Source organism: Aptenodytes patagonicus, chromosome 29, assembly GCF_965638725.1.
Source record: "Aptenodytes patagonicus chromosome 29, bAptPat1.pri.cur, whole genome shotgun sequence".
Taxonomy (NCBI): domain Eukaryota; kingdom Metazoa; phylum Chordata; class Aves; order Sphenisciformes; family Spheniscidae; genus Aptenodytes; species Aptenodytes patagonicus.
The window spans coordinates 1,785,375-1,924,654 of record NC_134977.1 but is presented as its reverse complement, the minus strand read 5'-3'; the positions used below and the strand labels follow the sequence as shown (position 1 = coordinate 1,924,654).

At 57.8% G+C, this 139,280-nt stretch overlaps 4 protein-coding genes, 1 long non-coding RNA gene and 1 pseudogene across 7 annotated transcripts in view; 3 read left to right on the top strand and 3 right to left on the bottom strand.

Annotated features, from left to right (window-relative positions):
- Window positions 1–4,437, bottom strand: part of PSMC4 (proteasome 26S subunit, ATPase 4) — an 8,525-nt gene extending 4,088 nt beyond the window's left edge. The window contains exons 1-4 of the mRNA XM_076360694.1: window positions 4,350–4,437; window positions 3,031–3,129; window positions 2,736–2,922; window positions 1,147–1,293 (exon numbers count right to left, since the gene is read on the bottom strand). Of these exons, the coding sequence (XP_076216809.1) occupies window positions 1,147–1,293; window positions 2,736–2,922; window positions 3,031–3,129; window positions 4,350–4,388 (472 nt within the window). The 5' untranslated portion in view covers window positions 4,389–4,437. The remainder of the gene's footprint in view (window positions 1–1,146; window positions 1,294–2,735; window positions 2,923–3,030; window positions 3,130–4,349) is intronic.
- Window positions 4,438–12,869: 8,432 nt separating this feature from the next.
- Window positions 12,870–15,682, bottom strand: LOC143171679 (uncharacterized). Of its 3 annotated transcripts, none has more exons than XR_012997210.1 (4): window positions 15,632–15,682; window positions 14,457–14,733; window positions 13,959–14,193; window positions 12,870–13,153 (listed from the first exon to the last, which is right to left on the bottom strand). It is a non-coding gene; the product is annotated as an uncharacterized LOC143171679 (long non-coding RNA). The 3 variants fall into 3 exon arrangements; XR_012997209.1 differs by lacking the exon at window positions 15,632–15,682 and adding an exon at window positions 15,139–15,299; XR_012997211.1 differs by lacking the exon at window positions 15,632–15,682 and adding an exon at window positions 15,139–15,295 and having other exon boundaries at window positions 14,645–14,733.
- Window positions 15,683–30,512: 14,830 nt separating this feature from the next.
- On the bottom strand, window positions 30,513–39,936 carry LOC143171653 (polyunsaturated fatty acid lipoxygenase ALOX15B-like; annotated as a pseudogene).
- Window positions 39,937–55,632: 15,696 nt separating this feature from the next.
- On the top strand, window positions 55,633–132,954 carry LOC143171652 (scavenger receptor cysteine-rich type 1 protein M130-like). Its single transcript, XM_076360693.1, is given in 18 exon segments — window positions 55,633–55,783; window positions 55,786–55,904; window positions 55,907–56,252; window positions 57,562–57,870; window positions 123,686–124,003; window positions 125,297–125,605; window positions 125,837–126,151; window positions 127,099–127,425; window positions 127,512–127,826; window positions 128,482–128,796; window positions 129,279–129,341; window positions 129,426–129,740; window positions 130,198–130,233; window positions 130,522–130,659; window positions 131,420–131,515; window positions 131,945–132,028; window positions 132,244–132,396; window positions 132,649–132,954. Coding segments are annotated over 18 exon segments (3,966 nt in total). The 3' UTR covers window positions 132,906–132,954.
- LOC143171625 (scavenger receptor cysteine-rich type 1 protein M130-like) lies at window positions 59,362–62,009 on the top strand (the record flags this gene model as incomplete). Its single annotated transcript, XM_076360675.1, has 4 exons — window positions 59,362–59,683; window positions 59,770–60,084; window positions 60,740–61,054; window positions 61,684–62,009. Coding segments are annotated over 4 exons (1,278 nt in total), but the record flags the coding sequence as incomplete, so codon positions are not given.
- On the top strand, window positions 74,991–83,358 carry LOC143171624 (polyunsaturated fatty acid lipoxygenase ALOX15B-like). The gene is made up of 14 exons (XM_076360674.1): window positions 74,991–75,134; window positions 76,394–76,592; window positions 76,667–76,748; window positions 76,842–76,964; window positions 77,103–77,206; window positions 77,313–77,635; window positions 77,723–77,923; window positions 78,054–78,128; window positions 78,616–78,777; window positions 78,858–78,981; window positions 79,087–79,187; window positions 79,591–79,761; window positions 79,998–80,173; window positions 83,253–83,358. Exons 1-14 carry the CDS (start codon window positions 74,991–74,993, stop codon window positions 83,356–83,358), a joined length of 2,091 nt encoding a protein of 696 aa, XP_076216789.1.
- Window positions 132,955–139,280: the final 6,326 nt, after the last annotated feature.

Below are 139,280 nucleotides of genomic sequence, written 5' to 3'. Positions count from 1 at the left end.
GACAGGCCATCAGCGGGGCACCTGCCGGGGCCACCACGGTGGCCGGGGTCCTTGGAGGGCGCTGCGTGGCAACCTTGGCCACCAGAGAAGAGCCCCAACCAGACCAGGTCACCTGCCCAGGTGATGGTCGGGGTAGCTCCAAGGATGGAGACCCACCACCCCCTCCAGGCTTCCATCCTTAAGTGGCAACCAGGACAAGAGCTTCCTGTTCCAACCTCCTCCCCGAAACACCTTCAGCCACAGTTGGTCACTTCAGACCTTCTCCACCTGATGGCTGGGTGGCTTCAAGGATGGAGACCCACCACCCATCTAGGTCTTGGTCACGGCTCCATCCTCTTGGGACAACAAGGACAGGAGACTCCTAGCGCAACCTCCTCCCCAAAACACCTTGGGCCGGAGTAGGTCACTTGGGACCTTGTCCAGATGACGGCTGGGTAGCTCCAAGGATGGAAGTCCACCACCCTTGGTCATGGTTCCAAGCCCTCGGGACAGCAGGTCCCTGGCCCAACGTCTCCCTCAAAAGTTCTCCGAGGGGGGTGGGGCGCTCAGGACCTTGCCCGGCTGAGGGTTGGATGTCTCCCAAAGACGGAGACCCACCACCCATCTAGGCCTCAGCCCCGGCTCCGTCCACCTGTGACGGCAGAGACGAAAGGTCCTTGGTCCAACCTCCTCCGCAAAACATCTCCGACCAGAGCAGATCACTTGGGGCAGCAGGGACAGGAGGTCCCTGGTCCAACCTCCATCTTTCCAACCACAGCAAATCACATCTCCAACGACGGAGACCCACCACCCTCCCGAGACAGCGGGGACAAGAAGTTCCCGGTCCAACCTCCTCCGACCAGAGCGGGGTGCTCAGGATCTAACCCAGGTGAGGGATGGCTACGTCCGAGGATGGAGACCCACCACCCCTCCGGGTGGACCTGGACCACGTCCAGTTGCTCTCCACCATTTGGGTCCAGCTCTGGAGGTTCCTCTAAAGGCCTCCGGCCTGCAGCACCGTGGCATCTCCCCAGCCCTGGCGGAACCCATGAACCTGCTGAGAACGCCCTTGGTCCCACCGCCCACAAGCGCTGGCCGGCGCTCTACACCCCGAAGCGCTGGCTCCCTGGGACACACGGTGGTGGCCCCGGGCAAGTGGTGGCCCACCTGACGTGAGCATCATGATGCTGCTGTCGGCCTCGGGTGGGAGGACGTCCACCAGCGCGTTGCTGTGCTTGTGCAGGGCCACCGAGGCATTGGGCTTCAGCAGCTCCCGGTCGATGGTGCTCAGGATCCGCACGTAGTAGTTGGAGCCTGCAGGAGAACAAGGACAGGGCGTCCCCCACCCGTCACCCCCACCAGGGTTGTCCCCGAGCCCACCACGTGCCCGTGATACCTGTCCCCTCGTGGCCATCCCCAACCTTCCACCCCCAGCCCCACGTCCCCACCACACCTGTCCCCCCCACGGCCACCTCCGACCCTCTGCGTCCATCCCCGTGTCCCCAGCGCTCCTGTCCCCTCGTGGCCATCCCCAACCTTCCACCCCCAGCCCCACGTCCCCGCCACACCTAACCGCCCCACGGCCACCCCCGACCCTCCGCGCCCACCCCCACGTCCCCGCCACACCTAACTGCCCCACGGCCACCTCCGACCTTCTGCGTCCATCCCCGTGTCCCCAGCGCTCCTGTCCCCTCGTGGCCATCCCCAACCTTCCACCCCCAGCCCCACGTCCCCGCCACACCTAACCGCCCCACGGCCACCCCCGACCCTCCGCGCCCAGCCCCACGGCCACCCCTGACCCTCTGCGCCCAGCCCCACGTCCCCGCCACACCTAACCGCCCCACGGCCACCTCCGACCCTCTGCGTCCATCCCCGTGTCCCCAGCGCTCCTGTCCCCTCGTGGCCATCCCCAACCTTCCACCCCCAGCCCCACGTCCCCACCACACCTAACCACCCCACGGCCACCCCTGACCCTCCGCGCCCAGCCCCACGGCCACCCCTGACCCTCTGCGCCCAGCCCCACGTCCCCGCCACACCTAACCGCCCCACGGCCACCCCCGACCCTCCGCGCCCAGCCCCACGGCCACCCCTGACCCTCTGCGCCCAGCCCCACGTCCCCGCCACACCTAACCGCCCCACGGCCACCCCCGACCCTCCGCGCCCAGCCCCACGGCCACCCCCGACCCTCCGCGCCCAGCCCCACGTCCCCGCCACACCTAACCGCCCCACGGCCACCTCCGACCCTCTGCGTCCATCCCCGTGTCTCCAGCGCTCCTGTCCCCTCGTGGCCATCCCCAACCTTCCACCCCCAGCCCCACGTCCCCGCCACACCTAACCGCCCCACGGCCACCTCCGACCCTCTGCGCCCAGCCCCACGTCCCCGCCACACCTAACCGCCCCACGGCCACCTCCGACCCTCTGCGTCCATCCCCGTGTCCCCAGCGCTCCTGTCCCCTCGTGGCCATCCCCAACCTTCCACCCCCAGCCCCACGTCCCCACCACACCTAACCGCCCCACGGCCACCTCCGACCCTCTGCGCCCAGCCCCACGTCCCCGCCACACCTAACCGCCCCACGGCCACCTCCGACCTTCTGCGTCCATCCCCGTGTCCCCAGCGCTCCTGTCCCCTCGTGGCCATCCCCAACCTTCCACCCCCAGCCCCACGTCCCCGCCACACCTAACCGCCCCACGGCCACCCCCGACCCTCCGCGCCCAGCCCCACGGCCCCGCCAGCCCCGCCCAGCCCCCCTCCCCACCAGTGGTGGAGCCCACGATGGCGGTGTTCTGGTCGACGGCCTCCAGGAACTGCCCGATGACCAAGGGGATGCTCTGGATCCGCTTCACCTCCTCCTGGGCGTGGAGGAACTCCTTCTTCAGGTTCTTCTGCTCGTCCTTGATGTACTCCTCCTGCACCTCCAGGAACTCCAGCTCCTGCTGCAGCTTCTACTGGGGCAGCTGAAGGTCAGGGTGGGGTGTCCCGCTTAGCCCCACCCCCCCCACCCGCACCCCCTCCCTCCTGCCCGCACCCACCCCCCCCCACCCGCACCCCACCTTGTAGCGGCTGTAGAGGTCCTCCAGGTCCTCGGGTTCCGGCACCAGGAAGGAGAGACCGGTGGGCGGGCGGGGGGCGGCCAGCGCCGGCAGCTCATCCTGGGGGGGGGGGGGCACCCAGAAATTGGGGGGGGGGGGGCGACGACACCCAGGGGTGGTGGTGGGGAAACCCAGAGATTGGGGGGGGGGGGGGCGGCACCTGGAGGGGGGCACCCAGAGATTGGGGGGGGTGTCACCCATGGGGGGGGGCACCCAGAGATTGGAGGGGGGTGTCACCCATGGGGGGGGGGGCACCCAGAGATTGGGGGGGGGGGGGGCGGCACCTGGAGGGGGGCACCCAGAGATTGGGGGGGGTGTCACCCATGGGGGGGGGCACCCAGAGATTGGAGGGGGGTGTCACCCATGGGGGGGGGGGCACCCAGAGATTGGGGGGGGGTCACCCATGGGGGGGGGGCACCCAAAGATTGGGGGGGGTGTCACCCATGGGGGGGGCACCCAGAGATTGGGGGGGGTGTGTCACCCATGGGGGGGGGGGGCACCCAAAGATTGGGGGGGGGTGTCACCCATGGGGGGGGGGGGCACCCAGAGATTGGGGGGGGTGTCACCCATGGGGGGGGCACCTAAAGATTGGGGGGGGTGTCACCCATGGGGGGGCACCCAGAGATTAGGGGGGGTGTCACCCATGGGGGGGGCACCTAAAGATTGGGGGGGGTGTCACCCATGGGGGGGGGGGCACCCAAAGATTGGGGGGGGTGTCACCCATGGGGGGGGAGCACCCAGAGATTGGGGGGGGTGTCACCCATGGGGGGGGGGGGCACCCAGAGATTGGGGGGGGTGTCACCCATGGGGGGGGCACCCAAAGATTGGGGGGGGTGTCACCCATGGGGGGGGCACCCAAAGATTGGGGGGGGTGTCACCCATGGGTGGGTGGGGGGCACACAGTGATGGGGGGCACCCAGGGGTGGGGGAGCACCCGGAGATTGGGGGGGGGGGGGGGGGGGGGGAGATCGGTGGGGGGTGACGACCTGGGTAAGGGGGGGGGGCACCCAGAGAATGGGGGGGGGTGTCACCCATGGCGGGGGGACACACACAGAGATGGGGGGGGGGGGGGGCACCCGGGGTGGGGGTGTCACCCCGGAACGGGGGGGGGGAACCCAGCGATGACGGGGGACCCGGGGGGGGGGAAGCACCCGGAAGTGGGGGGGGGGGGGCACCCAGCGATGGGGAGGGGGCACCCGTGGCCGCGGGGGTCCCCGGGGGTCCCCCCACATGAGCAGCAGCCCCCCCCCCCCCCCCCGGGTGCGTGGGCCCCCCCAAACCTGCGCCTTCTCCCCCAGCAGCCCCAGCTCCTCCATCATGACGGCGCGCGGCGGCCGCGCAGGCTGACGGGAACGGGGGGGAGGAGCCGCGCGGGGCGGGAAACCCCGCCCACACCGCGTGGCGCGGGGCACGACGGGAGCCGCTGTCGTCCCGCCTCCGGCCGCGGGGCGTCACGGGAGTTGCGGCGCGGCCCCGGCCCCTGCGGGCCCGAGCTGGGAAACCCCGCGGACACCAGCCCCGGCTCCCCGCTGCCCGGCGGGGCCCGCCCACTGCCCGCCCACTGCCCGCCGATTGCCCGCCCACTGCCCGCCGATTGCCCGCCCACTGCCCGGCGGTGCCCGCCCACTGCCCGCCGATTGCCCGCCCACTGCCCGGCGGTGCCCGCCCACTGCCCGCCCACTGCCCGCCCACTGCCCGGCGGTGCTGTACCGCTGCCCTCCCGGGGCCCGCCCACTGCCCGCCCACTGCCCGCCGATTGCCCGCCCACTGCCCGCCGATTGCCCGCCCACTGCCCGCCCCGTGCCCGCCCACTGCCCGCCCGGTGCCCGCCCACTGCCCGCCGGTGCCCGCCCACTGCCCGCCGATTGCCCGCCCACTGCCCGCCCGGGGCCCGCCCACTGCCCGGCGGTGCCCGCCCACTGCCCGCCCGGGGCCCGCCCACTGCCCGGCGGTGCTGTACCGCTGCCCGCCCGGGGCCCGCCCGGGGCGCCCGCTCCTGCCCCAGTGCTCCCAGTACCACTCCCTGGCTCCCCCCAGAGCTCTCCAAGTCGGTGCTTCCGAACCCCGAAGCTCCCCAAACCGCTGCTTCTGAGCCCCAAAGCTCCCCACATGGCTGTTTCTGAGCCCAAAATCTTCCTAAATGGGTGTTTCTGAGCCCAAAAGCTCCCCACATGGGTGTTTCTGAGCCCCAAAGCTCCCCAAATCGCTGTTTTGGAGCCCCAAAGCTCCCCACATGGCTGTTTCTGAGCCCAAAATCTTCCTAAATGGGTGTTTCTGAGCCCAAAAGCTCCCCACATGGCTGTTTCTGAGCCCAAAAGCTCCCCAAACTGCTGTTTCGGAGCCCCAAAGCTCCCCACATGGGTGTTTCTGAGCCCAAAAGCTCCCCAAATCGCTGTTTCAGAGCCCCAAAGCTCCCCACATGGCTGTTTCTGAGCCCAAAATCTTCCTAAATGGGTGTTTCTGAGCCCAAAAGCTCCCCAAATCACTGTTTCAGAGCCCCAAAGCTCCCCACATGGCTGTTTCTGAGCCCAAAATCTTCCTAAATGGGTGTTTCTGAGCCCAAAAGCTCCCCAAATCGCTGTTTCGGAGCCCCAAAGCTCCCCACATGGCTGTTTCTGAGCCCAAAATCTTCCTAAATGGGTGTTTCTGAGCCCAAAAGCTCCCCAAATCACTGTTTCTGAACCCCAAAGCTCCCCACATGGCTGTTTCTGAGCCCAAAATCTTCCTAAATGGGTGTTTCTGAGCCCAAAAGCTCCCCAAATCACTGTTTCAGAGCCCCAAAGCTCCCCACATGGCTGTTTCTGAGCCCAAAATCTTCCTAAATGGGTGTTTCTGAGCCCAAAAGCTCCCCAAATCGCTGTTTCGGAGCCCCAAAGCTCCCTATATTGGTGCTTCTCAGCCCCAAAGTTCCTTAAGTGGAAGTTTCGGAGCCCCAGAGCTCCGTAAATGGGTGTTTTGTATCCCTAAAGCTCCCTGAATCAGTCTTTCTGAGCCCAAAAACCTCCCTCAGTGGGCGTTTCTGAGCCCAAAAGCTCCCCAAATTGGTGCTTCGGAGCCGAAAAGCTCCCCAGGGGAAGGGGCTGTGGCGGGAGGAGATGCAGCTTAGGCATCGTTAGGTCCCTTCTCCGCTCAAATCCCACCTCTGCTTGGTGTAGAGAGACCCCCAGGATGTCCTTCCGCATCCTCTTCCCACAGCCAAGCAGTGGGCGCTCGCTCCGAGGCATCCGGGTCTTTCTGAAATACCTCGGAGTAACCCAGGGGTCTTCGACAGGGCGGGAGGTGACGACGCAGGGGACGTGCGACCTCTAGGGACGTCGGCCAAGAGCCAACTGAAGTGGATGTGAGTGGTGGAGCAGGTGAAGACGGGGAAGGGGGACGGTGGCAGGAGGACGCAGTGGGGACCCTCTACCTCTTCCCCAACAGCTGCCGGCCCAGCCCGTATTTGTTTGGTGGACATCACCCACCACAAGACATGATGACCCCGCAGTTTGTTGCTGTGCTGTCAGAATTTCATGACCTCGACAAAAGGCCCAAGATCTGCGTCGTCTTCTACAAACAGCCCGGCCTCTGCGAAGAATTCGCCAACATGGAGAAAAGGTGAAAAAAAAAAAGGATGGTTGAATTTACGCCGAGGAGGTGTTTCCGCTGCAGTTCTCCTTTGGGAGATTCAGCTCTGGGCTGAAGGACCTCGCTGCAGGTTCCTACAGAGGTTGGAGGTGAACCCCCAAATGGAGCCATCCCGGTGGAGTCACAGCACTTGGTGATGGCTCCTCCAACCTCCTCATCACTCATGGAGCTGCCATTTTGGCTGGGGCCAGGATCTTTCAGCCCCGTGCGAGGATCTGTGCTGGGCTGGTTGCTTTAATTAGTCCCCTGGCTGACGAACCCGGCTGTGGATTTCTCCCTGGCGTTTTGAAGGCCAACGATGTCTCGTTGGCTGAACCAAAGCTTGACCATCAAGGTCAACCCCCCAAGCCAACAAGCTCTTCTTCCTCTTCCAGAGGCAGAGTGATCACGGGCAGCGCCAGGATCTTACCTGCAACGAGGACTCATCTTTTATAAATACGCCCTCGTTAACACCTACAGCCAAGAGAGAGAGTGTGAATTAGAGCCCATTTCTTTAGAGAGCTCCAACAGCCCAGAGTCATTGAAGTACAGAAACGCTCAATTACATCGTGTCGTGAATATACCCAAAACGGAGATCAAAGCGGACGGTAAGCGCCGTTACTTACCCCAAAGTCATGACTGGCCACGATGGTGACGGCCGTAGGCTGGCCTACGTTTCACCCTGGCTTATTTTGGGAGGTTTCAAGCCGCGGGTTTACGAGCTGCTCATACAAATCAGCTTTTTTCCCTCGTAATAAAACTCACGGCTGGCACCCAAGCCATAGCACCCGAATGCTGTCCGGGAAACGGGTGGCACCTCTTGGGCTGGAGAAATGCGCAGGTGGTTTCGTGCTTTCGGGGCTCAGCCGAGCTTGGCGTCTACCTTTTGTTCCCAAACTCTTCCTTTTTCCCCAGGAACGTGGACTTTCTTTGAACACATCGAATGCCGTTTCCCCAGCAGCAGCACTGACATTTGGGAAGTTTTACCCAAAATGGTGCCCGGGTGCGCGATCCAGATGGAGTACCCGGTGAATGATTTCTTTGCTCACGCTACCTCCTGGAATTCCCTTGAGGATACAGAGAGGAAACCGGATCGGTACAAGGAGAGCACCCAAGTCTGTCTCGGGGATGCCGAGAAAGGAGAAGACTTTGAGATCGTCTACGATTGGGATGAGGAAGCGGTAAGCGTCCACCAAAACCTCTGAGGAGCTGGCAAAGCGATGTCCCTCGTTTCGGGGGATGGCTTGGACGGCGGAGGGGTGAAGCCAAGAGCCTTCTCCTGCCCGGTGTATTTAGCACGTAGGACCTTCCCGGATGGACGTGTGGCACCGGGAAGAAATAATTTCTCCCTAGGGAGGTGCCACGCAAGGTGCCCCCAGGCAGTGGCATCTTCCACCTCCCACCCTCCTCCCTGGACCGGGCTGTTCTCAGACAAAAACCATCTTGTCCAGCCTGGTGAAACACCCTCTCCTTACTCTTGTTGTCCAGGTGAGAGACAATATTGGAACCTTCATACAGGCCATCATCAAGCGCCTGAAGGCCGAGAAACATAAACTTCCTAAGCTCCTGTTCGCCTTCCACACCTCGTTTCGCTATCACGTCCCCCCTCCCGCCGGCATCCATCGCCAAGGCTGAAAAGCGCCTCCAGGCCATCGAGTTCTTCGAAGACAGATACAAAGAACTGAGAGGAAAAAGGTAATTTAGATTTGTCAACCTGCTCGCTTGGAGCAACGACACCTTTAGAGGTGCGGGGCTCAGCTCAGTTGTCCCCGCATGTCACTTTGGGTGCCATGTGCTATCCCAAGGGGTCTTTGAGGGTGCGTAAACCCGGGTTGGTGGCTTCCAGCCTGGTGAGCCTATCTGGGGTACCCCGGGCACCTTGAAGAGCATTCGACCGTCTCCGATACTGGTTGTCCCGTGGAGGTGTCTCGATCCGAGCTCTTTCCAGGCAGCTGCCTGCAGGCAGGATGAATCCTATTGCACGTTGTGGGAAAAGACTCGGTCCCATGTTGACACACGTCTCTTACCGCCATCCCAGAGGTTGGTTATGGGAAGTTTGACCTTTTTGGACTTTTTTTTGCAGCAAATACTTTCCGTCTCCGAAGGAAATGTGTCTCAGGACCACTGACGGCACCTTGTGGATCTGGTTGGTCCCGCTGCTCTACGCGATCAAGGAGAAGACAGAGGACCCCTTTCTCCCACGCGAACCTCCTTCACAAGCCTTCATACAGCTGAGGAGGGATGAAGAGAAGCAAAGGTGGGCCTGAAAGGCTGAGGTAGGATCGGATGAACTGTCCTGCTCTTCAAAGGGCTTTTCATTCCTTCTGCATGGTGGCTTCTCAAGGAGCTGCCCCTTCTCCTTGGTATGTTGTGTCCCCTGCCCTGGGGGGTGTTGAAGGAGCATTGGTGGACCTCAAGGGGAGGATGGAGCCAGGTGCCGTGCGGTCTCATCCAGACAGCTGGATGGGAGCAGTCCTGGGGAGAGAATGCGTTGGAAGGGACCTTCAAAGATCATCTAGTCCAACCCCCCCTGCCATGAGCAGGGACATCTTCCACTAGATCAGGTTGCTCAAAGCCCTGTCCAACCCGACCTTGACCAGCACCAACGATGGGGCAGATGTCCCTGTCCTTGGCGGGGGGGGGTGGGGTGGACTAGATGGTCTTTGAAGGCCACTTCCAGCTCAATCCCAACCCAACCCATTCTGTGATCTTCCACTAGATCATGTTCCTCAAAGCCCCGTCCAACCTGACCTTGAACACTTCCAATGATGGGGTACCCACAGCGTCTCTGGGCAACCTGTCTCACCACCCTCATCGTACAACATTTCTTCCTTAAGTCTGGTCTAAATCCAGCCTCTTTCAGTTTGAAACCGTTGCCCCGACCCAGGTGCAGGACCTTGCACTTGGCCTCGTTGAACTTCACGAGGTTGGCACGGGCTCACTCCTCCAAGCCTGTCAAGATCAACTTGAACCTTGAGTTTTGTCCTAATGACCTTAAAGCGGGTAAATTTCCAAAAACTCCTGCCTTGCCGTGTAGAGTCACTTGCTGTCAAAGCCCAGCTCCTCCTTCCAGCCCGCAGCCACCCCGGCTGTAGGTCACCACTGTGTCATGGTGCCATCTCAAATGCTACCAACGTACCTCCCGGTCCTCCAAAGTCCATCTGATGTTCTTGACCTGCTTTCCTAGGAAAGTCCTGAAGATGATGGACACTCACAAGACCTTGATTAGAAGATGTGCTCCGCTGGCAAAGAAGGTGGTGGAGATGGTGGCCTTGAGGAACTTCGCCAAGGACCCTTTGCCTGACATTTGGCTTCCACTCCAGCTCCTCTTGGGCACCTTGTACAGGCGCAGCTTGCGCATCAGTACAGCCTCATCCCAAGTGCCTGTAAGGACAAGTGACTGGTGGAAGCCCTTCGTCTGCTCTGCAGGGAGTGGTGGGGCTGTTTAAACGTGGGCCAGAACGTGTCCTTGGTTCCTACAGAGATTTTCAGCAGGCCTGAAGGACTTAATTGTAGAAACACAGGGTTAGAGCTGAATCCTGGGACCAGAAGAAAGGAAATCCCTTTAATCTTGCCAGAAAACTTCACACGTGGAAGCTCCTCAGCTGCGGGAGCAGAAGCCTTCTCACATTTGTCCTCAATGTCTTTCTGTCCTCTTTTCAGGAAGACGATTTGAACATGGCTTTGGAAATCATCGCCACCAGGATGGACTCCTGGTTCAAGGACTTGTGAGTGGGGACTTCTTGAGAGGAGAGGAGCTGGGGCACCTCCATAAAGGGTCTGGGGAGGGAGGGAGGGAGGGAGGGAGGGATGGAGGGATGGAGCGAGCCCTGGCTGAGCAGAAGGAGGGTGGCTGCTGTGGTTTGCCCATTATATTTTTGATGTCTTTAACCCCACCGTGGCTGGAGAGCATGGAGACCCACAAGGGGTGTGTCCTATGAACCTGCCCACATCTCCCAGCTGCAGACGGTGCCTGTGGTCAGGTAGCAGCTGTGAAAGCAACCGCAAGAAGCATTTGGTCCTTTCCCGCGTCCGCAGGTGCCCGTCGGGGTCTTCAAAGCAACCGCTGAAGCCCATGAATGAGCACGAGGTCTTGCAGTGTCTGAACTTGGTGTAGCTCTTGCTCAAGCATTTCTTGGAGGAGCTGATGAAATCGGTGTCCCTCAGCTCCATGATGATAACGCTGCGGATACTTGGGATGTTTGTCAGCAAAGAGGATTTGCTACAAGGGAACAAGGTGAGAACAAGGTCCGTGGCTTCTGTCACGGGGGCTTAGCCTCCTGTTTGTAGCCACGGAGAGCCCAGAGCTTCTGGCTCACTCTTCTATTCTTTGATTTCTCAAGGAAGTTTACTTCAGTGGAAAGGTTTCAAGAGTTTTCATGTTTGACCACGCTGTGGCTCGAGAGATACTTTCACAGGGCACCCATGGACAAGAAATCCTTCCTGAAGAACACTGAGGTGAGTGACGAGAGCCAGAGACCAACACGAGCCGCAGCCCTGGATAGATCTGGGTGTTCCTCAAGGTCCAGCTGATGGGTTTGGCTCTTCCTCCGTAGACGTGGCAGCAGCTGCTTTCAGTGAAGATTCTCTGTGCGGGGTGGACCAAGGAGTGGCAGGGCTTGATCCGCAACATGTTTGAGAAGTGGCTGAAGAAGGCGAGTCGTGGAGACGTGGCAGCTGGTGGGGGGGATGATGCTCCTGGTCTTTGCCACGCTCGGTTTTGCCTCGGTCACCATTTTGGTGGCGGAACTTGAGCAGGCTGGTAAGGACCCAGCAAGCAGCTGCCTCTGAAGTGTTTCCTTGCTGTAGGTTAATGACCAATACCTCGTGGACTTCTACCGGGCTTTCCTGAAGATGGAGAAGCGCTGTGACGCGGAGTTGGAGAGCTGCTTTACGAATTGCATCATCCAGTGGATCAGAGCCCTCGACAAAAGGGAGGTAGGAGACCTGCCACCCCTCCTTGGGCTGCTGGAGGCCTCTACATCCCACTTTGTCAACTCTTTTACTGATCTGGGCTGGGTTAAGAGGGTGGAGAAAGGTCTTTCTGAAACAGCCGCGAGTCCACAAAGCCCCTAAAGAGGAGAAATTTCTTGTCCTTCCAGGAATCCATGCTAAAATCCGTGATACCCATGTTCCTCAAGACGAGCAAACCGGCTGCTGGGACGGTGCTTTCTGTTCTCGTGGAGAAAATGTGTTCGGAGATGAAGAGGCTGGGAAGCGTCGACACGTTTGATGAGAGCACTGGCCCCGTTCTTGCAAACCTGCTTAACACTCCCGGAGTCTGTGATCTCATTTCTGCTGTCCGTGAGTGTCCCCTGAGGGCTTTTCTTGAGAGAAGCTCTTGGTTTGTAAGTGAGCTGGACAGGAAGACCAGGTCTTTTCAGAGGGACCTTCCAATTTTGTTGGCAACACAAAATGAGAGGGGGGGAAAAAAATAATCTTCCACGCTAGAAAATGAAGCTTCATTCCAGGAATGGAGAAACATCTTGGTTTCACTCCAGGAATCTTGATTTCCTTATCCCGTCGCAACGCTGCTTCATTGCGCGCTCGGTGAGCATGGGGCTTGTTGTTGAGGGGAAGGACGTGATGGAGCCAGAGCGCGTCCACGCGAAGACAGTCAAGTGTTAGAACACGAGCGAGGTGGTGGAATCACCACGCTTGGAGGGTTTCCGTGGCTGGACAAAGCCTGGTTTGAGGCCAGTGTTGGCCCTTCTTTGATCAGGAGATGGAGGAGAGGATAACTCGTGGCTGTTGCTCCCTGCTACGACTTCTGGCACCATCAAAAAGTCTCTGGGCTTGTTGTCTCCCTAGCTGCCCTTCCCGTAGTAGCTGTTGGCTGCGGTGGGATCGTCCCTTCGCCTCCTCTTGGCCAGGACAAAGCCACCCAGCATCCTCTTCTATGCCCCAGTCCCTCATGGAAGCCCTCCACATCCACTGGAGCTGGCTGCCCAACCTCAGGTGCAGGCTCCTAGATGGTCCCTATGGTTTGTTTCAGGCAGGGGGAGATGCCTGGGTTTCCCAAAGGAAATTTGGGATTTGTCCGAGATGCTGGTTTTGATGGTTGAGCTAGAAAGCAACGACCCATCTGTTCTCCACACCAGTGGGGTGACGGATCCCCGTGAACCGGAAGCTGCTGGTGCTTCCCGAGGATCTGGCTCCAAAAGAAACAGAGGAGAGAACTTGCCGGCTGTCTTTCACCAAACTTCATTTATTTTACAGAAGAATCGAAGAGCAAATTTCAAGTTCAGCTCAGCGACGGCGCGGAAATCCTCCTTTCCCGGGTGTTACGCACTCTCCAGCTTCGTGGGACGTCGCATTCTCTTGGGAGACATTCCCTGCAGTATCCTCTCCGACATCTTAAAGCATAAGGAGCTGTTTAAGAAGATACTGTGCACCTGTGGTAAGTTCGGAGTTTTCCAACTTGGGTGTGTTTTCACAGTTACGTGGCCAACAGGAGATACATGTACTGGATAATTATCTAAAATGCAAAGGAAACTAAAACTTACCTGGAACGGCAGTCCAAAAACAGAAGTAAAAATACATCAGTTGGTCACCGAGGCAATTTTAAGCCATTTGAGAAGCAGGAAGAAGTGAAAATGCGGGGTTTTTTTTTTTTTAAATGCAGTGTCGTCGTTTAACCTTAGCAGGCAACTAAGCACCACGCAGCCGCTCGCTCACTCCCCCGTGATGGGATGGGGGAGAGAATCGGAAGGGTAAAAGTGAGAAAACTCGTGGGTTGAGATAAAGACAGTTTAATAGGTAAAGCAAAAGCCGCGCACGCAAGCAAAGCAAACCCAGGAATTCATTCACTCCTTCCCATGGGCAGGCAGGTGTTCAGCCATCTCCAGGGAAGCAGGGCTCCATCACGCCTAATGGTGACGTGGGAAGACAAACGCCATCACTCCGAATGTCCCCCCCTTCCTCCTTCTGCCCCCAGCTTTATATGCTGAGCATGACGCCATATGGTGTGGGATATCCCGTTGGGCAGTTGGGGTCAACTGTCCCGGCCGTGTCCCCTCCCAACTTCTTGTGCCCCCCCCAGCCTGCTCGCTGGTGGGGTGGGGTTAGAAGCAGAAAAGGCCTTGACTCTGTGTCAGCACTGCTCAGCGGTAACGAAAACATCCCTGTGTTACCAACGCTGTTTCCAGCACAAATCCAAACCACAGCCCCGTACCAGCTACTGGGAAGAAAATTAACTCTACCCCAACCAAAACCAGCACAGCTTGCAACAGCATCTATGCTATCGGAGTTGCTAGCTACAATAGTTTAATGCTAACAATTACCCATTTGTTCCCTAATTCAGGGCGATGGCTGCGGTGATGGTGATGTAAGTTTGCAGGAGGCTGTCATCGATTAATGTGCAATTATTTTGCCCAGTGCTTTGTTAACTATTCAAGGTCGGGGAGGTTCGAAGTAAATACTTGGCACGGCGGCTAATCTCAAGGGAGATATATCAGGAACATCCTCGATGAATCAGGAACATCCTCGATAAATCAGGAACATCCTCGACAAATCAGGCTGTTCGGAAATAACTTGTTTTATCAGCAAAACCACAGGAATTTGGCTGCGACAGCTGAAGCGTGAAACTAAAGGTGAAGGAGAGTTAATTCCGACAAGGGGAGATCACGACCACTGACTCACGGCCCACCGACTCAAGAAACCCTCCGACCCAAAAGAAGAGGAGACTGAGCATGCGGACTAATTAGCATAAGAAACGAGAGAATCATTTAACCAACAGGAGACGGCATATAAATAGTGCGAAGTTTTGATCATCATGTTACTGTAAATCGGCAGATGAAGAGCTCTCCAAGACTCAATTTGGAGTTTTAGAAAGCAGGCGTTCTTTATTGCGGCGCCGGGTGCAAGGTGGAATTTCCACAAATCCAGCACGCCTAGATCACCGTTACATTTATGCACAAAAATTACAGGGTAGTACACTCCCAGTTACAACGATTGGTTAGTGATTTACCTATAATTATAATACCGGTTATGTCATTCTCTTCTGTTACTACGCTTGCGCGGGGGAAGGGTCTTCACCTGGGCAGGGGTCGTCTTGACCTGTGGGTGTGGTTTTTAGTGTTATAACGAGGACAGGTGACTTCAGGACACCTTAAAAGTAGGTTTTGTTGCCAAGTTGGCCAGCTAGATATCTACCTTGCCAGGTTGGCAACTAACTCATCCCATATACAATAGAACCTCGGGGCTCTGGAGAGTCCAGAGAATCGGGAACAGGGACTTCAAGCAACGCAGCCTTCAAATAATAATTAACACAGCGACCTACGCATAACGCTACCACGGAGGCTAACTTATTGCAATCGAAATGTTCTTCCAGTTGGTTATTTCATAACCTAAAGATTCAGTGAAACTTAAGATCATCTTCAACAATCGGAGAGCCAGTCTTTTGCCGGCTACCACCGAGCTCCCTACTTTGCGCGCCAACCAGAATAAAAGAAATGGCAATACCTCGCCTCGGTGTATAAATTGGCGTCGCGCGTCGGGTAACGAGCCCGCGTTCGGGACAACGATGGCGGCGGCTGACGCCCTTGGGAGGCAGCCCCGGGGGCTGCCCAGCGGAGCCCCCGGCCACGGGGGGGGGGGGGGGTGTCGGTGGAGCCCCCCCCGCGGGGAGGGGGACGCCTGTGGGCTCAAACGCACACGCGTGAACACGCGTCTACCTCGCGTCTGTGCCCGGGGGGGGGGGGGGCAGGGGCAGACCCCTCCCTCCCCTCCCCTCCTGAGCCCCCAGCCCTGGCAGCCCCCTCCCCTGCTCCCCCTCACGGCCCGGCCCCCTCCCACCCGTATTCCCCCTGTTTCTCACTGACCCCCTCCCCCCTCCCAGCTTCCCCCTTCCCCTCACAGTCCCCCTCCCCCGCTCCGTAAACCCCCCCCCCCCCCCCCCCCCCCGGTTCCGCTCCCCCCAACCCCCGCTGACGCCGCCCCGCCCCCACCCACGTACCGGCCAGACCCGCTCGACAGGTCCCGGCCGCAGCTGCGCCGTCCCGTCGGTGCGATCGCGCATGCGCAGCAGCGGCAGCAGCGGCAGCAGCGGCAGCAGCGGCAGCAGCGGCAGCAGCGGCAGCAGCGGCAGCAGCGGCAGCAGCGGCAGCAGCGGCAGCAGCGGCAGCAGCGGCAGCAGCGGCAGCAGCGGCAGCAGCGGCAGCAGCGGCTTCTGGCGCTCGGTCGGAGCCAGCACGGGTGAGCGGGCCAAGGAGGCGGCTAGGGCGGCACTGGGAGCACTGAGGGGGACTCTGGGAGCACTGGGGACAGTGAAGGAGCCGAACTGGGAATACTGGGGCGGCACTGGGAGCACTGGGGGCAGCCGGTGAGCGGCACTGGGAGCACTGGGGCGGCCTCGGACCTGCACTGGGGGGAGCCAGGGAGCAGCACTGAGAGCACTGGGACGGCACTGGGAGCGCTAGGGGGTGTCAGCGACCCGAACTGGGAGCACTGGTGCGGCACTGGGAGCACTGGAGGGGGGAGCCAGCGAGCCGAACTGGGAGCACTGGGATGGCACTGGGAACACTGGGAGGAGCCAGGCAACGACACTGGGAGCACTGGGGCAGCCGAGGAGCTGCACTGGGAGTACTGGGGCAGCCAAGGAGCGGCACTGGGCGTACTGAGGGGAGTCTGGGAGCTGTGCTGGGAGCACTGGGGGGTAGCCAGGGAGCTGTACTGGGACCACTGGGGCAGCACTGGGAGCAATGGGGGAGCAAAGGATCGGCACTGGGAGCACCACGGGGAACCAGCGAGCCGAACTGGGAGCACTGGGATGGCACTGGGAGCACTGGGGCGGTACTGGGAGCACTGCGGGGAGTCAGTGAGCAGAACTGGAAGCACTGGGATGGCACTGAGGGGAGACAGGGAGCGGCAGTGTGAGCACTGTGGCAGCACTGGGAGCACTGGGGCGGCACTAGGAACACTGGTGGGAGCCAGGCAGCGGAACTGGGAGCACTGGGATAGCACTGTGGGGAATCAGGGAGCAGCACTGGAAGCACTGGTGTAGCACTGGGAACACTGGCCGTCACTGGGGGGAGTCAGGGAGCGGAACTCGGAGCACTGGAATGGCACTGGGAGCTCTGGGGAGAGTCTGGGTGCCACACTGGGAGCGCTGAGGGGAGCTAGGGAGCGGCACTGAGAACACTGTGGGGAGTGTGGGAGCGGCACTGCGAGCACTGGGGTGGCACTGGGAGCACTGGGTGGAGTCTCGGAACCACATCGGGAGCACTGGGATGGCACTGGGAGCACTGGGATGGCACTGGATCACTGGGCAGAGCCAACGAGCCAAACTGGGAGCAGTGGGATGTCACTGGGAGCACTGAGGGGAGACAAGGCGCGGCACTAAGAGCACTGGGATGGCACTGGGACCTCAAGGGGGAACCAGCGAGCTGAACTGTGAGCACTGGTGCGGCACTGGGAACACTCCGGGGAGCCAGGGCATGGCACTAGGAGCACTAGGGAGGCACTGGGAGCACTGGGAATGTTCTGGCAGCACTTGGGGGAAGTCTCAGAACGGCACTGGGAGCACTGATAGGAGCCAGGGTGTGGCACTGGGAGCACTGGGGCGGCACTGGGAGCACAGGGGGGAGCCAGGAAGCGGGACTGGGAGCACTGTGATGGCACTGGGAGCACTGGGAGGAGACAGGGAGCCGCACTGGGGCGGGACTGGGAAGTCAGGGGAGAGTGAGGAAGCCAAACTGGGAGCTCTGGGAGGGAACTGGGAGCACTGGGACAGTACTTACAGCACTGGGATGCCACTGGGAGCACTGAGGGGAGTCAGGGAGCGGTACTGGGACTACTGGGGAGAGTGAAGGAGCCAAACTGGTAGCACTGGGGCGGGACTAGGAGCATGGGGGGGAGCTAGGTCATGGCGCTGGGAGCACTGGGTGAGCCAGGGAGCAGCACTGGGAGGACTGGGATGGCATTGCAAACACTAGGATGGCACTGGGAGGACGGGGTGGAGCCAGGGAGCGGCACTGGGAGCACGGGCATGGCACTGGGAGCACCGCGGGGAGCCAGCGAGCCGAACTGGGAGCACTGGTGCAGCACTGGGATCACTGGGGGGAGCCAGGGAGCAGCACTGGGAGCACTAGTGTGGTACTGGGAGCACTGGGAGGGGAGCCAGCGAGCCGAACTGGGAGCACTGGGATGGCACTGGGAATACTGGGAGGAGCCAGGCAATGATACTGGGAGCACTGGGGCAGCCGAGGAGCTGCAGTGGGAGCAATGGTGGGAGCCAAGGAGCAGCACTGGGCGCACTGGGGGGAGTCTGGGAGCCTCACTGGGAGCACAGTGGCACTGGGAGCACTTGGGGTAGCCAGGGAGCAGCACTGGGAGCACTAGCACGGCACTGTGAGAACTAGAGGGAGTCTTGGAGCCACACCGGGAGAACTGGGGGGAGTCTGGGACCACACTGGGAGCACTGGGGCAGCACTGGCAGGACTGGGGGGAGCCAGGTAGCCGCCCTAGGAGCTCTGGGATTGCACTGGGAGCATTGGGGGTAGCCAGGGAGCGGCCCTGGGAGCACTGGGGTGAGTCTCGGAGCCACACTGTGTGTGGGGATTAACGGCACGGACTCTGGCAGGCAGCAACCAAAGACCCTTTATTACGGTTTGAGCTTTCCCTTTATACAAAACTCAAGTGTTCACGCGCTATCAGCAGCTTACTGATAGGGGACAAGCCTTTTGATCACGCGTATCTACGCACAAGCACATAAGCTATTCTTCTAAAAACGCAGCCGTTCTCTGACCTTTAAATATTCCTTCATTTTCCTTCGGTACTTTCCCACTTCCTCCTTTGCGTTCTTCTTACTTGTTGTTCTCTTCTCAAGGACACAAGGCTCGGTCGTCGAGGTCAAACTCCGCAACGCTTGTCGTCGAGCTGCCTATCCCCTCAACTGTGAGCATTGGGATGGCAACTGGGAGCTCTGGGAGGAGCCAGGGCGTGGCACAGGGAGCACTGGGTTGATCCAGGGAGCACTGGAGGGAGCTGGTGAGCTGCACTGGGAGCACTGGGGGGGGTCTCTGAGCTGCACTGGGAGCACTGGGATGGTACTGGGAGCGCTGGGGGATGCCAGCGAGCTGAACTGGGAGGACTAGGATGGCACTGGGAGCACTGGGTGAGCCAGGGAGCGGCACTGGGAGCACTGGGATGGCACTGGGAGCACTGTGGGGAGCCGGCGAGCCGAACTGGGAGCACTGTTGTGGCACTGAGAGAAATGGGGGGTGTCTTGGGGCCGCACTGGGAGTAACCTGGGAGGGGCAAGGGGAGCATTGGGATGGACTCGGAGCACTGGGAGAGAGCAAGCGAGCTAAACTGGGAGCACTGGGGCAGTTCTGCCGAACCACAGCCAACCCCCAAAGCCCACCTGCCCGGACGGGCTCCCAGTAGCAGAGACATGTTGGGGCAGGGGGCAGGCGGGGTTTTTGGAAAAGGACTGGGGAGAGAGGGGATGACTGTTTCCCAGGATGTCCTGGTTTTGGCAGGGATAGAGTTAATTTCCTTCCTAGTAGCTGGTACAGTGCTGTGCTTTGGATTTAGGATGAGAACAATGTTGATAACACACCGATGTTTCAGTTGTTGCTAAGTAGTGCTTACACTAGTCAAGGACTTTTCAGCTTCCCATGCTCTGCGGACTGAGAAGGCTGGAGGTGCACAAGAAGCTGGGAGGGGGCACAGCCAGGACAGCTGACCCAAACTGGCCAAAGGGCTATTCCATACCATGTGACGTCATGCTCAGTGCATGAACTGGGGAAAGCTGGCCGGGGGGGGCCGCTGCTCAGGGACTGGCTGGGCATCGGTCGGCGGGTGGTGAGCAATTGCGCTGTGCATCACTTGTTTTGTGTATTATTATTATTATCATCATATTATTGTTATTATCATTTTATTTCAATTATTAAACTGTTTTTATCTCAACCCACGAGTTTTTCTCACTTGTGCTCTTCCCATTCTCTCCCCCATCCCACCGGGTGGGAGGGAGTGAGCGAGCGGCTGTGTGGTGCTCGGTTGCCGACTGGGGTTAAACCATGACACAGGACAAGAGGGGAAATCTATCTCCTCTCTCCCCACTTGTGCTGCCTCCCTGCTGGTGTCATAATGCACCTTCAAATGATGCGGGCTGCTGTCACAGGGGGATACCCCACATCACAGGGAGGTCTCCCCAGCGCTGCGGCAGTGCCGGCACTTCCCGGCGAGGCCTGGGCGCTGCTGGGCACTGCTCAGGGGCTCCCCACTGCTGCCCTTCAGAGCTGCTCTGCTCCACAGCCAGGAGCGGGTCGGGAGGCAGCGGGGCTGCTCTGGGGGACCCTCGCTGACAGGCAGGACCCTTCCTGACAGGCAGAGCAGGGGCACGTTGGAGAGGAGTTTTGGGCAAGGAGCTGCGAAGAGCATCCCTTTCCCTGAGCCGAGGGCAAGCAGCAAGCGCGATGGAGGGCTGCTGCACCGTGGCCGTCAGCGTGGAGCTGAGCAGCTTGTTCCCCACGCTCCTGCAGCTCTCCACCAGGGGTAAGGGTTTTGGGAGCTCCTTCTCGAGGGGTCGCACCGGGGCTGCCCACTGTCAAAAGCTGCAGCTGCCGGGCTGTGGGGGTGTGTCCTGGTTTCGGCGGGGATAGAGTTAATTTCCTTCCTAGTAGCTGGTACAGTGCTGTGCTTTGGATTTAGGATGAGAACAATGTTGATAACACACCGATGTTTTAGTTGTTGCTAGGTAATGCTTACACTAGTCAAGGCCTTTCCAGCTTCCCATGCTCTGCGGACTGAGAAGGCTGGAGGTGCACAAGAAGCTGGGAGGGGGCACAGCCAGGACAGCTGACCCAAACTGGCCAAAGGGCTATTCCATACCATGTGACGTCATGCTCAGTACATAAACTGGGGGAAAGCTGGCCGGGGGGGCCGCTGCTCAGGGACTGGCTGGGCATCGGTCGGCGGGTGGTGAGCAATTGTGCTGTGCATCACTTGTTTTGTGTATTATTATTATTATTACATTATTATTATTATTACTGTTATTATTATTTTATTTCAATTATTAAACTGTTTTTATCTCAACCCACGAGTTTTTTTTCACTTCTACTCTTCCAATTCTCTCCCCCATCCCACTTGGGGGGGGTAGTGAGCGAGAAGCTGTGTGGTACTCGGTTGCCAACTGAGGTTAAACCATGACAGGGTGGCTGGACAGGGCTGGGGGCTGCCGCGAGAGCCCTGCCTGAGGGTCCCACCGGGCTCGGGGAACAGTGCGGCAACCAGGACTCCCGGGTCATGGTGCTGGGCCTGCCCTGAGCCCCAAGGCTCCCGTGGGAATGGCTCGGTCCCCTCGCGAGGGGGGCCATGCGGGGCCAGCTTTCCCTGGGAGCTGGTACCTCTTGGGGTTCTGGCTCTGGGATGAAAAGGGGTCCTGCGTCCCCGGGGCTGGGGCATCCTTCAGCTCCCACAGGGCTCTCACGAGCCGGCTGGAAATGCCTCTGCTGTAAATCAGCCCTTTACCTTGAAGTAGTCTCCTTTGGGAGAACCTCTGCGCCTTCCCACGGGATCCTCTTGTGCCACCAGGCTGGCAGATCATGTCCTGGGCTCTGGGGTGCCGTCCCTTTGTGGGGGTTAGGTGGCCACAGCCCTGGTCCTGAGCCCTTCCCACATCCCCATTTCTGCTCCAGCCCTGCCCCGGGAGCAGAGGAAGGCTGGCAGCCTGAAACTGGGGCACAGCCCAGCTCCGCAGCTGTTTGTGGACACCTGCATCTGTCACTCCCTGGGCGAGGAGCTTGCCGAGAGGCTGTGAGCTGGCTGGCCCGCAGCCTGACACCTCTCTCCCTTGCTTTCCAGAGGTTGTGGCTATCTGGGATGCTGTGTCTGCGTACATCCTGGGACAGCTGAAGCTGGACAAGGTGGGCTGGCATCTTGGTCCTCCTTTGCCCTGGAGAGCCTGGACGCTGGGGAGTGATCCCTCCCTGAGCATTGCGGCAGCACACCGAGACAACCCCGTGCGCCCACAGCTGCTTCTTGGTCAACCACGAGAGAGACTAGTCCCGATCTAGCCTGAGAAAGCATTCGGCACACGATAGGGCTTCACCCTTCGCTATGGTCAGAGTGGAGAGACCAAGCAGAGAGACCAGGGATTATGCTGGGCCCGTGCCAAGGACAATCCCTGGGGATCAGTCCCATAGGTATTCCCTGTGCTGGAAATGCCTGGGATCTTCTCTAGCCAAGGGATGTTAGCAAGTATTTTGAGGAGGGGAAGAAAAGAAATGGAGAACGTGGGCCTTTTCCAAAGCCTTCACTTTTCCCGTCTCCAAAGTACTCACTCATCAGCCTTTTTGTCTTTTTCCTGGGCAGGGTGTCCTGGTCACAGGACTCGGGACCTTCGCTATGGTCCAAGAGCGATTCCACGGCGAAGAAGAGGTGTATGTGGTTCGAAGACCCGTCTTCCGGCTGGACGTTGATGCGTTATGTCTGCAGGAGCTCGCGTTCCCCACAGTGGTTATCCCTGGTGAGAAGGCAGCGGCCACCCTCCACTTTCCCCCTCCATGTCTGAGGGCGGGGTGCCTGCTCTCTGCTCTTTGGAAAGGGCTGGGAGAAGTAGAGAATTGCCTCCAAAGGTCGGGGGACGGCTTGAGCTCCCCCCAAACAAACCACTCCCCAAGAGCTGTTTCTAGAAACGACCTTTTCTATGGCGTTTTGTTATGAATCTTACATGGAAATTTGGCCTGCTGCTGGCAGTGACGATGTTCCTTCTCCTTACAGGCGATGTCAAGATCAAGCCACTGAACTACAAGTGGCTATCGCGAGCCACCTCCTTCCCGCAGCACGTGGTGAAGGACTGTGTGCAAGAGACCATACTCTTGTACTCTTTCCAACTGAGGAACAGGCAGCGCCTCGCCTTCGCCTTCAAGGACATTGGCGTTCTGTCCTGCAAAGACGATGTCCTGTGCATGCGGTTTTATTACGACTGCGTCACAGGGCTGGAGAGCAAGGCCAGCCGCATTGCGCTGCTTCACACTGTAAGTTGCTCAGGTTTTGAAGGCTGCTTCAATGTCTTTGGGAAGCCTATCGAAGGGTGAGCGGGAGACAGGTCTGCTTCCTTTGGGAGCCAAGAGGAAACTGCCTTGGAAACCCTCTAACAGCTCTGTGTCACTTTGCAGAGGCTGTGGATGCCAGGTGCAGCCGTCTGCGGTGGAGCGACCACCGCTCGGGGGATGCAGGCTGCTCCTGCCCACGCGTTCCCGAGGTGAGTGCGTTTCCTCTGCAGCCCTCCACCGACCGAGCGGGCAGCTTCCCAGCTCCTGCTCAGCAGTGCACGTTGTCAGGGCTCCACACTCAGCATCGAGTCAGGGATCAGTCCTGAAGTGACTGGTTTCTGGTTAACTAATGCTGAGCTGGGGCTACGCGTGTATTCTCCTGGAGTGACTGGGCATCGTGATCGTGTTTCTCACGCCCAGCCTGCCGTCATTCCCATCAGAGAGAACCAACTGCACACGGGGAGGACTTGAAGCTACATTTTCTGGTGTTGGGGGGAGATTGCCAGTAAAACCTGTGCATGGCCACAAAGGAAAAGGGATGCCGTGCCTTGCACGACAGTCAGGAGGATTAGCGCTGGGAAGCTGCAGAGGGTAGGGGCTGACCCTTCTTCAAGCCTGTGTCACCATTTGCTTTCCAGGTTTCAGTTCATTCTGTTCAGCAGATCGGAGGCCAAGGCTTTCTCCACCTGGCACAAGAAGGCTGCAGAAAAGCACAGGACCAGAAGAGGTACGGGAACGGGTCCCTGCTGTCCAGGCGGGGCCCTGCCCCACGCTGGGGGACCACAGCCCAGTTAAAACGCACGCCCCACGGGGCTGCTCTGAAGAGCTTCCTCCTTTCCCAGGTACAGACGGGTGTCCTGACAAGCAGGAGCTTCACCCGCAGAGGCGGGTGAAGTTTTCCCTCCCCGTGCTGCCAAGCCAGGGGCCAGGCACCAGGCAGCAAGACACGGGGAAGAAGACTTCTGCCAGGTGAGACCCTTGTGGGAAGGGATGAAAGGGATCCTTGCACCCATGTAGGAGAGACATCCCCTTTGGATGTTCCGGCTGTAGGGACTCGGGAAGGTCCCTGACACATGCCCCACCGTTTTTATGAGCTTGTTTGCCCCACCGCAGGCCTCTTAGTGGGGAAGACGGCAGATGTTGAGTGCACCCCACATCACTTCCCTTGCCCTTACAACAGACCTGAGGTGCAGTCCTCTGCCATCCACCCGATGGGGCTAAGGAAAGGCTCCTCCTTGCCATGGGAAATGGCCCCCCCGGCCCCCGCTGCTTCTGCCAGCCTGGGGAGCTTTGATACCAGTCAAAAACAGGAGACCAAACTGCCCCGTGCTCATGCCGACTCCTCCTGGTGTCTCTTTGCAGTGTGCTCCCCCCATGTCCAGGCAGCTCCCCCAGGACGAAAGAGGCAGGCAGGCGGGAGCCAGCTCCTCCCGCCAGGCCCACCACTGCACTCCCGTCCTCCGAGGGCTGCAAGAGAGCGTTGCAGGTACGTGCTCTACCTTGCTGTAACTACCGTGCTGTCTGAGACTCGGCAAAAGCCTCTTTGTGCAGAGAGCCATCCTGAAAGCATCCCTTGGCGTGCGTTCATTGTAACCTGTTTGTCACCTCCTTCAGATCTTCTTCACGAAAAGGAAGGTGCTGCACACCCTTCCTGCCCGTTACTGCCCCCTGGGTTGTCAGGAAACACTTTATCCTGGCCAGGGGCTATGGAAAATGTATGAGTCCTTTCTAGGTCGTTGACAGCGGAGGTCTTTGGTCACTCAGCTGTGTTTGCCATGAGTTGAGGAGCCTGGCATGACTCCGCGGCCCCTGATCTGTTAGGGGCAAAGCGCTGCCGACCGGCCTGGCTGAGGCAAGGGGCACCAACGCGGGTCAGGCCCGAAGGAAGCCCCTCCAGGAGCTGAGACTAATCCTGCCTGCTGCTGCGTTTCCATCCCCTCCAGGAGGTCTCGCAGCTGTCTGCAGAGTGGGAGCAAGTGAAGACCCAGTGGCAAGAGCGGCGACAGCAAGCCAAGGCAGAATGGGCGGCGTGGGAAGCCTGGTCTGCAGGGGAGGACCGACAGCCGCCCCAGGTACGGGCAGCGATTGAGAGCGCTGAGAGCAGCAGCGACCCTCGCTGTCGGGGCACCCAGGGTGGCAGGTCTCCAGGGGGTGGGAGCAGGACTGACACCCAGCTGCAGGGCAGGGGGTTGCCTGCTCATCCTGGTGAGGGAGAGATTGGCAGCAGGATCCGAGGGGCAAAAGTAGCCGTCAGCCGTGATGACGGGCACGCGGTGCTGAGTCTCCCGGCTCTCAGTCCTGCTGCAGGCTCCTTTCAAGAGGTCCTCTGGGAAACAGCACCTCTGTTTCCCATCTGGTCTGCTGAGAGCGTCTCCTCCCCGGCAGGCACTCGGCACTGGAGGCACTTGGACTCCCCACCCTCCAGCCCAGCCCAGGAGAAAGGAGGCCAACGAGAGGTGGAGGAAGGCTGAAAACCCTCTCCCAGCAGAGGAGATGGCAGCAGCAGCCCAGCTGGAGAGACTCCATCCTGAGTAAGTGTGTGCCAGCTCTGGCCACAGCCTGGGGCAGTCGAGCAGCCGTGACCCCGCAGACATGTCCAGGACCCCCGTCGCTGCGTCCTGAGTTGCATGGGACACCCCCTGATGTCTCCTAACACGGGCATGACCTGGGGTACCCCCACAGCCAAGGCCCAAAACTCACCACAGGGTGAAAGGGTGGGTACACGCGGGACCGGGTGGGGGCAGGGGCTGGACGAGGCGAGAGGCAGAAGGGATCTCCGGCAGAGGCCGAGGGATGATGTTTCCCTGTTGTTGCAGCCACCTTTCCCCACGAGCGGTCCAGGTCCTCAGAAGGCTGGAGCCGCATCAAGCACGGAGGAACATATTCAAGCACGTCGCTGAGAACAACAGGCGGCATCAAGAGCAGCAGAGGCAGCTCCCCTGGTAACTATCTCCAAAGAGGGATGGTGCTTCCCCCGGCTGCAAGGCCCATCCCTCCACCGAGGGCAGCCCTGGGGGAAAGAGGGCATTTCTCTGACACCCCTCGCGAGACAGAAGCAGGTTCTGGAGGCTGGCTTTGGGCTGCACCTCCCTGACACCCAAGGGCACTGCCTGGGCACCCAGAACTGCCTTTCCCTGTGGGCTGTGAAAGTCCTGGCTGAAGACAGAGGGATCCTCCCTCTGATGGCTGCCTTTCCCCCTTCCAAGCCAGAGAGCGTGTGCTTCCCTTGCAGAGTCCTGGGCCAAGACACCTTGCCCCGAGGGGGGACACCCATATGGGACACTCAAGGTCTTGGCCCAACCTGACTCAGCCCCAGGCTCATCAGCTGCACCTGGAACCTTCTCATGGGCTTGGGCATCAGGGGCCTCTCCCACTTCCCAGACACCTGGAGCCTTCCTTGCAAGCAGATCCCATCACAGGTGGCCTGAGCTACGCCTGCAGGAATTCTCTGCTTTCTCATTTACAATCACACACTTCTCTTTCTTCCTCCCTAGCACTAGATGCTGGTACCGCAGCAGAGGGGAAGGTGCCGGGAGCGGTGGCTGTTAGCCAAGGGGCTGGGAGGCTTCTCAGCTGCCGAGATCCACCTCTAAATACAAACTAAAGAGCTCTGGGGCTGTTCCCAGCTGGACTGACTGGCCTGTGCCTGATGATGGATCCGTCTAAAGGGATTAGACACACCCCATGTGTGATCCCAGAACTGCTCTTAGGGGCAGGAGGGAATAAAGTCCACACCTGCCCCACAGCTCGAACACGTGCAGCCCCACTCCTGCACATCCCAACACACAGGCAGCACGGCAGAGGAGGCTCTCGCGCTCTTCCCGGGAAACCAGCACAGCTCGTGCCTCCCTGAAGTGCCTGCACGCTCATGCACGCAGCGTGGAGAACCACCAGCAGGGCCAGAAGTCTGTGTGTGATTACTGGGCTGGGACCACACTGGGACCACAGAGGTGTGGTGGGTAGATGGCACCGCGGGAGGGCTGCGGTGGAGGGACACGGGCTCTTCAGGAAGGACCGTCTGGGAAGGCGAGGAGGTGGACTTGCCTCCTGCTCAGGGTGGGACAGGAGCCAGCTTATGGGTCAGGATCAGCAGGCAGACCAACGTGGGTGCCGTCTTAGCAGGTATCTGCTAGAGACCTCCTGTTCAGGAGGAAGATGTAGATGAGGCCTTCTTCAGGCAAGTGAGAGAAGCCTCACGTTCACAGGCCCTGGTCCTCATGGGGGACCTGAACCACCCTGGTACCTGCTGGAAGGACAATCCAGCAGGGCTCAAGCAATCTAGGAGATTTCTAGAGGGCATTTCCTGGCACGGGGGATGGAGGGGCCAAGAAGGAGCGGTGCTCTGCTGGACCTGGCACTGGTGAACAAGGCAGAACTGCTTGGGCATTTGACAGTCAGCGGCAGCCTTGGCTGCAGTGACCGTGAGATGGTGGAGTTGAGGATGCAGAGGGGAGGGAGCAGGGCAAAGAGCAGGACCACAGCCCTGGCTTCCAGGACAGCAGATTTCAACCTTGTCAGAGATCTGTTTGGAAGAATCCCATGGGCTATGGCCTTGGAGAGAAGAGGGGTCCTGGAGAGCTACTTGATATTCACGGACCACCTCCTCCAAGCTCAAGAAAGGTCCCTCCCGACAAGGAGGAAATCAAGCAAAGGCAGCAGGAGCCCGGCATGGATGAGTGAGGAGCTCCTCACTGAGCTCAGGCACGGAAAGGTGGATACAAGAGGTGGGGACAGAGGGAGGTGACCCAGGAGAAGTCGAGAGGTGCTGTCTGATGGTGAGGGATAGGGCTAGGAAAGCCAAGGCTGACCTGGAGTTGACCTGGGGAGGGACATGAAGGGACAGCAGGAAGATTTGTACATGACCCTCACCAGATGAAGAGGAAGGAGGACGCGGCCCCACAGCATGCTGGGAACTGTAGTCCCTCCCCCGCAGCATCCTGGGAGCTGAGGTGCCTGCCCTGCCTGCAGGCTCCTCTGGTGCAATGAGGTGGCTGAGTTTATCCTGCAGCCAGGAGATCCGTGCAGGACAGCTCAGGCCTGACGGTCAGGCTGTGCTGCGCTGCAGCACAGCACAGATCGGTGACCTCTGGGTCTTCAAAGGTCTTCTGGTCAGGGTCACGTCACCCTCCGACCTCACCGTCATCACTGTTGTTTGTGGCACCCGCATCCTCGTCTACCTGCTGCCCAGAACAGACCCGCTGAGGCAGCTCAACAAAGTGGACTTCTTCTACACCATGCCGCCTTTGGACAACCCCCTTGTCTACAGCCTGAGGCACAGGGAGGTGAGGGAGGCCCTGGGGGAAGGGCAGCCCTGGTCAGCACTCAGCGCTCACTGTGTTACTAGAGCCCAGTGAGGAAACGGTCCCTCTGGGAAGTGCTGAGGGTAAAGCGTGGGAAGGCACATTCCCTGCAGCAGCTATCCCTCAAGGAGACTTCAGCGCCAGGAGGTCTGCGATTCAGCCCACGCTGAGGTCAATGCTAAGGCTGGCCACGTGCAGTTTGCCTCCATGGTCTGTCCAGTGCCGTTGGAGAACGTTCCTTGGCTGGCATATCACCTTGGGGAGAGGAACCATCCCGCAAGCCCAACTCCTGCCGAGCGCCTGCCTCTGCCTCCTATTGCAGCACACCCCTGGAGGAGCTGTATATGTCTGCGGTGGGGACATCTGTCCATGAGAGCGTGTCAGCAGAGGATCCCCTGCCATCCCATGGTGCTCTGGGAAGCAGAGTCTCCAGAGGCAGGGCTTCATTTAGGCTTGCCTGGAGAGCTTGAGCTCAAACATCTCTCCAAGCTCCTTGTGCCAGTATCCTCCCTCTCTCCAGGCCTGCCCTCGTGATGCAGCTCAGGATGTCATTCTCCAGCCTGATGAGCCAAAATAGGCCAGGCCCAAGTCTCCTCCCTCCTCTGGCCAGGCCCAGCCTTGGGAACCAGTTGGTCGCAAGAAGCAGCTGTAATGAGAGGGAAGAAGTTTAGGCAAGAGGTGGTGGGGAGGCATGGCCCTAGTTCTGGCTGCATAGATTGCAGATGGAGATCCCAGTGGAGATGCTGATGCCACTGCAGACGTAGACCAATTTGGAGATGCAGGTACCATTGCAGCTACCCCTGCAGATGCAGGTAGCAATGCTGATTCTGATGCACATACCATTCCTGATAATTATGCAGATGCGGACGCCAAAGCCAATACCAGTGCAGATGCAGATGCTGTTGCAGATGCAGATACTGCTGCAGCTGCAGACGCCATTTCTGATGCAGATACTGCTGCAGCTGCACATACGACTGTAGAAACCACAGCAGAGGCCATTGCTGATGCAAAGTCAGGTGCAGACACAATAGGAGAGGCAGATGCCATTGCAGCTGCAGGTACCAATGAAGATGCAGAGGCCACTGCAGACACCCATAGCATTACAAATGCCATTGCAGATGCAGATGCCTTTGCAGCTGCATCTGCCTTTGCAGATGGCATTGCAGATGCAGCTGCCGTTGCAGATAGCCTTGACAATGCCTTTTCAGCTACAGCCACAGACAGCAATACCGTGAGGAAGATCCCGATTCAATTGCAGATGCAACGGCAGATACAAGGGCAGATACAGACACGATAAACCTGCCATTACAGATACAAGTACAGCCACAGGCACCATTACACATGCAATTGCAGGTGCGCTCATAGATACAGGCAGAATTACACATACAATTACAGCCACAAGACCAGCCACAGACACGAGTGCACATTCCATTACACCTATAGATACAGACACAGACACCGATCTCGTTCCTGAGAGGGGAACCATTACAGAGAGAGGTGCCATTACACATACAGGTAGTGATGGACACACCACTGAAGGTACAGGGAGTACCTGCATCTGAACTGGGGGTCTGCCATGGCTTCAGCATCTTCAAGAGCAGCTCTAAAGGCAATTGCATCTGAAATTGTACTTGCATCTGCAAGGCCATCTGCAGTGGTATCTGCATCTGCAATGCCATCTCCAGTGGCATCAATGCCCGAATCTTCAACGGCATCTCCATCCCCAATGGTGTCTGTAACGGTACTTGCATCTGCAATGGCATCTTCATCTGAAGTGCTGTCTGACGTGGCATCTGCATCTCCAGTGGCCCTTGCAGTGGCGTCTGCATCTTCAATGGCATCTCCATCAGCAACTGCACCTGAAATTGTATGTCTGAAATTGTCCCCCTCCGGGGCTGGGGGCAGCGTATGAATGACAGCTGGGGACGTCCCAGAGGGTGGCACCTGCCTGGGCCCTGTGTCTCCCACAGGAGTTCAGAGCTGGGCCAGGAGCCCTGTGCGGGGGGGACGGTGTGTTTTGGGGGCTTATCTCCTGGCACAGTGGGGTTTTGCCTGGCATGCTGAAATACCGGGTTAGAGCTGCCCACTGCTGTCACAACTTCTCCCAGCCTCAGCCCACCGGTGCGCCCCAAACCTCCACCGGGCCCGTGGGCACAGGCCCTTGCAGGCTGGGGCAGGGCATGTTTGTTATTTTAATGGCATGTCACGTGATTTTTGGCATCACGGCGTGCGAGCATCAGCCAAGCAAGGGCTGCCGTCTGTGGAAAGCTGCCCGGGAGTGACAGGCTTCATCAAAGCCAACCCGTCCTCTCCCCCACGGCCCCACCCTTGAACCCACCTCCCCTAAACGCATTTGTTCCCCGTGTGCTCCTGCAAGCATGGCCTGGCTTACATTGGGCAACTGTGCTTTTTAAAATGCTTTTGGGGGGGTCCCATTCTGTTCCCTTCTCTGCGCTGAGGCTGCACCCTCGTGGGAGAGCTAACAGGGGCTGTGTGCTCCTCCCCACCTGCGTCATCATCCTGCAGACCACGCACGTCACCTCTGCCAGCAGGACTTGGGTGGTGGAGAAATGCCAGGCAGCGTGTGAACGTTGCCCATCTCCACCAAGAAAAGCCCTCGGAAGTTCATCCCAACTGCTACACTATCGGAGCATGAAAAGAAACACCTGCTGCTGTGGTGCAGGGCTCTACCTTGCATGAGCTGCTGCGGTTGCAAATACTTTTTGCATTTTTGCCGGCAGCTCCCTCCCTCGGCATTCTTGGGGTGATCTGGGGTTATTTTGCTGCGGCAGTGAGGCAAAGCCAGGCTCTGGAGCTGAGTGTGGTGGGACCCGAGGAAGGGCGTCTTGATGGTTTGAAGGGCTTTGCATCGAGCCCTGTCCCCAGTGGTTGCTTTCAAGATGGAGGCACTGCAGCCCTTGTTGTCATGTCCCTGAGACCCCCAGGTCTGTCCTTGTCCCAGGGGGGCGTCAGTGCTGCTTTCTGCGTGGGACCATGTCCGTGATTCCTGCAGGGACCCGTCTGTCCTGGCTCCCCCACCAAAGGGCTCCTTCCCCTGGGGAAGGGGACAGGGGAGTCCCCCCTGCCATTGCCTGCCCCGCTGGCGGTGACACGGCCCTGGGGATGGCTTGGTTGCCCTTCGGGGCTCGCCGGCTCTGATCTGGGGCTCAGGGGTGCTTTTGCAGCTCTTGGGTGCCGTTTCCCGGTGCCCCCTGTGCTCCCCCCCACCTCCCAGGCAGGCACGGAGCGGTTCCAGAGAACTGGCTTGTAATGGAAAAAAAACAAGAGGAAAGGTCCCATCAAAACTACTATATTATGTTGCTATGGGCTCATCACTGCCATGGGTGATGTCACCGCCCAGGGTGGTGCCACCATCCATGGGGTCATTGATGCCTGATGGGATGTTACTGCCCAGGGGGCTGCTAATGTCCATGGGGACCTCCGTTCCTTGGGGGATGGCACTGCCCTGAGGTGCTCCCGCAGGCGGTGGTCGTGCTGGAGAGGCTGAGCTGTGTGATCTGCCTGGCGACGTGGTGGCAGCCGCGGAGGGAGGGCGGCAGCACTGGGGCGGCTGGGACCACTGCTCTGCCTGATGGTTGCAGGTCAGGATGAGCTACTGTTGGCCCTGGGGGGTGCTGGGGGCTTCCGAGGCTGGGGGGGTGGGACACCCACAGGGCAGTACCTGGTGGAGAAGCGCCGCCGTGGCCGAGCGCGAAGGTGGCCGGCAGAGGCAGGTCGGCGTTTCTCCCCTCCATGCAGATGACGTGGGGGTCAAAGCAGCTGCCGCACGGAGCCACCTGCAGACCTGCGTGGGAGAGCTGGTGACCTCCACTCCTTCCCCAGAGAGTGTCCCCAGGCTGCAGGGATTGGGGTCGGTCCCTACCTCGGAGGTAGAAGGTTTTGGGGAGGATGAATGGCTGAAGCAGCTGGGGGGGCGGGGGCAATGTGGTGGGAGCCACAGGGCTGGCAGCGCCATGGTCCATTCTGTCTGTTGGATGCTAAGGACTCGGTGGGGCTGCCAGCTCTGGCCGCTTCCATTTGAGGGTCTCCCAGAAAGGAAGGTGCGGGCTCCCCGTGTTCCACCCCATCCCCAACAGCCTCCCCAGCTCCTCATGAGGAGGGAAAGGGTTGCTTTCCTCCAAAACAGAGGCATTTCACATCCTAGAGAAGGGAAAAAACACCCCCAAAAAAGCCCAACCACAATTGTTTTTGTAAGAATGATCCAAAAGGAAGCAGGAGGTACAGAGCATAACAGCCCTTTCAGGAGGAAGAGCTTCAGGGAGAGTTTTCTGCCCAAAAAGCACCAGAGCCCCTGGGAAGAAAACCGCTCATGACTGCAGCCTCTGAAGACCCTTTCTCCCCTCCTCCGTTCGTACTCGGGGGTTTACACCGAAGCCTTGAACATCCTGGGGAGCTACCAGGTACGGACTTTCCCCCAACATACACAATGCTCTTTGGGTAGTTACCTTAGAAGAGTCTGGGGCTGCTACCTGGGAATTCTCCTGTCTCCAGAAGAAACCAAAATGCTCCCGGAGATGCCTGAGGGGAGTTCCAGGGAGCTACAGGGCATGGACCTGCCTCCAACATCGACAAAACTCTTCAGGTAACCGCCTAGGAGTCATAGGCAGCTCCTACACTGGACTTCAGCCATCTCCAGGGAAGGACAAAACACTCCCAAGCTGCCTGGGAGGAGTCCCAGCAAGGGACAGAGCATGGACATGCCTCCAACATACACAAAACTCCTCGGGTGTCTTCCCTGGAGTAGTCTCGGGTGCTACCTGCAAAATTCAGCTGTCTCCAGGGGAGGCCAGAACATTCCTAAACTGCCTGGGAGGAGTCCGAAGGAGCTGTGGAGCATGGTCCTTCTCCCAACACGGATAAAACGCCTTGGGTAGCTGCCTTGCAGGGGTCTAGGGCTGCTCCCCAGGGCTTCACCTGTCTCCAGAGGAGGCCAACACACCCCTGGAGATGCCTGGGAGAATTCCCACGGAGCTACCGGGCGTGGACTTTCCCCCAACACACACACTGCTGTCCCAGTAGTTACGTCAGAAGAGTTGGGGGCCGCTGCCAGGGAATTCCCCAGTCTCCAGAAGAAACCAAAATGCTTCTGGAGATGCCTGGGAGGAGTTCTGGGAACACTGAGGGGCACTGGGGAGACTGGAGAGCACGGGGGACACTGGGAGCACTGGGGAGTGCTGGGGGGCACTGGGGAGAGTGAGGGGCACTGGGAGCGCTGGGGAGAGTGGGGAGCACTGAGGGGCAATGGGGGGACTGAGGAGCACTGGGGAGCCGCGAGGGGCACTGGGAGCACTGGGGAGAGTGGGGTACACTGAGGGGTACTGGGAGCACTGGGGAGCAGTGGGGGGCACTGGGAGCAGGGGGGAAACTGGGGAACACTGGGGGCACTGGGGGCACTGGGAGCACCGGGAAGACTGGGGAGCACTGAGGGGCAGTGGGAGCACTGGGCACCCCATCATGTCTCCCAGTTGCCCCCCCAACTCCCTCTCTGGGTGGGGGGCTCTGGGGAGGTGTTGGGGGGGTCCTCAGGTTTTCAGCCCCCCCCCCATCAGAGAGGGTTTGATTGACAGCTGGCATTTATTGAGGGGCTGGGGGTGAGAAGCAGGGCAGGGGGTGCTGGGTGCTGGGGGGCTGGTGGGTGCTGGGGGCATCCAGGTGCTGGGTGGTGGGTGTGCTGGGTGCGCAGGTGATGGGTGCTGGGGGTGGCCAGGTGTGGGGTTCTGGGGGTGCGGGGGCACTCGGAGATGCTGTTCTCGGTCTCCAGGGGGTTCATGTAGTTGTATCTCAGCTTGGCCCAGTGGTTCCTCTCCTCGATGCGGTCCCAGATCTCCTCCAGCTGCCCTTGGAAGGCCCTGATGAGCCAGTGGGGTTCCACCTCCGTGAACCGCTCCTCCAGGTACTGTCCCGGGAGTATCTGGGAGACAGGGATGGGGACCCATCAGGTTCAAGCACTTGACTGAGGTGTCTCAAGCCATCTGGGGGTCTCTGGCCCCGTGGTAGCTGTAGAGCGATGGTGCCCACCACCCTGGGCTTGGGGATACCCAAGGTGGTGATGTGCACCCATGCCCTTGTGGGGCATCTCCTGGGATTCCTCAGCCCCACAGAGCCACCGTTTTGGGGAGGGCATGGTGATGGTGGGGCCAGACTCACCACGTCACTGAGGCATGAGCTGAGGAGGATGAGGGCCACCAGGATGTTGGCGGTGGTGTCCACCTCAGGGACGGTGGTGAGGAAGTGTTGGAGGAAGGCCTTCCCTTCTCTGCAGGTGGTGGGTGGCGCATGGAGGACGGGGCGTTGGGGAGGAAGGTGCCCAGGTCATACTGCAGGGTGAGAGGCCACTGTCAGCAGAGGACACCCCTCTGGAATGGGGATGGGTTAGATGGGGACGTTCTCCTGAGGTGGGGGACATCCCTCTGGCATGGGGACAGGTGGGATGGGGACATTCTCATGCGGTGGGCTGGGGACATCCCTCTGGCATGGAGGGGGGAATGGATGGGGACATACTTCTGGCATGGAGCTTCTCCTGAGCTGGGGTGGGGATGTCCCTCCAGGATGGATGGGGACATCCCTCAAGCACGAAGAGAGGTGGGAACACGGACACCTCCCCTGGCTCAGGATGGGGACATCCCTCCTGCGCACAGAGGGGAACATCTCTCCAGCGTGGGACGGGGACAGTTGGGGACATCTTTTGGGTGCAGAGGGGTCAGAGGTCCCCTGTCCCACCTGCCCATTGTTGACGGCTGCGTGCTGTGCCAAGCAGGTGAACACCGCCATGGTGAGGAACTTGCTGAGCTCCGCCACCATCCGCAGTGAGGAGGGGATACCTGGGGTTGGGTGGGGGGACAGCAAAGAGCATCAGGGACCTGTCCTTGTCCCCCCACCACCCCTGGGGACACCCCATGGGACCCATGGGTGCGGGGATGCAGTACCCGAGGAGGTCCTGCCCAAGAAGCCATTGGTGAAGATGTCCATCACCCAAGCCTGCAGCTCAGCATCCCCGCTCACCGCTGCATCCTCCCCATAGTAGAAAGCCGGAGACGAAGCTACCATGGGGTGAGGTGACCATGAGGTCATGGAGCACCCATGGGACCACCACCAGCTGCCACCTAATCCCTTGTCCCATCTCTTGATGGCTTCCCAGAGGCTCATTGCGTCATCCCAGTAGCTGGGGAGGTGCGCCACGCCGCGGTGCCACGTGTCATCAGGGAGGCAGAGGGAGGTGTAGGTGGCCTTCTCCAAACCCTGCTGGATGATCAGCAGCATCCCCTCACAGGTAACCCCCGAGCCCTGGTGGGGAGGGGTCACCCATGGGTGCTCAGGGCAGAAGGTGCCTTTCCCCCCCTCCAACCCCCGGCTGCCCCATGGCTCCTCGGTGCTCCCAGTATATGCCACTGTCCCCAGTGCTCCCCAGCCCCCTCGCCCCATGCTCTCTAGTGTCCCCCAGGGCCCTCTGTGCTCCCCAGTGTCCCCCAGTGCTCCCAGTATAACCCAGTGGTCCCGAGTGCTTCCAGGACACGAGTACTCCAAGTACTCCCCCCAGTGCCCCCAGTATGCCCCCCTAAGTGTTCCCATTAACCCCCCAGCCCCCCCAATTAGAATCATAGAATCATAGAATCATTGAGGTTGGAAAAGACCTCTAAGATCATCAAGTCCAACCGTCGACCCAACACCACCACCCACTAAACCGTGTCCCTAAGTGCCTCATCTACTTGTCTTTTAAATACCTCCAGGGATGGGGACTCAACCACTTCCCTGGGCAGCCTGTTCCAATGTTTAACCACTCTTTCAGTAAAGAAATTTTTCCTCACATCCAATCTAAGCGGATGTCTGCTGGAAATCCAACACGGCAGAGAGGAAGCAGTCTAGGAGGTTCCTGGAGTGTGTGGAAGACAACTTCCTGACACAGCTGGTAAGTGGGCCTACCAGGGGAGGTGCCTCGCTCGACCTGCTGTTTACAAACAGAGAAGGACTGGTGGGAGATGTGGTGGTCGGAGGCCGTCTTGGGCTTAGCGACCATGAAATGGTGGAATTCTCGATTCTTGGTGAAGTAAGGAGGGGGGGCGGCAAAACCGCAACCATGGACTTCCGGAGGGCAGACTTTGGCCTGTTCAGGATGTTGGTTGAGAGAGTCCCTTGAGAGACGGTCCTGAAGGGCAAAGCTCATGCCTTGTGAGTGCCCTCAAGATGAACCGCTCCATAATCTTCCCCGGCACCGAGGTCAGGTTGACAGGCCTGTAGTTCCCCGGATCCTCCTTCCGGCCCTGTCCAGGTCCCTCTGCAGAGCCTTCCTACCCTCGAGCAGATCAACACTCCCACCCAACTTGGTGTCGTCTGCAAACTTACTGAGGCTGCACTCAATCCCCTCATCCAGATCATCGATAAAGATATTGAACAAGACCGGCCCCAGTACTGAGCCCTGGGGAACACCGCTCGTGACCGGCCGCCAACTGGATGTAACTCCATTCATCACAACTCTCTGGGCCCGGCCGTCCAGCCAGTTTTTGACTCAGCGCATAGTACACCTGTCTAAGCCGTGAGCCGCCAGCTTCTCTAGGAGAATGCTGTGGGAGACGGTGTCAAAGGCCTTACTGAAGTCCAGGTAGACCACATCCACAGCCTTTCCCTCATCCACTAGGCGGGTCACCTGGTCATAGAAGGAGATCAGGTTGGTCAAGCAGGACCTGCCTCTCATGAATCCGTGCTGGCTAGGCCGGATCCCCTGGTTGTCCCGCTCATGCCTTGTGAGCGCCCTCAAGATGAACTGCTCCATAATCTTCTCCGGCACTGAGGCCAGGCTGACAGGCCTGTAGTACCCCGGATCCTCCTTCCGGCCCTTCTTGTAGATGGGCGTCACATTGGCAAGCCTCCAGTCGTCCGGGACCTCCCCCGTTAACCAGGACTGCTGATAAATGATGGAGAGTGGCTTGGCGAGCACCTCCGCCAGCTCCCTCAGCACCCTCGGGTGGATCCCATCCGGCCCCATAGACTTGTGAGCATCCAGGTGGCGTAGCAGGTCATTGACTGCTTCCTCTTGGATTACGGGGGGTTCATCCTGCTCGCCATCCCTGTCTTCCAGCTCGGGGGGTCGAGTACCCTGAGGATAACTGGTCTGCCTGTTAAAGACTGAGGCAAAGAAGGCATTGAGTACCTCAGCCTTTTCCTCATCCTCAGTGACAATGTTCCCCCCCGCATCCAATAAAGGATGGAGATTTTCCTTGGCTCTCTTCTTGTCATTAATATATTTGTAAAAACTTTTTTTGTTGTCTTCTCATTCAATCCATGTCAAGTCAATTCATGCTTGCTAGTGCCCCCAGTGCCTCCCCAGTATTCCCAGTATACACCTCTGTCCCCAGTGCTCCCCAGCCCTCCGTCCCTCCATGTTCTCTAGTGTCCCCCAGGGCCTTCTGTGCTCCCCCAGTGTCCCCCAGCACTCCCAGTACATCCCAGTGCTCCCAGTAGACCCGAGTGCTCACCTTGTCGATGACGCCACCAGGGTTGATGAGGACGCTCTGGGCCAACGTGTTGAAGTGCAAGTTGGGGACGAGGAGCTGGTGGTGGAAACCAGGAGGTTGGAGACGACTGGGGACCTCCTAAGGAGCTGGGGTGGGTGTATGGGGGGGGGCACTGCGGTCAGATGCGGGGGGCACTGGGTGGTGCTGAGGTGGGACCTTACCTTGAAGAGGGGGTGACAGGTGGGCAGTTGGCATAGGGTGGCGATGGCGAAGACCTCCCCAAAGAGGTGGGTCCTCAAGGGGTGGGTGAGGAGCTGGTGGCTGTAGAAGTCGGCGTTGCGCCAGGTCTTGGCCAACAGCCAGTCCCACTTGGCATTGCTTTGTAAGAAGATGGGGCTGGTGGGTCCCGGTGTTTGGCTGAGCTGTGGGACGCAAACCACGTGGTGGGACCATCTCCTCTCCACCACCACGGTGGGGTTGTCCACTGGTTTGGGGTGGGACGTCCCTTCCTGGATGGCGATGGGACGTAGGAGCCCGTCGGCACCCTGGTGCAGCAGGCAGAGCAGGGTGGCGACGTGCTGCCAGCACCTGTGGATGGTGCTGGCCGCAATGCCTTCCAGCACCTCATAGTCCAACGATGAAGATCTGACCCTCTTGCATCTCCTTGCCCAGGTTGGTGCCACCACCCAAAGAACCGGCCACCATCTCCAGCGTCACCAGGAATTTGGCCGGCAGCATCACGCAGTGCTGAATGGTGTTGGGGTTGTTGCCATTGAAGAACTGGTAACTGAAGAAGTCATCTTCTCGCCAGTGCCTGGCCGCGTACTCGGGGACTGAGGGGGTGGCTGGACATCAGCGCTGAACTGCCCACCCTCCATGTCAAGCCAGGGACTTCCTGGGAAGCCCTGGGTGGCGGGGGAAGACGCACAAGGCACCCACCAATCTCCCTGCCCCGCGTCCAGGAGAAAATGCTGCACATCTCATCCAGGCTCTTCCAGAAGGTGGGTCTCAAGAGGAACCCTGCCAGAAGGTGGAAGGCCCCTCTACGGGACAGAGGTGGACCTCAGCAACCACCATTCCTTCCCTGGCCCCCCCCCACCAGCCTCCCAGGACAGGGTGGCACTGGCGATGCTCCTCACTCCCATCATCCAGGTCCTCCCCAACCTTGGGGTATTGCTTACTGGAAGATGAGGACACCGGTGAAGTTGGTGGCCCTCACGCAGGAGAACTGAACATTGGAGTCCAGCTCGAGGATGGAGCCCACATTGAGGCAACGGGGCCAGCCCTTGGTGAAGCTCTTCCACCTGCGGGTGGGACAGGGGGACATACGCCAGCGTCACTGCTGGCCAGGCCACCCTGGCCATGGTGGGCCTCTATCCTTATGTCCCTGCTCTCACTGGTAAGCCTCCTGCCGTGCCTTCAGCTCCTGCTGCCGATGCTCCTTGAGGATCTCCAGCTCATCATCCACCAGCTTTTTCCCTGGAAAGGAGGAGAGAGGAGTCAAGGTCGGACCCCTGGCTAGCAGAGGAGGGTGGGGGTGGGATGAGTCCTACCCGAGCTCTCCCGGACCTCCACCGTGGTAACCCCCTCCAGCCACTGGTAGCAGGGGAAGCGGTAGAGGGTGCCGTCAGGGCCCATCACGCGGATGTCCCTGCAGAACCAGGCATCCTCCAAGAAGAGCCGCCACTTGTGCAGGCGGATGAGGACAATGCGACCCAAGTCCTGCTCGCAGCGCATGGTCATGTCCTTCTCCTGGTGGGGGGTGGGCGGGAAATGGCTTGGGGTGGGAGGGCAGCTGCCCTGGCATGGCACTGGGGGATACGGGCATTCCCCACCAGTGGAGTGGGGCTTCAGGGCATCCCCCAAAGATCCTCTTCCTCCATCCCCCCAGGACCCCTTTCCACCATCCCCCAGGACCCCTCCTCCATCATCCCCGCAAGATCCTTTTCCTACATCCCCCCCCCCAAGACCACTTCCCACCATCCCCCCAGGATCCTTTTCCTCCACCCCACACCCCCCAAGACCACTTTCTTTCATCCCCCCCAAAGATCCTTTTCCTCCATCCCCCGCACCCCCACCCACTCGCTCCATCCCCCAGGATCCTTCCCTCCATGTCCCCAGGACCCCTTTCCTCTATTTCCCCCCCCACCAAACCCTTTTCCTCCATCCCCCCCCAAGAACACTTTCCTCCATCCCCCCATGAGCCCTTCCTTCATCCCCCCAGGACCACTTCCCACCATCCCCCCAAACCTTGGTGAAGACCCATCCCTTTTCTTACCCTCTCCAGTAAAACCCATGCCGGGACCCCCGGCATGCCCATGCCTCCACTCGTGTCCCCATCCCTGCGCTCACCGTCCCCGGCAGGAACCAGTAGTTGATGGTTGTCCGGCGCCTCTCACCACGGCTGCCCACCAAGGTGATGGAGATGGAGTTGTTGGTCCCACCTTTGAGGATGTCACCCGTTGCCACCTTCACCTTGTAGACGGCCATGGCGAGCTGCACAAGGACACGCCGCGACATTCAAGAGCTGCCTTTAAAAAGCGACCACCTGTAGGGGTGAGGGTTTTGGGGGTGGAAACCTGCCATCTTGGGTGGTTTGCATGCTGCAAGCCCCGTGGCCGTTGCACAAGCCGGGTGGCCAGTCCTTCCTTCTCAAGGGGAGGTTATCAGATGACCGTTATTGGCCGGCGACCAGCATATCGAATCTCAATGGATGTGGCCATGGAGACATTACCCAAGCGATGGCCCCGGGGGTGGCCATGGGCCCAAGGGAGGGGGCGTTTGCCATGGTCCAGGAGCTCCTCCTGCCTCCCCAGGGTCTCTTCCATCTGCTGCTGTGTCCCTGCCCGCGCTGCTCCCGCACTTCACTGGCTGCTCAAGGCATGCTGTGGAGCAGTGGTTGTGGGGCAGGCAGGGCCTTCCCAAAGGAAGGTCGTGGAGCAACTAATACTGGTGTCACAGTTTAACCTCAGTCGGCAACTGAGCACCACACAGCCACTCGCTCCCTCACCCCCCCGCGGTGGGATGGGGGACAGAATTGGAAGAGTAGAAGTGAGAAAAACCCGGGGGGGTTGAGATAAAAACAGTTTATTAATTGAAATAAAATGATAATATACAAAGCAAGTGATGCACAATGCAAGTGCTCACCACCCGCCGACCGATGCCCAGCCAGTCCCTGAGCAGCGGCCCCCCCGGCCAGCTTTCCCCCAGTTTATATACTGAGCATGACGTCATATGGTATGGAATGTCCCTTTGGCCAGTTTGGGTCAGCTGTCCTGGCTGTGCCCCCTCCCAGCTTCTTGTGCACCTCCAGCCTTCTCAGTCGGTAGAGCATGGGAAGCTGAAAAGTCCTTGGCTAGTGTAAGCACTACTTAGCAACAACTGAAACATCGGTGTGTTATCAACATTGTTCTCATCCTAAATCCAAAGCACAGCACTGTACCAGCTACTAGGAAGGAAATTAACTCTATCCCCGCCAAAACCAGGACAATATCCACCCCTTATTCTATACCATCTATGTCATGCCCAGGTCCCACACTTTCCAATACATTCCCATTAATCACCACCCCTTTTCCTGTTTTTGATATATATACACACACACAGATATCATTCCCTTAGTCTATGGGCCATCCCTCTAAAATGTTCGTTGAGTTCATTTAGTCCATGACTTTGGGCTCCATCTGTCATCATAATCTTCCAGGGCAGGAAAGATGGGGATGGTATGTGGTGTTGGATTGTTTCATGGTGAAGTCAGTTCTGGTTCCATCATCACTGTGCTTTGCTCGGTTTCATCAAAGTTCATTCTTCATTAATCTGGGTGATTCTTATTGTAATATCATTGGTATGGCATATAATATTATGTAGCACTTAACATCAGATAATTCAGATCATTGGCTATTCTCACCCAAAATCAAATCCCCTTGAGGTACACATCGGACTTCCCCATCCTCCCGCATCACCCACCAAGTGCACCCAGGTCCTTGAGCAAAAGCAATCCCACGGATGGGTTTGCCTCTGCCCGAGGCAGGAATAACCCAAACTGTCTTCCCCAGCATATTTTTTATGTGCACTACAGGGACTTTATTCCCATCTACAGTACGTAAAAGTTCTGACTGGGCAGGGCCTGCTCGATTGGCAGATCCCCGAGTGTTGACTAACCAGGTGGCCTTTGCTAAATGTGTGTCCCAATGTTTGAATGTCCCGCCACCCATCGCTTTCAGCGTAGTCTTTAACAGTCCATTGTATCCTTCGATTTTCCCAGAGGCTGGTGCATGACAGGGGATGTGATACACCCACTCAATGCCGTGCTCTTTGGCCCAGGTGTCTATGAGGTTGTTTCGGAAATGAGTCCCGTTGTCTGACTCAATTCTTTCTGGGGTGCCATGTCGCCATAGCACTTGCTTTTCAAGGCCCAGGATAGTGTTCCGGGCAGTGGCATGGGGCACGGGATATGTTTCCAGCCATCCGGTGGTTGCCTCCACCATTGTAAGCACGTGGCACTTGCTTTGGCAGGTTTGTGGGAGTGTGATATAATCGATCTGCCAGGCCTCCCCATATTTGTATTTCGGCCATCGTCCTCCATAGCAGAGGGGCTTTAACCGCTTGGCTTCCTGATCGCAGCGCATGTTTCACATTCATGGATGACCTGCGCAATAATGTCCATGGTCAAGTCCACCCCTCGATCACGAGCCCATCTGCATGTTGCATCTCTTCCTTGATGACCTAGGGTGTCATGGGCCCACCGAGCTAGAAATAATTCACCCTTACGTTGCCAGTCCAGATCCACCTGAGCCACTTCAATCTTAGCAGCCTGATCCCCCTGCTGGTTGTTTTGATGTTCTTCGGTGGCCCGACTCTTGGGTACGCGAGCATCTACGTGACGGACTTTTACAACCAGGTTCTCCACCTGGGCAGCAGTATCTTGCCACAATGCGGCAGCCCAGATGGGTTTGCCTCTGCGCTGCCAGTTGCTCTGCTTCCATTGCTGCAACCACCCCCACAGGGCATTTGCCACCATCCATGGGTCAGTATAGAGAGAGAGCATATTTTTTACATCTTGTCCTGCCCGGGCTGGCCCAAGGGCTACTGCATGAACTATCTCCTGTTTAGTTTGTTCAAAGGCTTGTCATTGCTCAGGGCCCCATTTGAAACCGTTCTTCTTCTGGGTCACTTGATAGAGAGGGTTTACGATCAGACTGTAATTTGGAATATGCATTCTCCAAAAACCCACGACGCCTAAGAAAGCTTCTGTTTCCTTTTTGCTAGTCGGTGGAGACATGGCTGTTATTTTGTTGATCACATCCATTGGGATGTGACAATGTCCGTCTTGCCATTTTATTCCTAAAAACTGGATCTCCTGTGCAGGTCCCTTGACCTTACTTTGTTTTATGGCCAAACCGGCCTTCAGCAGGATTTGGACTATTTTCTTCCCTTTTTCAAAAACTTCTCCTGCTGTGTTGCCCCACATGATGTCATCAATGTATTGCAGGTGTTCCGGAGCCTCACCCTGTTCCAGTGCAGTCTGGATCAGTCCATGGCAAATGGTGGGGCTGTGTTTCCATCCCTGGGGCAGTTGGTTCCAGGTGTACTGGACGCCCCTCCAAGTGAAAGCAAACTGTGGCCTGCGCTCTGCTGCCAAAGGGATTGAGAAAAACGCATTAGCGCTATCAGTTGTGGCATACCACTTGGCTGCCTTTGACTCCAGTTCGTATTGAAGTTCTAGCATGTCCGGCACGGCAGCACTCAGCGGCGGCTTGACTTCGCTCAGGCCACGATAGTCTACTGTTAGTCTCCACTCTCCATTAGACTTCCGCACTGGCCATATGGGACTGTTAAAGGGTGAGCGAGTCTTGCTGATCTCTCCTTGGCTCTCCAGTTGACGAAATCAGCTTATGGATGGGAATCAGGGAGTCTTGGTTGGTGCAATGTTGCCGCCGGTGCACCGTGGTGGTAGCGATTGGCACCTGTTGGTCTTGTGACTTTCAGCAGCCCCACAACAGAAGGGTCCTCCGAGAGACCAGGCAAGGTAGACGGCTGTTTCATTTCTTCCATCTCCAAGGCAGCTATACCAAAAGCCCACCGGTACCCTTTTGGGTCCTTGAAATACCCTCTCCTGAGGTAGTCTATGCAATGATGCACAGAGCCTCTGGGCCAGTCACAATGGGGTGCTTTTGCCACCCATTCCCAGTTAGACTCACTTCAGCTTCCAATGCAGTTAGCTGTTGTGATCTCCCCATCACTCCAGAAATATAGACGGGTTCTGCCCCTTTATAGCTTGATGGCATTAGGGTACACTGTGCACCGGTGTCTACTAGAGCCTTATACTCCTGTGGGTCCGATGTGCCAGGCCACCAAAGCCACACAGTCCACTAAACCTGGTTGTCCCTTTCCTCCCCCTGGCTGGAGGCAGGGCCCCTCTAATCCTCATCACAGTATTCGTTTCTCATTTCCTGCAAATACGAGTCAGAAGTCTCTTCATTAAGATCAGGAGTAAGGTTGTCCCTTCTACTCTGTCTGGGGAACTGCCCACTGGAAACTGGAGCAGCAATTTTCCTGGAAGAACCCCCTTTTGTGATTGTTTTCCCTTGCAACTCACGTACCCATGCCCCTAGGGCTGAGGTAGGTTTTCCATCCCACTTCCTCATGTCCTCTCCATGGTCACGCAGGTAAAAACCATAGGGTGCCCCGTGGTGTGTACCCTTTATATCCTCTCTCTTGAGCAAAAGAACGCTGACTCCTAATAGCTGAGATACTGGTCCGTACAGGTGGGGAGTAGGACCTATCCTCTTCAAGTTGCTGGACCTCCCGGGACAGTTTCTCCACAGCTGAGGCGAGGGAGGAAGAGAGATTTCTTTGTATTGCCGGAGTTGACTAGCCAATTCATCCACTGTTTGTTCCTCTCCGTCTTTCCAGGTCATCACTGCCAATGAGTTGGCGTATGACGATGGTGCGCTCCTTATAAACTTCTGCCACATGCGTCATGTGCACCTGACTTCATCTGGATCTTTGCATAGTTGTTCATTGTTCAGGTCACCAGAAATCACCTCCAGCACAGTTAATTCCCTCAGGAATTGGATACCCTTCTCCATGGTGATCCATTTGCCTGGGCGATATATGACATTTTCCTTGAAGGGATACCTTTCCTTCACACTTGTCAAGAGTCGCCTCCAGAGGCTGAGGACTCGCGTCCCTTTTCCAGTCGCCAATGCCCCCTTCCCTCGAAAGGGATCCCAGCTGCTTGGCTTCTTTACCCTCTAATTCCAGGCTACTGGCCCCATTATCCCAGCATCGGAGCAGCCAGGTGACAATATGCTCACCTGGACAATGGCTGAAATCTTTTCTTATATCTTGCAGCTCACTCAGGGATAGGGATTGGGTGGTTACTTCCTCGTTTATGAGTTCTTCCTCTTCTTCCTCCCCAAGCAGTGGCCGGCCCTCCTCCTCCTGTTCTCGTGATGGCCCTTCTCCAGGGTAGTCTGCCTCATCCACTTCTTCCTCTGGCTCCCTTTTAGAAGAAGCTTCTTCCTCCCTTACTAAACGAGCCGACTTCCGCTTCCAAGATCTCTTCTTGTGTACAGGGGCAACTGATACTGGCACAGGTTGGCTCTTTGGTTCAGCTGCAGGGCGTATCGCCAGGGTCGGAGTGGCCGCAGGGCCTGTTGCCGGGTTGGAGTGGCCACAGGGCCCATCGCTGGGGTCAGAGTGGCAGCAGGGCCTGTCGTTTTATTGTCAGATCCAGAGACTTTCTCTTCCCCTTGAGGGTACTGAAAAATGTTGAACAGGGCTCGGTAGGCATGGGCCAGGCCCCAGCACGTTGCAGTGATCTGTGTCTCTCTGGAGTTGCCAGGGTGACAGCATACTTCTTCCAACTATTCTACTAACTTTTCAGGATTCTGCACTTGCTCAGGGGTGAAGTTCCAAAACACTGGGATGCCCATTGGCCTAGGTACTTGCCCATCCTATACCACACACCCTGCCACTCATAACTGTCCAGCCTTGGGGCCGATCTCTGGATGATATTCTTAAATTGCTTATTAAGTTTAGACAAAACCGAAACAATGTTCCCAAGAAATACCAATAGAAGTATCTTAACTACCCAAGGATGTTCAAGACACTGAAAAGTTACTATAATGAAGGAGGAAACGTCATAGAAGAAGGTAGTGACACTGCCATTCTGTATTTCCTCCATAAAAAAACTCTCAGAGGAAGGACTGTAATTGCTAATTGTCTCCACGAAGTGGTACACCAAGTACAGTAATGGCTTCAGCACGAAGCTCAAATACCAGGTTAAGCTCAAGGTCAGTGTTTTAATAACAAACCTCCCAGGCAAAACATCACTAATCACCACAGACCACAGCAAACTGCAAAACCCAACACCAATCTCTAACACGTACAGCAAAAAAAAGAGCATGATGCAGATTAGACAAACCAGTATCGAGAACAGATGAACCAACATTGTGACCCGCAACTGTTAACAGATATAAATTCCTTAATGCGCTCCAGTTAATCTGTTATTATCTCAAACCCTTCGAGCCCCACGTTGGGCGTCAAAAAGGACTGCGTGGTTTAACCTCAGTCGGCAACTGAGCACCACACAGCTGCTCGCTCACTCCCCCGCCCCCCCCCCCCCCCCAGTGGGATGGGGGAGAGAATTGGAAGAGTAGAAGTGAGAAAACTCGTGGGTTGAGATAAAAACAGTTTAATAATTGAAATAAATTAATAACAAAATAATAATAATAATAATAATAATAATACTAATAATAATAATAATAATAATTATATACAAAGCAAGTGATGCACAGCGCAATTGCTCACCACCCGCCGACCGATGCCCAGCCAGTCCCTGAGCAGCGGCCCCCCCGGCCAGCTTTCCCCCAGTTTATATACTGAGCATGACGTCACATGGTATGGAATAGCCCTTTGGCCAGTTGGGGTCAGCTGTCCTGGCTGTGCCCCCTCCCAGCTTCTTGTGCACCTCCAGCCTTCTCAGTCCGCAGAGCATGGGAAGCTGAAAAGTCCTTGGCTAGTGTAAGCACTACTTAGCAACAACTGAAACATTGGTGCGTTATCAACATTGTTCTCATGCTAAATCCAAAGCACAGCACTGTACCAGCTACTAGGAAGGAAATTAACTCTATCCCTGCCAAACCCAGGACACCTAGGCACACAGGGGACAACAGGGCTGTGCTTCTCATAGACACGTCATGGGAGGAGAGTGTTCCTGCTGCTGGCAGGTGCCAAAGGGGTGTAGGTCAGTGGAAGAGGACCCGCTTTGCACGTGGGAGGTCCTGGCTTCCATCTCCAGGGCTGCTTTTGCTCTTACTCCCTGGCCTCAAGTGGGTGAGTGCTGGAGCTGGGGCACTGCTCCTCTCCAGGTGCTGTGGGCCTGCCCTGACCTCCCAGGGCCTGGCTGAGGAGTGAGGAGGGCTGTGTGCACTGCCTCTGCTGAGCCCCCTCCTGGAGGAGAGGCAGGCAGCTGTGCTGGACCTGAGCTCAGGTCACTACCCTACACCACAGATCCACCCCACACACCAACCAGGGGCCCTGCTTGGAGGCAAGGGGTGGCCCTCAGGGAGGGGATAGACATCAGCAGCAGACTGGGTGCTGGCAATCCTTCCTGGCTGCACTGAGAGAGGCGGTGTGAGGGTGCTGGTCCAGCCCAGGTGTCCTTTGGGACCAGGGCCACACTGCCCTGGTGGCTCTCCAGGGGTAAGGCTGTGAGATTGTCCTGTCTCCAGGTGGAGATCCCATACCACGTGGGAAGTACCTGTCTATGCCAACGGGTAGGGATGTCCGAGCTGGAGGAGCGACACTCCTTACCCTGACCCTGTCTCCAGGTCCTTTTCCCTCTGCCATCACCACTGGCTTGAGCAGAGCTGCAGCTCAGGGAACCCGGAGCTGCTGAGGTCAGGCACAGCTCTGCAGAGGTGGGACTGGTGGGGCCGGCACCCACCTCTTGTTCCTGGGTGGGGGGGGTTGGTGGCTCTGTCCACCACATGTCAGTGGGAACAGGGAAGCACAGGCCTGTCCACAGCTGTGCAGAGGTGGGGAGGGCAAGGAGATGGTGCCTCGGCTGCTCCTCTGACAAAAACCTCTGCAACCAAAACGGGGTGTGAGACCCGATGTTTCACTGCAGGGTGCCCAGCCCCTGGGAACAGTGAGCCCAGATTCAGAGAAATAAGGTATAAAAGTGAAGCAAAGAAGAAGGGGGGTTGTGGGGATATCTTCTGAACACAGGACGGTGGGTGCCAGTATGGACACTGACCTGCAGATCCAAGCCACCCCAGGCAGGGACAGGGGAGAAAAGCCCAGTGTCTGTCCCATGCCACCTCCCCACCAGCTCTGCCCTCCCGCAGGTGTAGTATTTCTCCCTTACTCTGGCACCTGGCAGAGGTTTGCCTCCTCCTCCTCCTCAGGGAAATGAGAGCCAGGCCCTGGGTGTGGGTGAGGGGGCAGCACACCTGAGCAGAAAGAGCCCATTTCAAGGCATTTGGGGCCTGACCAGTCTGGCCCTGCAGGCTGGGTTCATTCTCTGCAGCAGTGCGGGATCATCTGTGCCCCAGATCTGTGCAGGCTCCTGCAGCTCCTGAGGACCTACATGAGGGGCCTGACGGTGAGAGCCCAACCCTCTGCACTGCTGCCCCACGCTGGGAAAGGCCATGGGAGAGAGTAGCCTTCCTAGGGTGAGACCCCCAAGGTGATGGGTGACGCACATGGGCACTGCAAACACAGCCTCCATCCCCTGGGAAACGCCCACCGGGGCAGGCTCCAGCCCTGCATGTCCACAGGGAGAGGTGGGCCCAGAGCTGGGGAGGGAGGGGCTGGCTCCGGGGCCAGGGGCTGCCAGCAGGAAACCTCTAGAGACCAGGGCAAAGGAGTGTGTGAGCCTGGGCTCCCCCCAGACCCCCACAGGGTCACCCCAGGGGTGGAGGAGCTCCCAGCAGGGAATGGGCCAACGCTGTCATGGCAGAGGCTGTTGGTGACGGCTGCCTCCTCCCCTCTTCTGCTCTAGGGCCAGATCCTGCTCTTTGCAGTGACCTGCGGCTGCTCCTCGTGGGGAGCCCTGCCGTGGACACCCAACGCACCTTCCAGCCTGCAGCAGAGAAGCCCATTGGGGAAGAGCTGGAGGGCTGTGGAGACCCAACAGCAGGAGCAGGGAGGGCAGTTTAGGCTCCAGGTTCCTGCCCAAGTGTCAAACCCTTCTCCCCACACAGCTCCTGTGTGAAAGGTTTCTCTGCCCATGGGAGCTGGGACAGGTGAACGCCCCAGCCGAGGGAGAGGGACCCTGGCTCAACTCCCAGCAGTGCCTGCATTAGGGGAGGGACACAAAATAGCCTCTGCCATGGAAATGTGCCCACGTTAGCACCCTCCCAGGCAGGCCCTTCTCCAGGCCAGGGGCTGGATGGCGGCTATGGGTTCCAGTCCACGTCTCACAGGGATCCTTTCTCCCTCCCCCTGGCCTCTCCCTCATCTGCCTCCCACAACGCTGAGGGAAAGGTGCCCCCACCAACCCCCCCCACTCCCATCCCCCCTGCACCTGCACACAGGTACTGCCCCGACACAAACCGACACTGTCACCCCTGGCGAGGCAGCAGGAGGGCAGGGGTGGAGGTAGGAGCGCAGCAGGAGGAGGGGTTCCCAGGGCTGCCATGGGGCCTTAATGCCCCTGCCCAGGAAAGAAGGCAGCTCTGGGACTGTCACAGAAGTGCTCGGGGTCTGCAAGGACCCCCAAGGCAGCAGGAACAGCCCATGGAGACTGGAGTCCTGGCAGAGTCATTGAAGGGGCAATCCCAGGCCCGTGTTCCCCAGCAAGTGGCTCTGTACCCTGTGCCGAGGCAGTGGGGAGGACAGCTGCCTCCTAACCGCTGTGGGAGATGATCCATGGGCCGTGATCCCCCCTGTGGCTGGCTGGGGTGTTCAAGGCACCACGGCCACCTTAGGGCTCACTTCTGTGGGGCCAACCCCAACACAGCTCTATTGTGGCCTCTACGCTGTTGGACCAGCATGGCCCAGGCAGGGCCTGGGGGAAAGAGCAACTGGGGAACACTGAGGTGAGGAGATGGGTGCTCCTGCTGGGGTGCATCACGGGACCTTGCAGAGAGCCATTTTTGTTGGAAACTTTTGCTGGCAGGATGGAAATATCGGCAGGAATATTCCCCTGGAACCATGGGCTCTCGCAGCCCCACAGCCTGACCCTGAGCCTGCTGTCCCGAGATGTGCCCATTCCCCTCCACCATGTCTTTGTGCTCTGCTCCCCCCCAGATCAGCCTCAGGGAGACACCCCGACACCTGGGCAGGCAAGCACCAGCTCTGGCTCAAACCCCCAAAGACTTTTATTAAGAACAAATATGGAGGCACAGCGTAAAAACAGCATAATACAAATAGAGGACATGCCCAGCTGTTTCTGCTGCCCGTGGGAAAAGGGAAACAGTTCCCTGGTGCTCACGGCTCTCCCAGCTGCACAGTCCTCTCCTCCCTCCCGGCTGCACCCAGCTGCACGGCAGGGACGGGCTCTCCTGCTCTGGGCATCAGGGACTGTTGTGCACTGTCCGCTGGTATTGCAACCTTTGTGTCCTCAGGGCGATGCGCCAGAGACACCTCTTCAGCATCGTCATAGCCCATGCTCTCTGGGGACAGGGACCAGGCATCTCCCTCAGCTCCAGGGGCCCCAGCACTTCTCTGGGAGCGCAGGTTTGCCCCTGCAAGCAGCAAGGCAGGCCATTGCACGTTCGCCCCATGGGGTGCCTCTCCTGCTCTGTAGATCTCCAGCCTCCCGTCTCCTCACTGGGAACCCCCACTCAATCCAGTAGCTGCACGGAGACATCACATGCTCCAGCAGTTGCTATGGGACCCCAGTTGCTTCAGTACCTGCCCAGGGACCCCACTCACTCCAGTAGCTGCACTGGGACACCCTTCACTCCAGTAGTTTCACTGGGACACCCATTTGCCTCTAGTAGCTGCACCGAGACCCCACTCACGCCCTTAGCTGACACCACAGCCCAGGGACAGCCACACCCTTGGTCGGACTCCAGTAGCTGGCACCAAATTCCCCCCCCCCCCCCCACACACACACACAGAGGTCTCACCAGCAGCTGGCACTTTGTCCTTGCAGCACACGCACACACACAGGATAGAGTGAGATTACAGAGAGACAGTTAAGACAAGGTTTTATGAGAAGATATAAGAAGACACGACAGACTGTGGTGGTCAGGCGCATTTCTCAGCCAGACAAGCACACTGACTGACCATGTTTGACATGCAACTGGCCTCTTTTATACCCTTTGCTGTCTAACCCCTTCGATGTTCCTCCCTCTTGCCCCTTCCCCTGCATGTCCCTCATGGCCTTGCACAGATCTATCGATTCCCCCACCCCTCTCAGACTGGGGTCCCTCTGATTCGCAACGTTATCAGTTGAAAAGTCCAGCTGATCCTCTTGGAAGTGGTGCCTGTAGATCCTTGATGGCCCATCAATCACTGTGACTGGCTAGGTTCCTTCCTTGTATGGACTCCATATTTGTTTTGTCAAGGCTGTGTCTCATTGTATTTTGCTTCTGGAGTCCCTTTTTTCCCCCTGAGTTTCCCAATTAACCAGGTCCCCGGTCAGATAAACTGGCTGGAATAAACCCTCTCACCCTCTCACATGCCGTCATCGGTTTGTGTGACTGACCAGCTTTGGTTGCCATCCCTGCCTCCCTTACCATTTGCCGGTCAGGTTTGTGTCCCTGTAAGTTCTTGTTTATGGCTTCCTCCTTTTCTCATTGTTTTATTATCCCTTGCTTCATTGAAACAGGTCCTTGATGAGATACCCTTAAAGGAGCAGCCATTCTCCTTCCACACACCCGTACACAGATGAGAGTAAGACACGCTTTGGCTGGATGTCATGAACGAGAGTAAAATATTGAACATGCTAGCGCATGTGTAGACACTCACACACACACAGAGCGAGGGGTCCTTTTGTGACGGTTTCAGATGGTGACCACAGGTGGTGCTGGGACAGCTGCAGGTTCCCCAGGAGGCGAAGCTCAGACAAACTGCCCCGAGAGCTCAAACAGGGCCAGTGTTTTATGTCAGCTTAATTTCCCATATGTTTTGCGAGACAGTCACTCGCGTGGTCTGGAGACCTGAGGAAACTGGAGGCTTCCACAGCTCTGGAGGCCCAGCTCTGGCTGGGGTGTTTGTACCTCCCCACGTGCCTCCCCCGTGCGTGTTGGGATCCCTGCCCTGGCACACGCCAGGAGCACCAGCACCACTGCTACGGGAGACATGCCCCGACACGTGCCCCACCCACCAGCTTCTGGTGGAAGTCCCGCCCCCTCCCAGCAGCTGCAGGGGCCATTTGCCCTGGACGTCGCTCTCCTCTACCGGTCATGTGCTCTGCTGTGATTGGCTGGCAGGTTTACCCGGAAGTGCATCAGAAGGCCCTTCCCCTACAAACACAGGGGCCGCCATTTTGGTTTGGCCACAATTTTATGACACGGTGCCGCCATTCCATGGCAGTGAGCTGCCATTTTGTTAAAGATCATACTGCTCTGTGATTGGCTAATGGCCATTTCTTGACACTGTCATACCTACGAGCGCTCAGGCAGCCCCGTGATTGGCTGGCAGGACTGGCCGCCTGTCCTGGTGTCCCCGGGGGCACGTCACAAAGGGCCTGTCATTACATAAAGGGCAGCTGCCATTTCTGACATCCTCATTCCCCATGTGTTTTCATCCTGCATTGTGATTGGCTGGCAGCCATTTCTAGATACTGTCATACGGATGTGTTCTCTGGTAGCCCTGTGATTGGCTGCCTGCCTCCCTTGGACCAGGAAGTGCTGAGAGATACAAATATATACATTTATATGCAATATATACATATATAGAAATATATCTATAAAAGGGAGTGTCTAATTATTTTAACAAATGTATTTATTTAAGAATAGATACGTTATTTTTATAGATAGACTTCTATATGTGTGTATATGTGTATACGTTTACATATATATGAACAAGTATAAAGCTATGGAAGTTAAATTAATATAGCCACAAAAGCATAGGTATGAAATGGATAAAACCTTCTTTAATAAGAGCTAATGGAGTGAACAATTCTAGTTTGAATGTGAATAGAAACAAAAGGAAAAGGCCAGACCTGATCGCATGTTTCAAAAAACTCCAGATGACCGAGTGAAGGGAGAAGTCAGGAGTGGGCTGGGACTTGCCCAGGTCCACCTGAGCCACACCAGCCACACCCAGTACACGGTGTTTATGTCATGCCAAAGGGCAGGGAAAGGGGTGGTGGTGGCTGATGACAATGCATTGAATACTACAGGACCTGGGCAGGATGCAAACGGTATGGAATAAGGGGTGGAGATTGTCCTGGGTCTGGCTGGGCTGGAGTACATTTGCCTGATAGCAGCCCTTACGGTGCTGTGCTTTGCGCTGGTGGCTGGTGTTGATAACGCACTGATGTTGTGGCTATTGCTGATGAGTGCTGGCATAATGTCAAGGCCTTCTCTGTTTCTCATTCTGACCCCACAGTGAGGAGGCTGGGGATGGGCGAGAGCCTGGGAGGGGACAAAGTCAGGACAGCTGACCCAAACGGACCAAAGAGATATTCCATGCCATATGGTGTCTTGTTCAGCACTAAAACTGGCAGGGGAGTTTCTCCAAAGTAGCCATTGCTTGGAGACTGGCTGGGCATCTTTCTGCTGGTGTGAGTGATTGCTTCTCCATCCCGTGTTTCCTTCCTTTTTTTATTTTTCACCATTTCTTAAAGTGTCATTATCTTGACCCATGAGTTTTTCTCTCATTTTGCCCTTCCAGTTGTCTCCCCCATCCTCCTGGGGGGGGGAGTGAGCAAGCGATTGGATGAGGTCACTTGTTCCCTTGTACCTCATAGGTGAGGAGATAGCAAATAGGTGGATATGTGGTGATCAGGTCACTGGTGCCTGAGTAGCTGATAGGCAAGAGGGAGACACAGAGCTTTGGCATGTACTTGTGATGTCACTCTTGGCTGAGTAGCTGATAGGCCAGGACCAGGTATAGGTGCTTGTGAGGTCATTGGAGCCTGAGTACGTCAATGGCAAGTACATGGCAAATGGACAGATACCTACTTGTGAGGTTACTCTGGGTTGAATATTTGATAGGCCAGGAACAGGCCTATGGATTGTGTAGGCGCTTCTGAGGTCACTGGTGCCTGAGTAGATGATAGGCCAGGAGCTGGCATATTACTTGTGAATGTCTTTGTGAGGTCATAGGTGCCTGAGTAGCTGGTAGGCCGGGAGAAACATGTCTTGTGTTGGATATTTTGAGGTCACAGGGGCCTGAGAAGCTGGTAGGCCAGGAGTAAGAACTTGTCTCATGTAGGTGTTTGCAACGTCATTTGTGACTGATTAGCTGATAGGCCAGGACAAGGCCTATGGGTTGTGTAGGTGCTTGTGAAGTCACTGCGGCCCTATTATCTGATAGGCCAGGAGCAGGCCCATGGGTGGTGTAGGTTGAGTTGTGTCACTGGTGCCTGAGTAGCGGATAGGCTAGGAGCAGACCAATAGTTTGTGTAGGTGTTTGTGAGGTCATTGGTGCCTGAATACCTGAGAGGCCAGGAAGAGGCCCATGGCAGGTTTAGATGCTATGACATCACCTGTGGCTGAGTGGCGCATAGGCCAGGAGTATGCACATGGCTTGTGCACGAATTTGTGATTTCACTGGTGCCTGAGTAGCTTTTAGGCAAAGATCAGGCATATGGCTTGTGTGGGTGCTTCCGATGTCATCAAAATAATATTTAGGCCCCATCCAAATATGACTTTTTGGAAGAACCATGGTCAGCAGAAGCCCATACGCAGCACACCCACACGTGTGACAGTGTAACTCATGAGCACACAGCAGCAGAAGTAGAAGGGTGTGAGGTCATATAACGCATAGCACCCCGTGGCTGTGGGGCTCGGTGCAGAGCAGCCGTGTGCATCAGAAGGACATGACGGGGGATGGGAGCTGCCTGGCCCATGTCTGCAAGGCTGAAGGAGCAGCCCCTGCAGCCCTGGCTGGAGCAGTCGGGGTGGGGGTGGCTCAGGGGCACCGCAGGGATGTGCCAGGGCACGGTGCCAGGAGGAAACCACAGACTTCCTGCACGGGCGCTGCGGGGGGAGCATGGCGAGGGCTGCGAGGCCACATGGGCTGTGGTTTGTGCACCTGCAGGCTCCAGCTCCCGAGCCACCCGCGGGGAATAACGGCCCCTTGGTGACAGGCTGAGAGTCAGGGACATGTCTGAGCCTCTGGGCTGCATGTCTGCTGCCAGGGCAGGGACATTTCCCAGCTCCAGCTCCTGCAAGGGACCCACCATGGGGCTTTGCAGGCCAGCACTCCTGGGATGGAGCTCTTGTCCAGGCCAAGGACCTTTCCCAGCTGCTGTTGCCAGCACAGCAGGGTCTGTAGGAGGGGCAGGGGCTGTTTCCTTCCCATCCTCACACAGACCTTGGTGCAGTCCCAGCCCTGTGGTTCCTGTAGCATGGGGATGGCTGGTCACTTGCCTCTTGGGCTCTTGGATGAGCCCAACGTAGGAGATGCTCAGTGCCCCTGGTCCCCACAGCGAGATGCAAGGGGTGACAGATCCATTCCCTGCCCCCCACACAGCCCTGTCCTGTGATGATTCCCCACCGCCGTGACCGTGACACCCGAAGCGGAGCCATCCCTCATATATGGTCATGAACGGCGCTGGAGAAGTTCATTGGAGGGCTGGGCTGTGTCGGAGGGGAGATAGCTCCTGATCATGTCTAAAAAGGTGCTGCTGCTTCGATTGGCTCCTCCTGCAGCTGGGTTGGCATCTGCAGAGATATATTACCCTCCCACCGCTGTTGTCCCCGTGAGTCCCCCGGAGCCGTGAGAGGGAGTGGGGTGCAGCAGGGCTGTGCCAGCAGGGCAGGAGGCTCAGGATGGGCACAGAGGGACTCCAGTTCCCTCAGGTGATGTGGCTGCTCCTCTGGGTGCAGCTGTGCAGGGGTAAGTGCCGGTTCCCTTGTCCCACAGCCCAGGGCCAGTGAGTACCAGCAGGGTCATCGGGATACTTCTGAGAACAGGTTTCTTTGCAGGTGCCACTGAGATGAGGGGCAGAAGGCACTCAAGTCAATTGAACTTCTGCCCTTCCCTGTGGCTCTCTGGGTAGGAGAGGCAGCTGTGGGCCTGAGGGCACAGGGCTGTACAGGGGTTTCTGGGATGGTGAGGAGACGGTGCTCTGTGCAGCGCCAGCCATGGTGTGCGGGTGGGCATGGGCAGGAGGTTGTTGAGGTGGGAGGAGGTGCTGCAGGCTGTGGGGTGGTGAATGGCACAGCAGGTCTGCTGCTGGGCACCCCCAGCTCTTTGCAGCCCATGGGGAGAAAAGGGACCCCCACACTGCCCTGGGGACAGCCCAGAAGGGGGAGGACTCCCACTCCAGTGCCTGTGACTCAGCCTGGGCAGGGGGGACCTCCAGACCTGCAGTTTGGGGCTCAGCGCCCTCCTGATGGGTCCCGTGTTGATGTTTGAAGGGGCTGCGGTGGTGAGGCTGGAGGATGGTGGCGGACGCTGTGCTGGAAGAGTGGAAGTGAAACACCAGGGCCAGTGGGGGACCGTGTGTGGTGACTCCTGGGAGATGGCCAATGCTGCAGTGGTTTGTAAGCAGCTGAGCTGTGGGTCTGCTGTTAATGCTCCTGTGTACTTTGGGCCAGGATCTGGCCCCATTTGGATGGCTAATGTTGGCTGTCATGGCACCGAGTCTGCCCTGTCTGACTGTACACACAAAGGATGGGGTCAACACAATTGTGATCACAGGTTGGATGTTGGAGTGACGTGTTCAGGTAAGGGATCAGCCCATTCCTCACCTTTGTGGCTGGGATAGGGGAAGGGACCTGGCTGTGCCCTCAGGGAAACAAGGGGGTACTAGAGGAGGGCCCAGTGTGGCCGGTCACACTGCTGAGCTGGGACTTTCATTCCTGGTTTCCCCGGTCCCTGAGGAAAGCCCAGTGGGAACCTGTCCCTGCCTGACCCCTGATGTGGCTCAGCCCACCCTCAATCGGTGCCTGGGGCTGGGAGATGAATGCCCACCCTGCCCCGCAGTCTCTGTTAGTTCCCAACTTTCTCCTTCTGTTCACGCAGGAGCTATCTGGCAGCACGGAGGACCAGGTCCCCCCATGGCAGAGGCACTGAGAGCAGCTCACGTGGCCACCCACAGCCGAAGGGAAGGGCCCAAGGTGGCCAGGGACTGTTGGGTTGTGTTCCCTGGCAGACATGAGTCCCCCCAAAGCAGAGGGGCTGCTCACAAAGCCCCGGCTGCTCTGGGGAGGAGCACTGGGCTTGGGCAGAAGAGCAGGGTAGCGTGGCCACCCCGTTCTTCTTCCAGGGTCACCCCATGAGAGCCAGCTCACAGGGAAACAACCCTGTGCAGGCAGTGCTGACCTGCTGCCCAGCCTCTCCTGTCGGCCCCAGCCCCTGTCTGCCCTGTGCCACGGGGGATTTGCTAGCACTTTCTGGCTCTCCTTGGTGCCTGTCCTTGCCTTGGGAGCTTGTGTCAGTCCAGGGCTGCTCCTCTGCCTACTCTCCTGCCTTCTGCCCAGCTGTTGGCTGGGGCTGTGCATGCCTGGCCGTGTACTTCTGGCCCTGGCTGAGGACCCCTCCCCGGGTGGGTGTTGGAGCTTGGGGCTGGTGGAGACAGCAACCGCAGGTACACTCATAGAGTGTGTACCCTCTGGGAATGAGGTGCGTTTCTGGTAGCTCCCAGGGGTTCCTCAGCCTGGCACTGAGCTCGGCAGGCAGAGCAGGCTGCAGCAGCCAACAGTGCCTGGGCCAATCTCCCTGGGCTCAAGTGCTCCAAGCACTGCAAGTGCCTAGGGCCCGTGCCAGGCATCCCAGGGTCTCCAGGACAGCAGCAGTTTTTCTAAGCAGTATCTGTGGCTGTGGGTTTGGAAGAAAAGCCAGCCCATGAGTGCTGTGCTGATGTCTGAGGAGCGGCAGGCAGTTCCTGATGTGTTTGTGCCATCAGCACCCACTGGGAGCTGCTGGGGTGCTTGTGGGACTCTTTACCCGTGGCCTCCTTGGAGATTAGGTGGGATGCGGTCAGGTAACGGACAGAGGGCTCTGGGAACTCGCAGGGGTCTTTGATTGCTCCAGGATTTGTCCGGCTGGTTGGAGGGAACAGCCCCTGCTCAGGACGCGTGGAGATCCATGATGGAACCCAGTGGAAAACTGTCTGTGACTCAGACTTTGGTCCCAAAGCCGCCGACGTGGTCTGCAGGGAGTTCCAGTGTGGCACAGCCCTGTCCGTCCCCGGAGCAGCTCACTTTGGAGAAGGTGTCGGTCCCATGTGGGACAGAGAGCTGCAGTGTGCGGGGAATGAATCCTTCCTTGCGTTCTGCCCCAGGGGGTCCCCCAGAGACCAGCCCTGCACCCACACGGACGCCGCTGGTGTCACCTGCACACGTAAGGACTCCTGTTGGGGTGTTAAATGCCAGGGGGTGTGCTGGGGACAGGGGAGCCGGGTAGGGACTCTGCCGTGCCAGGTGTGAGGACAGCAGGGGTGATGTGGTTGTCTGCAGCCCTAAAATCATGCAGAAGGAGGAGGATGGCAGGCTCTCGTCCATTTGGCCTCTCCTCTAGCTCCTGAGGGAGCGAGAGCACAAGTCCGCCCTCTCTCATCCTTCTCTTTCCCAGAGTTCACAGGGTTCCGGCTGGTGAACGGCAGCACGGCATGTGAGGGGAGGGTGGAGGTCCATGTGCTGGGGACCTGGGGCTCTCTCTGTGCCTCCCGCTGGGATCTCTTGGATGCCCACGTTCTCTGTCGTCACCTCGACTGTGGGTTTGCTGAGTCCATTCCCAGAGGAGGGCCTTTTGGGAGAGGAACCGGCCCTGTCTGGAAAGACTCATTCCACTGTGATGGGACAGAAGCTCACCTGGGACAGTGCCCAGTGACTGCCTTGGGGGCCTCACCATGCTCCCATGAGAACAGCGCTGCTGTCATTTGCTCAGGTGAGTGCTGGGAAAACACAGGATTAACTTCATTTTCCCCTGGCATGAGAGAGAAATCCAAAGCAGGGGACCCCATTGCAGTGCCAGGCTGCATTTCTCCCTGGAGAAACCCTGGCTTCACCAGAAGCGATCTGGAGGGCTTTGCCTGCTCGGACCAACTGCTCTGCTGTGGGAGAGCTGAGGACTGAACAGGAGCAGTCGTCTCTGCCCCCCGGGTCAGCAGCTCAGGCTCCGGGGCCACTACTAGGCCTGGGCTCCTTTGAACTCCCACTGTGGGATGGGCCCGGGGCAGCGCTGCGGGGATCATCGCCAACCCCCTGGCTGCAGACAGCCCTGTTCCAGCCACAGAGATACCCTCAGAGCCTGAACTCACCATCACAGGGGCTGCCTGGGTGCCCCCGGCAGCAGTGGCAGACCAGGGGGCTGAGCTGCAGGGCGGGGCTGGGCTTTGCCCTGCCTTCTGGTCAGCGCAAGCCCCAAACTCATCCTGTTTGCTCAGAGAGGCCCCCCTCGCTCTGCTCCCTGCCAGGGACACAGGCTCCCAGTCCCCCATTCCCACGTAGATGGGCAGAGATGTGTGGGCTGTGCCTGGTGTCTCAGCAGTGCCAGTGCTGAGGCTGGGCAAAGCCTGTCCTGGTGCTGCCCATCCCCAGGCCACTGCTGGCCATTGCTCCCTCCTGCGGAAGCTGCCCCAACTGCATTGGCAGGGACGTGCTGTGTGTCTCTGCCCCGCCAACAGCAAAGCTGGCGTCTGGCTCAGGAAGGCTCAGGGACTGGGCAACCAGCCCCATGGAGCCCTGGCCCAGGAGCTCCCGCAGAGGGCTGGGGACAGGCAGGCAGAGCTTCAAGGCCCTGAAAGGGTGCCAGAGCCTGGAGACGTGCCGCAGGCTGCTTGCCTCCCTGGTGCCACCAAGGGCTGGGGCATGGCTGCTCTCCCCAGGCCCAGCTGGCTCCGCGTCCTTGCGGCTGGTGCTTGGAGGGAGTCGGTGCGACGGACGAGTAGAGATCTTCCAGCACGGGACATGGGGCAGGGTCCTGGATGACCACTGGGACATGCGGGAGGCCAGCGTGGTGTGCCGGCAGCTGCGGTGCGGAGAGGCAGAGACAGCTTACAACCCCCCGAAGCCTCAGAGAGGGACAGGTCCTGTGGGGCTGCGAGGGGTCAGGTGTGCAGGGCACGAGGCCAACCTGACCCTCTGCAACACCTCCCTGCCCGAGAGCATGCTGGCAGCAGGGATTGCAGAGGACGTGGGGGTCGTTTGCCGGGGTAAGTGGCACTGCACAGGCCCCCCCCAGGCTCTGGGCTGGGTGGGCACCGCCCCTAATGACAGCTGGGGTTTCTTCCCACTGCAGGGAGCCGGCAGGTCCGGCTGGTGAACGGGCCTGGGCGCTGCGCTGGGAGAGTGGAGATCTACTACCAGGGCAGCTGGGGGACCATCTGCGATGACGGCTGGGACCTGCCCGATGCCACTGTTGTTTGCCACCAGCTGGGCTGCGGAGGGGCGGTGGAGGCGGTTGGCTCTGCTCAGTTCGGGGAAGGCTCTGGGCAGATCTGGCTGGATGCCGTGAACTGCTCTGGGGCCGAAGCTGCTCTCTGGGACTGCCCAGCAGGGTCCTGGGGGCAGCATGACTGTGGGCACAAAGAGGACGCAGGAGTCGTCTGCTCAGGTCTGTGCCGGGAGCTGTGGTGGGAGCCCAGTGCCCAGGGAGGCTGGGACGAGGGGACAGGCGGCAATGACCGAGGCTGTCCCTGGCTGCCTCTGAGCCTCTGCCTGAGCCTGTCCTGGGGACACGCATGCACAAACCCCCTCAGTCCCACTAGAGGTCCCTTGTAAGCTGTGCTGTCCCCAAGGGTTAGTGGGGAGGGCATGGGTGTCTGTCCGTCTGGGACTTCTCTCTGCCCCCTGGCAAAAGGGTGATTTGCTGGCCGTGCCTCTGCCTGGCTGAGGGCCTGGGGGGTGAAGAGGCTTCTCTGCTCCCATAGCCCCAGGCCCCAGTGCCTGGGGAGGCTGGGATGAGGGGAGAGATGGCAACGGCCGAGGCTGTCCCTGGCTGCCTCTCAGCCCCTGCCCAAGCCCGTCCCGGGGGTGCCAATGCATGGGTCTCCTCAGTCCCACCAGGGTTCCCCGGTGAGCTCAGCTGTCCCTGAGGGTGAGCGGGGAGGGCAGGGTTGTCTGTCCATCCGGGACTTTTCTCTGTCCATGTGTGCAAGGGGGACTTGCTGGACGTGCCTTTGCCTGGCTGAGGGCCTGGGGGGTGCAGGGGTGTCCCTGCTCCCACAGCCCCAGACCAGCATGTTCCCCTTTGGCCACTTTCCTCCCAGAGTTCGTGGACCTGAGGCTGGAGAACAGCGATGGCTGCTCCGGGCGCCTGCAGGTTTTCTATAACGGGACGTGGGGGAGCGTTTGCTCCAACTCAATGACTCCCAAAACAGTGTCGCTGGCATGCAAGGAGCTGGGCTGCGGGGATGGAGGGTTCCTGGAAACACGCCTGCCCTATGGTAGGGTGTCTGGCCCCGCCTGGCTGGATCGTGTGGAGTGTGGGGAGAGAAACAGCTCCTTCTGGCAGTGTCCCTCCGCTCCCTGGGACCCACAGTCGTGCGATGACCTGCAAGATGAGACCCACATCACCTGCAATGGTAATTCTGAGCTACCCGGGCTCCAGCATCTCCCCAGCTCCTGCTCCCTGCTGGGCACAGTCAAGTACAGAGACAAGGCCCACAGGGGCTTTGACCTTACGTGCCAGACCCTGCTGCTTCTGGTGGCACAAATGGGACTTCAGCTCTCAGAGCCCCACACATTCACCAGCAGTTGCCAGCCGGGCTCCCAGCAGTGCCCGGGGGAGGCAGAGGTGTCTCCAGGCAAGGTCTCAGGAGAGACCAGCCAGCGCTCCGAGGAGCGTCCCCTCCATGGACACCCTCCTGCTTTTCTGTGAACCAGGGTCCCTTTGGGGCTGAGCAGTCAGGGTCCCCCACATTGCTGTGTGTGTCCCCTGAATGACCAGGGTTCAGCTGCTGCCGTGAGCGAGGCAGCACGGGGAGGTGTGAGCAGAGCTCTGCCCCACCCTCTGCTGCATGACTCCCCTGCAGCAGCCCCTTCACGCCAGCTTTTCCTTCTGCAGGGAGACGGTCAGAAACGCCCCCAGCCCTGGGGACTGTGTGCCCAAACTCCACAAGCTGCACAGGTAGCTGCTCCTCTGCATGCCCCTCTCACCTGGCAGGGCTCTGCCTGCTGTCCCGGTGCCCTGGAAGGTCTCTGCCTTCTCCAGACAGGGAGAAGATTCGTGCCGTGGGAGGCGAGAATGGGTGCTTGGGCAGAGTGGAGGTCTGGCACCGCGGCTCCTGGGGGACGGTGTGCGATGACTCCTGGGACATGCAGGATGCCGAGGTGGCATGCAGGCAGCTGGGCTGTGGCCCTGCAGTGTCTGCCCTGGACAAGGCTGCATTTGGGGAGGGGACGGGTCCCATCTGGCTGGAGCAGGTGGAGTGCCGGGGGACAGAGCCATCTCTGCAGGACTGCTGGGCTCGGCCTGGGGACAGCGGTGCCTGCCGGCACAAGGAGGATGCTGCCGTGAACTGCTCAGGTGAGCGGTAGGGCTGGGACTCCTCACGGGGGTATTGGCAAGCAGCCACGGAAGGCGTTTTTCCTTGCTGGGTCCCATCATGGTTCCAGAGCTCCTGAGAGCAAGGCTGTCTCTGCAGAACATGGGAGCCTGTTCCCAAGTGGGCAGCTGCTTCTGTGGGGCTGGATGTCCTCCGTCTTCTGCCCAGCAGGGCTCTGCAGGCCCCAGGGGCATCTTCCAGCGTGCTTGTGCTATCCTACCCGTGTCCCAGAGCAGGGCCCTGGGCTCTGTTCCAGCCACCCTGAGCAGCCCTGCAGGAGGGGCAATTTGTGTGGGATGTGTCAGGGATGTCTAAAAGCACACGCATGCATTCACACACATATAAACACACACACACACACGGCATGTCAGAGAGGAGGCTCTCTGGTAGCTGCACGCCCGCTCTCTCAGCCCAGTCTCCTTCTCTTCCTCTGCAGCTGCACCCAGGATGGCAGCACCAACCCCCCAAACAGGTAACCTGTCCTCCCTGGCTGCGCTGGGTCTTCTTGAGGTCAGGCTGTGACCCGCAGCCAGAGGGAAGGGCCTTCTTGTCGGGGTGTGAAGCTCCCGAGAGGAGGCACCGGGGTAGCGGTGGAGGGGGTTGGATAGGGCTGTCATTTACTCAGTAGGGTGGGAGCTTCCCCATCGCTCACCCCCTGGGGCCCCTTACCCCCGGTGTAATGGGGGTCAGGACTGGGGTGTCCTGGCCCCACACCTCTCCCAGGTCTGGTGCTGCCCTTTCTGTGTTCCTGCCCATGCAGATCCCACTCGGGGCCGTCCGACCAGCAGTGAAAAGGTCTCATTGCCCGTCATCATCTGCATCATCCTGGGAGCCCTTCTCTGCCTGCTCCTGGCCCTCCTGGCCGGGCAAGTGCGAAGCGCCAGGGCTGGGCGCAGAGGTGGGTCTGTCCCCCATGGTCCCAGGGGAAGATGCCTCCTGGCAAGGCCAGGGGTGCTGTGGGGTGTCAGTGAGTGGTACAGGCAGAGCTGGGGGGACAAGAGTGTGTGCTGCCTGCATTCCCATGTGCTGCCCCATTGATTGCCTGACCATGGGCCACCAGCAGCAAGGGGTAGAGAGAGTCAGGACACAGGGAGGATTTAGGGATGAGGCAAGGAAACAAATGGCTGAGCTGGGCTGGGACAGATGGGAGCAGAGGGGAAACAGCTGAGGACCTGCCACTGGCAGCACTCTGGGCAGTGCTGGAGTGGGCTCTGGGTCAGGGGAGATGCCAGGAAGAACGTGGGGCAGCAGGGTCCATACTCGTGGTTTCAGACCCCCAGGCTGTTCCTCTGCCCAACCCTGACCTCCCCATGGCAGGGCACGTGCCATGCTCTGGATCCATGGGGCAGAGAGGGGGAAGCTCCAGGGGGAGAGGAAAAGCGGGAGCTGCTCCAAGCTGAGCACCAGGGACCTGACCCAGGGGCCAGAGGGGCAGAAGGTCTGTCTCTGAAGGGACGGTGCAAGGGTGTCACTGCCCCAGCTCATCTCCATGGAGACATTGCCCTCACTGAGGAAGTGGCAGCGGTGACCGAACAGCGCAGCGGGTCTGTGTTGTGGGGACAGCCCTGGGCTGGCCCAGGGGAACAGGGCTGGGGGAACAGAGCAGGATTCTGTCCCCTCTTTGCCTGTCCCTGAGCCAGCCCTGCCTCTATCCGCAGGCTCCGAGCGCGCTTGGGAGCCCTTCTCTGAGGCCGTGTATGAGGAGATCGGTTACAGCCCAGCGTGGGAGAAGCAGGCAAGGTTCAGTCAGTCAGGTGGGTGTGGGTCCCTCATGGGGGGGCACATGTGCAGAACTCTTTCCCCTGGCCCTCACCCGGGGCTGACCCACTGCAACCCCCTGGCCCATGGAGTTGGGGTCTGTGGGTTCTGTGGGGAGAGCAGCCAGGTCCTGGGCCTGGGAGAGAAGCTTCCTCCCCACCAGCTCTGCCTGTCCCAGCCGGGGACAGCCCCTCTCTGCCTGTCCCTGCACCCCTATGTGACACCTGAGGGGTGAGGGAAGGGGCTGTCCCCAAGCATCTCTGGGAGGCCCTTTGAGACAGGGTTGATCCCAGGGGAGCAGGGTGAGTCCTGAGCCCTCCTCCCCACTCAGCCCTGGCTCCGTGGGTCCCCCGTCCCCAGCAGCACTGACCACAGGCCGACTCAGCACTCCCATAACACCCACTGTGCCTCTCTCCAGGCTCCGATTCAGAGGGGTCCCTGACCAAGCTGCAGCCCTACCCCAGGGACAGCGAGGAGGAGGATGGTCCACGTTCAGCACCAGGTAACAGGGGCAGGAAGGGGTTGATGTCCTGTCCCTGCAGACATGTGATGGACAGCAATGTCACTGAGTGTCACCGTCAGAGCTGGGGAGCACACTGGGTGTGTCCTGTGGTGCTGCCAACACCAGTGTCTGAGCCCCATGTCCCTGCGCATCCTCCCATCCTCTGCTCTGCGGGATGCATCTTCTCACTCTCACCAGCTCCCCTCTCCTTTCAGATGTCCCTGTCCTGCCCGGAGGTGATCCAGCAGATGGCTATGATGATGCCAGGGAGGTTTCTGACCCTGGGGAGGATCCTTCCCCTGGGCAGGGAGACTGGGAAATGCCCAGGGCGCCAGAGGAGGGAGCAGGGCCCAGGGATGCTCCCGGAGGTGAGAGGGAAAGATAGCGCTGCCAGTTCCTGGGGTGCCATCTGTGGTGCTGGATGAATCGCTGCTGTACTGAGAGCCCAGCCTCCTGGGATGGGGGAACCTGCCCTGGGAATTTTTCCTTGGGGGGACCAGGGGGTGGGAGAGAGACCTGAACATCTCAGGACTAGTGAGGAGACGGGAGGCTGGAGATCTACAGAGCAGGAGAGGCACCCCATGGGGCAAACGTGCAATGGCCTGCCTTGCTGCTTGCAGGGGCAAACCTGCGCTCCCAGAGAAGTGCTGGGGCCCCTGGAGCTGAGGGAGATGCCTGGTCCCTGTCCCCAGAGAGCATGGGCTATGACGATGCTGAAGAGGTGTCTCTGGCGCATCGCCCTGAGGACACAAAGGTTGCGATACCAACGGACAGTGCACAACAGTCCCTGATGCCCAGAGCAGGAGAGCCCGTCCCTGCCGTGCAGCTGGGTGCAGCCGGGAGGGAGGAGAGGACTGTGCAGCTGGGAGAGCCGTGAGCACCAGGGAACTGTTTCCCTTTTCCCACGGGCAGCAGAAACAGCTGGGCATGTCCTCTATTTGTATTATGCTGTTTTTACGCTGTGCCTCCATATTTGTTCTTAATAAAAGCCTTTGGGGGTTTGAGCCAGAGCTGGTGCTTGCCTGCCCAGGTGTCGGGGTGTCTCCCTGAGGCTGATCTGGGGGGGAGCAGAGCACAAAGACATGGTGGAGGGGAATGGGCACATCTCGGGACAGCAGGCTCAGGGTCAGGCTGTGGGGCTGCGAGAGCCCCTGGTTCCAGGGGAATATTCCTGCTGATATTTCCATCTTGCCAGCAAAAGCTTCCAACAAAAATGGCTCTCTGCAAGGTCCCGTGATGCACCCCAGCAGGAACGCCCATCTCCTCACCTCAGTGTTCCCCAGTAGCTCTTTCCCCCAGGCCCTGCCTGGGCCATGCTGGTCCAACAGCGTAGAGGCCACAATAGAGCTGTGTTGGGGTTGGCCCCACAGAAGTGAGCCCTAAGGTGGCCGTGGTGCCTTGAACACCCCAGCCAGCCACAGGGGGGATCACAGCCCATGGATCATCTCCCACAGTGGTTAGGAGGCAGCTGTCCTCCCCACTGCCTCGGCACAGGGTACAGAGCCACTTGCTGGGGAACACGGGCCTGGGATTGCCCCTTCAATGACTCTGCCAGGACTCCAGTCTCCATGGGCTGTTCCTGCTGCCTTGGGGGTCCTTGCAGACCCCGAGCACTTCTGTGACAGTCCCAGAGCTGCCTTCTTTCCTGGGCAGGGGCATTAAGGCCCCATGGCAGCCCTGGGAACCCCTCCTCCTGCTGCGCTCCTACCTCCACCCCTGCCCTCCTGCTGCCTCGCCAGGGGTGTCAGTGTAGGTTTGTGTTGGGGCAGTACCTGTGTGCAGGTGCAGGGGGGATGGGAGTGGGGGGGGTTGGTGGGGGCACCTTTCCCTCAGCGTTGTGGGAGGCAGATGAGGGAGAGGCCAGGGGGAGGGAGAAAGGATCCCTGTGAGACGTGGACTGGAACCCATAGCTGCCATCCAGCCCCTGGCCTGGAGAAGGGCCTGCCTGGGAGGGTGCTAACGTGGGCACATTTCCATGGCAGAGGGTATTTTGTGTCCCTCCCCTAATGCAGGCACTGCTGGGAGTTGAGCCAGGGTCCCTCCTCCCTCGGCTGGGGCGTTCACCTGTCCCAGCTCCCATGGGCAGAGAAACCTTTCACACAGGAGCTGTGTGGGGAGAAGGGTTTGACACTTGGGCAGGAACCTGGAGCCTAAACTGCCCTCCCTGCTCCTGCTGTTGGGTCTCCACAGCCCTCCAGCTCTTCCCCAATGGGCTTCTCTGCTGCAGGCTGGAAGGTGCATTGGGTGTCCATAGCAGGGCTCCCCACGAGGAGCAGCCACAGGTCACTGCAAAGAGCAGGATCTGGCCCTAGAGCAGAAGAGGGGAGGAGGCAGCCGTCACCAACAGCCTCTGCCATGACAGCGTTGGCCCATTCCCTGCTGGGAGCTCCTCCACCCCTGGGGTGACCCTGTGGGGGTCTGGGGGGAGCCCAGGCTCACACACTCCTTTGCCCTGGTCCCTAGAGGTTTCCTGCTGGCAGCCCCTGGCCCCGGAGCCAGCCCCTCCCTCCCCAGCTCTGGGCCCACCTCTCCCTCTGGACATGCAGGGCTGGAGCCTGCCCCGGTGGGCGTTTCCCAGGGGATGGAGGCTGTGTTTGCAGTGCCCATGTGCGTCACCCATCACCTTGGGGGTCTCACCCTAGGAAGGCTACTCTCTCCCATGGCCTTTCCCAGCGTGGGGCAGCAGTGCAGAGGGTTGGGCTCTCACCGTCAGGCCCCTCATGTAGGTCCTCAGGAGCTGCAGGAGCCTGCACAGATCTGGGGCACAGATGATCCCGCACTGCTGCAGAGAATGAACCCAGCCTGCAGGGCCAGACTGGTCAGGCCCCAAATGCCTTGAAATGGGCTCTTTCTGCTCAGGTGTGCTGCCCCCTCACCCACACCCAGGGCCTGGCTCTCATTTCCCTGAGGAGGAGGAGGAGGCAAACCTCTGCCAGGTGCCAGAGTAAGGGAGAAATACTACACCTGCGGGAGGGCAGAGCTGGTGGGGAGGTGGCATGGGACAGACACTGGGCTTTTCTCCCCTGTCCCTGCCTGGGGTGGCTTGAATCTGCAGGTCAGTGTTCATACTGGCGCCCACCGTCCTGTGTTCAGAAGATATCCCCACAACCCCCCTTCTTCTTTGCTTCACTTTTATACCTTATTTCTCTGAATCTGGGCTCACTGTTCCCAGGGGCTGGGCACCCTGCAGTGAAACATCGGGTCTCACACCCCGTTTTGGTTGCAGAGGTTTTTGTCAGAGGAGCAGCCGAGGCACCATCTCCTTGCCCTCCCCACCTCTGCACAGCTGTGGACAGGCCTGTGCTTCCCTGTTCCCACTGACATGGGGTGGACAGAGCCACCAACCCCCCCAGGAACAAGAGGTGGGTGCCGGCCCCACCAGTCCCACCTCTGCAGGGCTGTGCCTGACCTCAGCAGCTCCGGGTTCCCTGAGCTGCAGCTCTGCTCAAGCCAGTGGTGATGGCAGAGGGAAAAGGACCGGGAGACAGGGTCAGCGTAAGGAATGTCGCTCCTCCAGCTCGGACATCCCTACCCGTTGGCACAGACAGGTACTTCCCACGTGGTATGGGATCTCCACCTGGAGACAGGACAATCTCACAGCCTTACCCCTGGAGAGCCACAGGGCAGTGTGGCCCTGGTCCCAAAGGACACCTGGGCTGGACCAGCACCCTCACACCACCTCTCTCTCAGTGCAGCCAGGAAGGATTGCCAGCACCCAGTCTGCTGCTGATGTCTATCCCCTCCCTGAGGGCCACCCCTTGCCTCCAAGCAGGGCCCCTGGTTGGTGCGTGGGGTGGATCTGTGGTGCAGGGTAGTGACCTGAGCTCAGGTCCAGCACAGCTGCCTGCCTCTCCTCCAGGAGGGGGCTCAGCAGAGGCAGTGCACACAGCCCTCCTCACTCCTCAGCCAGGCCCTGGGAGGTCAGGGCAGGCCCACAGCACCTGGAGAGGAGCAGTGCCCCAGCTCCAGCACTCACCCACTTGAGGCCAGGGAGTAAGAGCAAAAGCAGCCCTGGAGATGGAAGCCAGGACCTCCCATGTGCAAAGTGGTTCCTCTTCCACTGACCTACACCCCTTTGGCACCTGCCAGCAGCAGGAACACTCTCCTCCCATGATGTGTCTATGAGAAGCACAGCCCTGTTGTCCCCTGTGTGCCTAGGTGTCCTGGGTTTGGCAGGGATAGAGTTAATTTCCTTCCTAGTAGCTGGTACAGTGCTGTGCTTTGGATTTAGGATGAGAACAATGTTGATAACACACCGATGTTTCAGTTGTTGCTAGGTAGTGCTTACACTAGTCAAGGACTTTTCAGCTTCCCATGCTCTGCGGACTGAGAAGGCTGGAGGTGCACAAGAAGCTGGGAGGGGGCACAGCCAGGACAGCTGACCCCAACTGGCCAAAGGGCTATTCCATACCATGTGATGTCTTGCTCAGTACATAAACTGGGGGAAAGCTGGCCGGGGGGGCCGCTGCTCAGGGATTGGCTGGGCATTGGTCGGCGGGTGGTGAGCAATTGCGCTGTGCATCACTTGCTTTGTATATTATTATTATTATTATTATTATTATTATTATTATTATTATTATTATATTGTTATTAATTTATTTCAATTATTAAACTGTTTTTATCTCAACCCACGAGTTTTCTCACTTCTACTCTTCCAATTCTCTCCCCCATCCCACTGCGGGGGGGGGCAGGGGAGTGAGCGAGCAGCTGTGTGGTGCTCAGTTGCCGACTGAGGTTAAACCACGCAGTCCTTTTTGGCGCCCAACGTGGGGCTCGAAGTGTTTGAGATAATAACAGATTAACTGGAGCGCATTAAGGAATTTATATCTGTTAACAGTTGCGGGTCACAATGTTGCTTCTTCTGTTCTCGATATTGGTTTGTCTAATCTGCATCATGCTCTTTTTTGATGAAAAAAAGCTTCGTGCTGAAGCCATTACTGTACTTGCTGTACCACTTCGTGGAGACAATTAGCAATCACAGTCCTTCCTCTGAGAGTTTTTTTATGGAGGAAATACAGAATGGCAGTGTCACTACCTTCTTCTATGACGTTTCCTCCTTCATTACAGTAACTTTTCAGTATCTTGAACATCCTTGGGTAGTTAAGATGCTTCTATTGGTATTTCTTGGGAATACTGTATCGGTTTTGTCTAAACTTAATAAGCAATTTAAGAATATCATCCAGAGATCTGCCCCAAGGCTGGACAGTTATGAGTGGCAGGGTGTGTGGGACAAGATGGGCAAGTACCTAGGCCAATGGGCACCCCCAGTGTTTTGGAACTTCACCCCTGAGCAAGTGCAGAATCCTGAAAAGTTAGTAGAATAGTTGGAAGAAGTATGCTGTCACCCTGGCAACTCCAGAGAGACACAGATCACTGCAACGTGCTGGGGCCTGGCCCATGCCTACCGAGCCCTGTTCAACATTATTCAGCACCCTCAAGGGGAAGAGAAAGTCTCTGGATCTGACAATAAAACGACAGGCCCTGCTGCCACTCCGACGCCAGTGATGGGCCCTGTGGCCACTCCAACCCGGCAACAGGCCCTGCGGCCACTCCGACCCTGGCGATACGCCCTGCGGCTGAACCAAAGAGCCACCCTGTGCCAGTATCAGTTGCCCCTGTACACAAGAAGAGATCTTGGAAGCGGAAGTCGGCTCGTTTAGTAAGGGAGGAATATGCTTCTTCTAAAAGGGAGCCAGAGGAAGAAGTGGACAAGGCAGACTACCCTGGAGAAGGGCCATCACGAGAACGGGAGGAGGAGGGCCGGCCACTGCTCGGGGAGGAAGTAGAGGAAGAACTCATAAACGAGGCAGTGACCACCCAATCCCTATCCCTGAGTGAGCTGCGAGATATACGAAAAGATTTCAGCCGCCGTCCAGGTGAGCATATTTTCACCTGGCTGCTCTGATGCTGGGATAATGGGGCCAGTAGCCTGGAATTAGAGGGTAAAGAAGCCAAGCAGCTGGGATCCCTTTCGAGGGAAGGGGGCATTGGCGACTGGAAAAGGGACGCGAGTCCTCAGCCTCTGGAGGCGACTCTTGACAAGTGTGAAGGAAAGGTATCCCTTCAAGGAAAATGTCATATATCGCCCAGGCAAATGGATCACCATGGAGAAGGGTATCCAATTCCTGAGGGAATTAGCTGTGCTGGAGGTGATTTCTGGTGACATGAACAATGGACAGCTATCCAAAGATCCAGATGAAGTCAAGTGCACACGACCCATGTGGCGGAAGTTTATAAGGAGCGCACCATCGTCATATGCCAACTCATTGGCAGTGATGACCTGGAAAGATGGAGAGGAACAAACAGTGGATGAATTGGCTAGTCAACTCCGGCAATACAAAGAAATCTCTCTTCCTCCCTCGCCTCAGCTGTGGAGAAACTGTCCCGGGAGGTCCAGCAACTTGAAGAGTATAGGTGCTACTCCCCACCTGTACGGACCAATATCTCGGCTATTAGGAGTCAGCGTTCTTTTGCTCAAGAGAGAGGATATAAAGGGTACACACCACGGGGCACCCTATGGTTTTACCTGCGTGACCATGGAGAGGACATGAGGAAGTGGGATGGAAAACCTACCTCAGCCCTAGGGGCACGGGTACATGAGTTGCAAGGGAAAACAATCACAAAAGGGGGTTCTTCCAGGAAAATTGCTGCTCCAGTTTCCAGCGGGCAGTTCCCCAGACAGAGTAGAAGGGACGACCTTACTTCTGATCTTAACGAAGAGACTTCTGACTCGTATTTGCAGGAAATGAGAAACAAATACGGTGATGAGGACTAGAGGGGCCCTGCTTCCAGCCAGGGGGAGGAAAGGGACAACCAGGTTTACTGGACTGTGTGGCTTCGGTGGCCTGGCACATCGGACCCACAGGAGTATAAGGCTCTAGTAGACACCGGTGCACAGTGTACCCTAGTGCCATCAAGCTATAAAGTGGCAGAACCCATCTGTATTTCTGGGGTGACAGGGGGATCCCAACAGCTAACTGCATTGGAAGCCGAAGTGAGTCTAACTGGGAATGGGTGGCAGAAGCACCCCATTGTGACTGGCCCAGAGGCTCTGTGCATCATTGCATAGACTACCTCAGGAGAGGGTATTTCAAGGACCCAAAAGGGTACCGGTGGGCTTTTGGTATAGCTGCCATGGAAACGGAGGAAATGAAACAGCCGTCTACCTTGCCTGGTCTCTCGGAGGACCCTTCTGTTGTGGGGCTGCTGAAAGTCAAAAGACCAACAGGTGCCAATCACTACCACCACGGTGCACCGGCGGCAACATCGCACCAACCGAGACTCCCTGATTCCCATCCATAAGCTGATTTCGTCAACTGGAGAGCCAAGGAGAGATCAGCAAGACTCGCTCACCCTTTAACAGTCCCATATGGCCAGTGCGGAAGTCTAATGGAGAGTGGAGACTAACAGTAGACTATCGTGGCCTGAGCAAAGTCAAGCTGCTGCTGAGTGCTGCCGTGCCGGACATGCTAGAACTTCAATACGAACTGGAGTCAAAGGCAGTCAAGTGGTATGCCACAATTGATAGCGCTAATGCGTTTTTCTCAATCCCTTTGACAGCAGAGTGCAGGCCACAGTTTGCTTTCACTTGGAGGGGCGTCCAGTACACCTGGAGCCGACTGCCCCAGGGATGGAAACACAGCCCCACCATTTGCCATGGACTGATCCAGGCTGCACTGGAACAGGGTGAGGCTCCGGAACACCTGCAATACATTGATGATATCATCATGTGGGGCAACACAGCAGAAGAAGTTTTTGAAAAAGGGAATGAAATAGTCCAAATCCTGCTGAAAGCCGGTTTGGCCGTAAAACAAAGTAAGGTCAAGGGACTTGCACAGGAGATTCAGTTTTTAGGAATAAAATGGCAAGACGGACATTGTCACATCCCAAAGGATGTGATCAACAAAATAACAGCCATGTCTCCACCAACTAGCAAAAAGGAAACACAAGCATTCTTAGGCGTCGTGGGTTTTTGGAGAATGCATATTCCAAATTACAGTCTGATCGTAAACCCTCTCTATCAAGTGACCCAAAAGAAGAATGATTTCAAACGGGGCCCTGAGCAACGACAAGCTTTTGAACAAACTAAACAGGAGATAGTACATGCAGTAGCCCTTGGGCCAGCCCGGGCAGGACAAGATGTAAAAAATATGCTCTCTCTCTAGACTGACCCATGGATGGTGGCAAATGCCCTGTGGGGGTGGTTGCAGCAATGGAAGCAGAGCAACTGGCAGCGCAGAGGCAAACCCATCTGGGCTGCCGCATTGTGGCAAGATACTGCTGCCCAGGTGGAGAACCTAGTTGTAAAAGTCCGTCACGTAGATGCTCACATACCCAAGAGTCGGGCCACCGAAGATCATCAAAACAACCAGCAGGGGGATCAGGCTGCTAAGATTGAAGTGGCTCAGGTGGATCTGGACTGGCAACATAAGGGTGAATTATTTCTAGCTCGGTGGGCCCATGACACCTCAGGTCACCAAGGAAGAGATGCAACATGCAGATGGGCTCGTGATCGAGGGGTGGACTTGACCATGGACATTATTGCGCAGGTCATCCATGAATGTGAAACATGTGCTGCGATCAGGAAGCCAAGCGGTTAAAGCCCCTCTGCTATGGAGGACGATGGCTGATATACAAATATGGGGAGGCCTGGCAGATCGATTATATCACACTCCCACAAACCTGCCAAGGCAAGTGCCACGTGCTTACAATGGTGGAGGCAACCACCGGATGGCTGGAAACATATCCCGTGCCCCATGCCACTACCCGGAACACTATCCTGGGCCTTGAAAAGCAAGTCCTATGGCGACATGGCACCCCAGAAAGAATTGAGTCAGACAACGGGACTCATTTCCGAAACAACCTCATAGACACCTGGGCCAAAGAGCACGGCATTGAGTGGGTGTATCACATCCCCTGTCATGCACCAGCCTCTGGGAAAATTGAACGATACAATGGTCTGTTAAAGACTACGCTGAGAGTAATGGGTGGCAGGACATTCAAACATTGGGATACGCATTTAGCAAAGGCCACCTGGTTAGTCAACACTCGGGGATCTGCCAATCGAGCAGGCCCTGCCCAGTCAGAACTTTTACGTACTGTAGATGGGAATGAAGTCCTTGTAGTGCACATAAAAAATATGCTGGGGAAGACAGTTTGGGTTATTCCTGCCTCGGGGAAAGGCAAACCCATCCGTGGGATTGCTTTTGCTCAAGGACCTGGGTGCACTTGGTGGGTGATGCGGGAGGATGGGGAAGTCCGATGTGTACCTCAAGGGGATTTGATTTTGGGTGAGAATAGCCAATGATCTGAATTATCTGATGTTAAGTGCTACATAATATTATATGCCATACTAATGATATTACAATATGAATCACTCAGATTAATGAAGAATGAACTTTGATGAAACCGAGCAAAGCACAGTGATGATGGTACCAGAACCAGAACTGACTTCAACATGAAACAATCCAACACCACATACCATCCCCATCTTTCCTGCCCTGGAAGATTACGATGATAGATGGAGCCCAAAGTCATGGACTAAATGAACTCAACAAACATTTTAGAGGGATGGCCCATAGACTAAGGGAATGATATCTGTGTGTGTATATATATATCAAAAACAGGAAAAGGGGTGGTGATTAATGGAAATGTATTGGAAAGGGGGGGACCTGGGCATGACGTAGATGGTATAGAATAAGGGGTGGATACTGTCCTGGTTTCGGCGGGGATAGAGTTAATTTCCTTCCTAGTAGCTGGTACAGTGCTGTGCTTTGGATTTAGGATGAGAACAATGTTGATAACACACCGATGTTTCAGTTGTTGCTAAGTAGTGCTTACACTAGTCAAGGACTTTTCAGCTTCCCATGCTCTGTGGACTGAGAAGGCTGGAGGTGCACAGGAAGCTGGGAGGGGGCACAGCCAGGACAGCTGACCCCAACTGGCCAAAGGGCTATTCCATACCATGTGACATCATGCTCGGTACATAAACTGGGGGAAAGCTGGCCGGGGGGGGCCGCTGCTCAGGGACTGGCTGGGCATTGGTCGGCGGGTGGTGAGCACTTGCATTGTGCATCACTTGGTTTGTATATTATCATTTTATTTCAATTATTAAACTGTTTTTATGTCAACCCCCCCGGGTTTTTCTCACTTCTACTCTTCCAATTCTGTCCCCCATCCCACCGCGGGGGGGGTGAGGGAGCGAGTGGCTGTGTGGTGCTCAGTTGCCGACTGAGGTTAAACTGTGACACCAGTATTAGTTGCTCCACGACCTTCCTTTGGGAAAGCCCTGCCTGCCCCACAACCGCTGCTCCACAGCATCCCTTGAGCAGCCAGTGAAGTGCGGGCAGCAGCACGGGCAGGGACCCAGCAGGAGATGGAGGAGACCCTGGGGAGGCAGGAGGAGCTCCTGGACCATGGCAAACGCCCCCTCCCTTGGGCCCATGGCCACCCCCGGGGCCATCGCTTGGGTAATGTCTCCATGGCCACATCCATTGAGATTCGATATGCCGGTCGCTGGCCAATAACGGTCATCTGATAACCTCCCCTTGAGAAGGAAGGACTGGCCACCCGGCTTGTGCAACGGCCACGGGGCTTGCAGCATGCAAACCACCCAAGATGGCAGGTTTCCACCCCCAAAACCCTCACCCCTACAGGTGGTCGCTTTTTAAAGGCAGCTCTTGAATGTCGCGGCGTGTCCTTGTGCAGCTCGCCATGGCCGTCTACAAGGTGAAGGTGGCAACGGGTGACATCCTCGAAGGTGGGACCAACTCCATCTCCATCACCTTGGTGGGCAGCCGTGGTGAGAGGCGCCGGATGGCGCCTGGTTCAGTCAACTACTGGTTCCTGCCGGGGATGGTGAGCGCAGGGATGGGGACACGAGTAGAGGCATGGGCATGCCGGGGGTCCCGGCATGGGTTTTACTGGAGAGGGTAAGAAAAGGGATGGGTCTTCACCAAGGTTTGGGGGGATGGTGGGAAGTGGTCCTGGGGGGATGAAGGAAGGGCTCATGGAGGAATGGAGGAAAGTGGTCTTGGGGGGGGATGGAGGAAAAGAATCATAGAATCATAGAATCATAGAATCATTGAGGTTGGAAAAGACCTCTAAGATCATCGAGTCCAACCGTCAACCCAACACCACCATGTCCACTAAACCATGTCCCTAAGTGCCTCATCTACTCGTCTTTTAAATACCTCCAGGGATGGGGACTCCACCATTCCCTGGGCAGCCTGTTCCAATGTTTCACCACTCTTTCAGTAAAGAAATTTTTCCTTACATCCAATCTAAACCTCCCCTGCTGCAACTTGAGGCCATTTCCTCTCGTCCTATCGCTTGTTACTTGGGAGAAGAGACCGACACCCACCTCGCTACAACCTCCTTTCAGGTAGTTGTAGAGAGCGATGAGGTCTCCCCTCAGCCTCCTTTTCTGCAGGCTAAACAACCCCAGTTCCCTCAGCCGCTCCTCATAAGACTTGTTCTCTTGACCCTTCACCAGCCTCGTTGCCCTTCTCTGGACACGCTCCAGCACCTCGATGTCCTTCTTGTAGTGAGGGGCCCAAAACTGAACACAGTATTCGAGATGCGGCCTCACCAGTGCCGAGTACAGGGGCACGATCACTTCCCTACTCCTGCTGGCCACACTATTTCTGATACAGGCCAGGATGCCATTGGCCTTCTTGGCCGCCTGGGCACACTGCCGGCTCATGTTCAAAAGGGTTTGGTGGGGGGGAGAATAGAGGAAAGGGGTCCTGGGGACATGGAGGGAAGGATCCTGGGGGATGGAGCAAGGGGGTGGGGGTGGGGGGGGATGGAGGAAAAGGATCTTTGGGGGGGATGAAAGAAAGTGGTCTTGGGGGTGTGGGGTGGAGGAAAAGGATCCTGGGGGGATGGTGGGAAGTGGTCTTGGGGGGGGGGATGTAGGAAAAGGATCTTGCGGGGATGATGGAGGAGGGGTCCTGGGGGATGGTGGAAAGGGGTCCTGGGGGGATGGAGGAAGAGGATCTTTGGGGGATGCCCTGAAGCCCCACTCCACTGGTGGGGAATGCCCGTATCCCCCAGTGCCATGCCAGGGCAGCTGCCCTCCCACCCCAAGCCATTTCCCGCCCACCCCCCACCAGGAGAAGGACATGACCATGTGCTGCGAGCAGGACTTGGGTCGCATCGTCCTCATCCGCCTGCACAAGTGGCGGCTCTTCTTGGAGGATGCCTGGTTCTGCAGGGACATCCACGTGATAGGCCCTGACGGCACCCTCTACCGCTTCCCCTGCTACCAGTGGCTGGAGGGGGTTACCACGGTGGAGGTCCGGGAGAGCTCGGGTAGGACTCATCCCACCCCCACCCTCCTCTGCTAGCCAGGGGTCCGACCTTGACTCCTCTCTCCTCCTTTCCAGGGAAAAAGCTGGTGGATGATGAGCTGGAGATCCTCAAGGAGCATCGGCAGCAGGAGCTGAAGGCACGGCAGGAGGCTTACCAGTGAGAGCAGGGACATAAGGATGGAGGCCCACCATGGCCAGGGTGGCCTGGCCAGCAGTGACGCTGACATATGTCCCCCTGTCCCACCCGCAGGTGGAAGAGCTTCACCAAGGGCTGGCCCCGTTGCCTCAATGTGGGCTCCATCCTCGAGCTGGACTCCAATGTTCAGTTCTCCTGCGTGAGGGCCACCAACTTCACTGGTGTCCTCATCTTCCAGTAAGCAACACCCCAAGGTTGGGGAGGACCTGGATGATGGGAGTGAGGAGCATCGCCAGTGCCACCCTGTCCCGGGAGGCTGGTGGTGGGGGGCCAGGGAAGGAATGGTGGTTGCTGAGGTCCACCTCTGTCCCGTAGAGGGGCCTTCCACCTTCTGGCAGGGTTCCTCTTGAGACCCACCTTCTGGAAGAGCCTGGATGAGATGCGCAGCATCTTCTCCTGGATGCGGGGCAGGGAGATTGGTGGGTGCCTTGTGCGTCTTCCCCCGCCACCCAGGGCTTCCCAGGAAGTCCCTGGCTTGACATGGAGGGTGGGCAGTTCAGCGCTGATGTCCAGCCACCCCCTCAGTCCCCGAGTACGCGGCCAGGCACTGGCGAGAAGATGACTTCTTCAGTTACCAGTTCTTCAATGGCAACAACCCCATCACCATTCAGCACTGCGTGATGCTGCCGGCCAAATTCCTGGTGACGCTGGAGATGGTGGCCGGTTCTTTGGGTGGTGGCACCAACCTGGGTAAGGAGATGCAAGAGGGCAGATCTTCATCGTTGGATTATGAGGTGCTGGAAGGCATTGCGGCCAGCACCATCCACAGGCGCTGGCAGCACATCGCCACCCTGCTCTGCCTGCTGCACCAGGGTGCCGATGGGCTCCTACGTCCCATCGCCATCCAGGTAGGGACGTCCCACCCCAAACCCGTGGACAACCCCACCGTGGTGGTGGAGAGGAGATGGTCCCACCACGTGGTTTGTGTCCCACAGCTCAGCCAAACACCGGGACCCACCAGCCCCATCTTCTTACAAAGCAATGCCAAGTGGGACTGGCTGTTGGCCAAGACCTGGCGCAACGCCGACTTCTACAGCCACCAGCTCCTCACCCACCCCTTGAGGACCCACCTCTTTGGGGAGGTCTTTGCCATCGCCACCCTATGCCAACTGCCCACCTGTCACCCCCTCTTCAAGGTAAGGTCCCACCTCAGCACCACCCAGTGCCCCCGCCCCCTCATCTGACCGCAGTGCCCCCCCCCATACACCCACCCCAGCTCCTTAGGAGGTCCCCAGTCGTCTCCAACCTCCTGGTTTCCACCACCAGCTCCTCGTCCCCCACTTCCACTTCGACACGTTGGCCCAGAGCGTCCTCATCAACCCTGGTGGCGTCATCGACAAGGTGAGCACTGGGAGCACTGGGATGTACTGGGATGTACTGGGAGTGCTGGGGGGCACTGGGGGAGCACAGAAGGCCCTGGGGGACATTAGAGAACATGGAGGGACGGAGGGCTGGGGAGCACTGGGGACAGAGGGGTATACTGGGAATACTGGGGAGGCACTGGGGGCACTAGCAAGCATGAATTGGGGGGGCTGGGGGGTTAATGGGAGCACTTAGGGGGGCATACTGGGGGCACTGGGGGGAGTACTTGGAGTACTCGTGCCCTGGAAGCACTCGGGAGCACTGGGTTATACTGGGAGCACTGGGGGACACTGGGGAGCACAGAGGGCCCTGGGGGACACTAGAGAGCATGGGGCGAGGGGGCTGGGGAGCACTGGGGACAGTGGCATATACTGGAGCACCGAGGAGCCATGGGGCAGCCGGGGGTTGGAGGGGGGGGAAAGGCACCTTCTGCCCTGAGCACCCATGGGTGACCCCTCCCCACCAGGGCTCGGGGGTTACCTGCGAGGGGATGCTGCTGATCATCCAGCAGGGCTTGGAGAAGGCCACCTACACCTCCCTCTGCCTCCCTGATGACATGTGGCACTGCGGCGTGGCGCACCTCCCCAGCTACTGGGATGACGCAATGAGCCTCTGGGAAGCCATCGAGAGATGGGACAAGGGATTAGGTGGCAGCTGGTGGTGGTCCCATGGGTGCTCCATGACCTCATGGTCACCTCACCCCATGGTAGCTTCGTCTCCGGCATTGTGGCTTTCTACTATGGGGAGGATGCAGCGGTGAGCAGGGATGCTGAGCTGCAGGCTTGGGTGATGGACATCTTCACCAATGGCTTCTTGGGCAGGATCTCCTCGGGTACTGCATCCCCGCACCCATGGGTCCCATGGGGTGTCCCCAGGGGTGGTGGGGGGACAAGGACAGGTCCCTGATGCTCTTTGCTGTCCCCCCACCCAACCCCAGGTATCCCCTCCTCACTGCGGATAGTGGTGGAGCTCAGCAAGTTCCTCACCATGGCAGTGTTCACCTGCTCGGCACAGCACGCAGCCGTCAACAATGGGCAGGTGGGACAGGGGACCTCTGACCCCTCTGCATCCAAAAGATGTCTCCAACTGTCCCCGTCCCACGCTGGAGAGATGTTCCCCTCTGTGCGCAGGAGGGATGTCCCCATCCTGAGCCAGGGGAGGTGTCCGTGTTCCCACCTCTCTTCGTGCTTGAGGGATGTCCCCATCCATCCTGGAGGGACATCCCCACCCCAGCTCAGGAGAAGCTCCATGCCAGAAGTCTGTCCCCATCCATTCCCCCCTCCATGCCAGAGGGATGTCCCCAGCCCACCGCATGAGAATGTCCCCATCCCACCTGTCCCCATGCCAGAGGGATGTCCCCCACCTCAGGAGAACGTCCCCATCTAACCCATCCCCATTCCAGAGGGGTGTCCTCTGCTGACAGTGGCCTCTCACCCTGCAGTGTGACCTGGGCGCCTTCCTCCCCAACGCCCCGTCCTCCATGCGCCACCCGCCACCGGCAGAGAAGGGCAAGGCCTTCCTCCAACACTTCCTCACCACCGTCCCTGAGGTGGACACCACCGCCAACATCCTGGTGGCCCTCATCCTCCTCAGCTCATGCCTCAGTGACGTGGTGAGTCTGGCCCCACCATCACCATGCCCTCCCCAAAACGGTGGCTCTGTGGGGCTGAGGAATCCCAGGAGATGCCCCACAAGGGCATGGGTGCACATCACCACCTTGGGTATCCCCAAGCCCAGGGTGGTGGGCACCATCGCTCTACAGCTACCACGGGGCCAGAGACCCCCAGATGGCTTGAGACACCTCAGTCAAGTGCTTGAACCTGATGGGTCCCCATCCCTGTCTCCCAGATACTCCCGGGACAGTACCTGGAGGAGCGGTTCACGGAGGTGGAACCCCACTGGCTCATCAGGGCCTTCCAAGGGCAGCTGGAGGAGATCCGGGACCGCATCGAGGAGAGGAACTACTGGGCCAAGCTGAGATACAACTACATGAAGCCCCTGAAGACCGAGAACAGCATCTCCGAGTGCCCCCGCACCCCCAGAACCCCACACCTGGCCACCCCCAGCACCCACCACCTGCGCACCCAGCACACCCACCACCCAGCACCTGGATGCCCCCAGCACCCACCAGCCCCCCAGCACCCAGCACCCCCTGCCCTGCTTCTCACCCCCAGCCCCTCAATAAATGCCAGCTGTCAATCAAACCCTCTCTGATGGGGGGCGGCTGAAAACCTGAGGACCCCCCCCAACACCTCCCCAGAGCCCCTCACCCAGAGAGGGAGTTGGGGGGGCAACTGGGAGACATGATGGGGTGCCCAGTGCTCCCACTGCCCCTCAGTGCTCCCCAGTCTTCCCGGTGCTCCCAGTGCCCCCAGTGTTCCCCAGTTTCCCCCCTGCTCCCAGTGCCCCCCACTGCTCCCCAGTGCTCCCAGTACCCCTCAGTGTACCCCACTCTCCCCAGTGCTCCCAGTGCCCCTCGCGGCTCCCCAGTGCTCCTCAGTCCCCCCATTGCCCCTCAGTGCTCCCCACTCTCCCCAGCGCTCCCAGTGCCCCTCACTCTCCCCAGTGCCCCCCAGCACTCCCCAGTGCTCCCAGTGTCCCCCGTGCTCTCCAGTCTCCCCAGTGCCCCTCAGTGTTCCCAGAACTCCTCCCAGGCATCTCCAGAAGCATTTTGGTTTCTTCTGGAGACTGGGGAATTCCCTGGCAGCGGCCCCCAACTCTTCTGACGTAACTACTGGGACAGCAGTGTGTGTGTTGGGGGAAAGTCCACGCCCGGTAGCTCCGTGGGAATTCTCCCAGGCATCTCCAGGGGTGTGTTGGCCTCCTCTGGAGACAGGTGAAGCCCTGGGGAGCAGCCCTAGACCCCTGCAAGGCAGCTACCCAAGGCGTTTTATCCGTGTTGGGAGAAGGACCATGCTCCACAGCTCCTTCGGACTCCTCCCAGGCAGTTTAGGAATGTTCTGGCCTCCCCTGGAGACAGCTGAATTTTGCAGGTAGCACCCGAGACTACTCCAGGGAAGACACCCGAGGAGTTTTGTGTATGTTGGAGGCATGTCCATGCTCTGTCCCTTGCTGGGACTCCTCCCAGGCAGCTTGGGAGTGTTTTGTCCTTCCCTGGAGATGGCTGAAGTCCAGTGTAGGAGCTGCCTATGACTCCTAGGCGGTTACCTGAAGAGTTTTGTCGATGTTGGAGGCAGGTCCATGCCCTGTAGCTCCCTGGAACTCCCCTCAGGCATCTCCGGGAGCATTTTGGTTTCTTCTGGAGACAGGAGAATTCCCAGGTAGCAGCCCCAGACTCTTCTAAGGTAACTACCCAAAGAGCATTGTGTATGTTGGGGGAAAGTCCGTACCTGGTAGCTCCCCAGGATGTTCAAGGCTTCGGTGTAAACCCCCGAGTACGAACGGAGGAGGGGAGAAAGGGTCTTCAGAGGCTGCAGTCATGAGCGGTTTTCTTCCCAGGGGCTCTGGTGCTTTTTGGGCAGAAAACTCTCCCTGAAGCTCTTCCTCCTGAAAGGGCTGTTATGCTCTGTACCTCCTGCTTCCTTTTGGATCATTCTTACAAAAACAATTGTGGTTGGGCTTTTTTGGGGGTGTTTTTTCCCTTCTCTAGGATGTGAAATGCCTCTGTTTTGGAGGAAAGCAACCCTTTCCCTCCCCATGAGGAGCTGGGGAGGCTGTTGGGGATGGGGTGGAACACGGGGAGCCCGCACCTTCCTTTCTGGGAGACCCTCAAATGGAAGCGGCCAGAGCTGGCAGCCCCGCCGAGTCCTTAGCATCCAACAGACGGAATGGACCATGGCGCTGCCAGCCCTGTGGCTCCCACCACATTGCCCCCGCCCCCCCAGCTGCTTCAGCCATTCATCCTCCCCAAAACCTTCTACCTCAGAGGTAGGGACCGACCCCAATCCCTGCAGCCTGGGGACACTCTCTGGGGAAGGAGTGGAGGTCACCAGCTCTCCCACGCAGGTCTGCAGGTGGCTCCGTGCGGCAGCTGCTTTGACCCCCACGTCATCTGCATGGAGGGGAGAAACGCCGACCTGCCTCTGCCGGCCACCTTCGCGCTCGGCCACGGCGGCGCTTCTCCACCAGGTACTGCCCTGTGGGTGTCCCACCCCCCCAGCCTCGGAAGCCCCCAGCACCCCCCAGGGCCAACAGTAGCTCATCCTGACCTGCAACCATCAGGCAGAGCGGTGGTCCCAGCCGCCCCGGTGCTGCTGCCCTCCCTCCGCGGCTGCCACCACGTCACCGGGCAGATCACACAGCTCAGCCTCTCCAGCACGACCACCCCCTGCGGGAGCACCTCAGGGCAGTGCCATCCCCCAAGGAACGGAGGTCCCCATGGACATTAGCAGCCCCCTGGGCAGTAACATCCCATCAGGCATCAATGACCCCATGGATGGTGGCACCACCCTGGGCGGTGACATCACCCATGGCAGTGATGAGCCCATAGCAACATAATATAGTAGTTTTGATGGGACCTTTCCTCTTGTTTTTTTTCCATTACAAGCCAGTTCTCTGGAACCGCTCCGTGCCTGCCTGGGAGGTGGGGGGGGAGCACAGGGGGCACCGGGAAACGGCACCCAAGAGCTGCAAAAGCCCCCCTGAGCCCCAGATCAGAGCCGGCGAGCCCCGAAGGGCAACCAAGCCATCCCCAGGGCCGTGTCACCGCCAGCGGGGCAGGCAATGGCAGGGGGGACTCCCCGGTCCCCTTCCCCAGGGGAAGGAGCCCTTTGGTGGGGGAGCCAGGACAGACGGGTCCCTGCAGGAATCACGGACATGGTCCCACGCAGAAAGCAGCACTGATGCCTCTCAGGGACATGACAACAAGGGCTGCAGTGCCTCCATCTTGAAAGCAACCACTGGGGACAGGGCTCGATGCAAAGCCCTTCAAACCGTCAAGACGCCCTTCCTCGGGTCCCACCGCACTCAGCTCCAGAGCCCGGCTTTGCCTCACTGCCGCAGCAAAATAACCCCAGATCACCCCAAGAATGCCGAGGGAGGGAGCTGCCGGCAAAAATGCAAAAAGTATTTGCAACCGCAGCAGCTCATGCAAGGTAGAGCCCTGCACCACAGCAGCAGGTGTTTCTTTTCATGCTCCGATAGTGTAGCAGTTGGGATGAACTTCCGAGGGCTTTTCTTGGTGGAGATGGGCAACGTTCACACGCTACCTGGCATTTCTCCACCACCCAAGTCCTGCTGGCAGAGGTGACATGCGTGGTCTGCAGGATGATGACGCAGGTGGGGAGGAGCACACAGCCCCTGTTAGCTCTCCCACGAGGGTGCAGCCTCAGCGCAGAGAAGGGAACAGAATGGGACCCCCCCCCAAAGCATTTTAAAAAGCACAGTTGCCCAATGTAAGCCAGGCCATGCTTGCAGGAGCACACGGGGAACAAATGCGTTTAGGGGAGGTGGGTTCAAGGGTGGGGCCGTGGGGGAGAGGACGGGTTGGCTTTGATGAAGCCTGTCACTCCCGGGCAGCTTTCCACGGACGGCAGCTCTTGCTTGGCTGATGCTCGCACGCCGTGATGCCAAAAATCACGTGACATGCCATTAAAATAACAAACATGCCCTGCCCCAGCCTGCAAGGGCCTGTGCCCACGGGCCCGGTGGAGGTTTGGGGCGCACCGGTGGGCTGAGGCTGGGAGAAGTTGTGACAGCAGTGGGCAGCTCTAACCCGGTATTTCAGCATGCCAGGCAAAACCCCACTGTGCCAGGAGATAAGCCCCCAAAACACACCGTCCCCCCCCCCCAGGGCTCCTGGCCCAGCTCTGAACTCCTGTGGGAGACACAGGGCCCAGGCAGGTGCCACCCTCCGGGACGTCCCCAGCTGTCATTCATACGCTGCCCCCAGCCCTGGAGGGGGACAATTTCAGACATACAATTTCAGGTGCAGTTGCTGATGGAGATGCCATTGAAGATGCAGACGCCACTGCAAGGACCACTGGAGATGTAGATGCCACGTCAGACAGCACTTCAGATGAAGATGCCATTGCAGATGCAAGTACCGTTACAGACACCATTGCGGATGGAGATGCCGTTGAAGATTCGGGCATTGATGCCACTGGAGATGGCATTGCAGATGCAGATACCACTGCAGGTGGCCTTGCAGATGCAAGTACAATTTCAGATGCAATTGCCTTTAGAGCTGCTCTTGAAGATGCTGAAGCCATGGCAGACCCCCAGTTCAGATGCAGGTACTCCCTGTACCTTCAGTGGTGTGTCCATCACTACCTGTATGTGTAATGGCACCTCTCTCTGTAATGGTTCCCCTCTCAGGAACGAGATCGGTGTCTGTGTCTGTATCTATAGGTGTAATGGAATGTGTACTCGTGTCTGTGGCTGGTCTTGTGGCTGTAATTGTATGTGTAATTCTGCAGATACAAGCATAACCCTGACACCTCGCCTACCCTAAGCAGCCCCCTCCTGCGCCACTCCTGGGAGAGGAGCAAGCTCTGGGCCGGGTGGGGGGCTGGGGCTGGTGGCGGGTGACACTGGCCAGGAGGTGAGGACCAGCTCCCACAGGGGCACAGTGCCCCCAGGGGCCCCAGGCCAGCATGGCCCCAATCCTGCGGCCGTGGTCCTCCAGGGCATGGCCAGGCTGCGCTGCCTCCTTGTGCCACCCCACCTCGGTGGGAGGTGAGAGGTCCCCAGGCACTCCCTGTGCATGGAGGGCTGGGGGACCCAGGCTCTTGGGGTGCTGGGACCTAGAGATCGGGCTGTGGGACGTTCCCTGCTCTGGGAGCAGAACAGGCACTCTGGGTGTCTCGCTCGCATGTGGCTGTCCCTATTGCTGCTCTCAAAAGGCCAGGCAGAAATCCCTCCAGAGGCCAGGACCAACCCCACCTGAACTGCAGTGTCCTGCCCGATTGCCGACAGGTTTTCCTGCCTTCCCAGGTTGCCCTGTCCCCGCCACCCCAAGCCCCAAGGAGCAGAGACGGGTAAGGGCTTTGTGGCAAGGACGGAGGGGTGAGGGGGGAAGTTTGCTCATCCAAGGGTTGAAGGTGCTGGGACATGTGGGGCTTCCCACCCATTGGACTCCATGGTGAAGGGCAAGGGGCAGAGCACAGCTGGAGCCAGAGGAGCACAGCTGGAGCTGGGGCTGCCTGACTCCTCAGGGGATGGAGGGCGGGAAGGGTGTGGGGAGGGATGTCCCTGACTTTCCTGGGAATGCTGTCTGAGACCCCAGCCAGAACTAGGGCCATGCCTCCCCACCACCTCTTGCCTAAACTTCTTCCCTCTCATTACAGCTGCCTCTTGCGACCAACTGGTTCCCAAGGCTGGGCCTGGCCAGAGGAGGGAGGAGACTTGGGCCTGGCCTATTTTGGCTCATCAGGCTGGAGAATGACATCCTGAGCTGCATCACGAGGGCAGGCCTGGAGAGAGGGAGGATACTGGCACAAGGAGCTTGGAGAGATGTTTGAGCTCAAGCTCTCCAGGCAAGCCTAAATGAGGCCCTACCTCTGGAGACTCTGCTTCCCAGAGCACCATGGGATGGCAGGGGATCCTCTGCTGACACGCTCTCATGGACAGATGTCCCCACCGCAGACATATACAGCTCCTCCAGGGGTGTGCTGCAATAGGAGGCAGAGGCAGGCGCTCGGCAGGAGTTGGGCTTGAGGGATGGTTCCTCTCCCCAAGGTGATATGCCAGCCAAGGAACGTTCTCCAACGGCACTGGACAGACCATGGAGGCAAACTGCACGTGGCCAGCCTTAGCATTGACCTCAGCGTGGGCTGAATCGCAGACCTCCTGGCGCTGAAGTCTCCTTGAGGGATAGCTGCTGCAGGGAACGTGCCTTCCCACGCTTTACCCTCAGCACTTCCCAGAGGGACCGTTTCCTCACTGGGCTCTAGTAACACAGTGAGCGCTGAGTGCTGACCAGGGCTGCCCTTCCCCCAGGGCCTCCCTCACCTCCCTGTGCCTCAGGCTGTAGACAAGGGGGTTGTCCAAAGGCGGCATGGTGTAGAAGAAGAAGTCCACTTTGTTGAGCTGCCTCAGCGGGTCTGTTCTGGGCAGCAGGTAGACGAGGATGCGGGTGCCACAAACAACAGTGATGACGGTGAGGTCGGAGGGTGACGTGACCCTGACCAGAAGACCTTTGAAGACCCAGAGGTCACCGATCTGTGCTGTGCTGCAGCGCAGCACAGCCTGACCGTCAGGCCTGAGCTGTCCTGCACGGATCTCCTGGCTGCAGGATAAACTCAGCCACCTCATTGCACCAGAGGAGCCTGCAGGCAGGGCAGGCACCTCAGCTCCCAGGATGCTGCGGGGGAGGGACTACAGTTCCCAGCATGCTGTGGGGCCACGTCTTCCTTCCTCTTCATCTGGTGAGGGTCATGTACAAATCTTCCTGCTGTCCCTTCATGTCCCTCCCCAGGTCAACTCCAGGTCAGCCTTGGCTTTCCTAGCCCTATCCCTCACCATCAGACAGCACCTCTCGCCTTCTCCTGGGTCACCTCCCTCTGTCCCCACCTCTTGTATCTCCCTTTCCGTGCCTGAGCTCAGTGAGGAGCTCCTCACTCATCCATGCCGGGCTCCTGCTGCCTTTGCTTGATTTCCTCCTTGTCGGGAGGGACCTTTCTTGAGCTTGGAGGAGGTGGTCCGTGAATATCAAGTAGCTTTCAGGACCCCTCTTCTTTCCAAGGCCATAGCCCATGGGATTCTTCCAAACAGATCTCTGACAAGGTTGAAATCTGCTGTCCTGGAAGCCAGGGCTGTGGTCCTGCTCTTTGCCCTGCTCCCTCCCCTCTGCATCCTCAACTCCACCATCTCATGGTCACTGCAGCCAAGGCTGCCGCTGACTGTCAAATGCCTAAGCAGTTCTGCCTTGCTCACCAGTGCCAGGTCCAGCAGAGCACCTCTCCTTCTGGGTTCCTCCATCCCCCGTGCCAGGAAATGCCCTCTAGAAATCTCCTAGATTGCTTGAGCCCTGCTGGATTGTCCTTCCAGCAGGTACCAGGGTGGTTCAGGTCCCCCATGAGGACCAGGGCCTGTGAACGTGAGGCTTCTCTCACTTGCCTGAAGAAGGCCTCATCTACATCTTCCTCCTGAACAGGAGGTCTCTAGCAGATACCTGCTAAGACGGCACCCACGTTGGTCTGCCTGCTGATCCTGACCCATAAGCTGGCTCCTGTCCCACCCTGAGCAGGAGGCAAGTCCACCTCCTCGCCTTCCCAGACGGTCCTTCCTGAAGAGCCCGTGTCCCTCCACCGCAGCCCTCCCGCGGTGCCATCTACCCACCACACCTCTGTGGTCCCAGTGTGGTCCCAGCCCAGTAATCACACACAGACTTCTGGCCCTGCTGCTGGTTCTCCACGCTGCGTGCATGAGCGTGCAGGCACTTCAGGGAGGCACGAGCTGTGCTGGTTTCCCGGGAAGAGCGTGAGAGCCTCCTCTGCCGTGCTGCCTGTGTGTTGGGATGTGCAGGAGTGGGGCTGCACGTGTTCGAGCTGTGGGGTAGGTGTGGACTTTATTCCCTCCTGCCCCTAAGAGCAGTTCTGGGATCACACATGGGGTGTGTCTAATCCCTTTAGACGGATCCATCATCAGGCACAGGCCAGTCAGTCCAGCTGGGAACAGCCCCAGAGCTCTTTAGTTTGTATTTAGAGGTGGATCTCGGCAGCTGAGAAGCCTCCCAGCCCCTTGGCTAACAGCCACCGCTCCCGGCACCTTCCCCTCTGCTGCGGTACCAGCATCAAGTGCTAGGGAGGAAGAAAGAGAAGTGTGTGATTGTAAATGAGAAAGCAGAGAATTCCTGCAGGCGTAGCTCAGGCCACCTGTGATGGGATCTGCTTGCAAGGAAGGCTCCAGGTGTCTGGGAAGTGGGAGAGGCCCCTGATGCCCAAGCCCATGAGAAGGTCCCAGATGCAGGTGATGAGCCTGGGGCTGAGTCAGGTTGGGCCAAGACCTTGAGTGTCCCATATGGGTGTCCCCCCTCGGGGCAAGGTGTCTTGGCCCAGGACTCTGCAAGGGAAGCACACGCTCTCTGGCTTGGAAGGGGGAAAGGCAGCCATCAGAGGGAGGATCCCTCTGTCTTCAGCCAGGACTTTCACAGCCCACGTGGAAAGGCAGTTCTGGGTGCCCAGGCAGTCCCCTTTGGGTGTCAGGGAGGTGCAGCCCAAAGCCAGCCTCCAGAACCTGCTTCTGTCTCACGAGGGGTGTCAGAGAAATGCCCTCTTTCCCCCAGGGCTGCCCTCGGTGGAGGGATGGGCCTTGCAGCCGGGGGAAGCACCATCCCTCTTTGGAGATAGTTACCAGGGGAGCTGCCTCTGCTGCTCTTGATGCCGCCTGTTGTTCTCAGCGACGTGCTTGAATATGTTCCTCCGTGCTTGATGCGGCTCCAGCCTTCTGAGGACCTGGACCGCTCGTGGGGAAAGGTGGCTGCAACAACAGGGAAACATCATCCCTCGGCCTCTGCTGGAGATCCCTTCTGCCTCTCGCCTCGTCCAGCCCCTGCCCCCACCCGGTCCCGCGTGTACCCACCCTTTCACCCTCTGGTGAGTTTTGGGCCTTGGCTGTGGGGGTACCCCAGGTCATGCCCGTGTTAGGAGACATCAGGGGGTGTCCCATGCAACTCAGGACGCAGCGACGGGGGTCCTGGACATGTCTGCGGGGTCACGGCTGCTCGACTGCCCCAGGCTGTGGCCAGAGCTGGCACACACTTACTCAGGATGGAGTCTCTCCAGCTGGGCTGCTGCTGCCATCTCCTCTGCTGGGAGAGGGTTTTCAGCCTTCCTCCACCTCTCGTTGGCCTCCTTTCTCCTGGGCTGGGCTGGAGGGTGGGGAGTCCAAGTGCCTCCAGTGCCGAGTGCCTGCCGGGGAGGAGACGCTCTCAGCAGACCAGATGGGAAACAGAGGTGCTGTTTCCCAGAGGACCTCTTGAAAGGAGCCTGCAGCAGGACTGGGAGCCGGGAGACTCAGCACCGCGTGCCCGTCATCACGGCTGACGGCTACTTTTGCCCCTCGGATCCTGCTGCCAATCTCTCCCTCACCAGGATGACACCCTGCCCTGCAGCTGGGTGTCAGTCCTGCTCCCACCCCCTGGAGACCTGCCGCCCTGGGTGCCCCGACAGCGAGGGTCGCTGCTGCTCTCAGCGCTCTCAATCGCTGCCCGTACCTGGGGCGGCTGTCGGTCCTCCCCTGCAGACCAGGCTTCCCACGCCGCCCATTCTGCCTTGGCTTGCTGTCGCCGCTCTTGCCACTGGGTCTTCACTTGCTCCCACTCTGCAGACAGCTGCGAGACCTCCTGGAGGGGATGGAAACGCAGCAGCAGGCAGGATTAGTCTCAGCTCCTGGAGGGGCTTCCTTCGGGCCTGACCCGCGTTGGTGCCCCTTGCCTCAGCCAGGTCGGTCGGCAGCGCTTTGCCCCTAACAGATCAGGGGCCGCGGAGTCATGCCAGGCTCCTCAACTCATGGCAAACACAGCTGAGTGACCAAAGACCTCCGCTGTCAACGACCTAGAAAGGACTCGTACATTTTCCATAGCCCCTGGCTAGGATAAAGTGTTTCCTGACAACCCAGGGGGCAGTAACAGGCAGGAAGGGTGTGCAGCACCTTCCTTTTCGTGAAGAAGATCTGAAGGAGGTGACAAACAGGTTACAATGAACGCACGCCAAGGGATGCTTTCAGGATGGCTCTCTGCACAAAGAGGCTTTTGCCGAGTCTCAGACAGCACGGTAGTTACAGCAAGGTAGAGCACGTACCTGCAACGCTCTCTTGCAGCCCTCGGAGGACGGGAGTGCAGCGGTGGGCCTGGCGGGAGGAGCTGGCTCCCGCCTGCCTGCCTCTTTCGTCCTGGGGGAGCTGCCTGGACATGGGGGGAGCACACTGCAAAGAGACACCAGGAGGAGTGGGCATGAGCACGGGGCAGTTTGGTCTCCTGTTTTTGACTGGTATCAAAGCTCCCCAGGCTGGCAGAAGCAGCGGGGGCCGGGGGGGCCGTTTCCCATGGCAAGGAGGAGCCTTTCCTTAGCCCCATCGGGTGGATGGCAGAGGACTGCACCTCAGGTCTGTTGTAAGGGCAAGGGAAGTGATGTGGGGTGCACTCAACATCTGCCGTCTTCCCCACTAAGAGGCCTGCGGTGGGGCAAACAAGCTCATAAAAACGGTGGGGCATGTGTCAGGGACCTTCCCGAGTCCCTACAGCCGGAACATCCAAAGGGGATGTCTCTCCTACATGGGTGCAAGGATCCCTTTCATCCCTTCCCACAAGGGTCTCACCTGGCAGAAGTCTTCTTCCCCGTGTCTTGCTGCCTGGTGCCTGGCCCCTGGCTTGGCAGCACGGGGAGGGAAAACTTCACCCGCCTCTGCGGGTGAAGCTCCTGCTTGTCAGGACACCCGTCTGTACCTGGGAAAGGAGGAAGCTCTTCAGAGCAGCCCCGTGGGGCGTGCGTTTTAACTGGGCTGTGGTCCCCCAGCGTGGGGCAGGGCCCCGCCTGGACAGCAGGGACCCGTTCCCGTACCTCTTCTGGTCCTGTGCTTTTCTGCAGCCTTCTTGTGCCAGGTGGAGAAAGCCTTGGCCTCCGATCTGCTGAACAGAATGAACTGAAACCTGGAAAGCAAATGGTGACACAGGCTTGAAGAAGGGTCAGCCCCTACCCTCTGCAGCTTCCCAGCGCTAATCCTCCTGACTGTCGTGCAAGGCATGGCATCCCTTTTCCTTTGTGGCCATGCACAGGTTTTACTGGCAATCTCCCCCCAACACCAGAAAATGTAGCTTCAAGTCCTCTCCGTGTGCACTTGGTTCTCTCTGATGGGAATGACGGCAGGCTGGGCGTGAGAAACACGATCACGATGCCCAGTCACTCCAGGAGAATACACGCGTAGCCCCAGCTCAGCATTAGTTAACCAGAAACCAGTCACTTCAGGATTGATCCCTGACTCGATGCTGAGTGTGGAGCCCTGACAACGTGCACTGCTGAGCAGGAGCTGGGAAGCCGCCCGCTCGGTCGGTGGAGGGCTGCAGAGGAAACGCACTCACCTCGGGAACGCGTGGGCAGGAGCAGCCTGCATCCCCCGCGCGGTGGTCGCTCCACCGCAGACGGCTGCACCTGGCATCCACAGCCTCTGCAAAGTGACACAGAGCTGTTAGAGGGTTTCCAGGGCAGTTTCCTCTTGGCTCCCAAAGGAAGCAGACCTGTCTCCCGCTCACCCTTCGATAGGCTTCCCAAAGACATTGAAGCAGCCTTCAAAACCTGAGCAACTTACAGTGTGAAGCAGCGCAATGCGGCTGGCCTTGCTCTCCAGCCCTGTGACGCAGTCGTAATAAAACCGCATGCACAGGACATCGTCTTTGCAGGACAGAACGCCAATGTCCTTGAAGGCGAAGGCGAGGCGCTGCCTGTTCCTCAGTTGGAAAGAGTACAAGAATATGGTCTCTTGCACACAGTCCTTCACCACGTGCTGCGGGAAGGAGGTGGCTCGCGATAGCCACTTGTAGTTCAGTGGCTTGATCTTGACATCGCCTGTAAGGAGAAGGAACATCGTCACTGCCAGCAGCAGGCCAAATTTCCATGTAAGATTCATAACAAAATGCCATAGAAAAGGTCGTTTCTAGAAACAGCTCTTGGGGAGTGGTTTGTTTGGGGGGAGCTCAAGCCGTCCCCCGACCTTTGGAGGCAATTCTCTACTTCTCCCAGCCCTTTCCAAAGAGCAGAGAGCAGGCACCCCGCCCTCAGACATGGAGGGGGAAAGTGGAGGGTGGCCGCTGCCTTCTCACCAGGGATAACCACTGTGGGGAACGCGAGCTCCTGCAGACATAACGCATCAACGTCCAGCCGGAAGACGGGTCTTCGAACCACATACACCTCTTCTTCGCCGTGGAATCGCTCTTGGACCATAGCGAAGGTCCCGAGTCCTGTGACCAGGACACCCTGCCCAGGAAAAAGACAAAAAGGCTGATGAGTGAGTACTTTGGAGACGGGAAAAGTGAAGGCTTTGGAAAAGGCCCACGTTCTCCATTTCTTTTCTTCCCCTCCTCAAAATACTTGCTAACATCCCTTGGCTAGAGAAGATCCCAGGCATTTCCAGCACAGGGAATACCTATGGGACTGATCCCCAGGGATTGTCCTTGGCACGGGCCCAGCATAATCCCCGGTCTCTCTGCTTGGTCTCTCCACTCTGACCATAGCAAAGGGTGAAGCCCTATCGTGTGCCGAATGCTTTCTCAGGCTAGATCGGGACTAGTCTCTCTCGTGGTTGACCAAGAAGCAGCTGTGGGCGCACGGGGTTGTCTCGGTGTGCTGCTGCAATGCTCAGGGAGGGATCACTCCCCAGCGTCCAGGCTCTCCAGGGCAAAGGAGGACCAAGATGCCAGCCCACCTTGTCCAGCTTCAGCTGTCCCAGGATGTACGCAGACACAGCATCCCAGATAGCCACAACCTCTGGAAAGCAAGGGAGAGAGGTGTCAGGCTGCGGGCCAGCCAGCTCACAGCCTCTCGGCAAGCTCCTCGCCCAGGGAGTGACAGATGCAGGTGTCCACAAACAGCTGCGGAGCTGGGCTGTGCCCCAGTTTCAGGCTGCCAGCCTTCCTCTGCTCCCGGGGCAGGGCTGGAGCAGAAATGGGGATGTGGGAAGGGCTCAGGACCAGGGCTGTGGCCACCTAACCCCCACAAAGGGACGGCACCCCAGAGCCCAGGACATGATCTGCCAGCCTGGTGGCACAAGAGGATCCCGTGGGAAGGCGCAGAGGTTCTCCCAAAGGAGACTACTTCAAAGTAAAGGGCTGATTTACAGCAGAGGCATTTCCAGCCGGCTCGTGAGAGCCCTGTGGGAGCTGAAGGATGCCCCAGCCCCGGGGACGCAGGACCCCTTTTCATCCCAGAGCCAGAACCCCAAGAGGTACCAGCTCCCAGGGAAAGCTGGCCCTGCATGGCCCCCCTCGCGAGGGGACAGAGCCATTCCCATGGGAGCCTTGGGGCTCAGGGCAGCCCCAGCACCATGACCCGGGAGTCCTGGTTGCTGCACTGTTCCCCGAGCCCGGTGGGACCCTCAGGCAGGGCTCTCACGGCAGCCCCCAGCCCTGTCCAGCCACCCCCACAGCCCGGCAGCTGCAGCTTTTAACAGTGGGCAGCCCCGGTGCGACCCCTCGAGAAGGAGCTCCCGAAACCCTTACCCCTGGTGGAGAGCTGCAGGAGCGTGGGGAACAAGCTGCTCAGCTCCAGGCTGACGGCCACGGTGCAGCAGCCCTCCATCGCGCTTGCTGCTTGCCCTCGGCTCAGGGAAAGGGATGCTCTTCGCAGCTCCTCGCCCAAAACTCCTCTCCAACGTGCCCCTGCTCTGCCTGTCAGGAAGGGTCCTGCCTGTCAGCGAGGGTCCCCCAGAGCAGCCCCGCTGCCTCCCGACCCGCTCCTGGCTGTGGAGCAGAGCAGCTCTGAAGGGCAGCAGTGGGGAGCCCCTGAGCAGTGCCCAGCAGCGCCCAGGCCTCGCCGGGAAGTGCCGGCACTGCCGCAGCGCTGGGGAGACCTCCCTGTGATGTGGGGTATCCCCCTGTGACAGCAGCCCGCATCATTTGAAGGTGCATTATGACACCAGCAGGGAGGCGGCACAAGTGGGGAGAGAGGAGATAGATTTCCCCTCTTGTCCTGGGAAACAGTCATCCCCTCTCTCCCCAGTCCTTTTCCAAAAACCCCACCTGCCCCCTGCCCCAACATGTCTCTGCTACTGGGACCCCGTCTGGGCAGGTGGGCTTTGGGGGTTGGCTGCGGTTGGGCAGTTACAAGAGATGGGATCGAAGGCCTGTGGGATGCAACAGACCCTCCAGCGTGCACAAACGCTCTCTGCTGCGTCGCTTGCGTGGTAGGAGTAGGATGGGCTTTATTGCACTGGTTTTGGCTGGGATGGAGTTAATTTTCTCTGTAGCAGCCCATGTGGTGCCGTGTGTTGGATTTGCGACCAAAACAGTCCTGATAACACATCGATGTTTTAGCTATCGCTCAACACTGCTTGCACAGCATCAAGGCCTCCTCTGTTTCTCACGCTGACCCACCAGCAACGAGGCTGGGGGTAGGCAAGAAGTTGGGAGGGGACACAGCCGGGACAGCTGGCCCCAACAAACCAAAGGGATATCCCACACCACATGACGTCGCGCTCAGCAATAAAAGTGGGGGAAAGAAGGAACAAGGCGTGTGTGGGGTGTACGTTCAAGGCTATGGCGTTTGTCTTTCCAAGTTACTGTTATGCCTGATGAAGCCCTGATCATAATGAATAGCAAAAGGTTCAGTTGCCCTAAATTTTGGCATCTGCTGTCATTTCAACTGGCCAAAGGAATTTCCCAACAACCTCCAAGAAGATGCCCCCAAATGTTGTCCGCTCTCTCAGAGTTGCTCCAGTAGAGCTTGCAGTTACCTGCACATATCTTGGACCATCTCTAGTACCTCACATGCCACCAGGTGTTTGTGTCTGAGCAGCTCACTGTGCCCTCCCTCTCCACTGAGACAAGGAGCTCACATGCAGGTGGCCATTTTGTGCACACCTGAACTGAGGCAAGAGGACTCCCACCTCCTTTGATGGATTTGTGGGTTTGTGGTGTGCATGGGAGGGAGCCAAGTCCCTTTCTGGCCCCAGGGCTGAAAACACAGGAGGAGGTGCCGCCGTTGACTCGGCTGAATCCCTTGCCTCCGCAGGGGTACAGGAGATCCCTCCCTGGCCCTGTCTGGGTGTCCTGCCTAACGATGGGACAAGGAAAGGCAATTCTCATGCCCGTTTTTTTTCCTGAGGTGAGAAATGACACTGCTGGAAAGAAGTCTCTCTCCCCAGCTGAGGGAGGGAACGTCAGTGATTCCTTCAGCCTGTTTCACAGCAGGTTCCCCTGGAGCCCCAGGGCCACCTGAAGGGAGCCCAGAGGTGGGGAGAAAAAGTGATGCCTTGGGCTGGTCCTCTGCTGCTGAGCTGGGCTGGGCTCCTGGGATGGAGGGAGCTCCTGGCAACTGGGCAGCGCTGCAGAGAGACAGCTCTGCCCAGGAGCAGCTCCTCTGCAAAGCGCAGCAGGGCTGAGGGCCCTGCTTGCAGGCACCGAGGGGAGAGGAGCAAGGCAGGGAGAGGTTAAAGGCAGCGTGGAGTAGGAGGGTGCTGAGACCTGACTGGGGGAGAAATGTTGCAACCACAGAACTAGCTGAAGCTGGCAGGTGCAAGCAGCATGAAGAAGAATAGGACCAAGGAAACAATTCCGAGAGAATGAGGTAACTTCAGAAGGCGGCCAGCCCAGCAACCAAGAAAACCAACAAGAAATCAAGAGACCACCGACCAGGCTTAAGTGATTGGACTTGGGGATGGGATGATGGGTGGTACGTTCTGGGAAATCTGTCTGTAAGGGTATAATTGGGGTCTGCGATCAGCACTAGGGGTCCCTCCTTGGAGGCACCCAGCTCGTGCTGCTCTGCATGGTGGATAAATAAACCCTTATTTCCCCAGCAGATTGGCGACTCGTCTTCTGCGAGCAGGAGCCTAGGGCCGAGCCCTGTGAGGTGGCACCTGCATAATTCCTACCATGGCCTAGGTGGCGGCTGCGTAACTCCTGAAACAACAAGCCAGGTGCCTGCTTCTGCCCTATCACCTCCCATTCCACCCATGACATCGCAAGCAGCTGCACAAGCCAGGGGCTGGCCCCCGGCCTCACACCTCCTCAACCACCTATGACATCACAAGTGTCTGCAAAAGCCAGGAGCTTACTCCTGCCCTAATAGCTACACCTGCCATTGACACCAGAAGCAGCTGTACAAGCCAGCTGCCTCCTCCTGCCCTATCACAGATGCAGGTCAATATGACAACACAAGCACCTCCACAAGCCCTCTAACTACTCAAACATATGTGACATCGCAAGGACCTGCGGAAGCCACCTACATAGTCCTGCCCTAACAGCTACTCGGCCACCTGTGACATCACAAGGACCTGCACAAGCCAGCTGCATGCCCCTGCCCTACCAGCTCCTCGGCCATCAGTGACAACATAAGCAGCAGCACAAGCCAGGTCCCGCTCCTGCCCTGTAACGTATTCAGGGACTTAGGACGTCACAGGCAGCGACACAAGCCAGGGGCCTGCTCCTGCCCTAAGAGCACAGAGCCACCATTGACGTGACAAGCTCCTCAGAAGCCAGGTGCCCTTTCATACGCAGTCAGTTACTTAGCTACCAGTGTGTCCTGGTTTCGGCAGGGATAGAGTTAATTTCCTTTCTAGTAGCTGGTACAGTGTTTTGGATTTAGGATGAGAACAAAGTTGATAACACACCGGTGTTTTAGTTGTTGCTAGGTAATGCTTACACTAGCCAAGGACTTTTCAGCTTCCCATGCTCTACTGACTGAGGAGGCTGGAGGTGCACAAGAAGCTGGGAGGGGGCACAGCCAAACTGGCCAAAGGGACATTCCATACCATGTGACGTCATGCTCAGTACATAAACTGGGAAAAGCTGGCCGGGGGGGCCGCTGCTCGGGGACTGGCTGGGCATCGGTCAGCGGGTGGTGAGCAATTGTGCTGTGCATCACTTGTTTTGTGTATTATTATTATTATTATTATCATATTATTATTATCATTTTATTTCAATTATTAAACTGTTTTTATCTCAACCCACGAGTCTTTCTAACTTGTGCTCTTCCAATTCTCTCCCCCATCCCACCGGGTGGGGGGGAGTGAGCGAGCGGCTGCGTGGTGCTTAATTGCCGACTGAGATTAAACCACGACAGTCCTTTTTGGCGCCCAACGTGGGGCACGAAGGGTTTGAGATAATAACAGATTAACCGGAGTGTATTAAGGAACTTATATCTGTTAATAGTTGAGGGTCACAATGTTGGTTTCTCTGTTCTCGATATTGATTTGTATAATCTGCATCGCGCTCTTTTTCCTGCTGTACATGTTAAAGATTGGTGTTGGGTTTTGCAGTTTGCTGTGGTCTGCAGTGAATAGTAATGTCTCGCTTGTGAGGTTTGTTTTTAGAACATTGACCTTGACGTTTCTGTGGTATGTAAACTTCGCAATGAAGCCGTTACTGTACCATGGATACCATATCGTGGAGACAACTAGCAATTGCAGTAACTTTTCTGAGAGTTTTTTTACGGAGGAAATACAGAATGGCAGTGTCACTACCTTCTTCTATGATGTTTCCTCCTTCATTACAGTAATTTTTCAGTATTTTGAGCATCCTTGGGCAGTTAAGATACTTCTATTAATACTTCTTGGGAATATTGTTTCGGTTTTGTCTAAAGTTGGTAAGCAATTTAAGAATATCATCCAGAGATCTGCCCCAAGGCTGAATAATTATGAGTGGCAGGGTGTGTGGGACAAGATGGGCAAGTACCTAGGCCAATGGGCACCCCCAGTGTTTTGGAACTTCACCCCTGAGCAAGTGCAGAATCCTGAAAAGTTAGTAGAATAGTTGGAAAAAGTATGCTGTCACCCTGGCAACTCTAGAGAGATGCAACTCATTGCAACGTGCTGGGGCCTGGCCCATGCCTACCGAGCCCTGTTCAACACCATTCAGTACCCTCAAAGGGAAGAGAAGGTCTCTGGCTCTGACAGTAAAACGACACGCACTGCGGCCACTCAGACCCGGGCAACAGGCCGTGCAGCCACTCAAACCCGGGCAACACGCACTACGGCCACTCCAACCCCGGCGACAGGCCCTGCGGCCACTCCAACCCCGGTGACATGCACTGCAGCCACTCCAACCCCGGCGACAGGCCCTGCAGCCACTCCGACCCCGGCGACAGGCCCTGCGGCCACTCCGACCCCGGCGACAGGCCCTGCGGCCACTCAGACTCCGGTGACATGCACTTGCACTGCGGCCACTCCAACCCCGGCGACATGCACTGCGGCCACTCCAACCCCAGCGACATGCACTGCGGCCACTCAGACCCCAGCAACAGGCCCTGCGGCCACTCAGACTCCGGTGACATGCACTTGCACTGCGGCCACTCCAACCCCAGCAACACGCCCTGTGGCTGAACCAAAGAACGAGCCTGTGCCAGTATCAGTCGCCCCTGTACACAAGAAGAAATCTTGGAAGCGGAAGTCAGCTCGTTTAGTAAGGGAGGAAGAAGCTTCTTCTAAAAGGGAACCGGAGGAAGAAGTATACGAGACAGATGACCCTAGAGAAGGACCATCACGAGAACGGGAGGAGGAAAGCCGGCCGCTGATCGGGGAGGAGGAAGAGGAAGAACTCATAAACGAGACAGTGACCACCCGATCTCTATCCCTGAGTGAGCTGCGAGATATACGAAAAGATTTCAGCCGCCGTCCAGGTGAGCATATTGTCACCTGGCTGCTCCGATGCTGGGATAATGGGGCCAGTAGCCTGGAATTAGAGGGTAGGGAAGCCAAGCAGCTGGGATCCCTTTCTAGGGAAGGGGGCATTGACAAAGCAATTGGAAAAGGGACACGTATCCTCAGCCTTTGGAGGCGACTCTTGTCAAGCGTGAAGGAAAGGTATCCCTTTAAGGAAGATGTCATATGTCGCCCAAGCAAGTGGGCCACCATGGAGAAGGGTATCCAGTTTCTGAGAGAATTAGCTGTGCTGGAGGTGATTTATGATGACCTGAACAATGAACAACTATCCAAAGATCCAGACGAAGTCAAGTGCACACGACCCATGTGGCGGAAGTTTATAAGGAGCTCACCATCGTCATACGCCAATTCATTGGCAGTGATAACCTGGAAAGATGGAGAGGAACAAACAGTGGATGAATTGGCTAGTCAACTCCGGCAATACGAGGAAAGTCTTTCTTCCTCCATCGTCTCGGCTGTGGAGAAACTGTCCGAAAAACTGTCCCGGGAGATCCAGCAACTCAGAGAGGATAGGTCCTACTCCTCACCTATACGGACCAGTATCTCGGCTATTAGAAGTAAGCGTTCTTTTGCTCAAGAGAGAGAATATAAAGGATACACACCACGGGGCACCCTATGGTTTTACCTGCGTGACCACGGAGAGGACATGAGGAAGTGGGATGGGAAACCTACTGCAGCCCTAGGGGCATGGGTACGTGAATTACAAGGGAAAACAATCACAGAAAGAGGTTCTTCCAGGAAAATTGCTGCTCCAGTTTCCAGCGGGCAGTTCCCCAGAGAGAGTAGAAGGGCTGATCTTACTCTTGATCTTAATAAAGAAACTTCTGACTCATACGTACAAGAAATGAGAAACGAGTACTGTGATGAGGATTAGAGGGGCCCTGCCTCCAGCCAGGGGGAGGAAAGGGACAACCGGGTTTACTGGACTGTGTGGATTCGGTGGCCTGGCACATCAGACCCACAGAAGTATAAGGCTCTGGTAGACACCGGTGCACAGTGTACCCTAATGCCATCAAGATATATAGGAACAGAACCCATTTATATTTCTGGGGTGACGGGGGGATCCCAACAGCTATCTGTATTGGAAGCCGAAGTGAGTCTAACTGGGAATGGGTGGCAGAAGCACCCCATTGTGACTGGCCCAGATGCTCCGTGCATCCTTGGCATAGACTACCTCAGGAGAGGGTATTTCAAGGACCCAAAAGGGTACAGGTGGGCTTTTGGTATAGCTGCCTTGGAGACGGAGGAGATTAAACAGCTGTCCACCTTGCCTGGTCTCTCGGAGGACCCTTCTGTTGTGGGGTTGCTGAAGGTCGAAGACCAACAAGTGCCAATCGCTACCACCACAGTGCACCGGCGGCAATATCGCACCAACCGAGACTCCCTGATTCCCATTCATGAGCTGATTCGTCGACTGGAGAGCCAAGGAGTGATCAGCAAGACCCACTCACCCTTTAACAGTCCCATATGGCCAGTGCGGAAGTCTAATGGAGAGTGGAGACTAACAGTAGACTATCGTGGCCTAAATGAAGTCACGCCACCGCTGAGTGCTGCTGTGCCAGACATGCTAGAACTTCAATATGAATTGGAATCAAAGGCAGCCAAGTGGTATGCCACAATTGATATTGCTAATGCATTTTTCTCAATCCCTTTGGCAGCAGAGTGCAGGCCACAGTTTGCTTTCACTTGGAGGGGCGTTCAGTACACCTGGAACCGACTGCCCCAGGGGTGGAAACACAGCCCTACCATTTGCCATGGACTGATCCAGACTGCATTAGAACAGGGTGGAGCTCCAGAACACCTGCAATACATTGATGATATCATCGTGTGGGGCAACACAGCAGAAGAAGTTTTTGAAAAAGGGAAGGAAATAGTCCAAATCCTGCTGAAGGCCGGTTTTGCCATAAAACAAAGTAAGGTCAAGGGACCTGCACAGGAGATCCAGTTTTTAGGAATAAAATGGCAAGATGGACGTCGTCAGATCCCAATAGATGTGATCAACAAAATAACAGCCATGTCTCCACCAACTAGCAAAAAAGAAACACAAGCTTTCTTAGGCGTCGTGGGTTTTTGGAGAATGCACATTCCAAATTACAGTCTGATTGTAAACCCTCTCTATCAAGTGACCCGGAAGAAGAACGATTTCAAATGGGGCCCTGAGCAACGACAAGCTTTTGAACAAATTAAACGGGAGATAGTTCATGCAGTAGCCCTGGGGCCAGTCCGGGCAGGGCAAGATGTAAAAAATGTGCTCTATACCGCAGCCGGGGAGAATGGCCCTACCTGGAGCCTCTGGCAGAAAACACCAGGGGAGACTCGAGGTCGACCCCTAGGGTTTTGGAGTCGGGGATACAGAGGATCCGAGGCCCGCTATACTCCAACTGAAAAAGAGATATTAGCAGCATATGAAGGGGTTCGAGCTGCTTCAGAAGTGATCGGCACTGAAGCACAGCTCCTCCTGGCACCCCGACTGCCGGTGCTGGGCTCGATGTTCAGAGGGAGGGTCCCCTGTACACATCATGCAACTGATGCTACATGGAGTAAGTGGGTCGCACTAATCACACAACGGGCTCGAATAGGAAACCCCAGTCGCCCAGGAATTCTGGAAGTGATCATGGATTGGCCAGAGGGCAAAGATTTTGGAATATTGCCAGAGGAGGAGGTAACGCGTGCTGAAGAGGCCCCAATGTATAATGAACTACCAGAAAATGAGAAGCAATATGCCCTGTTCACTGATGGGTCCTGTCGTCTTGTGGGAAAGCATCGGAGGTGGAAAGCTGCTGTATGGAGTCCTATGCGACAAGTTGTAGAAACGGCTGAAGGAGAAGGTGAATCAAGCCAATTTGCAGAAGTAAAGGCCATCCAGCTGGCTTTAGACATTGCTGATCGAGAAAAGTGGCCAGTGCTCTATCTCTATACTGACTCATGGATGGTGGCAAATGCCCTGTGGGGGTGGTTGCAGCAATGGAAGCAGAGCAATTGGCAGCGCAGAGGCAAACCCATCTGGGCTGCTGCATTGTGGCAAGATATTGCTGCCCGGGTGGAGAACCTGGTTGTAAAAGTCCGTCACGTAGATGCTCACGTACCCAAGAGTCGGGCCACTGAAGAACATCAAAACAACCAGCAGGTGGATCAGGCTGCTAAGATTGAAGTGGCTCAGGTGGATCTGGACTGGCAACATAAGGGTGAATTATTTCTAGCTCGGTGGGCCCATGACACCTCAGGTCACCAAGGAAGAGATGCAACATACAGATGGGCTCGTGATCGAGGGGTGGACTTGACCATGGACACTATAGCCCAGGTTATCCATGAATGCGAAACATGTGCTGCAATCAAGCAAGCCAAACGGTTAAAGCCTTTTTGGTATGGAGGACGATGGTTGAAATATAAATATGGGGAGGCCTGGCAGATTGATTATATCACACTCCCACAAACCCGCCAAGGCAAGCGCCACGTGCTTACAATGGTGGAGGCAACCACCGGATGGCTGGAAACATATCCCGTACCCCATGCCACTGCCCGGAACACTATCCTGGGCCTTGAAAAGCAAGTCCTATGGCGACATGGCACCCCAGAAAGAATTGAGTCAGACAATGGGACTCATTTCCGAAACAACCTCATAGACACCTGGGCCAAAGAGCACGGCATTGAGTGGGTGTATCACATCCCCTATCATGCACCAGCTTCTGGGAAAATTGAACGATACAATGGACTGTTAAAGACTACGCTGAGAGCAATGGGTGGTGGGACGTTCAAACATTGGGATACGCATTTAGCAAAGGCCACCTGGTTAGTCAACACTCGGGGATCTGCCAATCGAGCAGGCCCTGCCCAGTCAGAACTTTTACGTACTGTAGATGGGAATAAAGTCCCTGTAGTGCACATAAAAAATATGCTGGGGAAGACAGTTTGGGTTATTCCTGCCTCGGGGAAAGGGAAACCCATCCGTGGGATTGCTTTTGCTCAAGGACCTGGGTGCACTTGGTGGATAATGCGGAAGGATGGGGAAGTCCGATGTGTGCCTCAAGGGAATTTGATTTTGGGTGAGAATAGCCAATGATCTGAATTATGTGATGTTAAGTACTAATTATAGTTATAATAGTTATACTAATAATACACAGATATACTAATAATACTAATAATATTATATGCCATACTAATGTTATTATAATAAGAATCACCCAGATTAATGAAGAATAACTTCAGTGAAACCAAGCAAAGCACAGTGATGATGGTACCAGAACTGACTTCAACCTGAAACAATCCAACACCACATACCATCTCCATTTTTTCCTGCCCTGAAAGATTATTATGACAGATGGAGCCTGAAGTCATGGACTAAATGAACTCACCGAACATTTTAGAGGGATGGCCCACAGATGAAGGGAATGATATCTGTGTATGTGTGTATATATATATATAAAAGGGGGTGGTGATTAATGAAAATGTACTGGAAAATGTGAGACTTGAGCATGATGCAAATGGTATAGAATAAGGGGTGGATATTGTCCTGGTTTCGGCAGGGATAGAGTTAATTTCCTTTCTAGTAGCTGGTACAGTGTTTTGGATTTAGGATGAGAACAAAGTTGATAACACACCGGTGTTTTAGTTGTTGCTAGGTAATGCTTACACTAGCCAAGGACTTTTCAGCTTCCCATGCTCTACTGACTGAGGAGGCTGGAGGTGCACAAGAAGCTGGGAGGGGGCACAGCCAAACTGGCCAAAGGGACATTCCATACCATGTGACGTCATGCTCAGTACATAAACTGGGAAAAGCTGGCCGGGGGGGCCGCTGCTCGGGGACTGGCTGGGCATCGGTCAGCGGGTGGTGAGCAATTGTGCTGTGCATCACTTGTTTTGTGTATTATTATTATTATTATTATCATATTATTATTATCATTTTATTTCAATTATTAAACTGTTTTTATCTCAACCCACGAGTCTTTCTAACTTGTGCTCTTCCAATTCTCTCCCCCATCCCACCGGGTGGGGGGGAGTGAGCGAGCGGCTGCGTGGTGCTTAATTGCTGACTGAGATTAAACCACGACACAGTGACATCAGAAGGAGCTGTAAAAGCCAGGTCCTCCTCCTGCACTACCACCTACTCGGACACCTATGACATCACAAGCACCTGCACAGCAGGAGCGTCCTCACTTCCAACACCCTGGCTTTTTCACCATCTCCCCGTGCTCTCCTCTCTCCCAGGCACCTCTCTCACCCACTCCATGACCTCCCAATGCCCCTGTCTGTCTTTGTGTTGGTGTGGCACGTTACCTCGGAAGCATTGTCCCAGCCAGGTCACCCGCACCTCCTTCTCCCTCTGCTGTCATCGTGACTGTCCCAGCTGTCTGATGTGCTCTTTGACCTCAGGCGCCCTCTCGTCCTGCCTCCCTTCTGCTGTTAAGTCCTGTTCCTGCAAGAGAAGTGACAACCAGTTGGTGTCCCCTCTGTGGCACCTTACCTGCATCTTCCTGCGCTGGACAGCTGGTGGGAACTGTCACCATCAGCCTCAGCAATGCGTGAAGTCTTCTCCTGGCACAGGAACAGCTCTGGGTGTGCTTGGTGCGTACCATGCTTCCTGAAGGAGAACGGCAACACTCAGAACGACTCCTGGGCAATGTTCTGCTGCGAGAGCTGATTGGAAGGCAGGTTTGCCGCACGTCCCGAGCCTGGTCCAGGGTTCTCCCTGTCCCCCAGCTCGGCCACAGGTCCCACATCTGCCTCCTTCCAGCAGGATTTTGGAAAGCCCGTTCCCAGCTGTGAGCGCCAGCCCAAGGGCACGGGGCAGAAACAGCTCCCACCCCCGAGGGCCCCAGCCCCCAGCTGGCCTCTGTCCCCACACTACTAACACTTCCAAACAGGCTCTCCCTCTAACTGAATTATCTTCCGTTTGAAGAAAAGAAACACTATGCTTCCAGGTTAAGTAGGCTAAGACGGTTAGAGGGAGATTTGGGCTTCAATTCCAGAACAAAAGAATTTCCATTACACAATCTCAGCCACCACCTCCACGACCGTCTTGTCAGTGACCCACAAATGCTGCGCTGTAAAACATCTAATAACGGCTAATAAAAAGAATCCTCTCCTCCCCAAATCTTTGTTTCCCTCATAGCCTCAGACTACCGCAGTAATAATCATACTATTATTCTGTAATTACCACCCATCTGAAACCCCTCCAAAGCATCATTCCCTGACCTGACTGACAGCACTGTTAGTAAGGGAGAACCACCACTAACCACGCACCCACCCGTTAGTCCTTTTGCAGCAAGGCCTCTGTGACCAAGCACGTCTACACGGATACCTCTGCCTGAAAGGAGACGACCACGTCCTCTGTAAATCTTTGAAAAGAACAGTACACTGAAGGAAAACTGTTCGTATCAACTGTAAATGACACGTTTCTGCTGTCAAAGGTTGTAACGCTTTTGAGTATCTTCGCCATCCTCATCTTCTTTGTCTTCACTCTCTTCTGATGACACTAGAACTCCCGTACCTCAACAGAACGTTAACCTGTTCAAGTACTCTTGCAAAGCATATAAAATCCAAAATGCCCTACACAGATGCCTGCAGGTTTTGCTATTACCCTCACGTTAACGACACAATCAGTCCTGCCAAACCTACAGCCTGCAAAACCGGAAGACGATCAGCACACAGGCTCATATGGATCGAACTTGTTCTGTCCTTGCCAAAACCGCTGGCGACTTGTCATCAGCCTCAGTGACTAACAGCAGGCAAGACTCATCTGGCTTAGCTCTGACGCAGCTCCGAGGAAAATGGCTACTTCAGAAAGTCACGTCTTGTTGTCTTGGGAAAGTGTTTCAAGGAAATGTTTTTAATACTCTAGAGTGGTAAGTCTAAGCATGGTAATCTCGCTCCACGTCCTAGCTCTGCCACAGATAAAACCTACCTGCTCATTAAAATGGATTAAATGTTATTCCTTGGAAAGCACTACCATTCTTTTTTTTTTTTTTTTGTCTCTTCACCAAAAGGGTGGCACTTCTTTCCTAATGCAAGACGAGTTACGTGGGGTATAGAGACAGCCCATGGAAAACTGAGCAATGAGTCTGTGATCACTGCCATCCCCATTCCTTGGCACTCCAACACTCCTAGCACACTCCTGTCCTTGCTGCGGTCAAGTCACGCAGGCTGCGTGACACGTATCAGATGCTGACTTCACCAGGTATTGCCCAAATCACCTCTTATTCGAGATCTGATCAGCTCAACTACTGCCACAGCCTTTTCTGTTCTTACATGCAGTCTCGTCCCATTCTGGCCCTCTCAGAAAGCTCCTACAAGGATTGTCTCACTCACTGCCTTAATCGCAACTAACGGTCTCCTTAACAGCCTGAAGTTGTTTCACTTCACACATACACTTAATATGGCCTTTTGTGACCCAGCCCCCTTCCTTGTGTGATTTCTCACCGAGTACCAAGATGACAGCTCTCAAGTATATGTCCTGTGACCCGCTTCCACCAACTGTCCCCTGCTACACACCAACAGGAGCAGCACTGTCTTGTCCCATGGCCATCTCCATGCTCGGGAGGAGCTGTGCACACACCCCTGCAACCGGCCTTGCTGCCGGGTGCTGCTCAAGGCCATGAAAACTGTCATGCTATGGCTGTACCCACACCACTGTTCCTCATGCTGAGTGACACCGCCCATTTCTATCAGCCTGCCACCTATGAGAAAGTGGAAGCATGTTTTATTGTAAGAGGAAACCCTGAATTGGAAACTTAGTTCACGGCCTCATTTGCCCCTCCATGCACATATCCAGTGAACAGCCCAGGAAACGTTACAGAAGTGATTAGCAAAGCAAACCCAGGGCACCTCGAGAGACCCCGTAACTACACGGGTCTGTCTTTCCTCTTCACCCCCAAGGTCCCAAAGCACCGAGGCAGGAGCAGGCAGGGCAGTCGTGCGCTCGGGTCGCACTGGGGACGAGAGAGCAGGAACAGCCCTCTGGCACCCAGGATTAGGAACAACAATTGCTGCTCTGAGCTGGGGTTACTCCACGTGCAAGGACAGTACTGATCCAGATACGAAACTGAGGGTGTCAGTTAATCCCAGGTGCCACATACACTGTACCGTCTTCCATCACCTCCTCTCGATGAACTATTTTCCAGTCTCTTCCATCTCACCCCAGTTCAGATACCTGCACTCTGGCTCGGGGCTGACTGGGGGCTGGCGACCCTCGGGGCAGCAGCAGGAACCGCTCTGACCCTGGTTGTGGGGTTGTCCCTGGGGCTGAGCACTCGGGCCCAGGGCTACTGAACTGGGCCATGGTGGGGCCCGTGGGCGGTGAAGTCTCCAGGTGCCTGCCAGGCCCATGCACACTGGGAGATACCTGCCCTGGCACCTGCAGCACGCCTGAGCTGGCCTGGGCCTGGGCCTGGGCCTGGGCCTGGGCCTGGTTTGTAGTTCCTGGCCCTGGCCCTGGCCCTTGTCCCCCCTCACCCCGGCTGCCCCCAGCCCACTTCTCACCCATTTCTCCTCAGCCTGCTCGGCCTCCACCCCCTCCGGCCCCGCCCCAGTCCAGCTGTGACTGACAGGCTGCCTCCGGTTCCGCTGATTGGCTCAGCCGTGGCCAATGGTGCGGCCGTTGCTGGGTGGGCACAGGCAGCCCAGGCCTCTCCTCACAGAGCTGCCCTGTGCCTGCTGCCCCTCAGCACCGCAGCTCGCTCCTCAGCCAGCTGGGACACTGGGCCTGCAGAGAGACGGCCTTCAAGAAGGGCCGTTGCACCTGGAGCTGTTCTCTCAGCAGCACAAGGTGTGTGCACAGCTCTGCTGTCCCTCGGTGCGCTCATGGGGTCTGGGCCTGCTCAGGGAGAGAGGGGAGGGAAAGGGGGGTGAAGAGGAGGGGAGGGGACAGGAGAGGAGCTGCCCTGGATTTGCTCTGGATCGGGGAGTCTTCCCCAAAATGCGTGTCTGTCTGTGCTGCCAGCCACAGCCCTGAGCAGGAGGAGCTGCGTGATGGGAGCCGGTGGTGTCAGCCAGGCCGGCACCTGGCAGGAGAGCCCCCGGTCCCACCGCCTGTGCTAAGCCCAGCACCCAGGGCCTTCCTCAGGCCTCGCCTTCCCCCAGGCGGTGAGGAGGAGAGACGCCCTGTCCTGGTGTGGCCCAGGGCATCCTCCTGTGTCCGGAAGGAAGGACAGAACCCCCTTGCTCTCCCTACGGGCTCTGACCGCTGTCCTTCCCTTCTGTCCCCAGGGCTCCCCAGCAGTGGCAGGCCCCGCAGGGCTTCAGGGCCAAGCAAAGGCAGGGGCACCAGGGGCTGCTGGGGCTCAGGGCGGCTTTGGGCACCTCCCAAGCTGAGGCGCGGCTGCCCCTTTGCTTCTGCAGATGCAGATATGTGCTACCTCCTTTGTGGTCAAAACTGTTTCTCCTCGTGGCACGTGGACTGGACAGATGCCACGTCCCTGTTAGTCTGGGAGGACTTGAGGGAAACGAGGAAGTCCCAGCATGCACACAGGTAGGGGGACAGTGGAAAGGAGCCCTGTCAGGGTTGTTCTGCTGTTTCGCATCTGAACTCAGACGTTTGTGTGTACCAAAGTCAGCTTTTTTTAAATTTAATTTAGCTTTTGCTAATGATTACTTCTTTTGGGGTCCTGTGACAGTAAGTTTGTCTGCCTGCAGCAGTGCAGCAGTTAAAACTACCACTGAAACAGTTTTGATGATGGGTGCTGTTCTGTGTATTTTGGTTTTGGTACTCACTTCAGTGAGCTAGAATTACTTCCTTGCGATTAGGTGACGGGGATCTTCTTGCACCGATTTTCTCTTTCTGGAGTGTGTCCTGACAGCCTTTGTCATCCAGAGCTGTCCCCTCTGTTCCCGAAAGTAGCGATGGCAGCGATGTGGAACGTCTCCTGTGAGTAACGGCTTCACCAGTAGGCTTGGGTTTTGTGAATCCCCATGGATAAATGCGTGTGGCAGGTGCTCCATTCCTTAATTTTGATGTGCTGACAATCTAGAGTGAATCTGGAGGCGTTTCGTCCTCCTCGTCGTCTTCCTCCTCCTCCTTTTCCTCCTCCTCCTTTTCCTGTTCTTCCTTCCCATTTTTCTTCCTCCCCTTCCTCCTCTTCTTTTTCCTCCTACTCCTCCTCTGATTCTTTGTCCTCCTCTTCCTGTTCTCCCTCCTCCTGTTCTTCCTCCTCGTACTCCTCCTGTTCTTCCTCCTCCTCCTCCTCCTCCTTCTCCTGGTCTTTTTTGTCTTGTTCCTCCTCTTGCTCCTCCTGTTCCTCCTCTTCCTGTTCTTCCTCCTGTTCTTCTTCCTCTTCTTATTCCTCCTTCCCCTGTTTTTCCTCCTGTTGTTCCTTCTCCCCCTCCTCCTCCTTTTCTTGTACTACTTCCTCTTCTTCCTCCTCCTCCTCCTCCTCCTCCTCCTCCTCCTCCTCCTGCTCTTCCTCCTTTTCCTGCTCCTTCTCCTGATTTTTATTTTCCTCCTCCTCCTGCTGTTCTTCTCCTCCTCTTCCATCTCCCCTTTTTCCTTCTCCTGTATTTCCTCCTCCTTCTCCTCCTGTTCTTCCTCCTTCTTTTCTTCTTTCTCCTGTTCTTCCTCTTCCTCCTCCTGTTCTCCTTTCTCCTTGCTCAATTCCTCCTGTTCTTCCTCCTCCTCCTCCTTTTCCTCTTCATCCTTATTCTTTTCTGCTTTCTCCTCCTCCTTATCTTCCTTCTTTCTCTTCCTCTCCCTCCTCCTGCTTTTCCTCCTGTTCTTCTGTTTTTCCTCCTCCTCCTCCTCCTCCGCCTCCTGTTCTTCCCCCTCTTCCTTTCTTCCTGTTATTCCTCCTCCTCATCCTCCTCCTTTCTCTTCTCCTGTTCTTCATCCCCTTGTTCCTCCTCCTGCTCTTCTTCCTCCTCCTTTTGTTCCTCCTCCTGTACATCCTCTTCCTCCTCTTCTTCCTCCTCTACTACCTGCTGTTCTTCTTCTTCCTCCTCCTACTTTTGTCCTTCCTTCTTTTCCTCCTTAGGTTCCTCCTCAAACTCCTCCTCTTCTTGCACTTCTTCTTCTTCTTCTTCTTCTTGTTTTTTCTCATGTTCTTCATCCTGGTCTTCCTACTGCTCTTTCTCCCCGTCTTGTTCTTCTTTCTCCTCCTTTTCATCTTACTCCAGCTCTTCCTCCCCGTCTTCTTCCTCTTCGTCATTCTCCTTCTCTTTTTCCTTCTCCTCCTCCTTCTGCTCATCTTCCTCCTCCTCCTCCTCCTCCTCCTCTTCTGCCTCTGCATGTTTATCCTCTGCATGTTCTTCCATTCAACAAAAAGTTGTCTCTGCCGCTCCGTGGCTCACCCAGTGCTCCCAATGCCACCCCAGTACTGCCAGTGAGGCTTCCTGGCTTCCCGCTGTGGTCCCAGCGCTGCCCTAGTGCTCCCAGTGCGCTCCCAGACTCCCCACAGTGTTCCCGGTGCGGCTCCAAGACTCCCCCCAGCTTTCCCAGTGCCATCCCAGTGCCCCCAGTTTGCCTTGCTGGCTCCCACGAGTGCTCTCAGTAGCACCCCAGTGCTCCCAGTGCCACTCCCTGGCTCACCCAGTGCTCCCAGTGCTGCCCCACTGCTCCCAGTGTGCTTCCTGGCTCCCCCTAGTGCACCCAGTGCCATCCCAGTGCTCCCAGTGTGGCTCCCTCACTCTCCCCAGTGTTCCCAGTCCCGCTCCAGTGCTCCCAGTGCGGCTCCCTGCTGCTCCCCAGTGCTATCCCAGTGATCCCAGTGCCATCTCATTGCTCCCAGTGCTGCTCCCTGGCTCCCCCAGTGCACCAGTGCCGTCCCAGTGCTCCCAATGAGGATCCGTGGCCGCCCAAGTGCTCCCAGTGCTCCCAGTGCTGCTACCTGGCTCCCTCAGTGCTCACAGTGCCATACCAGTCCTCCCAGTGTGGGTACCTGGCTCCCCACAGTGCTCCTAGTCGCACCCCAGTGCTCCCAGTGGCGCCTCAGTGGTCCCCGGTCGGCTCGCTGGCTCCCCCCAGTGCTCCCAGTACTGCTCCCTGGCTACCCCCAGTGCTCCCAGTAGCATTCTGGTTCTCCCAGTGCTGTACCAGTGTCCCAATGCCGCTCTGAGACTCACCCCAGTGCTCCTGGTGCCACCCCAGTGCTCCCGACGCGTCTCCCACACTCCCGCTCGTGCTGCCGGTGCTGCCCCAGTGCTCCCAGTGCGACTCCTAGACTTCCCCCAGTGCTCCCATTGCAGCTCCCTGGTTCTCTTCAGTGCTCCCACTGCCATCCCAGTGCTCCCAGTGCGGCTCCCTGGCTCCCCGGCTCCTCGCAGTGCTCCCAGTGCTGCTCCCTGGTTACTGCCAGTGCTCCCAGTGCCAGGACCTTGCTCCCCCCCGTGCTCCTAGTCCCGCCCCAGTGCTACCAGTTTGGCTCCTTCACTCTCCCCAGTAGTCCCAATACCGCTCCCTGGCTCCCCTCAGTGTTCCCAGTGCTGCCCCAGTGCTCCCAGTTCCTTCCCAGTGCTCCCAGTTTGGCTGCCTCACTCTCCCCCGCCTTCCCAGTCCCCCCCCCAGTGCTCCCAGTGCTGCTCACTGGCCCTCCCCTGTGCTCCCAATGCTCCCAGTCTGGTTGCAGACTCTCCCCAGTGCTCTCAGTTCGGCTCACTGGTTACCCCCAGTGCTCCCAGTGCCATGCCAATGCTCCCAGTTCCCTCCCAGTGCTCACAGTTTGGTTTCCTCACTATCCCCCATCTTCCCAGTCCCGCCCCAGTGCTCCCAGTGCTGCTCACTGGCTCCCCCCTGTGCTACCAGTGCCATCCCAGTGGTCCCAGTGCAGCTTCCTGACTCCCCGCAGTGCTTCCAGTGCCACCCCAGTGTTCTCAGTCTGGTCGCAGACTCTCCCCAGTGCTCCCAGTTCGGCTCACTGGCTAACCCCACTGCTCCCAGCGCTGCTCCCTCCCTATCCCCAGTGCTCCCAGTGCCATCCCAATGCTCCCAGTGCGGCTCCCAGACTGCCCTCAGTGCTCCCGATTCCACACCAGGGCTCCCAGTGCCGCCCCAGTGCTCCCAGTTCCCTCCCAGTGCTGTTCCCTGGCTCCCTCCGTGCCTTCCCAGTGCTCCCAGTTCAGCTCCCAGATTCCCCCCAGTGCTCCCAGTGCTGCTACCTGTCTCCCCCCAGTGCTCCTAGTGCGCCACCAGGGCTCCAGTTCAGTTCACTGGCTCCCCCCACTGCTCCCAGGGCTGCTCCCTGGCTACCCCCAGTGCTCCCAGTGCTATCCCAGTGCTCCCAATGCCATCCCAGTCCTCCCAGTGCCATCCCAGTACTCCCAGTGCGGCTTCCTGGCTCCACCCAGTGTTCCCAGAGCTGCTCTGAGACTCCCAACAGTGATCCCAGTGCCCCTGCCCAGTGCTCCCAGTTCAGCTAGCTGGTTCCCCCAGTGCTCCCAGTACCGCTCCCTGGCTAACCCCAGTGCTCCCAGTGTCATCCCAGTGCTCCCAGTGCTGCAGCAATGGTCCCAATGCGGCGCCAAGACTCCCCTCAGTGCTGCCAGAGCCATCCCAGTTCTCCCAGTTTGGTTCCCTGGCTCCCCCCAGTGCTCCCAGTGCCACCCCAGTGCATTAAAACAAAGAGGCCAGCCCCAGAGCTGGCTTAGGGCATGGAGACGACGAGAGATGGCCCAGGGACACACCACGGGCAGCAGCAGTGTTTGCCACATCCAAGTGTCCTCCTCCCAACCCCACAGAGCTGCTCGGCGCTTCCGGAATCTCCTATTTCCCCCAACCTGCTGCTTGTACAGACCAGACGTGGTGGTTCCACTGCATCTCCTGAAAGAAAGCAGGGGAGCAAGAGTGCAGAGGCGAGGGCAGAGAGGTCCCCATGGAGTGGAGTCCTTGGAATTAAATGCCTTTTGCGGAGGTTTCTCACGTCAGGACAGGCCAGGAAAACAGAAGAAATACGGAGTGGGAAGACTCCGGCAGGCAACATCTCAAAGGGGCTGAGCTCTGCCTGCTAGCCAGTTGTACTAGCTCTCTGAACAGCAGTAACATCAGCTCCCGAAGACAGGCAATTTACAGAGCATAGTCTCTTCTCAGCAGATACAAGCATAACCCTGACACCTCGCCTACCCTAAGCAGCACCCTCCTGCGCCACTCCTGGGAGAGGAGCAAGCTCTGGGCCGGGTGGGGGGCTGGAGGGAAGCGGGTGACACTGGCCAGGAGGTGAGGACCAGCTCCCACAGGGGCACAGTGCCCCCAGGGGCCCCAGGCCAGCACAGCCCCAATCCTGCGGCCGTGGTCCTCTAGGGCATGGCCAGGCTGCGCTGCCTCCTTGTGCCACCCCACCTCGGTGGGAGGTGAGAGGTCCCCAGGCACTCCCTGTGCTCTTGGGGTGCTGGGACCTAGAGATCGGGCTGTGGGACGTTCTCTGCTCTGGGAGCAGAACAGGCACTCTGGGTGTCTCGCTCGCATGTGGCTGTCCCTATTGCTGCTCTCAAAAGGCCAGGCAGAAAACCCTCTAGAGGCCAGGACCAACCCCACCTGAACTGCAGTGTCCTGCCCGATTGCCGACAGGTTTTCCTGCCTTCCCAGATTGCCCTGTCCCTGCCACCCCAAGCCCCAAGGAGCAGAGACGGGTAAGGGCTTTGCGGCAAGGATGGAGGGGTGAGGGGGGAAGTTTGCTCATCCAAGGGTTGAAGGTGCTGGGACATGTGGGGCTTCCCCACCCATTGGACTCCATGGCGAAGGGTGAGGGGCAGAGCACAGCTGGAGCCAGAGGAGCACAGCTGGAGCTGGGGCTGCCTGACTCCTCGGGGGATGGAGGGCGGGAAGGGTGTGGGGAGGGATGTCCCTGACTTTCCTGGGAATGCTCTCTGAGACCCCAGCCAGAACTAGGGCCATGCCTCCCCACCACCTCTTGCCTAAACTTCTTCCCTCTCATTACAGCTGCCTCTTGCGACCAACTGGTTCCCAAGGCTGGGCCTGGCCAGAGGAGGGAGGAGACTTGGGCCTGGCCTATTTTGGCTCATCAGGCTGGAGAATGACATCCTGAGCTGCACCACGAGGGCAGGCCTGGAGAGAGGGAGGATACTGGCACAAGGAGCTTGGAGAGATGTTTGAGCTCAAGCTCTCCAGGCAAGCCTAAATGAAGCCCTGCTTCTGGAGACTCTGCTTCCCAGAGCACCATGGGATGGCAGGGGATCCTCTGCTGACACGCTCTCATGGACAGATGTCCCCACCGCAGACATATACAGCTCCTCCAGGGGTGTGCTGCAATAGGAGGCAGAGGCAGGCGCTCGGCAGGAGTTGGGCTTGAGGAATGGTTCCTCTCCCCAAGGTGATATGCCAGCCAAGGAACGTTCTCCAACGGCACTGGACAGACCATGGAGGCAAACTGCAGGTGGCCAGCCTTAGCATTGACCTCAGCATGGGCTGAATCGTAGACCTCCTGGCGCTGAAGTCTCCTTGAGGGATAGCTGCTGCAGGGAACGTGCCTTCCCATGCTTTACCATCAGCACTTCCCAGAGGGACCGTTTCCTCACTGGGCTCTAGTAACACAGTGAGCGCTGAGTGCTGACCAGGGCTGCCCTTCCCCCAGGGCCTCCCTCACCTCCCTGTGCCTCAGGCTGTAGACAAGGGGGTTGTCCAAAGGCAGCATGGTGTAGAAGAAGAAGTCCACTTTGTTGAGCTGCCTCAGCGGGTCTGTTCTCAGGTAGACGAGGATGCGGGTGCCACAAACAACAGTGATGACGGTGAGGTCGGAGGGTGACGTGACCCTGACCAGAAGACCTTTGAAGACCCAGAGGTCACCGATCTGTGCTGTGCTGCAGCGCAGCACAGCCTGACCGTCAGGCCTGAGCTGTCCTGCACGGATCTCCTGGCTGCAGGATAAACTCAGCCACCTCATTGCACCAGAGGAGCCTGCAGGCAGGGCAGGCACCTCAGCTCCCAGGATGCTGCGGGGGAGGGACTACAGTTCCCAGCATGCTGTGGGGCCGCGTCCTCCTTCCTCTTCATCTGGTGAGGGTCATGTACAAATCTTCCCGCTGTCCCTTCATGTCCCTCCCCAGGTCAACTCCAGGTCAGCCTTGGCTTTCCTAGCCCTATCCCTCACCATCAGACAGCACCTCTCGACTTCTCCTGGGTCACCTCCCTCTGTCCCCACCTCTTGTATCTCCCTTTCCGTGCCTGAGCTCAGTGAGGAGCTCCTCACTCATCCATGCCGGGCTCCTGCTGCCTTTCCTTGATTTCCTCCTTGTCGGGAGGGACCTTTCTTGAGCTTGGAGGAGGTGGTCCGTGAATATCAAGTAGCTCTCAGGACCCCTCTTCTTTCCAAGGCCATAGCCCATGGGATTCTTCCAAACAGATCTCTGACAAGGTTGAAATCTGCTGTCCTGGAAGCCAGGGCTGTGGTCCTGCTCTTTGCCCTGCTCCCTCCCCTCTGCATCCTCAACTCCACCATCTCACGGTCACTGCAGCCAAGGCTGCCGCTGACTGTCAAATGCCCAAGCAGTTCTGCCTTGTTCACCAGTGCCAGGTCCAGCAGAGCACCGCTCCTTCTGGGTTCCTCCATCCCCCGTGCCAGGAAATGCCCTCTAGAAATCTCCTAGATTGCTTGAGCCCTGCTGGATTGTCCTTCCAGCAGGTACCAGGGTGGTTCAGGTCCCCCATGAGGACCAGGGCCTGTGAACGTGAGGCTTCTCTCACTTGCCTGAAGAAGGCCTTATCTACATCTTCCTCCTGAACAGGAGGTCTCTAGCAGATACCTGCTAAGACGGCACCCACGTTGGTCTGCCTGCTGATCCTGACCCATAAGCTGGCTCCTGTCCCACCCTGAGCAGGAGGCAAGTCCACCTCCTCGCCTTCCCAGACGGTCCTTCCTGAAGAGCCCGTGTCCCTCCACCGCAGCCCTCCCGCGGTGCCATCTACCCACCACACCTCTGTGGTCCCAGTGTGGTCCCAGCCCAGTAATCACACACAGACTTCTGGCCCTGCTGCTGGTTCTCCACGCTGCGTGCATGAGCGTGCAGGCACTTCAGGGAGGCACGAGCTGTGCTGGTTTCCCGGGAAGAGCGCGAGAGCCTCCTCTGCCGTGCTGCCTGTGTGTTGGGATGTGCAGGAGTGGGGCTGCACGTGTTCGAGCTGTGGGGCAGGTGTGGACTTTATTCCCTCCTGCCCCTAAGAGCAGTTCTGGGATCACACATGGGGTGTGTCTAATCCCTTTAGACGGATCCATCATCAGGCACAGGCCAGTCAGTCCAGCTGGGAACAGCCCCAGAGCTCTTTAGTTTGTATTTAGAGGTGGATCTCGGCAGCTGAGAAGCCTCCCAGCCCCTTGGCTAACAGCCACCGCTCCCGGCACCTTCCCCTCTGCTGCGGTACCAGCATCTAGTGCTAGGGAGGAAGAAAGAGAAGTGTGTGATTGTAAATGAGAAAGCAGAGAAATCCTGCAGGCGTAGCTCAGGCCACCTGTGATGGGATCTGCTTGCAAGGAAGGCTCCAGGTGTCTGGGAAGTGGGAGAGGCCCCTGATGCCCAAGCCCATGAGAAGGTCCCAGGTGCAGCTGATGAGCCTGGGGCTGAGTCAGGTTGGGCCAAGACCTTGAGTGTCCCATATGGGTAGTCCCCCCTCGGGGCAAGGTGTCTTGGCCCAGGACTCTGCAAGGAGCCCTGCATGTCCACAGGGAGAGGTGGGCCCAGAGCTGGGGAGGGAGGGGCTGGCTCCAGGGCCAGGGGCTGCCAGCAGGAAACCTCTAGAGACCAGGGCAAAGGAGTGTGTGAGCCTGGGCTCCCCCCAGACCCCCACAGGGTCACCCCAGGGGTGGAGGAGCTCCCAGCAGGGAATGGGCCAACGCTGTCATGGTTAGTGACAGCTGCCTCCTCCCCTCTTCTGCTCTAGGGCCAGATCCTGCTCTTTGCAGTGCTACTGACTGCTCCCCGCAGGGAGCCCTGCCATGGACACCCAACACACCTTCCAGCCTACAGCGGCAAAGTCTATCAGAGAAGAGCTGGAGAGTTGTAGAGACTCATCAGTGGGAGCAGGGAGGGCAGTTTGGGCCCCGGGTTCCTGCCCAAGTGTCAAACCCTTCTCCCCACACGGCTCCTGTGTGAAAGGTTTCTCTGCCCATGGGAGCTGGGACAGGTGAATGCCCCAGCTGAGGGAGAGGGACCCTGGCTCAACTCCCAGCAGTGCCTGCATTAGGGGAGGGACACAAAATACCCTCTGCCATGGAAATGTGCCCACGTTAGCACCCTCCCAGGCAGGCCCTTCTCCAGGCCAGGGGCTGGATGGCGGCTATGGATTCCAGTCCACGTCTCACAGGGATCCTTTCTCCCTCCCCCTGGCCTCTCCCTCATCTGCCTCCCACAACGCTGAGGGAAAGGTGCCCCCACCAGCCGCTGCTCCCATCCCCCCTGCACCTGCACACAGGTACTGCCCCAACACAAACCGACACTGACACCCCTGGCAAGGCAGGAGGAAGGCAGGGGTGGAGGCAGGAGTGCAGCAAGAGGACGGGGTCCCAGGGCTGCCATGGGGCCTTAATGCCCCTGCCCAGGAAGGAAGGCAGCTCTGGGGCTGTGATAGAAGTGCTCGGGGTCTGCAAGGACCCCCAAGGCAGCAGGAACAGCCCATGGAGACTGGAGTCCTGGCAGAGTCATTGAAGGGGCAATCCCAGGCCCGTGTTCCCCAGCAAGTGGCTCTGTACCCTGTGCCGAGGCAGTGGGGAGGACAGCTGCCTCCTAACCGCTGTGGGAGATGAGCCGTGGGCCGTGATCCCCCCTGTGGCTGGCTGGGGTGTTCAAGGCACCACGGCCACCTTAGGGCTCACTTCTGTGGGGCCAACCCCAACACAGCTCTATTGTGGCCTCTACGCTGTTGGACCAGCATGGCCCAGGAAGGGCCTGGGGGAAAGAGCGACTGGGGAACACTGAGGTGAGGAGATGGGCGCTCCTGCTGGGGTGCATCACGGGACCTTGCAGAGAGCCATTTTTGTTGGAAACTTTTGCTGGCAGGATGGAAATATCGGCAGGAATATTCCCCTGGAACCATGGGCTCTCGCAGCCCCACAGCCTGACCCTGAGCCTGCTGTCCCGAGATGTGCCCTTTGCCCTCCACCATGTCTTTGTGCTCTGCTCCCCCCCAGATCAGCCTCAGGGAGACACCCCGACACCTGGGCAGGCAAGCACCAGCTCTGGCTCAAACCCCCAAAGGCTTTTATTAAGAACAAATATGGAGGCACAGCGTAAAAACAGGGTAATAGAAATAGAGGACATGCCCAGCTGTTTCTGCTGCCCGTGGGAAAAGGGAAACAGTTCCCTGGTGCTCACGGCTCTCCCAGCTGCACAGTCCCCTCCTCCCTCCCGGCTGCACCCAGCTGCACGGCAGGGACGGGCTCTCCTGGTCTGGGCATCAGGGACTGTTGTGCACTGTCTGCTGGTATTGCAACCTTTGTGTCCTCAGGGCGATGCGCCAGAGACACCTCTTCAGCATCGTCATAGCCCATGCTCTCTGGGGACAGGGACCAGGCATCTCCCTCAGCTCCAGGGGCCCCAGCACTTCTCTGGGAGCGCAGGTTTGCCCCTGCAAGCAGCAAGGCAGGCCATTGCACGTTTGCCCCATGGGGTGCCTCTCCTGCTCTGTAGATCTCCAGCCTCCCGTCTCCTCACTGGGAACCCCCACTCAATCCAGTAGCTGCACGGAGACATCACATGCTCCAGCAGTTGCTATGGGACCCCAGTTGCTTCAGTACCTGCCCAGGGACCCCACTCACTCCAGTAGCTGCACTGGGACTCCACTCACTCCAGTAGTTTCACTGGGACACCCATTTGCCTCTAGTAGCTGCACCGAGACCCCACTCACTCCCTTAGCTGACACCACAGCCCAGGGACAGCCACACCCTTGGTCGGACTCCAGTAGCTGGCACCAAATTCCCCCCCCCCCCAGGTCTCACCAGCAGCTGGCACTTCGTCCTTGCAGCACACGCACACACACAGGATAGAGTGAGATTACAGAGAGACAGTTAAGACAAGGTTTTATGAGAAGATATAAGAAGTCATGACAGACTGTGGTGGCCAGGCGCATTTCTCAGCCAGACAAGCACACTGACTGACCATGTTTGACATGCAACTGGCCTCTTTTATACCCTTTGCTGTCTAACCCCTTCTACGTTCCTCCCTCTTGCCCCTTCCCCTGCATGTCCCTCATGGCCTTGCACAGATCTATCGATTCCCCCACCCCTCTCAGACTGGGGTTCCTCTGATTCACAACGTTATCAGTTGAAAAGTCCAGCTGATCCTCTTGGAAGTGGTGCCTGTAGATCCTTGATGGCCCATCAATCACTGTGACTGGCTAGGTTCCTTCCTTGTATGGACTCCATATTTGTTTTGTCAAGGCTGTGTCTCATTGTATTTTGCTTCTGGAGTCCCTTTTTTTCCCCTGAGTTTCCCAATTAACCAGGTCCCTGGTCAGATAAACTTGCTGGAATAAACCCTCTCACCCTCTCACATGCCGTCATCGGTTTGTGTGACTGACCAGCTTTGGTTCCCATCCCTGCCTCCCTTACCATTTGCCGGTCAGGTTTGTGTCCCTGTAAGTTCTTGTTTATGGCTTCCTCCTTTTCCCATTGTTTTATTATCCCTTCCTTCATTGAAACAGGTCCTTGACGAGATACCCTTAAAGGAGCAGCCATTCTCCTTCCACACACCCGTACACAGATGAGAGTAAGACACGCTTTGGCTGGATGTCATGAACGAGAGTAAAATATTGAACATGCTAGCGCATGTGTAGACACTCACACACACACAGAGCGAGGGGTCCTTTTGTGACGGTTTCAGACGGTGACCACAGGTGGTGCTGGGACAGCTGCAGGTTCCCCAGGAGGCGAAGCTCAGACAAACTGCCCCGAGAGCTCAAAGAGGGCCAGTGTTTTATGTCGGTTTAATTACCCATATGTTTTGCGAGACAGTCACTCGCGTGGTCTGGAGACCTGAGGAAACTGGAGGCTTCCACAGCTCTGGAGGCCCAGCTCTGGCTGGGGTGTTTGTACCTCCCCACGTGCCTCCCCCGCGCGTGTTGGGATCCCTGCCCTGGCACACGCCAGGAGCACCAGCACCACTGCTACGGGAGACATGCCCCGACACGTGCCCCACCCACCAGCTTCTGGTGGAAGTCCCGCCCCCTCCCAGCAGCTGCAGGGGCCATTTGCCCTGGACGTCGCTCTCCTCTACCGGTCATGTGCTCTGCTGTGATTGGCTGGCAGGTTTACCCGGAAGTGCATCAGAAGGCCCTTCCCCTACAAACACAGGGGCCGCCATTTTGGTTTGGCCACAATGTTATGACACGGTGCCGCCATTCCATGGCAGTGAGCTGCCATTTTGTTAAAGATCATACTGCTCTGTGATTGGCTAATGGCCATTTCTTGACACTGTCATACCTACGAGCGCTCAGGCAGCCCCGTGATTGGTTGGCAGGACTGGCCGCCTGTCCTGGTGTCCCCGGGGGCACGTCACAAAGGGCCTGTCATTACATAAAGGGCAGCTGCCATTTCTGACATCCTCATTCCCCATGTGTTTTCATCCTGCATTGTGATTGGCTGGCAGCCATTTCTAGATACTGTCATACGGATGTGTTCTCTGGTAGCGCTGTGATTGGCTGCCTGCCTCCCTTGGACCAGGAAGTGCTGAGAGATACAAATATATACATTTATATGCAATATATACATATATAGAAATATACCTATAAAAGGGAGTGTCCAATTATTTTAACAAATGTATTTATTTAAGAATAGATACGTTATTTTTATAGATAGACTTCTATATGTGTGTATATGTGTATACGTTTACATATCTATGAACAAGTATAAAGCTATAGAAGTTAAATTAATATAGCCACAAAAGCATAGGTATGAAATGGATAAAACCTTCTTTAATAAGAGCTAATGGAGTGAACAATTCTAGTTTGAATGTGAATAGAAACAAAAGGAAAAGGCCAGACCTGATCGCATGTTTCAAAAAACTCCAGATGACCGAGTGAAGGGAGAAGTCAGGAGTGGGCTGGGACTTGCCCAGGTCCACCTGAGCCACACCAGCCACACCCAGTACACGGTGTTTATGTCATGTCAAAGGGCAGGGAAAGGGGGGGTGGTGGCTGATGACAATGCATTGAATACTGCAGGACCTGGGCAGGATGCAAATGGTATGGAATAAGGGGTGGAGATTGTCCTGGGTCTGGCTGGGCTGGAGTACATTTGCCTGATAGCAGCCCTTACGGTGCTGTGCTTTGCGCTGGTGGCTGGTGTTGATAACGCACTGATGTTGTGGCTATTGCTGATGAGTGCTGGCATAATGTCAAGGCCTTCTCTGTTTCTCATTCTGACCCCACAGTGAGGAGGCTGGGGATGGGCGAGAGCCTGGGAGGGGACAAAGTCAGGACAGCTGACCCAAACGGACCAAAGAGATATTCCATGCCATATGGCGTCTTGTTCAGCACTAAAACTGGCAGGGGAGTTTCTCCAAAGTAGCCATTGCTTGGAGACTGGCTGGGCATCTTTCTGCTGGTGTGAGTGATTGCTTCTCCATCCCGTGTTTCCTTCCTTTTTTTATTTTTCACCATTTATTAAAGTGTCATTATCTTGACCCATGAGTTTTTCTCTCATTTTGCCCTTCCAGTTGTCTCCCCCATCCTCCTGGGGGGGGAGTGAGCAAGCGATTGGATGAGGTCACTTGTTCCCTTGTACCTCATAGGTGAGGAGATAGCAAATAGGTGGATATGTGGTGATCAGGTCACTGGTGCCTGAGTAGCTGATAGGCAAGAGGGAGACACAGAGCTTTGGCATGTACTTGTGATGTCACTCTTGGCTGAGTAGCTGATAGGCCAGGACCAGGTATAGGTGCTTGTGAGGTCATTGGAGCCTGAGTACGTCAATGGCAAGTACATGGCAAATGGACAGATACCTACTTGTGAGGTTACTCTGGGTTGAATATCTGATAGGCCAGGAACAGGCCTATGGATTGTGTAGGCGCTTCTGAGGTCACTGGTGCCTGAGTAGATGATAGGCCAGGAGCTGGCATATTACTTGTGAATGTCTTTGTGAGGTCATAGGTGCCTGAGTAGCTGGTAGGCCGGGAGAAACATGTCTTGTGTTGGATATTTTGAGGTCACAGGGGCCTGAGAAGCTGGTAGGCCAGGAGTAAGAACTTGTCTCATGTAGGTGTTTGCAACGTCATTTGTGACTGATTAGCTGATAGGCCAGGACAAGGCCTATGGGTTGTGTAGGTGCTTGTGAAGTCACTGCCGCCCTATTATCTGATAGGCCAGGAGCAGGCCCATGGGTGGTGTAGGTTGAGTTGTGTCACTGGTGCCTGAGTAGAGGATAGGCTAGGAGCAGACCAATAGTTTGTGTAGGTGTTTGTGAGGTCATTGGTGCCTGAATACCTGAGAGGCCAGGAACAGGCACATGGCAGGTTTAGATGCTATGACATCACCTGTGGCTGAGTGGCGCATAGGCCAGGAGTATGCACATGGCTTGTGCACGAATTTGTGATTTCACTGGTGCCTGAGTAGCTTTTAGGCAAAGATCAGGCATATGGCTTGTGTGGGTGCTTCTGATGTCATCAAAATAATATTTAGGCCCCATCCAAATATGACTTTTTGGAAGAACCATGGTCAGCAGAAGCCCATACGCAGCACACCCGCACGTGTGACAGTGTAACTCATGAGCACACAGCAGCAGAAGTAGGAGGGTGTGAGGTCATGTAACGGATAGCACCCCGTGGCTGTGGGGCTCGGTGCAGAGCAGCCATGTGCATCAGAGGAGCATCACGGGGGATGGGAATTGCCTGGCCCGTGTCTGCAAGGCTGAAGGAGCAGCCCCTGCAGCCCTGGCTGGAGCAGTCGGGGTGGGGGTGGCTCAGGGGCACCGCAGGGATGTGCCAGGGCACGGTGCCAGGAGGAAACCACAGACTTCCTGCACGGGCGCTGCGGGGGGAGCATGGCGAGGGCTGCGAGGCCACATGGGCTGTGGTTTGTGCACCTGCAGGCTCCAGCTCCCAGTCTGCCTGTGGGGAATAACGGCCCCTTGGTGACAGGCTGAGAGTCAGGGACATGTCTGAGCCTCTGGGCTGCATGTCTGCTGCCAGGGCAGGGACATGTCCCAGCTCCAGCTCCTGCAAGGGACCCACCATGGGGCTTTGCAAGCCAGCACTCCTGGGATGGAGCTCTTGTCCAGGCCAAGGACCTTTCCCAGCTGCTGTTGCCAGCACAGCAGGGTCTGTAGGAGGGGCAGGGGCTGTTTCCTTCCCATCCTCACACAAACCCTCGTGCAGTCCCAGCCCTGTGGTTCCTGTAGCATGGGGATGGCTGGGCACTTGCCTCTTGGGCTCTTGGATGAGCCCAACGTAGGAGATGCTCAGTGCCCCTGGTCCCCACAGCGAGATGCAAGGGGTGACAGATCCATTCCCTGCCCCCCCCCCCCCCAACCCTGTCCTGTGATGATTCCCCACCGCAGTGGCCATGACACCCGAAGCGGAGCCATCCCTCATATATGGTCATGAACGGCGCTGGAGAAGTTCATTGGAGGGCTGGGCTGTGTCGGAGGGGAGATAGCTCCTGATCATGTCTAAAAAGGTGCTGCTGCTTCAATTGGCTCCTCCTGCAGCTGGGTCGGCATCTGCAGAGATATATTACCCTCCCACCGCTGTTGTCCCTGTGAGTCCCCCGGAGCCGTGAGAGGGAGTGAGGTGCAGCAGGGCTGTGCCAGCAGGGCAGGAGGCTCAGGATGGGCACAGAGGGACTCCAGTTCCCTCAGGTGATGTGGCTGCTCCTCTGGGTGCAGCTGTGCAGGGGTAAGTGCCGGTTCCCTTGTCCCACAGCCCAGGGCCAGTGAGTACCAGCGAGGTCATCGGGATACTTCTGAGAACGGGTTTCTTTGCAGGTGCCACTGAGATGAGGGGCAGAAGGTACTCAAGTCAATTGAACTTCTGCCCTTCCCTGTGTCTCTCTGGGTGGGAGAGGCAGCTGTGGGCCTGAGGGCACAGGGCTGTACAGGGGTTTCTGGGATGGTGAGGAGACGGTGCTCTGTGCAGCGCCAGCCACGGTGTGCGGGTGGGCATGGGCAGGAGGTTGTTGAGGTGGGAGGAGGTGCTGCAGGCTGTGGGGTGGTGAATGGCACAGCAGGTCTGCTGCTGGGCACCCCCAGCTCTTTGCAGCCCATGGGGAGAAAAGGAACCCCCACACTGCCCCGGGGACAGCCCAGAAGGGGGAGGACTCCCACTCCAGTGCCTGTGACTCAGCCTGGGCAGGGGGGACCTCCAGACCTGCAGTTTGGGGCTCAGCGCCCTCCTGATGGGTCCCGTGTTGATGTTTGAAGGGGCTGCGGTGGTGAGACTGGAGAATGGTGGCGGACGCTGTGCTGGAAGAGTGGAGGTGAAACACCAGGGCCAGTGGGGGACCGTGTGTGATGACTCCTGGGACATGACCGATGCTGCAGTGGTTTGTAAGCAGCTGAGCTGTGGGTCTGCTGTTAATGCTCCTGTGTACTTTGGGCCAGGATCTGGCCACATTTGGATGGATGAAGTTGGTTGTAATGGCACTGAGTCTGCCCTGTCTGACTGTACACACAAAGGATGGGGTCAAAATGACTGTGTTCACGAAGAGGATGTTGGAGTGACGTGTTCAGGTAAGGGACCAGCCCATTCCTCACCTTTGTGGCCGGGATAGGGGAAGGGACCTGGCTGTGCCCTCAGGGAAACAAGGGGGTACTAGAGGAGGGCCCAGTGTGGCCGGTCACACTGCTGAGCTGGGACTTTCATTCCTGGTTTCCCCGGTCCCTGAGGAAAGCCCAGTGGGAACCTGTCCCTGCCTGACCCCTGATGTGGCTCAGCCCACCCTCAATCGGTGCCTGGGGCTGGGAGATAAATGCCCACCCTGCCCCGCAGTCTCTGTTGGTTCCCAACTTTCTCCTTCTGTTCACGCAGGAGCTATCTGGCAGCACGGAGGACGAGGTCCCCCCATGGCAGAGGCACTGAGAGCAGCTCACGTGGCCACCCACAGCCCCAGGGAAGGGCCCAAGGTGGCCAGGGACTGTTGGGTTGTGTTCCCTGGCAGACATGAGTCCCCCCAAAGCAGAGGGGCTGCTCACAGGGGAGGAGCACTGGGCTTGGGCAGAAGAGCAGGGTGGCGTGGCCACCCCATTCTTCTTCCAGGGTCACCCCATGAGAGCCAGCTCACAGGGAAACTGCCCTGTGCAGGCAGTGCTGACCTGCTGCCCAGCCTCTCCTGTCGGCCCCAGCCCCTGTCTGCCCTGTGCCACGGGGGATTTGCTAGCACTTTCTGGCTCTCCTTGGTGCCTGTCCTTGCCTTGGGAGCTTGTGTCAGTCCAGGGCTGCTCCTCTGCCTACTCTCCTGCCTTCTGCCCAGCTGTTGGCTGGGGCTGTGCATGCCTGGCCGTGTCCTTCTGGCCCTGGCTGAGGACCCCTCCCCGGGTGGGTGTTGGAGCTTGGGGCTGGTGGAGACAGCAACCGCAGGTACACTCATAGAGTGTGTACCCTCTGGGAATGAGGTGCGTTTCTGGTAGCTCCCAGGGGTTCCTCAGCCTGGCACTGAGCTCGGCAGGCAGAGCAGGCTGCAGCAGCCAACAGTGCCTGGGCCAATCTCCCTGGGCTCAAGTGCTCCAAGCGCTGCAAGTGCCTAGGGCCCGTGCCAGGCATCCCAGGGTCTCCAGGACAGCAGCAGTTTTTCTAAGCAGTATCTGTGGCTGTGGGTTTGGAAGAAAAGCCAGCCCATGAGTGCTGTGCTGATGTCTGAGGAGCGGCAGGCAGTCCCTGATGTGTTTGTGCCATCAGCACCCACTGGGAGCTGCTGGGGTGCTTGTGGGACTCTTTGCCCGTGGCCTCCTTGGAGATTAGGTGGGATGCGGTCAGGTAACAGACAGAGGGCTCTGGGAACTCGCAGGGGTCTTTGATTGCTCCAGGATTTGTCCGGCTGGTTGGAGGGAACAGCCCCTGCTCAGGACGCGTGGAGATCCATGATGGAACCCAGTGGAAAACTGTCTGTGACTCAGACTTTGGTCCCAAAGCCGCCAACGTGGTCTGCAGGGAGTTACAGTGTGGCACAGCCCTGTCCGTCCCCAGAGCAGCTCACTTTGGAGAAGGTGTCGGTCCCATGTGGGACAGAGAGTTGCAGTGTGTGGGGAATGAATCCTTCCTCGTGTTCTGCCCCATGGGGTCCCCCAGAGACCAGCCCTGCACCCACACGGACGCCGCTGGTGTCACCTGCACACGTAAGGACTCCTGTTGGGGTGTTAAATGCCAGGGGGTGTGCTGGGGACAGGGGAGCAGGGCAGGGACTGTGCCGTGCCAGGTGTGAGGACAGCAGGGGTGATGTGGTTGTCTGCAGCCCTAAAATCATGCAGAAGGAGGAGGATGGCAGGCTCTCGTCCATTTGGCCTCTCCTCTAGCTCCTGAGGGAGCAAGAGCACAAGTCCGCCCTCTCTCATCCTTCTCTTTCCCAGAGTTCACAGGGTTCCGGCTGGTGAACGGCAGCACGGCATGTGAGGGGAGGGTGGAGGTCCATGTGCTGGGGACCTGGGGCTCTCTCTGTGCCTCCCGCTGGGATCTCTTGGATGCCCACGTTCTCTGTCGTCACCTCGACTGTGGGTTTGCTGAGTCCATTCCCAGAGGAGGGCATTTTGGGAGAGGAACCGGCCCTGTCTGGAAAGACTCATTCCACTGTGATGGGACAGAAGCTCACCTGGGACAGTGCCCAGTGACTGCCTTGGGGGCCTCACCATGCTCCCATGAGAACAGCGCTGCTGTCATTTGCTCAGGTGAGTGCTGGGAAAACACAGGATTAACTTCATTTTCCCCTGGCACGAGAGAGAAATCCAAAGCAGGGGACCCCATTGCAGTGCCAGGCTGCATTTCTCCCTGGAGAAACCCTGGCTTCACCAGAAGCGATCTGGAGGGCTTTGCCTGCTCGGACCAACTGCTCTGCTGTGGGAGAGCTGAGGACTGAACAGGAGCAGTCGTCTCTGCCCCCCGGGTCAGCAGCTCAGGCTCCGGGGCCACTACTAGGCCTGGGCTCCTTTGAACTCCCACTGTGGGATGGGCCCGGGGCAGCGCTGCGGGGATCATCGCCAACCCCCTGGCTGCAGACAGCCCTGTTCCAGCCACACAGAGATACCCTCAGAGCCTGAACATCACAGGGGCTGCCTGGGTGCCCCCGGCAGCAGCGGCAGACCAGGGGGGTGAGCTGCAGAGAAGGGCTCGGCTTTGCCCTGCCTTCTGGTCAGCGCAAGCCCCAAACTCATCCTGTTTGCTCAGAGAGGCCCCCCTCGCTCTGCTCCCTGCCAGGGACACAGGCTCCCAGTCCCCTATTCCCAGGGACGTAGATGGGCAGAGATGTGTGGGCTGTGCCTGGTGTCTCAGCAGTGCCAGTGCCAGTGCTGAGGCTGGGCAAAGCCTGTCCTGGTGCTGCCCATCCCCAGGCCACTGCTGGCCATTGCTCCCTCCTGCGGAAGCTGCCCCAACTGCATTGGCAGGGACGTGCTGTGTGTCTCTGGCCCGCCAACAGCAAAGCTGGCGTCTGGCTCAGGAAGGCTCAGGGACTGGGCAACCAGCCCCATGGAGCCCTGGCCCAGGAGCTCCCGCAGAGGGCTGGGGACAGGCAGGCAGAGCTTCAAGGCCCTGAAAGGGTGCCAGAGCCTGGAGACGTGCCGCAGGCTGCTTGCCTCCCTGGTGCCACCAAGGGCTGGGGCATGGCTGCTCTCCCCAGGCCCAGCTGGCTCCGCGTCCTTGCGGCTGGTGCTTGGAGGGAGTCGGTGCGACGGACGAGTAGAGATCTTCCAGCACGGGACATGGGGCAGGGTCCTGGATGACCACTGGGACATGCGGGAGGCCAGCGTGGTGTGCCGGCAGCTGCGGTGCGGAGAGGCAGAGACAGCTTACAACCCCCCGAAGCCTCAGAGAGGGACAGGTCCTGTGGGGCTGCGAGGGGTCAGGTGTGCAGGGCACGAGGCCAACCTGACCCTCTGCAACACCTCCCTGCCCGAGAGCATGCTGGCAGCAGGGATTGCAGAGGACGTGGGGGTCGTTTGCCGGGGTAAGTGGCACTGCACAGGCCCCCCCCAGGCTCTGGGCTGGGTGGGCACCGCCCCTAATGACAGCTGGGGTTTCTTCCCACTGCAGGGAGCCGGCAGGTCCGGCTGGTGAACGGGCCTGGGCGCTGCGCTGGGAGAGTGGAGATCTACTACCAGGGCAGCTGGGGGACCATCTGCGATGATGGCTGGGACCTGCCCGATGCCACTGTTGTTTGCCACCAGCTGGGCTGCGGAGGGGCGGTGAAGGCGGTTGGCTCTGCTCAGTTCGGGGAAGGCTCTGGGCAGATCTGGCTGGATGCCGTGAACTGCTCTGGGGCCGAAGCTGCTCTCTGGGACTGCCCAGCAGGGTCCTGGGGGCAGCATGACTGTGGGCACAAAGAGGACGCAGGAGTTGTCTGCTCAGGTCTGTGCCGGGAGCTGTGGTGGGAGCCCAGTGCCCAGGGAGGCTGGGACGAGGGGACAGGCGGCAGCGACCGAGGCTGTCCCTGGCTGCCTCTGAGCCTCTGCCTGAGCCTGTCCTGGGGACACACATGCACAAACCCCCTCAGTCCCACTAGAGGTCCCTTGTAAGCTGTGCTGTCCCCAAGGGTTAGTGGGGAGGGCATGGGTGTCTGTCCGTCTGGGACTTCTCTCTGCCCCCTGGCAAAAGGGTGATTTGCTGGCTGTGCCTCTGCCTGGCTGAGGGCCTGGGGGGTGAAGAGGCTTCTCTGCTCCCATAGCCCCAGGCCCCAGTGCCTGGGGAGGCTGGGATGAGGGGAGAGATGGCCACGGCCGAGGCTGTCCCTGGCTGCCTCTCGGCCCCTGCCCAAGCTCGTCCCGGGGGTGCCAATGCATGGGTCTCCTCAGTCCCACCAGGGTTCCCCGGTGAGCTCAGCTGTCCCTGAGGGTGAGCGGGGAGGGCAGGGTTGTCTGTCCATCCGGGACTTTTCTCTGTCCATGTGTGCAAGGGGGACTTGCTGGACGTGCCTTTGCCTGGCTGAGGGCCTGGGGGGTGCAGGGGTGTCCCTGCTCCCACAGCCCCAGACCAGCATGTTCCCCTTTGGCCACTTTCCTCCCAGAGTTCGTGGACCTGAGGCTGGAGAACAGCGATGGCTGCTCCGGGCGCCTGCAGGTTTTCTATAACGGGACGTGGGGGAGTGTTTGCTCCAACTTAATGACTCCCGAAACAGTGTCGCTGGCATGCAAGGAGCTGGGCTGCGGGGATGGAGGGTCCCTGGAAACACGCCTGCCCTATGGTAGCGTGTCTGGCCCCGCCTGGCTGGATCGTGTGGAGTGTGGGGAGAGAAACAGCTCCTTCTGGCAGTGTCCCTCCGCTCCCTGGGACCCACAGTCGTGCGATGACCTGCAAGATGAGACCCACATCACCTGCAATGGTAATTCTGAGCTACCCGGGCTCCAGCATCCCCCCAGCTCCTGCTCCCTGCTGGGCACAGTCAAGTACAGAGACAAGGCCCACAGGGGCTTTGACCTTACGTGCCAGACCCTGCTGCTTCTGGTGGCACAAATGGGACTTCAGCTCTCAGAGCCCCACACATTCACCAGCAGTTGCCAGCAGGGCTCCCAGCAGTGCCCGGGGGAGGCAGAGGTGTCTCCAGGCAAGGTCTCAGGAGAGACCAGCCAGCACTCCGAGGAGCGTCCCCTCCATGGACACCCTCCTGCTTTTCTGTGAACCAGGGTCCCTTTGGGGCTGAGCAGTCAGGGTCCCCCACATTGCTGTGTGTGTCCCCTGAATGACCAGGGTTCAGCTGCTGCCGTGAGCGAGGCAGCACAGGGAGGTGTGAGCAGAGCTGTACCCCACCCTCTGCTGCATGACTCCCCTGCAGCAGCCCCTTCACCCCAGCTTTTCCTTCTGCAGGGAGACGGTCAGAAACGCCCCCAGCCCTGGGGACTGTGTGCCCAAACTCCACAAGCTGCACAGGTAGCTGCTCCTCTGCATGCCCCTCTCACCTGGCAGGGCTCTGCCTGCTGTCCCGGTGCCCTGGAAGGTCTCTGCCTTCTCCAGACAGGGAGAAGATTCGTGCCGTGGGAGGCGAGAATGGGTGCTTGGGCAGAGTGGAGGTCTGGCACCGCGGCTCCTGGGGGACGGTGTGCGATGACTCCTGGGACATGCAGGATGCCGAGGTGGCATGCAGACAGCTGGGCTGTGGCCCTGCAGTGTCTGCCCTGGAGAAGGCTGCATTTGGGGAGGGGACGGGTCCCATCTGGCTGGAGCAGGTGGAGTGCCGGGGGACAGAGCCATCTCTGCAGGACTGCTGGGCTCGTCCTGGGGACAGCGGTGCCTGCCGGCACAAGGAGGATGCTTCCGTGAACTGCTCAGGTGAGTGGCAGGGCTGGGACTCCTCATGGGGGTATTGGCAAGCAGCCACGGAAGGCGTTTTTCCTTGCTGGGTCCCATCATGGCTCCAGAGCTCCTGAGAGCAAGGCTGTCCCTGCAGAACATGGGAGCCTGTTCCCAAGTGGGCAGCTGCTTCTGTGGGGCTGGATGTCCTCCGTCTTCTGCCCAGCAGGGCTCTGCAGGCCCCAGGGGCATCTTCCAGCGTGCTTGTGCTATCCTACCCGTGTCCCAGAGCAGGGCCCTGGGCTCTGTTCCAGCCACCCTGAGCAGCCCTGCAGGAGGGGCAATTTGTGTGGGATGTGTCAGGGATGTCTAAAAGCACACGCATGCATTCACACACATATAAACACACACACACACACACGGCATGTCAGAGAGGAGGCTCCCTGGTAGCTGCATGCCCACTCTCTCAGCCCAGTCTCCTTCTCTTCCTCTGCAGCTGCACCCAGGACGGCAGCACCAACGCCCCGAACAGGTAACCTGTCCTCCCTGGCTGCGCTGGGTCTTCTTGAGGTCAGGCTGTGACCCGCAGCTGGAGGGAAGGGCCTTCTTGTCGGGGTGTGAAGCTCCCGAGAGGAGGCACCGGGGTAGCAGTGGAGGGGGTTGGATAGGGCTGTCATTTACTCAGTAGGGTGGGAGCTTCCCCATCACTCACCCCCTGGGGCCCCTTACCCCCGGTGTAATGGGGGTCAGGACTGGGGTGTCCTGGCCCCACACCTCTCCCAGGTCTGGTGCTGCCCTTTCTGTGTTCCTGCCCATGCAGATCCCACTCGGGGCCGTCCGACCAGCAGCAGGAGTGTCTCATTGCCCGTCATCATCTGCATCATCCTGGGAGCCCTTCTCTGCCTGCTCCTGGCCCTCCTGGCCGGGCAAGTGCGAAGCGCCAGGGCTGGGCGCAGAGGTGGGTCTGTCCCCCATGGTCCCAGGGGAAGATGCCTCCTGGCAAGGCCAGGGGTGCTGTGGGATGTCAGTGAGTGGTACAGGCAGAGCTGGGGGGACAAGAGTGTGTGCTACCTGCATTCCCATGTGCTGCCCCATTGATTGCCTGACCATGGGCCACCAGCAGCAAGGGGTAGAGAGAGTCAGGACACAGGGAGGATTTAGGGATGAGGCAAGGAAACAAATGGCTGAGCTGGGCTGGGACAGATGGGAGCAGAGGGGAAACAGCTGAGGACCTGCCACTGGCAGCACTCTGGGCAGTGCTGGAGTGGGCTCTGGGTCAGGGGAGATGCCAGGAAGAACGTGGGGCAGCAGGGTCCATACTCGTGGTTTCAGACCCCCAGGCTGTTCCTCTGCCCAACCCTGACCTCCCCATGGCAGGGCACGTGCCATGCTCTGGATCCATGGGGCAGAGAGGGGGAAGCTCCAGGGGGAGAGGAAAAGCAGGAGCTGCTCCAAGCTCAGCACCAGGGACCTGACCCAGGGGCCAGAGGGGCAGAAGGTCTGTCTCTGAAGGGACGGTGCAAGGGTGTCACTGCCCCAGCTCATCTCCATGGAGACATTGCCCTCACTGAGGAAGTGGCAGCGGTGACCGAACAGCGCAGCGGGTCTGTGTTGTGGGGACAGCCCTGGGCTGGCCCAGGGGAACAGGGCTGGGGGAACAGAGCAGGATTCTGTCCCCTCTTTGCCTGTCCCTGAGCCAGCCCTGCCTCTATCCGCAGGCTCCGAGCGCGCTTGGGAGCCCTTCCCTGAGGCCGTGTATGAGGAGATCGGTTACAGCCCAGCGTGGGAGAAGCAGGCAAGGTTCAGTCAGTCAGGTGGGTGTGGGTCCCTCATGGGGGGGCACATGTGCAGAACTCTTTCCCCTGGCCCTCACCCGGGGCTGACCCACTGCAACCCCCTGGCCCATGGAGTTGGGGTCTGTGGGTTCTGTGGGGAGAGCAGCCAGGTCCTGGGCCTGGGAGAGAAGCTTCCTCCCCGCCAGCTCTGCCCATCCCAGCCGGGGACAGCCCCTCTCTGCCTGTCCCTGCACCCCTATGTGACACCTGAGGGGTGAGGGAAGGGGCTGTCCCCAGGCATCTCTGGGAGGCCCTTTGAGACAGGGTTGATCCCAGGGGAGCAGGGTGAGTCCTGAGCCCTCCTCCCCACTCAGCCCTGGCTCCGTGGGTCCCCCGTCCCCAGCAGCACTGACCACAAGCCAGGGGAGCAGAGCGCACTCCCATAACACCCACTGTGCCTCTCTCCAGGCTCCGATTCAGAGGGGTCCCTGACCAAGCTGCAGCCCTACCCCAGGGACAGTGAGGAGGAGGATGGTCCACGTTCAGCACCAGGTAACAGGGGCAGGAAGGGGTTGATGTCCTGTCCCTGCAGACATGTGATGGACAGCAATGTCACTGAGTGTCACCGTCAGAGCTGGGGAGCACACTGGGTGTGTCCTGTGGTGCTGCCAACACCGGTGTCTGAGCTCCATGTCCCTGCGCATCCTCCCATCCTCTGCTCTGCGGGATGTATCTTCTCACTCTCACCAGCTCCCCTCTCCTTTCAGATGTCCCTGTCCTGCTCGGAGGAGACCCAGCAGATGGCTATGATGATGCCAGGGAGGTTTCTGACCCTGGGGAGGATCCTTCCCCTGGGCAGGGAGACTGGGAAATGCCCAGGGCACCAGAGGAGGGAGCAGGGCCCAGGGATGCTCCCGGAGGTGAGAGGGAAAGATAGCGCTACCGGTTCCTGGGGTGCCATCCCTGGTGCTGGATGAATCGCTGCTGTACTGAGAGCCCAGCCTCCTGGGATGGGGGAACCTGCCCTGGGAATTTTTCCTTGCGGGGACCAGGGGGTGGGAGAGAGACCTGAACATCTCAGGACTAGTAAGGAGACGGGAGGCTGGAGATCTACAGAGCAGGAGAGGCACCCCATGGGGCAAACGTGCAATGGCCTGCCTTGCTGCTTGCAGGGGCAAACCTGCGCTCCCAGAGAAGTGCTGGGGCCCCTGGAGCTGAGGGAGATGCCTGGTCCCTGTCCCCAGAGAGCATGGGCTATGACGATGCTGAAGAGGTGTCTCTGGCGCATCGCCCTGAGGACACAAAGGTTGCGATACCAGCGGACAGTGCACAACAGTCCCTGATGCCCAGAGCAGGAGAGCCCGTCCCTGCTGTGCAGCTGGGTGCAGCCGGGAGGGAGGAGAGGACTGTGCAGCTGGGAGAGCCGTGAGCACCAGGGAACTGTTTCCCTTTTCCCACGGGCAGCAGAAACAGCTGGGCATGTCCTCTATTTGTATTACCCTGTTTTTACGCTGTGCCTCCATATTTGTTCTTAATAAAAGTCTTTGGGGGTTTGAGCCAGAGCTGGTGCTTGCCTGCCCAGGTGTCGGGGTGTCTCCCTGAGGCTGATCCGGGGGAGCAGAGCACAAAGACATGGTGGAGGGCAAAGGGCACATCTCGGGACAGCAGGCTCAGGGTCAGACTGTGGGGCTGCGAGAGCCCATGTTTCCAGGGTAATATTCCTGCCGATATTTCCATCCTGCCAGCAAAAGTTTCCAACAAAAATGGCTCTCTGCAAGGTCCCGTGATGCACCCCAGCAGGAGCACCCATCTCCTCACCTCAGTGTTCCCCAGTTGCTCTTTCCTCCAGGCCCTGCCTGGGCCATGCTAGTCCAACAGCGTAGAGGCCACAATAGAGCTGTGTTGGGGTTGGCCCCACAGAAGTGAGCCCTAAGGTGGCCGTGGTGCCTTGAACACCCCAGCCAGCCACAGGGGGGATCACGGCCCACGGCTCATCTCCCACAGCGGTTAGGAGGCAGCTGTCCTCCCCACTGCCCTGGCACAGGGTACAGAGCCACTTGCTGGGGAACACGGGCCTGGGATTGCCCCTTCAATGACTCTGCCAGGACTCCAGTCTCCATGGGCTGTTCCTGCTGCCTTGGGGGTCCTTGCAGACCCCGAGCACTTCTATCACAGCCCCAGAGCTGCCTTCCTTCCTGGGCAGGGGCATTAAGGCCCCATGGCAGCCCTGGGAACCCCTCCTCCTGCTGCGCTCCTACCTCCACCCCTGCCCTCCTGCTGCCTCGCCAGGGGTGACAGTGTCGGTTTGTGTCGGGGCAGTACCTGTGTGCAGGTGCAGGGGGGATGGGAGTGGGGGGGGTTGGTGGGGGCACCTTTCCCTCAGCGTTGTGGGAGGCAGATGAGGGAGAGGCCAGGGGGAGGGAGAAAGGATCCCTGTGAGACGTGGACTGGAACCCACAGCTGTCATCCAGCCCCTGGCCTGGAGAAGGGCCTGCCTGGGAGGGTGCTAACGTGGGCACATTTCCATGGCAGAGGGTATTTTGTGTCCCTCCCCTAATGCAGGCACTGCTGGGAGTTGAGCCAGGGTCCCTCTCCCTCGGCTGGGGCGTTCACCTGTCCCAGCTCCCATGGGCAGAGAAACCTTTCACACAGGAGCTGTGTGGGGAGAAGGGTTTGACACTTGGGCAGGAACCTGGAGCCTAAACTGCCCTCCCTGCTCCTGCTGTTGGGTCTCCACAGCCCTCCAGCTCTTCCCCGATGGGCTTCTCTGCTGCAGGCCGGAAGGTGCGTTGGGTGTCCACAGCAGGGCTCCCTGCGGGGAGCAGCCGCAGGTCACTGCAAAGAGCAGGATCTGGCCCTAGAGCAGAAGAGGGGAGGAGGCAGCCGTCACCAACAGCCTCTGCCATGACAGCGTTGGCCCATTCCCTCCTGGGAGCTCCTCCACCCCTGGGGTGACCCTGTGGGGGTCTGGGGGGAGCCCAGGCTCACACACTCCTTTGCCCTGGTCTCTAGAGGTTTCCTGCTGGCAGCCCCTGGCCCCGGAGCCAGCCCCTCCCTCCCCAGCTCTGGGCCCACCTCTCCCTGTGGACATGCAGGGCTGGAGCCTGCCCCGGTGGGAGTTTCCCAGGGTATGGAGGCTGTGTTTGCAGTGCCCATGTGCGCCACCCATCACCTTGGGGGTCTCACCCTAGGAAGGCTACTCTCTCCCATGGCCTTTCCCAGCGTGGGGCAGCAGTGCAGAGGGTTGGGGTCTCACCATCAGGCCCCTCACGTAGGTCCTCAGGAGCTGCAGGAGCCTGCACAGATCTGGGGCACAGATGATCCCGCACTGCTGCAGAGAATGAACCCAGCCTGCAGGGCCAGACTGGTCAGGCCCCAAATGCCTTGAAATGGGCTCTTTCTGCTCAGGTGTGCTGCCCCTCACCCACACCCAGGGCCTGGCTCTCATTTCCCTGAGGAGGAGGAGGAGGCAAACCTCTGCCAGGTGCCAGAGTAAGGGAGAAATACTACACCTGCGGGAGGGCCGAGCTGGTGGGGAGGTGGCATGGGACAGACACTGGGCTTTTCTCCCCTGTCCCTGCCTGGGGTGGCTTGGATCTGCAGGTCAGTGTCCATACTGGCACCCACCGTCCTGTGTTCAGAAGATATCCCCACAACCCCCCTTCTTCTTTGCTTCACTTTTATACCTTATTTCTCTGAATCTGGGCTCACTGTTCCCAGGGGCTGGGCACCCTGCAGTGAAACATTGGGTCTCACACCCCGTTTTGGTTGCAGAGGTTTTTGTCAGAGGAGCAGCCGAGGCACCATCTCCTTGCCCTCCCCACCTCTGCACAGCTGTGGACAGGCCTGTGCTTCCCTGTTCCCACTGACATGGGGTGGACAGAGCCACCAACCCCCCCAGGAACAAGAGGTGGGTGCCGGCCCCACCAGTCCCACCTCTGCAGGGCTGTGCCTGACCTCAGCAGCTCCGGGTTCCCTGAGCTGCGGCTCTGCTCAAGCCAGTGGTGATGGCAGAGGGAAAAGGACCAGGAGACAGGGTCAGGGTAAGGAGTGTCGCTCCTCCAGCTCGGACATCCCTACCTGTTGGCATAGACAGGTACTTCCCGCGTGGTATGGGATCTCCACCTGGAGACAGGACAATCTCACAGCCTTACCCCTGGAGAGCCACCAGGGCAGTGTGGCCCTGGTCCCAAAGGGCACCTGGGCTGGACCAGCACCCTCACACCACCTCTCTCAGCGCAGCCAGGAAGGATTGCCAGCACCCAGTCTGCTGCTGATGTCTATCCCCTCCCTGAGGGCCACCCCTAGCCTCCAAGCAGGGCCCCTGGTTGGTGTGTGGGGTGGATCTGTGGTGCAGGGTAGTGACCTGAGCTCAGGTCCAGCACAGCTGCCTGCCTCTCCTCCAGGAGGGGGCTCAGCAGAGGCAGTGCACACAGCCCTCCTCACTCCTCAGCCAGGCCCTGGGAGGTCAGGGCAGGCCCACAGCACCTGGAGAGGAGCAGTGCCCCAGCTCCAGCACTCACCCACTTGAGGCCAGGGAGTAAGAGCAAAAGCAGCCCTGGAGATGGAAGCCAGGACCTCCCACGTGCAAAGCGGGTCCTCTTCCACTGACCTACACCCCTTTGGCACCTGCCAGCAGCAGGAACACTCTCCTCCCATGACGTGTCTATGAGAAGCACAGCCCTGTTGTCCCCTGTGTGCCTAGGTGTCCTGGGTTTGGCAGGGATAGAGTTAATTTCCTTCCTAGTAGCTGGTACAGTGCTGTGCTTTGGATTTAGGATGAGAACAATGTTGATAACACACCGATGTTTCAGTTGTTGCTAAGTAGTGCTTACACTAGTCAAGGACTTTTCAGCTTCCCATGCCCTGCGGACTGAGAAGGCTGGAGGTGCACAAGAAGGTAGGAGGGGGCACAGCCAGGACAGCTGACCCAAATTGGCCAAAGGGCTATTCCATACCATGTGACATCATGCTCAGTATATAAACTGGGGGAAAGCTGGCCAGGGGGGCTGCTGCTCGGGGACTGGGTGGGCATCGATCAGCGGGTGGTGAGCAATTGCGCTGTGCATCACTTGCTGTGTATATTATTATTATTATTGTTATTATTATTATATTGTTATTAATTTATTTCAATTATTAAACTGTTTTTATCTCAACCCACGAGTTTTCTCACTTCTACTCTTCCAATTCTCTCCCCCATCCCACTGAGGGGGGGGAGGGGGGGCGGGGGAGTGAGCGAGCAGCTGTGTGGTGCTCAGTTGCCGACTGAGGTTAAACCACGCAGTCCTTTTTGGCGCCCAACGTGGGGCTCGAAGGGTTTGAGATAATAACAGATTAACTGGAGCGCATTAAGGAATTTATATCTGTTAACAGTTGCAGGTCACAATGTTGCTTCTTCTGTTCTCGATATTGGTTTGTCTAATCTGCATCATGCTCTTTTTTTTGCTGTACGTGTTAGAGATTGGTGTTGGGTTTTGCAGTTTGCTGTGGTCTGTGGTGATTAGTGATGTTTTGCCTGGGAGGTTTGTTATTAAAACACTGACCTTGAGCTTAATCTGGTATTTAGCTTCGTGCTGAAGCCATTACTGTACTTGGTGTACCACTTCGTGGAGACAATTAGCAATTACAGTCCTTCCTCTGAGAGTTTTTTTATGGAGGAAATACAGAATGGCAGTGTCACTACCTTCTTCTATGACATTTCCTCCTTCATTACAGTAACTTTTCAGTATCTTGAACATCCTTAGTAGTTAAGATACTTCTATTGGTATTTCTTGGGAATATTGTTTCGGTTTTGTCTAAACTTAATAAGCAATTTAAGAATATCATCCAGAGACCTGCCCCAAGGCTGGACAGTTATGAGTGGCAGGGTGTGTGGGATAGGATGGGCAAGTACCTAGGCCAGTGGGCACCCCCAGTGTTTTGGAACTTCACCCCTGAGCAAGTGCAGAATCCTGAAAAGTTAGTAGAATATTTGGAAGAAGTATGCTGTCACCCTGGCAACTCCAGAGAGACACAGATCACTGCAACGTGCTGGGGCCTGGCCTGTGCCTATCAAGCCCTGTTCAAGATTATTCAGTACCCTCAAGGGGAAGAGAAAGTCTCTGGATCTGACAATAAAACGACAGGCCCTGCTGCCACTCTGACCCCAGCGATGGGCCCTGTGGCCACTCCAACCCGGCAACAGGCCCTGCGGCCACTCCGACCCTGGCGATACGCCCTGCGGCTGAACCAAAGAGCCAACCTGTGCCAGTATCAGTCGCCCCTGTACAGAAGAAGAGATCTTGGAAGTGGAAGTCGGCTCGTTTAGTAAGGGAGGAAGAAGCTTCTTCTAAAAGGGAGCCAGAGGAAGAAGTGGACAAGGCAGACTACCCTGGAGAAGGGCCATCACGAGAACAGGAGGAGGAGGGCCGGCCACTGCTCGGGGAGGAAGAAGAGGAAGAACTCATAAACGAGGCAGTAACCACCCAATCCCTATCCCTGAGTGAGCTGCGAGATATACGAAAAGATTTCAGCCATCGTCCAGGCAAACATATTTTCACCTGGCTGCTCCGGTGCTGGGATAATGGGGCCAGTAGCCTGGAATTAGAGGGTAAAGAAGCCAAGCAGCTGGGATCCCTTTCGAGGGAAGGGGGCATTGGCGATTGGAAAAGGGACACGAGTCCTCAGCCTCTGGAGTCGACTCTTGACAAGTGTGAAGGAAAGGTATCCCTTCAAGGAAAATGTCATATATCGTCCAGGCAAATGGATCACCATGGAGAAGGGTATCCAATTCCTGAGGGAATTAGCTGTGCTGGAGGTGATTTCTGGTGACATGAACAATGGACAGCTATCCAAAGGTCCAGATGAGGTCAGGTGCACACGACCCATGTGGCAGAAGTTTGTAAGGAGCAAACCATCGTCATATGCCAACTCATTGGCAGTGATGACCTGGAAAGATGGAGAGGAACAAACGGTGGATGAATTGGCTAGTCAACTCCGGCAATACAAAGAAATCTCTCTTCCTCCCCCGCCTCAGCTGTGGAGAAACTGTCCCGGGAGGTCCAGCAACTTGAAGAGGATAGGTCCTACTCCCCACCTGTACGGACCAGTATCTCGGCTATTAGGAGTCAGCGTTCTTTTGCTCAAGAGAGAGGATATAAAGGGTACACACCACGGGGCACCCTATGGTTTTTACCTGCATGACCATGGAGAGGACATGGGGAAGTGGGATGGAAAACCTACCTCAGCCCTAGGGGCACGGGTATGTGAGTTGCAAGGGAAAACAATCACAAAAGGGGGTTCTTCCAGGAAAATTGCTGCTCCAGTTTCCAGTGGGCAGTTCCCCAGAGAGAGTAGAAGGGACAACCTTACTCCTGATCTTAATGAAGGGATTTCCGATTCGTATGTACAAGAAATGAGAAACGAATACTGTGATGAGGACTAGAGGGGCCCTGCTTCCAGTCAGGTGGAGGAAAGGGACAACCGGGTTTACTGGACTGTGTGGCTTCGGTGGCCTGGCACATCGGACCCACAGGAGTATAAGGCTCTAGTAGACACCGGTGCACAGTGTACCCTAATGCCATCAAGCTATAAAGGGGCAGAACCCATCTATATTTCTGGGGTGACGGGGGGATCCCAACAGCTAACTGCATTGGAAGCCGAAGTAAGTCTAACTGGGAATGGGTGGCAGAAGCACCCCATTGTGACTGGCCCAGAGGCTCCGTGCATCCTTGGCATAGACTACCTCAGGAGAGGGTATTTCAAGGACCCAAAAGGGTACCGGTGGGCTTTTGGTATAGCTGCCATGGAAACGGAGGAAATGAAA

What these genes read in the sequence shown, in the direction of transcription:
- LOC143171624 (XM_076360674.1), top strand. Translation starts at nt 74,991, where the DNA reads ATGGCCGTCTACAAGGTGAAGGTGGCAACGGGTGACATCCTCGAAGGT. An exon ending in GCACGGCAGGAGGCTTACCA is followed by an intron (nt 76,749 to 76,841) that starts GTGAGAGCAGGG and finishes TCCCACCCGCAG; the next exon opens with GTGGAAGAGCTTCACCAAGG. An exon ending in CTGGTGGCGTCATCGACAAG is followed by an intron (nt 78,129 to 78,615) that starts GTGAGCACTGGG and finishes CCTCCCCACCAG; the next exon opens with GGCTCGGGGGTTACCTGCGA.